General features: G+C 41.9%; 2 protein-coding genes and 1 pseudogene across 3 annotated transcripts; 1 reads left to right on the forward strand and 2 right to left on the reverse strand.

Moving 5' to 3' along the window:
• Window positions 1-26,823: 26,823 nt before the first annotated feature.
• On the reverse strand, window positions 26,824-87,506 carry LOC147897676 (uncharacterized). Of its 2 annotated transcripts, none has more exons than XM_087380644.1 (11): window positions 87,369-87,506; window positions 87,057-87,157; window positions 82,473-82,786; window positions 75,244-75,382; window positions 74,460-74,581; window positions 62,955-63,158; window positions 62,306-62,365; window positions 29,982-30,120; window positions 29,709-29,836; window positions 29,184-29,396; window positions 26,824-27,042 (listed from the first exon to the last, which is right to left on the reverse strand). In XM_087380644.1, exons 1-11 carry the CDS (start codon window positions 87,440-87,442, stop codon window positions 26,848-26,850), a joined length of 1,689 nt encoding a protein of 562 aa, XP_087236770.1. In that variant the 5' UTR covers window positions 87,443-87,506; the 3' UTR covers window positions 26,824-26,847. The 2 variants fall into 2 exon arrangements, with proteins under 2 accessions (XP_087236770.1, XP_087236771.1); XM_087380645.1 differs by having other exon boundaries at window positions 62,955-63,154; window positions 74,456-74,581.
• LOC147897677 (thiamine phosphate phosphatase-like protein pseudogene) lies at window positions 37,883-43,683 on the forward strand (annotated as a pseudogene).
• A 36,922-nt stretch (window positions 87,507-124,428) lies between the features above and the next one.
• LOC147897678 (O-methyltransferase 12-like) lies at window positions 124,429-125,540 on the reverse strand. Its single transcript, XM_087380814.1, has 3 exons — window positions 125,173-125,540; window positions 124,902-124,966; window positions 124,429-124,768 (listed from the first exon to the last, which is right to left on the reverse strand). The coding sequence occupies exons 1-3, from the start codon at window positions 125,501-125,503 to the stop codon at window positions 124,463-124,465; spliced, it is 702 nt and encodes a 233-aa protein (XP_087236940.1). The 5' UTR covers window positions 125,504-125,540; the 3' UTR covers window positions 124,429-124,462.
• Window positions 125,541-144,179: the final 18,639 nt, after the last annotated feature.

Genomic DNA, 144,179 nt, shown 5'->3' on the forward strand with positions numbered 1-144,179 from the left:
TCCCAAATATGAGGAGAAGGTCTATCTCCTTTCTCATGAAATAGTGGGTGCAATTTCTGGAGTCCAACGAACCCTGGAACAAATTTTTGGAGTACGCTATATGTAATACTAAGGTTAAAAATTTCAACACATTGGATATGTGGACCAAGGTCTTCTCGGTCTTCCCCTTGTGTCTGAAGGGGAGCTTCTTCAATAGACTGATAACTATTTGGAAAGAGGGATTGGTTATGCTCACCTAGAAGGGCCTCCTTGCAGGGATGGAAGACTTCTCCCTGAGGATCTCCATTTGGTGTCAAGCGGCCTGGCTCGGCAGTGGCAACTTTGCAGTGCACAACGAGAGAGTTGCAGGACAGATTATTGCTGCCAAAGGGGTGCTCACTTGGGAGGACCTCTGGGATGCTCATGAACATAGCTGGCTGTCCCCCCTTCGGATTGGAACTAACTTCCTTCGGTCTCAGGAGAAAATGGACTTAATCATCAACATGATGGTTAAGATTCCCCTGGATTGGCCCACCAATATGCAACCTTCTAAAGGCTCACTCCCAGAGGAATGGGTGTGGGGTGTGGATATCCCCCTTGCTAAACTGACCACCAAGTCACTAGATAGGCTCCTTGCCTACAAGGAGGGATGGTACCAAAAATTGAATGACCACTGGTTAAGGGATGATCCAGAAGTTACATGGAGTGGAAAATTTGCACAGCTATGGAAGTCGATGCCTTTTAGCAAGATCAACTACTTTCTATGGAGAATCTGTGGAGGGTACTTTCCCATTGGTAGCCCCTCCCCACATCCCTTGGCTCCACGTGGATGATAGATGCAAGCTTTGTAAATGCTCTACGGAAACCCTCACCCACTTGTTCTGGGAATACCCCTGGGTCCAGAATTTGTGGGGGAGTATCCGCGGTCGATGTGCTAAGACTCTGGGTATGGAATTTATTTCCAAAGGAGCAGCCATTTTTGGAGCAGCAGACCTTGGTCCGGATAAAGCCACTTTGTGGGAGGTGATCAAATATGCTTTACTTCACAGGATTTGGATTGCCCGCTACGATGCTTCTGTTAGTAGCTTGGCTATTTTTTGGCTATCATCATGTAAACAAGCGGTAGTAGACATAGGGTCCAGGTTAAGTGGCTAGTGGCCAGTTGGCCTGAGGAGAGTGCTAGAGTTCATCTTCAATGCATTTTGGTTGAGATATCTTTTGTATGAGTCTGTTTTATTGAGTAATATATAAGCATAACTCTTTCAATAAAAGAAAACTAGTAGTGGATCTTTCACAATTTTGATGACGAGGCTTACATCAAGATCCTCAAGAACTGCTACAAGGCAGTACAAGAGACTAGCAAATCGGTCATCATGGACATGATTCTACGAATGGATAAGGAGCAAACAATCTCAATGGAGGAGCTGAAGACATCGTTTGATTTGATGATGTGCACGATGGGAGGCAAGAGTAGTGGGATGTTCTTTTGGCAGCCACTCGGTTTCCTCGATACTCTATAACCCACATTTCTAGCATCCAATGTAGTGTGATAGAGGCATTCCTAGTAGCATAATTTGCAACCTATGAGAAATAATAATACCGTGAAATTGTGCTCTATGGAACGTCCAAACCCTCACTAGCCTTTATTCAATCCATCCATTGTTGTTAATTTTTTCAATTATACAAGACATGGATTTTTCCTATCTCCTCTTCTAGAGAACTCAAACAAGATAAGCTTTGGATAGACTTCAAGGTGGTTGTGAGAGGATATCACTAGCCTCGACTCTAAATAAAATTTGAGAAAAAGACTTGGAATCATAAAAAAACTAGTCAGAGAAACTACACCAGCCCATACCATGGAGGGGGTTTTGTAGCTATCTCATGGCTTATCCATAGATGCTACTTATACCTTGGTATTAGCCTTGTAGGCCTAGCTATAGTCAGTTAGTACTATTGGAATAGTTAGTTTATGTACCATCTAGGTCAGTTAGGACACTTAGTCTAGTTAGGTTAGTTAGCCCTAGGGTTTTGTAATGTTGGCTCTTCCTTAAGCCTCCACACTTTAGTTTTGAAGCAATCTATTATAGCATCTCATTTTACTCCATTGTGCTTCCATTGCTTCCAACACCCAACATCTCTCTGATCTTCAACATCCTTTCGCATCTTTTCTAGCTCCTTGTCTACCATGTCCCCATAATTTCTCACTTCTTCCAACCTATCTCAGAGTTCCTTCATGCACTTCTCTACTTCTTCTCTTTTATGCCTTCTGTCGACCAATTTTGTAGTGCCCTGATACTTTTCTCAAGTTGCACTGCCTTTGCTGCATCGGTGGATTTCTCTTACAGAAAAGTCACCTTTTGAGACATATGTTCATCGTACTGCTCAAAAATCCCTTTGAGGGTAGATGCCATCATGTGCATTGCAACTCCAATGGACATAGATGACAATTGGTATTTGTCATCCACACAATTCTTCAGGTTGGTTAACATGCTCTTGGAGGTCATCCTTGAGGAAAGATACATCACGTCCTTTTGGTAATTGCTCTACTTCTACTGCTTGAACTTGCCAAAACTTGCAAGTTCCTCTCATATCAAGAAAGAAGTGAATGGTCTTCTTCAGCACATCTTGGAGGTCTGTTGGCAAGATCAAAATCTTCACTCCACCATCTTTACTAATCTCAGCGTTGGGGTATACATCTAGAATATCCTGTCTCTTCCACTACTACTCGAAAAACTGTGCTTGCAAACTGCCTCCAGAAATTCCTAGAGCATTTTCAATCACGCTTTCATTGATGATAATCTTCTAACTTTGATAGACTAGTTGCCCTTCCTTCACATTCACCTCCTATACCAACCTGGTGAAGTCTTGGAGAGCATCCAAATTGTGCTTTTGAAGAGCAAGAGAGAAGCTCCCATATATCATGATTTCAAGATTAGGGGAGGGGGGGCTCTCGCACTGTGATGTAGAGGGAGAGGAAAGTCTATTGTGTGAGGAGCTTTAGGACTGTGCAAGGTCCATGCAGGGTCCATTACGAGAGGGGATAAAGGTTGCATGAAGAGTGCAAGCGAGATAGAAATGATCGAGAGGGATAGAAGATGAAACAGTGAAGGAAATGGAATAATGGAGGCTTGTGTTTGCAGTTCAATTACATGGGAGAAAGAAATGGTCGAGAGGGATAAAAGATCAAGTAGTGAAGGAAATGAAATAGTGGAGGCTTGAGACTGCAAGGGAGAATGAAACAATCGAGAGGGATAGAAGATGAAACGGTTAAGGGAATGGAATAGCATTTTGTAACCCGACTACACTATCAAGGTGAGAGCCACCATGGTGGTTGTCGCCTGACTACATTGTCAAGGTGAGAGCCACCATGGTGGTTGGCCCTAATTTTGTCTAATTCAAGGCAGTAGTACTTACTTGCATATGGTAATGAATGATTAGACATGGTGGCATCTAAGATTCCCAACAATATCTATGGTAGTAGTTAAGACTCACTTGGCCGGCAATTAATTACCAGCCATTGTTGTGGCCCGCAGTTACTTAGCTTCTAGTTACCACCATCGGGCTTGCATGCATGATTACTACGAGTGTAGTAAATTACCAATCACTGGGCTTGCATTCTCAGGAGAGTACTAGAGTGCATGGTAATAAGGGATTAGAGGTGACTAGGCTTCATGATTTACTTTTGTGGGAACTACTACCTGATGGTGGTGGCTGTCATTAGCCACGTCTGTCGTGGCTATGATGCCATCGTGTCATCGCTCACCCACCATCAGGCTTAAGCATGCATGATCACTACAAGTGCAGTAAAAATTACCAGTCACTAGGCTCGGATGCTCAATAGAGTACTAGAGTGCATGGTAACGAGTGATACAAACCACGTCTGTCATGGCTGCAATTCCATTGGGCTGGCAGTTAAAATTACTAGCCACCGCTGGGCCACCGCTCACCATCACAGGGCTTAATCATGCACCAGTCATCGGGATCACATGCTTATAGTAGAGAATTAGAGTGGATGGTAGTGAGTGATTAGAGCTTCATGATTTACCTTTGTGGGAATATTTATTGCCCCGTGGTGGTGGCTCTCATCAGCCACATCTCTCGTGGCTAAGATTCCACCGGGTTGGTAGTTAATTACCAGCCACCTGAGTGGCACAACATGGCATCTTCTTTATAATATACATAAGATCCGTGGCATTTGGGATTTTACTACGTTGCTCTGAATTGCCCATGCTTTGCTACTTTGCTCCACACGCTCTACTACTTTGCTCCACACCCCTCCTCTAGTTCTTTTCTTCCCAGTATGACCAACCCCCCTCAATGCTCTGTGATCCCAATGTTATCTTCCTTCTCATATAAGGTGATTGCATTGCACTCACCTAGAGTAGAAATGCTAGCACTAGTGGAGACCCTTCATCCACACAGTCAATTTTGCACACATTTGTCTCTTGTAATACGTAAAAATAGGTAACGGAGTTATAATTCCAAGAACTAATGTACTGGTCTCCCCAAGACAACCTTGAATTCTAGGTGATGACAAGTCGCCAGAGACTGCGCTGAGGCGATGCTTAGAATGATAGATTGCATCTCATTATTATGCCAAAAACCAGTGCGGGGGTCTCTCCACCAAGACAACCTATGATTTGCATGGGATGCGGGCAAAGATGCAGCAAAAGGCCGCACGATGACAGGTGGTCAGAGACTACCCTGTGACAATGTTCAAAATGATAGATTGCATCTAATTATTATGCCAAGAACTAGTGTGGTGGTCTCTCCAAGCGAAACCTTCAATTTTAATGTTCTGCATGGGTGCGGTGCCCAGTGACAGGTGGCAAAGCTACGACAAAAGGCTACGCTATGATAAGTGATCAGGTAGTGTAGGCTAGAGATTGTGTTGTGCAAAGCAGTGCAGAGATGCCGTGTGTCGAGCTATGTTGTGTTCAGAACAAATAGATTGCATCTCATTATTACGCAAATGCACCTTTAGACATCAAAAAAATTTTCGGTGAGAGCATGGGTTCACGCAAAATTCAAATATTCACTTAGGAGCGCATTGCGTTGCAGCTCCAAAATGGCCCCGAAAATAGTTCCATGATTGGCTACACCTAGGCAAACATTGACCTGCATGCTTGCATGGAACAAAAATTCAACAACCATAACAAGATAAAGCAACTATAGACGTGCCTAATAGATGTACAAAATAGCAAGTGCGTCTATAGGTGCAGATAGAATTAGTGAAAATATGGGTACATCTATTAGCACGGTTATTAATGCATCTAATAGTGCATCTACACTGTCTTTAAGACGCATATTTAGATGCATTTATAAATGCGTAACAGAGAATACAAAGAGTAAAATCTTGTTGCAGGCTGATAAATGTGCATCATTGCTTTCCAAACATTGCCCATGATTACCAAAGTTTTATAAAAATATCAATGCTTTTTGGCAAACCCACATATACAAAAATAACTGAGGTGAGGAGAATGAGACAATATATAAAATAGTTTTGCTAATATCAATGATGGGATCTCATCCTCAATGAGATCAACCCTTCCAAACTATCTACTTCGAAATCCAAACCAATGTTGAGATCTACAAATACATTCAGCCCACTACTACTTGTGCTATTGGGTAATGGCCTAAATATATGTATCTCCTATCTCATGATCATCCTTCTCTCTCTTATCCTGATCATCATCATCTCCATGGCCATGATCATCCTCCATATGCTCCATATTAGTAAATGTACTATACATCACTTTGGAACATGGCATAATAGATATGACATGCCACCACCTATTATTATCCACCATTGGTTGATAGACAACCTAATTCAAACACAAATACAATCATGTTATTTTCCTTGCATTGAAGGTATCAAATATTAAAAAGTGAGTATTTTTATATTCGTGTATAGTACTTGTTCACATTGTTGCAGTAGTACTAGTGTGTCCTTCTTGCTTTGCCAAAACTTTGTGGAGTCAATAGTTACAAAGCCACTTGCATGGCATTTGATTTTTGCATTAGGGCCTCTTTCCACCACACCCTTAAACCACTTGACATCCAAAACATACACAAAAAAGCATTGAAAGTCAAGCTTAATAATATCTTGGATTATGCCACAATAATCATCCATGGCTCCATTGGCTCTCTCAAAGCTAGCAATGATGCCAAATCTTGCGTGTTTATCTTATCATCAATCTGTTGTGTCTGAAAAATGCTTGCTCTCACACCATATAGCATTGAAGATAGTACACTACGCCAAGATAAAATCAATTGAATAAGCAATCTAAATTGTTAAAATCTCCTAACTTATGCATAACATTCTATATACCAACCTTTTGCATGTATCCTCTAGCATACTCTCATTCTTCTGTTGTGATATGTATCCCCTCGTCTCTCTCTACCCTCTCCATTTTGTCAAGTAGCCAATCCACATGAATATCCTTTGGAAGCACTCTTAGATGCTGAGGGTATGGGACAAAGATCCATGGTGTGTACAAAAGAGGGCCCTCTCTCCTTGTCTTCTTGCCTTTGCATCCTTGTATCTTGTCACCCATCTTTTCATCACATCACTATTAAGCATGCAATAGAGGTTGATATTATTAAGCAACTCCATGTCCCTTACTTTGCTCCGTCCTTTCCCTTGAGGAACAATAGAGATCATCCTTAGGTCTTCATCATCTCTCCATAGTCATGGGAGAGAGCTATCCACATCAACAAGAAACTTAGAAATATATACAAGTGACTCTTGTACCAACCAACCCTCAGCCATGCTACCTTTAGGCCTTGCATTTCGCCTCACAAAACCCTTCAAGGTCTTCAAGCAGTGCTTGAGGAAGAACAACCATCGTGCATGTACAATGCCGTATATAGCAATCTCATTCATCAAATGCACTATGAGATGTAGTTGGATTGTGAGAATAGAACGTGGAAAGGTCTCCTCCACTAAACAAACCACTTCCACTAACATAACTCAAGCATCCTCAAGCATGGTGGGATCTATTTCCTTTGAGCTCACATACGTAGAGACAAAAAAGTGCACCATATTAGCAGTACAAAAACCTTGCATGGAGCATTGATATGCTTCATATTTTGTAGAGTGTAAAGTACCTTACAAGCTCATCCATCCTGTAAATACAATCCTTCACATCCTTCGATACACTACAAGAAATGCTAGTAGGTAATATGAACTAAACACATGAGTGATGGTTGATTAGTTGCTTCTACACTCACAAATTTGGAAGGAAAAAGAGATTATGATAAGTCATACTTACTTGGAGTATCTTGTGCCAATCATGAGATTTCAAGCCATATAATAACTCTACACCTCTTTCCTTACTCTTTGTGAAGGCCCCCTTCAAACACCTCATGCGTCCAATGGGAGTACGAATCGTAGTGATAGCTCGCTTCACTGCCACCATCTCTAGCTTTGATAACTTCCATGGTGCAAGGGGTAAAAATACATGCCCATTTGGCCTCTCTTGTGACCAAGGTTCATGGATCCTCCCTTATGCTTGCGAAATCTTGTGTCCCATTCAAATGTTCCCAAATGGTAGATGCCACATTCTTGAAGATATGCATGGGATCAAGCAAGTGATTGATCTTGAGGTGGGACCAATATGGTAGCCGATAAAAGATGGATTATCTAAACAAAAGATGGTGTTAGCATGCAATCTTTATTTCCATTCAATATAGCACACAATAGTTACAATCCCTTATTGGCTCATGCCAAGTGGTGGAAAGAGTCATGGAACCATCCCAAATTCTCATTTAATCTCTTGTAGTGAGTGACTGTGGGGGGACTTCATTCCAAGGAGCAACATATCTAGGATGATTAGGTGGGAGAAATCGATGGTGATTGTCATAGATGACCGTATTCAACGTGTCTGCCCACTATGAAGCAACTAGCGAAGGACCACAAACAGGACATGCATGGTAACTTGATATAGTTTGACTTAAAAAATAGATGCAATTGTGTAAGCAAGGTGGGTTTAGGGTGCTACATTGATTGCCTACTCATAATTAAAAGTTCAATGCTTACCTGACCACTCACCATAGCTTGGGAAGTCATGCATCATCCACATCACCTTTGCAGTTGAAGTCTCATGATGAGGGAGTCCTGCTCATGTCATGCACCTCGATACCTCTCCAAAGCACCTCCAACTCATCAATCAAAGGCTCCAGATAAACATCAGGATTTTTTATTTTGTGTTTCCCTAGAATTAGAAGGGATAACATAACATGTCCTTTTTTAATCACCATAGAGGATGGAAGATTATAATTCACCAATATCAATGGCCATACATTGTAAGAGGTGCTTTTGAGACCAAATGGGTTCACATCATCCATACCCAATCCAAGTCTCATGTTCCTAGGTTCTTTCTTGAAGCTTGGCCAAGTGTCTTCAACATGCTTCAATGCAAGAGTGTCTGCAGAAGTTCTCCACTTGCCATCAGTAAATCGATGGGAGGAATGCCATGACATGAGCTCTGTAATGGATTTGCACTTGAGCATATGTTGGATGCGAGGGTCAAAATGCTCTCTAGAAATTTGACAAGCTTCAAAAATACCATCAAAACCAGCTTTAAAATTTTCATTAGAAATACCATTAGAAAAACCATTGAAACACTCTCTAGAATTTTTACCAGCTTCAAAATAATCGTTAAAGAAACCATCAAACAAAGCATCATAAAGATGTGCTCACTACCAACATCAACATTAGCATTAAAAAGTATGGTGCATTTTTTATGTTTTTTGTGATGCTTTCTTGTCAAAAAAAAAATTTGCCTTTCTAGTCAAAGTTTTCATTTTGATGCCGATAATGACAAGAATATCCATGTTTTATTAATGATTTTGCAAAACAAAATTAATGTAAATTTGATTGATAGAAGTGTCGAAAGAGAGTCAATCTCTTATAGTAGTGTTTGCTTGCATGAAAAAGAATGCCTTGTGAAATTAATCATGAATGGTAAATCACTGAAGGCAAAGGAGTATAAAAATGCTTCAAATTACTAACTAAGTTATGGAATTTTATTTTATTACATGTCCAAAATGGTGCATAGTTAAACGAACCTAACTAAACTAATCTTGGGTATCATTAGAGCTAAGCCTAGGTTAGAGTAGTCTAACAATAGTTAACCTAACCTAGATAACCAACCCTAGTAAGGTTAAAACTAACAAACCAACCCTGATTTAGTAAGTGTAATCACATTAAGTTTTCTTCTAAGGTTAAGGTATGCTCACACATAAGCTTAAAGCCCCAAGAGACCCCCTCAAAGACCCTCCAAAGACCTAAGTTTACCTTATGGTTGATCTGGTCATCACTTAATTTTGGACCTTATTTCCAAGGCCAATCATTGCACCAATTTCAGGCTCCTTCTAACCCAATACTTTCCACACTCACTTGCATATTTGACTGATTTTGATCCTTATACCCATGAAAAGATAATGTTTTTCTAAGAGTAGTGGTGTACATATACATAGCTTGTGAGAGAGGTGGTATATATATATACAGTCTTTCACCATTAAAAAATTAAAACAAACTATTCAACAAAAGTCATATACATCATTGAGAAAACCAAACAATATCTTTATTTCAAATTTGGATTTACATATATTAAAGTCTCTCTACTTTACATTCTATTCTTCTTCATCATTTTGAAGCTCTAAATTACTAGACTCTTTGTTAACATGGTTGTTTGTGAGGCCATCTTTTATTTCTTCATAGTATACCCCATAACTAGCAAATCTTAAACTACTAAAGAATCATGCATGTGACTAGCAAGAGCTTGACTACCTATTGAGAGGAAGAGAAAGAGGAGAGAGATGGACACAAGAATTGCTCCCAAGAAAGTGATTCTATTCAAAGATCATAGGAATATGTTTAGTTGAGGACTAGGCTAAGTTAGGGCGAGCTATATGTAGCTCTAACACCCCCACTCAATTAGGCCCTCTAGGTATGAATGAAAAAACCCTTGGGGAGTACAAGGGAAAAACCCGAGCCACTATATATATATCTCTATGTGAAAATATATATACAAAAGATGGCTATAGGCCAGTTTGAATGATATAGTGTAATGTTGGTATGATATAGCATAAAGTGCACATGAGCATAAGGTAATCATCCAAAAGTCATCATGTGGGAAATGCGAGGCTGACGACCTGTCCAAGCCTCATAAGGTGTGATAGTCTGCAATGCCTTTGTAGGACATCTATTTAAGATGTAATTTGCACACATGACTGCATCCAACCACAACTTATTAGGCAAATGTTTGCCTTTCAACATGCATCTGGCCATTTCCATCACTGATCTATTCTTTTGCTCAACCACGGGATTCAATTAAGGAGTATAAGGCACCGTGCATCGATGATTAATGCCACGAGAAGCCAAAAAAATAGCAAACTTCTTCAACATGTATTCACCCCCCTCGTCTGTATCAATGTGAACAATGTCTAGCCCACTCTCATTCTCAGCCAAGGCAATAAAGTGCTTGAAGCATGAAGAAATATCGAACTTGGATTTCAATGCAAAGATCCAAGTGTACCTGGTGAAATCATCAATAAAAGTAACAAAATAGTAGAATCCCCCAAGAGCTGCAACCCTCATGGGTCCACAAACATCGCTATGAACCAAATAAAGCTTACGTGAAGCACCAACTCTCCCATCCTTAGGAAACACAGCACGGTGCATCTTACCAAGTAAGCATGGTTCTAAGCATGGTTCACAAACATGTTTGGAAGGAATATGCATTTTGGGATGGATCCACAACCATATCTTCCTTACATAACTTCACCAGGGCTCTAAAATTGAGGTGTCCAAACCTCTCATGCCACAAATGAGTATCTGCCATGGTAGAATCAATAGCAAAGGCATGTGCATCGGCAAGTGCATCATCATCATCTGAACATCTATCATAAGCATCAAGCTCGAGGGGGTCACTCATCATATGTAACCCTATCACGTGAGTTCAACAAAAGGACATTTTTAATATCTAAATTTTACAAAAGTTAATTTACATAAGGGAATATTTAAAACAATTTTGAAAAAATTTACAGATTTCTATAGAAAAGGGGTACATTTTATTAATGAAAAATTTATAGATAAGGGATTTTAGAAATACACCTTGAACGCACGTGATATAGAGGGTTTATACATAGTGAACTCCTCGAGGCATCAAGTCTATAAAGACTGCTAGACAATGTGCCAGTCAAAACCCAGGTAAAGGCATGTGTAACATCATACATTGCACACCTCACACCATAAAATATAACCTAAAAGCCACATGTAGCAATGGATGAAATAGAAATGAGGTTCTTATGAATGCCTGGAACATAAAGCACATGCTCTAGAGTGACAATACCACCAGAGATAGAAGTAAGAGCAACTTGCCCCATGCTTTTCATGGTATATGATGCATTATTGGCACATGTGACACTGCCCCCCTTAGATGTAAGCTCAAATGAGCTAAATAACTTCCTACAGGAAGTGATGTGCTTGCTAGCACCACTATCAAAGAACCAAGCATCACGAACATCTAAAACTACCATACAAGCATCATGAACATCAGGATTATACTGACATGTAACAAAGAAAGCCCAATGGTGGTCTTGTGTGAAATTAGTGGACTCATGTCGATCTTCTGCACTAGAAGAACCAGATACTGCAAGACCAGACTCTTTCTTTTTCTTTTCAGATGCTATGCAATTCTTGCATTCAGAAATATCATGCCCAGGTTTCTTGCAATAATTACATCTCTTCTTTTTTTTGTGATCCCCTGAAGAAGAGGCACCATGTGAATGATCAGCATGGGAATGAGAGGGCTTTCTAGCTGAAACCTTGCCTTTACCTTTTTGTTTGTGATGGGTAGCAAATTCTTGACCACTAGCCATAGTAGCATTGCGATTCACATGACTTTGCTCCTCCTGAAGAAGAAGAGCAACAAGCTGTTCAATTGAGAAATGATTGGCATCACCCCCTGCAACCAACCTCAATGTAGTAGCGAAGCCTTGATATGAATTAGGCAACCCATCAAGGGTATTAGAAACTAGCTAAGAATCAGGCATAATCTCATTAATGTTGGCCAACTGCTGCTCTTTCAAATCCTTCACATTAGTGAGATAGCCATCCATGTTACCACCCTCATCAAGCTTTAAATCTTTCAACTGCCTACGGAGATAGGCAACCCTCGCCTCATTCTGCACCTAATACAAAGATGCAAGCTGATCGCATGCTTGCTTAGCTATCTTGCAAGACCGAATATGAGGGATAATAACCTGTTTCACTAAAAGAGCAATCAAGGCATGTGCTTTGGCATCACGACCATCCCACTTAATTTTCTCCTGTGAAGGATCGAGCAAGAGGTGTAGGAGTCCTGGCTATAGCACTAGAACCAGCACTTGAAGACCCCTGACACAATAGTTAACTAATTGATAAGAGCTCTCATCCTAAGTACAAAGGCTTGGATGGACTCTCCTTTATTTTTTAAAAGTTTTCTTAGCTTTGTGCAAACATCTTTTTCATTGATTTTCTATCTGAAACTTTGCAGAATGCCTTTGACTTAGCATACCAATCAAGAAAATATCCACCAATTGGAAACTAATTGAACCAACTCCTTGAATTTTTTATTAAAGTACATGGAAAATAATCCATGTATTCTTCATCTGTCATGGCGCCATTAATATGGCTATATGGGTCTTCATCATCAATGCCTTTGAAATCCTGAATTTTTTATTCGATGTTGGAACTAGACTTGGACTTCTCTGCTCGTTCCACAAGTGCCAACACACATAGGTGCAAGTTCAGGTGATGCGTGGATGAACTAGGCCAAGGCTAATTTTTGATATTACAAATGCTCATATAAATATTCCAATTTTTTAACATTGGAGGTTTAGCCTAATCATATTAAATATAGTAGGAAAAGACAACTTTATTTTTTTTTAAACAAGCTATTTGGAAGTGACTCATGGGGCTTTTTTCCAATTTGAGATGTACATGAAGCTTTTATAATTTTGCTTGGAATCTATTCAATCAGATTTCAAATACACAAGAGGTGGAAGGAGAACACCACTCCTATGGAGGGAGATTGCACCCAACCGAGAACAGCAAAAGATTCAAGATTTTGTACCAAGTGGTATTTCCCATGTCTTCTAGACCCTCCAACCCAAGAGATTACTATTGTGTGTGTGTCAGGCGGTGTAGTGGTGCTTTGTAAGGTGGATGGCTATGAAGGTTGGTAGCAGTAGTACAGTGGAAGTGGGGTCTTGGTGAGGTGTGATGTCGGGATTACATGGAGGAGAAATTGCATGAGTAGAGTTAAATATGGACAATGCTAAATCAATATCAACTTTGCATAAACCCATTGGGTATGCTACATGCAAAGCATGAAACCAGCTAATGCCTATTTGAATTATATTTTGGATGGCCCCAAGAACATTATTATAGAGAGCTATTATCCTGATGGGGTGGTAGTGCTAGCTATTTTGTGCAAAAAGGAACTAGAAGATGAACTCAACATCTATACTACCGTACACTTGTAGCCACTCTAGGCTTGTAGCCAAGATTTGTGGGTTGCAAGAAGGCAGGTCCTATAACTCACTAGGTTTTAGGAGTTCTAGTATGGGGCTTTCATTGGAGAAGATGTATGAATCATGGATAACTCACACCCAGGCCATAAAATTATAGATATTGGGGTGGCATGCTAGTGTCAAAATGTTGAGATCATCTTGGGGGATGATGTCCTCCTAGAAATAAGCCATTGCTATGATAGGATGTGCATGTTAGTTATTTCAAAAAAGAAGGGTGTTTAAGTCAACAGCAGAAAGTGTGTGCACAAAATTAATATTGTGTTGTGTAACAAGGGAAAAAATAGTGTGGAGGTAGTAGTTGAAGGTGTTTTCAATTGTGTGGATGGAGAAGGGTAGTGTGGCCACACATATGGAGGTAGACATTAGTCTATCTTAGAGTTTGTTGGAGGAGATGTCATTTGTGTCACTTGCAAAGTCCGAAAAGAGGGTATTCTATTGATGCCTTTGTTGGAGGAGTGCATGGAGCTTCTCTATTTGATCGCTTGCTAAGCCACTTGAGCTTCTAGAAGCAACTTCTGTTCTTGCATCTGCTCATGTTGTTATCGACCCATTATGGCTTGTCTTTGGAGGGCGTCATAATCTGCTTGGAGTGCATCAGCCTTGGAGTGCTCAATGACCAAGTCTTCTTCCATTTGTTGTAGCTTGGCCTCCATCTTCTTGCCAATCACTATTGCTTTCAGATAACTAGCCTCTATGACCAATTGATATGCCCTTTCTTTCTCAAGTGCGGCCTCTGCCTTCTGAAGTTTCTCTATTGGTGAAGTTCACTTTGCAACCCGAGCGTTATTTGTAGCAATAGATCGATGGGCCACAAACTCATGCTTCCTTGCTAGCATGTTTGGTGTTGTATGTACCATGGCAGTCAAAGCCTCCATAAAGGATGCTTCCTTTTGAGGAGCACTTCCATCCTCTTGCTCAACTTGGCATAGTTCTATGCAGAGTTATAGGCATCACAGGTGAGTTCAATCACCCAAATCGATGTTGGGCAGTGAGGCAGTTGCAACGGTGGCAATCTTGTTCTTATGCTTTGAGATTGGTGGTGGTAGCTTCACAAACCCATTCTGTTGTTAGACTTTGTGCCTTGCCACTATTGGGACTCTATGGTGGGGTCTGCCCTTATTCCTAAGTAATATCAATAGTAGGTTTTCCCAATGGTACTGACTTTTCAAGGGAATTCTCTTGTCTGAGTCTTTGGCTACCTCGGCCTCCTTTTTTTAGTAATCTTTCTCTTACTTTTACCTTAGTTCTTCCTCTTTCTTCTAAAGATCTTCTTGCTCTTGCCTTCTCTTTGCCTTACCCTTTGACTGTGCATGTTGGTTGCTCTACTCCTCCCTCTTCTTTTGAGGCGATGGTTTTGTGGGGTTGCTCCACTGTGTTGTTGGATCCAACAGTGGTGTGATGTCTTTGGAGGCATTGCCCAATCCCTCAAGCATGGGATCATTCGACAAGTGCTAAATGCTGGGCATGAAGAACATCATATTGCTGATCTGCTTCTTTGAGTGTAAACATACATTGATGAGCTCTGCATATAAATGCAGGTGAGCAAGTAAATTGGGTAGGATGACACTATGATGCTAAGTGTGGGATATATGTGCTAGGAATGTGATAATTCATGCATCCCACCCCTATGATGGTAGTGACTACATTGCTAATCAAACTTATAGGGATCCGACCCCTATGGATTTTTGTATCATATTGCACTAGTACTTGGAGCCTCTGATCCATTTGTCAAAGCATTGCATATGGTTTGGAAATATCGGGTAGCCCAAATGCCCTGTGAACCATTTCAAAAGTGAATTAATAAAACATGTATTCTCTGTCTTCATGCATCCATCTAGTTGTTTGTATCACATTGTTGAACCTATCAACAAAATCCATCACCTATCAAAGATTAAGGTGGCATGGGAGTCTATCGACTACTACTGATTGAAGACCCATGGCTTGGATAAGGGGGTCCCTTCTGGGTCTCAAAGTTCCTGGTAGCTTGCTACATCATAGTAATATAGGTGGAAATCCTTAATATTGCACCAAAATTGAGAATGAGTGGTGGGAATCACCACTCCTTGTATGTTTTCTAACTAGTCGGCCCAATTGTTGAAAACCTTGTCATGTGCATATTATGTTCCGAGTAGTTTTCAACATTTATAATATCTACAGAATGGTGCTTTATTTGAGGTCTTAAGGTGGAGTGTTGAGCTGAGGGCTTGGGCTCATGTAGGAGATGCATTTTAGAATGTTCCATTTGTGAAGGAAGAGGGACGGAGAGAGTATGGGAACTAGATGGAGTAATAGAAGGTGGGAAGGTGGAGGAAGCTTCATTTTTGTGCCTAGGGATTAACTCTTCAATAGAGAAAAGATAATCAATGCTGACAGAGCACAGGGAATCAGCTAATATAAGGAGAATGTGGGTGGGAATGAGCTTTGGAGGCAACTAGCAGCTATGGAATTTTGGAAACATTTTAGCAGCACTTCAATACACGAAAAAGTGAGAAGCTGTAGAATGGACTGCCTCCTTATATAGGGATCCTGATAACGTAATGGGTCAGCATTAACATTAACGCCGACTAGCATTATTAGCATAATGATTGGAATTATTAGCATTATTATTGCAACTGACCAGCATTATTAGTGTAGCGGATCAGTGTTAACCTTAAAACAGAGTCGTTGCAGAATGAATTCATCACATCACACATAAAGCAATGACCAATTTCATAATGGATGGTGTTATTATCACAACAAGACTAGAGTCACTACTTAGGCATATCACAGCAACTCCACGTAAGCAATCTCATTGTGTTAGTGGTCGCTACATTAGCTATTCATCGTGTTAACCTTAAAGTACACGAGGTGATTTTTTTATACCTGTTCAAGAATTTGACTATCATGTTGACACTTTTGGACTTCACTTGTGTGCTTCCGAGTGGATGGGGAAGTTGTGATGATGCTTTGACTATGGTGCATGGACAAAATGTATGTGCTGACTTGGAATGTGATCGTGTGATCTAGGGACCTTAGAAATGGAGCTTCTATGGACTTCATGACCCTAGTCACCTATGGTGACTTGTGCTAGGCTAACTTTCTTAGTATAGACCACAACTAGAAGAGGGTTCTATTTTCACCTAAGGGTAGACTAGATGCGTAGACTTCCTATTTTCACCTATGCCCTAAGATATGATCAATGAAATCATGTTTGCAGGGACTTAGTGTACCTAGCCTCTTTCCATGCCATGTACTTGCTGAATGCACCTATAAAGTAGGATGAGAGCTGCACCTTGGAGTGATGAACAAACATTGTTATCAGTTGTTGGTGTTGAATTGCGTAGGTCATGCACCAGCAACTATTGGGAGTAGTATGGCTTGGAGGTATTCATAGACTTGAGAGACTGTTAAAACCTCTATGGCACTTGTGGGATATTTGTACCTGAAGCTGATACCAACAATGTAGGGGAAATGGTAGGTTCTTATGGTGCTACCCCATTTCTAGGAGCAAGTTCTTGTGTTTCTATTGTGCCATCTATTGATGTCGAGGTAGAAGCAGAAACACATCTCTCAATGGCTTGCCTTTGTGAACCCATCGAGGCACACCATGTGGTTGGCCAAACTTCTCCATTGTTGTAGTAGGTTCTTGTGTTGCTGGTCCCTTTTAGGAGTTGGTTCTTGTGTCACTACTAACCTAGTTGATGATGTCTTCCCTTACAACATAAGAATTTTGTTTAGAAGGGAGTTGCTTCCAACTTTGCCTTGATGATATTTTTCCTTGAGGGTCTGGAAATAGGTTCTTATGGCCCTACCTCAATTTTAGAGGCAGGTTCTTATGGTGCTACTGCTGCCTTGCCAAAAGATGAAATTAAGACTGTTTAGTATCAATGGGGGTTTCAAAGGAAGGTAGATTGGATGTGTGGTGGGTCTTAGGCACCCAAATATACTCATTGCCTTTGCAATAGCCTTGATCTTGAAGCAACCACTTAGGTATCCACCTGGGGTGACTTCTTTGCATTTTACTTGTTGATGCATGTTCCCTTCTTTGAGATTTCTTTGGTTTGGCATCTTGCATCCAAATTGGTGTAGGAAGTAAGGGTGGAAGCAAACCTACACGATGGATCTGATTCTCTAGAGGTTGAAGAGTATTGGCTAGGGGCATACCTTTAGGAATCCAATGGTACACTCTCTTGTGAGGAAGAGGTAGGGGTCGGGGTCATCGATACAATAGATACAGCTGCTGGTGGTCCCCTAGCCTTTCCTCTTGGTGACCTGATGGTATCGTCATTGAAGATTGTGGGAACCTCCTAAGTGTCGACAGAGTTGGACAAGGAAGCTTCTATTGTGCCTAGTGGACTTACAGCCTTGTTCTAGAATGGAGCGGGCACACTGTTGGTTATAAGTCATGGGAGTCACTGTGTCCAAGTCTTCCAAACTGATTGAGACCACCAAGGTGCGACCATCATTTGTCAATGTTATGGTGCATTCTCGCCAAATGATTTGGCAATTGGCTGCCCAAAACCAAATTCTTCTGAGGATCACCTATTTGTCCATGACACCTACAGGCATAACATAATATCTACTTACCACTCTATGGTTATTAATCCTATGGCTAGTGAGATCTTATTGTTTATTGCTTGTACCATGATAGGGGTTGTTCCAATATTACCTCAGATGTGAAGAGTTGGATGCACAACTCATATTATATCATGCTATGGCTCACCCCTAGGTCCACAAAGGCTTCCGTGGAGCAAATAGTCTCCCTGCACAATTGAAAATCCACCTACACTCTAGCGATGCAAAGGTTAGATAATCCATGGGGTTTAACCCTTCCACGGTTGCCTTGCAAATTGTTATGAGCCCTAAGTGTTTTTCCTTGGCTTGCCCAGCTCTAGATTCTTCTATTGCTTGTTGTTGTTTCATATGGGCCACTTCCTTTTTCATATCCTTTTCCCGATGGATAGCTTGTAGCATTTGAATCCTTAGGGGGCCATAATCATTTTTTAGTTTACTCTGCCATTAATGTAACCATTCATCTCAACTCGTCAAGGTTCGCGATCCGGCATGACCCTTGCAATGTAATTTCCACAACTCGATATGGACACATACCATGGTATTTCAACCTATGTTTTGTGTTCCTTACACTATATAACAGTGCAAGGTCTCCTTCCTGAGGTCCTTATTTCGGAGATTATGGTCAAACCACTTCTTGCGGTAGAGTTTCTCGACCTTAATGCCATACACCACTCTCAGTCTAGTCTCATCAAGCTTTTCAATCTCTATTAGCCTTTCAGGAATAACCTCATCCGATAGTCTTTCTCTGACAGAAACTTTGAGGCTTGGGACTATGGATTCCATAGGCATAAATACTTCAACCCTGAATGCAAGGCTAAAGCCATGCGGCTAATTGTATGATGTGCGATATGCCTAAAGTGTCGTGGCGACGGTGAGTTTGCGCTCCCAATGATAATGACTGGCCTCCTCCGTGCATGTCATTGCTCAGCACATAGTTCATTAGAGCTTTTAATTTGACTCTTTGCTCCATGATAGTAGGGTGTAGATTTCCTATGGATGACCAAGAACTTGCTCATTAAAATAGGAATTGTATCATTGATAAAAAGAGTCACCCACAATCTCAAGTGGGAGGCCTTGGCCTCTTCTCACTTCGTGAAATAGTATGTGGTGGCCACAATGATGTATCAGTGGGCTTGCGCTCCCTTGGCCACCGGACTGATTGGTCCTACAAAATTGATACCCCTTTTTCTGAATGGTTAATCATTCAAAACTCCTGTTAGAGGCATATAGTCTTGATTGAGAGGTATGTAGGTTTGTAAGCAAGCATCACAGTGCCTAACAAACTCGATAGAATTTGCAAAGAGAGTAGGTCACCATAACCTATACAAAATTCCCCCTGCGACACCTGAATGGGCTTCATCCAAGACCTCTTCAAACTCATTTTTGCAAGCGCAATGGTGCATTATACCATCCTTACCCATGCAATAGAGTTGTCCGGCTACTATCAATTGGTATGGTGTTGCATCTTTAATGAATTTTGGGGCCCTATCCATATTGAGGGCCTTGTCACATGGGAACCCATTAGCCAACAAATGTCTGATCTCTTGAGCCCATTTTGGTATTAAGTCTACAAGGAATAACAGGGCATTTGGAAGATCATCATCCACTCCTATTGTTGCAGGTTCTCCATTTGGAATTCGGGACATATGTTCAGCCATAAAATGGGTACGTCCATTTTGTGCAGCTATGGTGAAATCGAACTCTAAAAGAATTAGCATCCGTGTGACTGTGTGATGCGTCTTGTCATGTAAGATTTACTAGCTAAATATAGAATGCCCTAATAGTCTACAAAGAACACAAACTTGTTTGCCAACAAGTAGTGTCGAAACTTCTTCATGGCATATGCCATCACAAGGCCTTCTCTTTTCGTTGTTGTGTAATTCATCTCTGCATCATTAAGTTGGCAACTTGCAAAATATATCACATAGTCTAGATTATACTCACCTAGTTGCACCAACACACACCCTATTGTGAACTTAGAGGCATCTATATTATGAACATGGAATATTAAATCCTAGTTTGGTGCTCGTAAGATTAGGGTAGAAGCCAAAACAATTTTAAGGGTTTTGTAGGAGGTTTGGCAATCCTGCGTCCAATGGATAATGATCAACAACTTATATAAAGGGTGCAATCTAGGCTCAATCTAGGAATATTTATAGATAAATCTATTATAATAGCATGTATGCCTAGTGACTCTCCGCACACCCTTTGCATTAGTAGGGGGTGGTAGCTCCAGGATGAGCTTGATTGCATTGTAATCCATGGTGGGGATCCCATTTTCGGATACATGTCCTAATATGACCCATGTTTGACCAGAATTAGCATTTAAGAGGGTTAAGAGAGATCCAGTATAGGCAACACCTTTCGAAAACAAGAGGAAGATATTTCAAGTGGTCATCCCATTTGGAATGTACACAAAGATTGTCTAGACATACCTCTAGGAAATCTATCAGGTACTCTTTAAAAGCTATGATTATTAATTGTTAAAATGTTGTGGGAGCATTGATGAGCTCGAAGAGCATCACCCTAGAAATGTATAAATGTAGTTTCATGTTGATCCTCTGTCGCTATGGATACTTGACTGTACCTAAATGAATCCATCTAGGAAGCTATATGCCTCCTTCCTAGCGACTTTTTCTAGCATATGCTATGTAAAGGGTAGCGGATAGAGGTCTTTTTTTAATTGTAATATTCACCTTTTTTAGATCGACACACACTAGTATTTTTCCATTCTTTTTCAAAACAATGATGATGGGGGACACCCAATCCATATGTTCGATCTCATAAATGAATCCGGCATCGACTAGACTCTGAATCTCCTCTCATAATTGCCACATATTTTGGATTCATAGAGTAGGGTCCTTGCCTCACCAATCTAATGCCATCCATCATAGGGATGGTATGTTGCATGACCTCGGGTGGCACACCTTCATATCAATGTAGTACTTCTAGGCAAAACTATCCTCATATTCATGCAGGAGGGCAATTAAGGCCTCTTCTTGCTTAGTAGTGAGGTCATCGGCTATGTAGACCAGTTTAGGGTCTTCACCTTCTAATGCAAGGTCCAATTCCTTAACCTTAGCTGGACCATCATAACCATGTTGGTTTCCTTCCTATGCAATCCGTTTTGCTTTCTTGAGAAGTATTTTATAGTCCTGGACCCTATATGCTAAGTCTTGGGGACCTGGCGTAAGTCATCCTCCTCTTCTTTGTCGTCCTCCAAGACTTTCGAGGCATGTTGCTTCTCTTTAAGAAAAGTCTTTGGGTTTTTTGCCTTTGGGGCCTTATCTCCCTACCAAGATTTAGTTTCTAATGGGTCCTTAATGACAGTTAGTGGGGGTTCCTCTGCCTGAAGGGATCCTAGGGGGTTTTAATTCTATCCAACCTAGCTCCCTAATTAGAAGAGAACCCATGGTGCTCCGTAACAGCATCGATGTATCTCAACCAATGAACATCATTCTTGACCTTTCGCACCCCCTTTTCTTCCTCAGGTTCCCTTAAAACATTAATCATACTTAAGGGGATTATAGCCCCGAGCACTTTGGAATCGTAGGCTACCATTAGTGTCCCTGTCTTCTCGAGTGCATCTATGGTGACGAGGACATGCATCCAATTCTTTAGGTTCTGGCAACCGAGCATACTACTGTTCATCCTAGTCCTCCAAGCCTAGAACATATTTATGGAGGCGGTCCATTGTGTAGTATCAGACTCGGCTGGGAATAAATTATCTACCATCATAGGGTGGGCTTTCCAAGTCTGAAGGTCTCGACTCTCATGATTTGTTCATCCTTGTGTAAATAGATTCTATTCAAGGACCATTCATGGACTAGACTTGCTATGCACATAAAGGGTTTCCCTAGAATGACATCATATCCATCCGATTGTCCATGGAAATCGATCAGAACAAAACAAACACGATAGGTGAGTCAGTCTTCCCTATGGTTTCAAATTAAAGGAAAGTGTCAATATCGCTTGGGACACAAGCAGATTGATGCCATGGTGACAGCATTTAAGGCAGATAACACAACTCCACTTTAGAGCTTTATTATTTTCCATTTCCCTACCTAAGCAACATCAATTATGTGAACGTGATATGGTAAGTTCTACATAACTTTGCTCATAGTTTTTACATATACTGAGAATTGTTTTGACGCATTTGAATATATTATAATGCTGACTTGATTGACAGAGTAAACACCAATTTGAAGGACATACTAGGACACAAAATGATACATGCATTTGAAATGATGTCCATTGGATACTTTCTACAATAGAGAAGCATAAAATAGTTTTGCATTGTCCTTGTCACAATTTAAGTAATGTCTTTCATTTTCCTACTATCACTAGAAAGCTTAGGTATATTGATGGTACCAAATCCATCATCAACCCATACCAAAAACCACAACGTTTAATCAACGAGATTCTGGATTTATTTTCAATGCGGATGACTGGGTGTGTGATTTCTTTGCAGAAACAAGACCAACCATGGTGTGTGCTTTGCAAAAGCATAGGAACTGTATTGCTATTGAGAAATATCCTTTGCAAGCTACATTCATCTTGCATAGGGTCTATGCAATCAATGATCTTCCTAATGCTGATTAGGAAGTTCGAGCGAAATATAGTTTCAACAATGCAGCGATACGGTTGGCATCTGGAGAGCCCCATCTTGCCTTTAATAATGAAGAATTTAAGCTGGCAGAGCTATTTGAAGAAGCAGCACCTGAAATTGTCCCAAAATCTACAAGAGCAATAGCTGAGAGACCTAATAAACAATTGTATAACATTTAAGATGTCAAATCTTAATACATTTCTGATGTAATGACGTTATACTTTTTTATTGAATATGAGCTCTCTTTTCTTTCATAGTATGCATTGTCATGGTAATTAAGCTTTTGAAAGTCTTGTATAATTATTATTTTTCTTTAATTTTATAATGTTTGTGTTTTAATAATCAAGATTTATTACAAATCTTGATTATTAAAATTTATTTTATATTTATATTATTATAATAAATAATAAATTAAATTATATTTATTAATACATTATTTAGCAAGCTTTAATATAATTTATTATGTAGTTTTAAATATTATAATTATTTAGAGAAAAATATGTAGTTTTAAATATTATAATTATTTAAATAAAAAATGCGTCATCAAACTTCCATATCATCTTTGTTTTATCATTTTTAGATAGGAGGCCTCCTCTTTACACTTCATTTAATTATTTTGGTTTAAAACTCATAGTTAAAATATCTGATTGATGAAAGCTTCCAACTATAAAGTGTACAAATTTGCAAATTTAAAAGATTACAATAAAGTATTATAATCAAGTCTGTTTGTAGGAGGGAAAAGAGCTTAATGTAACATTGATTAATTTGATGAACAACTTTGAAACATATAGTGCCTCTCATCTCAAAGAGAGTCTCCCTGTGAGAGTATTTGTAGATTGTCTTAATAATACGTAGTTCTATATTCACTAAAGTGTTCATCATACCTTGTACAATAAGTCATGAATTCCATGAAAATAGGAATTCTCAAGCAAACAATCTTACCATCTACTCAAAGTCATAAATATTAATCTATAACAAGAAGAATCACCTCTCAAATTGAAAGCAATTGCAAATCATAATATGACCGATAATAAAAACAATTCTGTCAATAACAAACACGTTACCGGTAGTAAAGTGACTTCTACCAATAATATAATGATTAGAATTGTCAATAATATTGTTAGTGGTGCTGAGCCGATTTGTGCCAAACTTGCCTATTGGTACTACTTCTTTTTATTGACAATAGTGCGAATGCAAATCACACAAAAGGTTGTGTGATTACGTATATGTGTAATCCCTAGAAGCAAAAACCAAGTTCAAGAGGTGTGGAAACTAGCCTACACTTCTCAACTTGGAAGCCGTGTAAGAGCTATCCAATTTCTTCATCATGATGCGCCCCTCATAGTGAGCAAACTAGATGCCAAGGTAATAATGCAACCAAACGATATCTATCATATCAAATGATTGGTACAAATTAGCCCTGAATATTGCAATTTGTTAAGTAGAAGGCCTCTAGTCAAGATCCTGTCACCCACATACGAGATTAAAATGAGAAAACCAACTCCACACTTGTGGACATAAAGTTGGTCTCCCATGGCACTATTTCTCTGCTAAAGTATGTTGTTTGCATAAAGCCCTTTATGGATCGAAGCAAGCACCCCGTGCATGGTATCCACAATTATATGCCTATGTAGACATATACCACCTCCAACAAAGTCACCATGATGAAAGGTAGTCTTAACGTCAAATTGATGCCCTTCCCAATTCTGATGAGGTGTACTAGCAAGGACATATCTCATGGTAGTGATGTGTAATGTGGAGGCAAATGTTTCTTTAAATTTAATGCCTTTTACAACAAGAGCTTTGTAACGGTTGACAATGCCAACTTATATACACCCACTTATCTATTATTTGCTTTCAAAGGCATCTTTGTGGCTCTTCATTGCAAGCTATATAACGACCAATGCAACACCTACTAAGCATCATTGCATTTAACAAGCCACTCTTGTTGTATGGGCAACCAAAGGTGCAACCTATTTGGTGTCTTTTAGAGAGTCTAATAACCATTTAGAGATTGTTTAATGTTGTCTTATAATAGCCCTTTCTTCAATTACTACTTGATCAATAAGACTCATCAATGAGAAGCATATCAAGCTAAGAATTAGCACCACTCTAGGACTAAGAATTAATAGTCTATATTGCCAATGGACACATTTATGAGTGATGGGAACCATTTATAATTCACATAATTACATGTGAATAGAGAATCAAGGGAAAGTTGAACTTGAAGAAAAGTCCTTAGCTTATGAGGTCAAGACTAGCCCTTCAAAACCACACCTAGTTCAATTGGATGGAAACTTAGTTAAACTAGTTTAGTTAAAGAAACTAAGTTTATTTACTTTGGTCACATTGGCACTAATTCCATCTATTTTGGCTAAATGGAAAACCAAGGATTGCTAAATATATGTATGCAAACCATCGCTCATTAAACATTGAGTCAAAACCACGTTTTTCCCTCCAAAACCATGGGACGTAATGGATTGACCGAAAAACCTGGGCTATCGACTTGTTTGCTAACTAGATAAGATGAGCTAACTAGTTAGCCAAATTGGTGTGCTAAACGATACTCATCCAACTGAATAAGGCTAACTAGTAGTTGGGAGAAAACCATGTGCCACCAACTACTCTTGTACAATTGCCAAGTTGTTTTTGATTGCTTTCTAAATACATGGAAGCTTAGCGAGCAAATTTCTTGTCCCAGGTGACATAGTAGATTCTTCACTCCAAAAATTTTCCTTCATTCCTTTTCCCTCTTGAGTTTTATGTCCTTGATTGTAATTTATTAAGTAAATTATCTTTATTTTCTTTCATAAGGACAAACATACTTCACCAATGATGCTCTAAATACAAAAAGCTAACAATGCAAGCATATATAGTCCTCCGGCATGCAATGAGCAAAGGACCCACTAGTACAATATCAAGAATCATCTGATAAGCTTGGGCCATCAAGATGAGATCTCATTTAGAAACTCATTCCACTCACAGCAGTGAGAAATTCAAAAACTTTCATCCCATTATGGTGGTGTCGGTACCACAAACTTGTGCATGGTCTTCTTTATGAGTATTTGCAAACCCAAAAAAAACTAAGCAAATGAGTTCTAGTCGTAAGGTAACCATGTGAGAGTTCACATGATAAAGCTACACCTCATTATTAATTTTGCATTTAAAACATTGGTCACCCTTCCATTTCGTTAAAATATTGCATTTAAAATAGTGGTCACCCTTCCATTTCGTTAATTGCAAGTTTTTAATACTCCATTAATAGGCATACGTCATGGAGAAGGGTAGAGTACGATGGTGCTGCAGCCTGCAAGAGGTCGAAAGACATAATGGAAGTAGGGAAGCAAGAATCAAAGATTAGGAGGCGTGAAGTAAGCCGTTGCAACCTTATATACCTATCGGCTTGACTGCCAAGGTCCCTACTATATTCATGCATGGGGCAGCCATCACCCGCATTTCACATCCATCCACCATGCTCTCAAATCCATCAACATGCTATAGAAACCAACCTATAGGCAGAGGGTCTTCCACACCTAGAAGTTGGTATGATGGAGTCCATCCCTTTTCTCAATCTACCTTGTTCCCGCATCCCTCAAGTGTGCTTAAGAAAGCAATTTGGGCTATTGGGCCAGACTCCAATAGTCCAAATCACTTTCTTAAGCACAACTCTTAAGTTTGTCTCCAAAGAGCACAACATGCACTCATGTTTGAAATTTGGGTAGTTCTTTACATTGGAAAGAGCACAAATTGTGCACAAGTTTGAAATCTAATAGGAAACATGGAAATGCGCTCAAGAAAGTGATTTGGTCTATTGGTCCACTTACCAACTAAGGAAATCACTTTCTTAAGCACACTTCTGGATTTTCTTTTTCTTTTGTATTTTTGGTGGTGCTATTCTCTTTAGGATTTTGGAGGTAGTTGGAAATTGCAACAATATGTGAAATTGTGCTCAAGAAGCAATTTGGAATCTTGGGCATCCCCTCAACCCTCGAAATGGCTTTCTTAGGCACCTGTATGAAGTTTGTACTGCTTTAACTACAAATTCTGAATGCCTTCAACTTCATTTAAAAAACCCACATAGAACAAAACAAACATAATAGGAAAACCTCATTGAAAACTTTTCATTTCCCAATGCAAAATTTGCTAAAGATATGAGATAGAACTTCATCCGAGACGCTATCACCACTAATCTCACCAAGTGCCATGGCTGCCTCTTTCAAATCAATTGTCCAAAAGTCAATAGGTAGAGTTTGGTTGATCGACAGTTTAAGCCTTTCTAGCGCTTTGCTTGCTCGCAAAAGTTGCTCTGCTTGTCTCTATAAACAAATCACACAGCAGGTTAGAATGGAATAACAAAACAACAAAAACCTCAAATAACATTTCTAGAAAGAAAGACTCGTGCTCTAGAATTCAAGAAAATTTGTGCTCCAAAATGGTCCTCAATCCTCCACTACAAAAGGCAGAGAGGAAGGCTGCCAGGCAGAAGCCTTGTATCATTAACCAAGGTGAGCTAATTCAATTTTTCAATCCGATAGTCTCAAAAGCCAAGTGCATGGTGCCTTCTAGGAATTCCGGTCCACTAAATTATTACTTGTCATGATGAGAGGTGGAGCCAGTCCAAATAACTTTTGTGAGAAACTTTTAAGTTGTTTTAAGCCCTGTGAGTGATCTCCACTGAGAAAATAGCTCAGCTTTCAAGAAAGAAACATCAGGCCAGAGCATGGTTGATTTGAAGCTTGCACCTTATTGTAAGGTGTTGTTCGACGCATTTTGTGCCTTTTGGAACGCATATGATCATAAGTTGCTTCCATGAGGCACCTTTTTTAAAAACGCTAAAAGCTAGCTGCTGCTGCAACTCCTTTTGCATGGCTTTCAACGTCTCTCTTAACCACCTTGCCTCCTGTCAACCCCCGGCCCCCTTAATCATATCTCAACCCCTTGCCCTCACCGCCCATCTTCCTCTCACCCCTTGCCCTCTTTTAGCCTTCTCTCAATCTCTCAGCCCTCTCTCATTACCCTTTCAACCCCCTCCCTCCATCTTTAACCCATGGCTCCTTTGCTCTTAATGGTGGCCACTTCTATATGTGCACGCTACAAGTCATCGGATGAATGTCCTATGCTTCACTACATCTCATGTTGAATGTTTTCCCTCTCCTACCTTTTTCCAAATTTCAAAAATAACGTTTTTCTGAAGCTTGCATCTTAAGTTTTCAAATATAAAATCCTTTTGAAGCTTGCACCTAATGTGCCTCGAATGCTATGCACCTAAAGACTTGTACAAACTTCGACCAGAGTGTTAAGTGAAGAGGAATCTGAATCGTCCAAACTTGCTACACCCTGGTCAAATCCTGTTTTATTATGGGCAATATCATAAAGAGCACACTGCAAGAGCCCACCCTCAACTAGGGACAGTCATGCAGACAGATTAATGCTTCGAAACTCTAGTCAGTTGTGACACCTAGTAGGCCTCCGATATGGGATCATAAACTTGACAGGATCCATCCCTAAAGCCCCTACATCTTTGGTTAATAAAACCAAAGATCTGCAATGTAAGAATCCATCCAGAACGCAGAGGCAATGTGTAAGACTGTTTCTCCCTTGTCAGACATATGAGACTTCCACTTCCTATGCTTGGGATTCACTCGTAAGGAATTCCATACCACTTAGATACCAAAACAACATCTTACAAAGCAAGTGGCATTCTAGTGGCTCTTCTCAATTGATCTCCACTACCACCTGCTTCAGATTCCATTTGTTCCATAGCTTCCTCTCTGTCATGTTCCTGACAAGCACGATGCCCCTCAGCAAACACCATTGCCAATACTGTTAGCACCATGGTTAGTAAAAGATATTCATATCTGAATAACTCTTTGATACCACTTTGCATTACTGTTTCCTTGGAGTGGTCATGAAAGTAAAGTCGTCATTTCTCATTCAAACAGTCAAATTAAATACCTTTTCAACTCAGATTTGTACTGCTTGATCACATGTTGAATGTCTAGGTGTACAGTTCCAAATCAGAGTAATTTACTTGCCTATATTTCTATTTGTAGTAAGCCTCTACCTAGCTTCAAGCTTATCACACAGGAAATAGATGATGCTCGACAACACATTACTTTCTCACAAGGTGGTCTTCCACACTCTCTCTAAAGCGTGTGCCTGGTGCAGGAGATATTCAGTTTATAGAGGCCTTGGTGGGCTAAGAGGTGTTCAGTTACATTTCCATTCTCAGTTTGCCAGTTATTATTCCCAGTTATAAGCTCACTTGTCGGTCCTGGTCCCTAGGTTAGAAAAAAGATGTTTTCATTCCCTCTCTGTTTTGAAGCCTGAACCTATTCAATGACACATGCTAAAACCATTCAAACTCTAAGAGGCGTGCAAGAAAGTGAGGGCCTCAGAGTGACAATAAGCAAGGAACTGAGAAGCAATGAATGAAAAAGAGCAATAGAAGATGAACCTGATTGACAACCCAGCCATGACCAGCAGACGGCACTTCCCCAGTGCCGACTAAACTAAACAATGCTGCTTCTAGATCGTCGAACCCAGTCCTGTGTATTGCACATGTTAAGACCACTTTGCCAAAAGAACTTGCAAACTTTGACGACTGGATTGAGGTAACTGGGTCCTGATCAATTTTGTTGATGACGAGTATTGAGGCATTAAGCCTCTTCTGTGAAATAAAGCAAATGCCACAAATGAGGTGCAGACCAAATAGAAATTTTCTGCATAGCAGAAACATGAGATCTTTCACGACATTAATCTATTGAATCTTTAAAAATCTTGCTGCTAAGCTTGGCCGAAACTACAAGTAGCATGCAATACTTTACTACTATATTTACTCAACCTGCTTGAACAATCCCAATCTATCATCTTTTCAGGACTTCTATTTACATTGAAGAAGCCCAGGTCAGACCATTCCAATTAGAACGTTTCTAAGGGGAAAACTTGATTTTCAAATTACAATATTTGTTTTATTACACACCCTATCTTTGACTTTGCTCCATAATCTTTCAAAAATTCGTGTATCTTCATATGTCCATCCATCCTGAGCACTGACTACCATTATGATCACATCTGCTCCTGTTGCTGCAGTAATTGACCTTTCCACTCCTGCTCACAAGACAACTTGATATTATATGCTTTAGAAAAGCTTGTAAACAGACATTGAGCTACACAATAGATGTGCCTGCATAGAAAACAATAAATCAGACCCACTCCTACAAAACGAAGAGAGAAGGTAATGGGCATTTGTCACCTATGCTCTCCACCATGTCATCGGTTTCACGAATCCCAGCAGTATCCAGAAGTCTGATAGGGAACCCACCCACAACAATGCCAGCTTCAATTACATCTCTTGTGGTTCCAGCCACATCAGTAACTATGGCTCTCTCAGTCTGCAAGCAAGGTATGAGTTAACAACAATTATTGTCATATTAGAGGGAATGGCATTCTCCCTTGCTCACTATTCAAGAAATCGCAGTTGCCACAGCATTTCACAAGAATGTATCTTCTATTCCTTGTATGCTTTTAATGGTTACTGTTTTCTAAAAAGAACTTTAAAAGATGAATGGCTGCCCTCCACTACGCAGGGCTCTCAGGTTTTCATGGATGATAACATGAACAATTATAACACAAATATACATGAGGCCAGAAAGCACAGTATTTAGCGGTCAGCTTATCATCATTCCAAAACAGCATGTGAGACCAATCCACAGAATCTGTTCTTTACTTCTTGAAAGTGATACACCTCGAGTGCCTCGTAACACGCAATATTTTAGAAAAGGCACTGAGATCATTCCCTCGAAAACAGATGTCATATGCTACAGATCTCAATCCCTTATTTGCAAAGGAAGATACATAAGAACATAAGGATGTGGGTTCAGGGGGAGTTTTATGTGTTTTATATTCCCAAGAAACATGTTTGTTCCAATTGAACTCATAAGAAGTTATCATTACTGCATGGCTTGTGATTATCAGTACAAATGCTGTAAGAAATAATGATGTTTAAAAAAGTCACTGTGAAGAAGCAGTCAGATCATGCAGCAAGAGGATATTAAGAGAGCACAAAATCAGCAAGAAAAGAAAAGCTCTTTCTCCTGAATGGCATATGACTACAAAAAAGAGTAATCATGTGCCATGAAAAGCACAGTGCAAACCAGCAAGAAAAGAGAATCCCTTTCTCCTCTATGGCAACGTCACTACAAAGTAGGGTATTGCATCAAATAGTGGCCAGCCAATCAATGACTTTAAACAATAATCCAGTGCTTTCTTATGGAAAACAACAATAACACACCCACATTATTCCATGGTTGATATCTATTCCCATTTTCTCAGTTATTTATAAGCATTATTGTGTACATGTTCATTGATTACGGTTCTTTTTACAACACAGCACACACTAACCAGACATCTAATCAACCAAATCCATTACAATGGTCATAACTTATTCAATGATATCACTTGACATGGTTCTCATTGTGTCTTGGTTACTGACTACGCAGATAAATTTTCATCTATTATGAAATCGCTCCTTACTAGATCACGTATATTGAGATGCTTCAGATATCTGCAGGGCTGCGAAGAGTTGAAGGATGTAAGGATAAGGGTTGCAAGAGTGGAGCGTTGTTGCAAGGGTAAAGACATGCTAGTACATGCTGATAGTACAAGGAAGCATAGACACAAGAAGATCAAGTACATGGACATAAAACGTGAATTGAACACTCAGCCCCAAAGAGTCTGGGCTTCATTCCATTAAGAGAGATTTATACATTTTCTACTAAACGAAAAACAAAACCTAAACTACTCTCCTCAAAACCAAACGACAAGCGATGGCACGCTAATGTTCCTCCCAGCCAACCTCTATAGTACGTGCTTCAAAATGTACATTAGCTTTGTTTCCAACAGGGTTACTACAAAGCCTTAGTTTCCTAGATGCTTCTAGTTGCCATATGTCACAACCTTGAGACCATTCTTATATGCACCATTTACCCCTCTCTTAGAGTACATTAATTCATATGTCCCTAGGCATTTCACTGTTTGGTGCACCTAGGCCTCTGACCTTAGATACATCAAGTCCGTGCCATTCACCCTCACCGATGTCCTTGGCATATAATTTCTTTCTACCCTTGACAATAAAGCCTCAAATACAAAGTTTGGTCCACTGAAGAAAAAATACCTATTGACCCCTCCGAGGTCATGTTATCTCAGCTTGAGCATAACATCCCTTCCCTCTTTAGGCATTGGCGTCGTGGAGTATGGAATATGAGAATGCTCTCCACATTTAGTACATGGATTCCCAGTTCGCCTCAGATAGAGGTAAGCCATGCCTAAGACCATGGGTATCTTCCGATTGCATACATGCATTGTTCCTCAGTCCAGGATTCTTGTTGGTTAGCGCCTTTCATTATCCTCATGAAACAAAACAACACCCTCGATTAGTGAGTCACCTTGATGCAAAAACCGTTTTAAACAAGAAAAATGAAACATTGGGCGTACCTTACAACCCTCTGGTAATTCCAACCTGTAGACCATCTTGCCTATTGTTGTAAGAATTAACCACATCCCAGAATATCAAGGTGACAACTTAGCACACTCTCCTACAATCAAACACTTGAGTGTTAGCTCTACCAATTGCTAGCATCTCCCACATCTAAATAATATAGTTCACGAAACTAGGCAGTTTCTAAGGTATTCCAACCGTGGTTGGATTTGCTGGTCAATAACCACAGTTGAACTCTAACGAACTCGTTTCTATGGAGGAATGTTTTCTATCATTGTATGAAAACTCTAATAATGACAACCACTTGTTCCCATATATATTCTAAGCATATCCTCTTGAGTTTGATTGAGTATCTCTAAGCATATCCTCTAAAGTCTGGTTGACTCTCTGTCTAACCATCCGTTTAGGATAATCTCCACTACTCATTCCCAATCCTTAGTGCCTCAAACACTACAGTCCGAAAATGAATGGTGAACTTACCAACCCTGTCTGACACTATGAAGCTGAGGAGTCCATGCAAACGCAATATATGATTGATAAACAAATCCGCAACTTGAGAGATACTAATAGACTCCCTACTCGGAATGAACTGAGCATAATGCCCGACAACGCACCAGCAACCTTTATTCTCCTTTCCTCTCTAGTATCGAATCTTGATATTAAACTCCTACATGAGCTCTACCCACCTCACTTGGCAGCCACTTAAGTGAGGTTGTTTACAAAAGCACTTCAGAGTATCATAGTCCACATCCACGTAAAATTTTAAACCATACAATTAATGCCTCCATGCTTTCAAAGCATGAATGACAACATACAACTCTAATTCACAAGTTGGCCAGTTTCACTGAGAGAGAGAAAGTTTCTTGCTTTCAAAGGCTATTGGCTTTCTCTCTTGAAAAAGAACCGCCCCTACCGTAATGCTACTTGCATTGGTTTCTAAGAAAAACAGTTTCTGGAATTCAATTATTTTTAGCACCGGACCCAAGGCCACTGCCTTCTTTATGGCATTAAAACTCTCTTGTTGATTCTATCACCACACAAAAGATACTTCATGTAAGGTGAACTCGATCAAAGGCGATACTATCTCGGAATATTCTTTGATATATCTTCGATAAAACTAGACCAAATCCTAAGAATGATCGCAATGCGACCAAATTCTGAGGAATGGACCACACTAATGTCGCAGCCACTTTCTTCGCATCCATTTTCACCCCATCAAGAGTGATAACGAATCCTAGATACTCATGCTTCACCATCAAACATTTTCCTTAGGTGTTCACAATGCTCAACAATACCTTTGTTGTAAACAAAAATATCGTCAATAAAATGTACTATGAACTTCTCGATATATGGGCGTATCAAAATTGTAATGCTCGAAACGTGCTTCTAAAAGCGGTTTTACGCACATCCCCGGTTCTAATTCTATTTGATGGTAGCCATTATTAAGATCTATCTTGCTGAAAATTATGGCTGCATGTAATGCATCTAGCAAATCATCAATCCAAGACATTGGATATCTATGCTTAAAGTGATATTGTTCAGTCCTCTTAACCTTACAGAGACAGAAGGTATCATCTTTCTTCTGCTTCAATATCAATGGTGAAGCGAAAGGTGAGAAACTTAGCTGAATCTTCTGAAACTTAAGGTATTCTTCCACTTGTCTTCGCACCTCATCTTCTTCACTAAAACTTAATCTATAGGTAGGCCTATTTACAAATCCTGCCCCCAAGATAAAGTTCAATTTTGTATTGAACAGTCTGCTTTAGAGGTAACTCATAAGGCAACTCATCCTAAAACAATCAGACAACTCCTCTGCGATCTAATAAGCCAACTTCGCCATTTCTCCATCTTGGATAAAATAAGTGCTAGTCAATGGACCGCTAATCGACTCTACCGATGCTACACAAAGAAAAAAAAACTCTTCTAGAGTTTTTCGAACTTCCATCACAGAAAATAACGGTCCTTGAGGCAAATTCTTTTCATCTCACAGAATGTATTGCACATTATTCATCGTAAACTGATAAATGTGCTTTTCCAATCAATGGTTGGATTCTTGTTGGAATGTCATGCCATTCCCATGGCTATATCTGCGTGAGCAAGCCTAATCCTGGTCATTTCAAAATCCAGCCTCTCCGCATAGTCCTAAAATTGAAGCTCAAACTGGGTTAATCCTTTGATCCCAGACTTCAAAAGAACTTCCATTTGCCATTCTGACTATAGAAACATAGTCAGAAGGACTAGTGCCTCTTCACGAGCTTGGAGTTAATGACCCTGCATGTTTGTCCCATTTGTTCGACCAACCCTCAATAGCATCCAAGCTACGGTTTGTCAACCGACCAAAACACTTTTCCGTTCTATAATTGGCAATATTTGGTAGTTAGACTCTTTTTTTCCACACTACCCAAAGCTGAAATCTCAACTTGCATAAAGCAGAATTCCAAAACTCTTTTGTACACAAGCACAATCCAAAACTATGAACTCTTCTAAAGCTATAGATTTGGACCCTCCAAAAGTAGTATTCTTTCCCTATACTAGGGAAATACCTGCAAACTTTAAAATGCAGCAACTCACAATAAGTCCAATTGCAAAATGAACTAAGCTTAAACTGAATTCAAAAGGGCATAGAGAGCTCCCTGGTCTGATTTATCCCATGCACGGCTTTGAAATTTGCTTTGATTTCACGTCCAGGCATTCAAGGATAGTGAAAACCCCACAAAAGCGCCTCCAATCCATATTTCTGTCCAGTTCCATCAATTTGTGGACGGAAGAAAATGGAATTCTGTCAATAACTGACGAGAATTCCCAAATCAAAACTTCCTGCACATTGGTTAAATCGTTTCTTCCCTGATTTTAACTACTAATTCACTCTCCAAAACTTTCACTGTAAAGTATACTTGTAATTAAGGCAGAAAGTTGGCCAAGTTAGTGGGGATTAGGATTATTAGTACTTGGGGCTGTTTGCAAGAAGATAGAGAGGTCAAAGGGGATAAGGAATACTGTATAAGTACCCTTCCTTCATGTGCAATGTACTTTTTGATGTGACATCTAATCCTATCTCCTATCCTCCCTCCTCCTACTTGCCGCCCCCCCCCCCCCCTCTCTCTCTCTCTCTCTCTCCACTTTGACCGTGCTCTTAATCCAGTCTATGTGAGCCAGTGTCACCAAAGAAAGGTGTTTTGGCAATGCAAAACGTCAAGAAACGTTTATGCCCAAAACTTCTCGACAAAACATGCAAAACGAGCATGCATCGAGCGAAACACCCTAGGTAGAAAATGGGGAGGCGCCATTTCCAACGTTTTATTTCCCTCGGTATTTTGCACCAATTTGAGACTCCGGCTCCATACTTGCCCTGCAAAACACTTCCTACACTCTCTACTCTACCCTCCCTTGCTAAGCCCTCTACTGCCCTTGCTATACACTCTAGCCTAGCTGGTATAGCCTTATTCTAGTCTCTCCAACCTCTAACATTGCTATAGCCTCTCCATTTCTCTACTTGCCTACTCTATCCTCTCCTACCCTTGCTCTAGCCTCTAGCATTACCAATCCCTTACTCTAGCCTCTATTTGTCATCCCTCTCCAACACTTCTAAGCCCTTCTTCATCCCATACCATCGCCTCGAGACGTGCCAGTGGAAGCACAAGGCAAGATGTATGGCAGGATACCATGTTTATAAGAGATGTGGCACATCTAGCACAAGAAGATCAGTATGCAAGTTTTGTGATGAGACATTGACAGATCTGTCCCTCGAGTTCGAGCGCATTTTTCATGGGAGAAGGCCAAGGTACAGGACTTTTCCATGTCGTTCCGGAGGGGATCTTCTTGGCACATGGAGGTACCCCATCCAAATTCAATGAGACTCAACTCCGCCATCTTGTGGCACAAATCAAGTTCTTCAAGCTATGTGTTGATTGAGCAACAGAAGTTGGGCATAGAGGCAACCGTCACTATCACATCATCCCAATTAGATACTAGGGATGAGGAGGGCTTGGGTATGTCACACTCACAGGCTACAGTAGGAGGGCTGCACGCATCCTCCATCTACATCGACATCACATGTGCATGAGAGTGTCTCTACTGAGCCTCTACATCGCACCAATCCATCGGCATCCATGTCAATTGGACTGTTCGCTATGCAATCAGCTCCTCCACGCCTCCTACCGAGAGGACACGCGGTCCAATAGCTCTCACTTCGAGAGTTACTCTTATAGAGGCTGTTGGGGCACCACGCCTAAAGCAAGAGGCTGAAATTGCATAGGAGCATTTTTTCTATTCTTGCAATATTCCCTTCAATGTTGCAAGGACTTCTAAAGACAATAAGTTTTACCATGCAGTTGGCGCATCATCCATTACACCTGCTAGTTCTGAGACTCTCAACACCACACATTTGAAGAAGCACGTGGGATCAATTAAGAAAGTCATGGAGGACTCAAGGAAGCTTGGAGTTGGTATGGATGCACCATAGTCTCCAATGGATGGAGTGACACAAGGAGGAGACATATGATTAATATCTCCCACTTGTGTGGGAAGCATCTTCTTGAGGGTGGTTGATGCTTCACATGCCGGCCTTCACATCACTGGGAAGTGGATATGGGGTCATATTGAGGCAACCATCAAGGAGATTGGTAAAGACAATGTGGTGCAGGTCATCGTGGTGCAAGTCATCACCGACAATGGCTCGAACTGCAACAGAATGGGAAGTCTCCTTGAGGAGAAGTATCCTAGAAAGTGTGTACTCGTTGTGCTTCACACTCTCTTGATTTGATGATGGAGGATATTGCAAAGCTGCTTTGGGTATCTGATGTGGTCGAAAAAGCAATGCAATTAGTAACATATCTCACTCATAAGCCACATGCATTCGCCCTATTTAGAAGGGAGTGCAAGTGGGAGCTTGTCACGACATGCTTTGACTACATCTTCTTGGTTCTTGGCACGTATGAATCATGTGGTTGATGTGCTGCAGATATGATGTTACCTTTTCTTGTGGCAGACATAAGATTTGTCTTGATAAAACATTATAGATCCCTCTGGCACTTACTGTCATAGATGATGCATGATTTTCAGTCAATGCCTTGCCTTGAGATCGTGGATCGCCTCAATGATTGAGCCCTTGTTGATGGGATATCTCAAGGTGTATGCCTCAGGCACACCTTGGGTTCTATGTGTGTGTGCTAGAGGCACAGTTAGGTGCCCATAAGCACTGTCAGGTGGTGGTAGATGCCACATAGGATGATTGAGAGATTCTAGGAGATGATTGTGGAGCTTGGTGGCTCATGTAGAGGTGCCTACATATGGACCTCACCCTTCTTCATTCTAATGCAATTCTCTCATTTCGTGTTCAGCTTCATGCTTTCCATTCACTTTTCCAACATGGTATCAGAGCGTTATGATCCTCCTTGAGCCCATTTATGCCATGTCATCATCTTCTTCTTCTTCTTCCCCACCTTCCTCTCCATTTTGCTCCTCAACTGCCCATCCTCTTCACCGAAACAATATTAGTGTGGGGTATTTTAGCAGCGGTTATCGTATCAAAAACCTCGAAGCACACACCTTCCAGTTTTGCTACCAACAGCCTCGTCTACAGTGTCTCAACATGAAAGAAAGCTGTCGCCATAGCTGCAGCTTCAACCCAATTGCTCTCAATCTTCTCATCCTAATTTCTTGCCCTTCTTTGATTCTGTAGTTTCATCCCTCCCTCACTCATGGACTCTATCGTTGTCTTTGATTTCGACTGCACTATCATCGACTTTGATAATGATCCCTGGGTCGCTGATCAGTTGGGCGCTACCGAGCTTTTCCAATCCCTTCATTCCCAGCTTCCTTGGAACGCCATGATGGAAGCGCTCCACTCTCAAGGGAAGACTATATCCGACATAGAAGAAGGCTTGCGTTCCCTTCCTCTGCAACTAGAAAAGATATTTGCAATCAAAGCGGCGCATGCCCTAGGGTGTGAACTTAGGATTGTTAGCGACGCCAACGCATTCTTCATCAAAACAATCTTGGATAAGTACGAGATTACGCATCTTTTCACTGAAATCCACACTAATCCTGCCTTCATAGACGAGAACGGACGGCTGCACATTGGACCGTTCCATCCAAAGTCTAACCGCCTCATGGTTGCAAACTTTGCCCTACGAATATGTGCAAGGGAAGGGTCATTGACCGGATTCGAGGTGAAACTCCAGCACATGTGAAACACATTATTTATGTTGGAGATGGTTGCAGCGATTATTGTCCCTCCTTGAGACTTGCTGTAGGAGATTCCATCCTCCCGAGAGAAGGGTATCCACTGTTGGATCTCTTCAGCGAAAATGTGCCAAAGGTGAAAGCAAGCGTAAATCCATGGTCGTCTGCCAAAGATATGGAACAAACGCTCCTCAAATTGCTACATGCTCAACAACTTTGCCAATTTCAATGGCATGCTGGTCGCTGCTTCCCCCCAATGGCTCCCTTGTTGCATATTGCCAAGATAATGGTTGCCAAAAAGGAAGCAACTACAAAACTAGAAACTGCCAATTTACTTTCAGTTGATGTGCCTCCACAAGATGAGGCCTCTTATGAAGATTATGCTTTTTGAACCATCTCCATGCTCCAGATCTCTCTTTTATGTTGAGTCAAGATACTCTACCTGGATAGTCCTCCAAAATGAATGGAATAAACTATTGTGTTCTTTGTAAACACCTCTAGTCACCATATGATGTAGGCCATGTGTATGTGTTTTGCTCCATGGTACCTCCTACAGACATTGTGTGCATGTACATGCAGGGGAGATAACCATTGGAAGGACTTATGTATCCCTTTGTTTAGTTCACACCCTTGGGAACCCTTGCTAGCATGAGATCCTAGCCATAGATTTATCCTTGACCACCATGAGATGGCATGAGAAACTATGAGACTAGATGTATCCTTGACATAGCCTGAGGCATTCCCTTGAGGGGGCGTTTGATGGGATATCTCAAGGTGTATGCCTCAGGCACACCTTGGGTTCTATGTGTGTGTGCTAGAGGCACAGTTAGGTGCCCATAAGCACTGTTAGGTGGTGGTAGATGCCACATAGGATGATTGAGAGATTCTAGGAGATGATTGAGGAGATGATTGTGGAGCTTGGTGGCTCATGTAGAGGTGCCTACATATGGACCTCACCCTTCTTCATTCTAATGCAATTCTCTCATTTCGTGTTCAGCTTCATGCTTTCCATTCACTTTTCCAACATGGTATCAGAGCGTTATGATCCTCCTTGAGCCCATTTATGCCATGTCATCATCATCTTCTTCTTCTTCCCCACCTTCCTCTCCATTTTGCTCCTCAACTGCCCATCCTCTTCACCGAAACAATATTAGTGTGGGGTATTTCACTTCTCCAACACTTGTTTCGCAAGATCATGCTTATCGTTCGTTGGTGCTCGCTCATGTTACAATTGCAAGCTTGTATAAAGTTTTGCTCTCTCCTCCTTGGGTTTCGGCTCATGCAAATCATATCTCGCCTTTGACTTGCACTCCCAAATGGTGGAAGAAAAGGTTGAAATATATCTAGCCTTGAGAACTTCCTCTTCAGCAACAAGATTTTCTTATGAAGAGTTCTACTTGGGGTTCACCTCTTTGGCCAAGTCTTGGCACGTCATATGTTGCACAAAATCCAGGCTCGCTTTGGTTCGTGCCTAGTCTTTGTCGATGATGGATGTCCCCACGAGAGACTACTGTTGGAGATATCATAGTCAACGACCTATGCTATGTGTGTTTGTGTTGAGTCATGTCTTCTATGTCTGAGGTGCTGGAAATCTTCTAGTGTTCTCGCCATGGCAAAAAACGCTTGCTTTTGCTTCAGGTACAGTAGCTTTGTTCTCCAAAGATGCATGGAGATCTTAATATTCTCAATATCCATCTGCACATTCTTGCCCATAAGGGAAAACTCATGCTGCAATTTTTGCAAGATTCTCAACCATGGGCTACCATAATTCGTCATTTACTCTTGCATGTTGAATCTCTAGCTTTTGGTCATTGGCAACTTTCCCAATGGGAGTTTCTTTTTGATTCTGTGACAAGCAAAATCCCTAGCTATCCTTTGGTTTCCCATTTGTTAATGGATTGGAAACATATCCTTTCCCACTTAGATTGGCATGGCAGTGATTCCTTGTAGTGCAACTCTTTCAGAGTTGAAAGTATACATTGGTCTAGAGTGTTTGCCCTTTCTTTGGCTTTGCAGGAGCCTCAACGTTCGTATTTTTTGAGTCTCAAGGGGATTCGTTTGGTTCAGGATGTTGATGATGATATTGGATTTTCCCTTACTTTTCCTTTGGCTACTGCCAAATTTGGCCTTGGAATGCATTATCGTCCACTTTGGCATAAGATTACTTTGATGCTCCAACCTTTTCAGCCCAATTCCTCCATTGCATCTACAGGATCGTCTTCAAGACTGGACACTTTCTTCTGTGGGCTTGTCATGCTGTCCTCTGCAGTTTGCACATATTACTATCTCTTCTCTTTATAAAGTTCTACTTCCTCCACCATTTATCTCGCAAAAGGAAAATCAGCTTTGGCATCTTAATCGTCCTATGAAATGGTGGTGGAAACGTTTGAGACAGATTTGGCATTCTCAAGATTCCTCTCCGTCAACAGGTTTTCTTGTGGAGAGTTTTGTTGGGTGTTCTTCCTCATGGAAAGCTCTTGGCACAACGACATATTGCTTCCTCTATTTGTCGCAGATGTCTAGCTCCGAGAGAGACTATGCCTCATCTCTTTTGGCTTTGTCCTTCCTCTTGTGCTTTCTTGGACTTCCTTGGGCAAATTTTGAGAGCTCGGTTTCCTCAGATTATTTTTGGCAAGTCCTTCTGGCTTTTTGGTATACATCCACCCAAACAGGAGTTTGATTTCTTTTTTGTTTGCGTTCGGTACTGGGCACTCTGGACTCTCTGGAAGGATCGCAATCATAGGGTCTTTGGTGGTCCTGTTTTTTCCAATTTTTCTTTCTTCAAACACTCTTTGCAGCAATCGCTTTTTGATTGGTTGCAATCTCGTATCTTTGATCATGATGTATATTTTTCCTACAGTGAGATTTTCTCTTGATGTATTATAGCTCTCCCTTTCTGGGATATCTTTTTTTGTAATATAATGACTCAAAGATTCCACACAAAAAAGAGTGTGTGTGTGTGTGTGTGTGTGTGTTAGCTTCATAAAAAAGCTTTACGGCTGCTCAAAATGGACTTGCTCTGCTCACCAAGAATGCATGGTGGTTTGAATATAATAAACATCAAATTTCATGTGTTGGCAAGAAAGATCACTATGCTCAAGACATTTTTTGAACAAGAGCAGTCTTGGTCTATCATGTTGGCAATTTTGTGTGGACAGATGAGCACTGATGCTTATGGACACTGGCTAGTTGATCCATCGGAAGTAGTGCTTGGCAAATTGCAAGGTAAAATCCCTCGTTGTCCATTTTCTAATTCCTTGATTCAGGACTGGGAGCAAGTACTCTCTCACATCAAATGGTCTCCCCATCCTGCTTCTTTAGCTTCTTCACTCAGAATGGAAAGTATTCATTGGAGTGCTGTCTTTTCCTCTCCCCTTGCTGCTCAACAACCCATCAGAGCTTACAATCTTATGAAAATGGGTATCCGGTTCATTGATGACGTAGTGGATATGCAAGGAAATATTCTCACTTTTCCAGTAGCATGTCGGCAATACAATTTGGGGATGCATCATAGACCCATTTGGAAAGCTATTGCTGATCTCTTACTCCCTCTGATTCCGATTCCGACATTGAATGTCAGAGACAGGCTTCAAGATTGGCACCTTTGGTCTCCAAATACGAGCATATCCTCTAAGCCTTTGAATTCATTGACTTCTATACAGGCTTATCGTTTGATATTACCTCCTCCCTGGATTGCCCATCATGCTAATTCTCTATGGCATTTGAACAAGTCATTAGCCTGGTGGAAAGGAAGATTGCAACTGATATGGAAGTTGAAAATGCCTTTGAAGCAACGACTCTTTCTATGGCGATGTATTGTTGGTATTCTTCCAGTAGGGGTGAAATTGGCTCAAAGAAGGATAGCTTCGCTCCTTTGTCCAAGATGTCATCTTACATCTGAGAGTATTCCGCATTTACTGTGGTTTTGTTCATATTCCAGAGACCTTCTAGACAGAATCTCCTATTTCCTATCTCTCAAATTCCCAGCTCACAGGTTCTACAGGTTTTTCTGGATATATGGCAAACTATCAGCTTCTTTATCACAGTATTCTCTTTTCTTCCACTGGATCAGATACTGGGCCTTATGGACCCTCTGGTTACAGCGCAATCAAGCATATCTGAATTCTCCACTTCAGCAGCCATATGAGTTCTTCCGAGTCGCATTGCGGCAGTCTTTATATGATGCCTTACATGAGGAAGATTTAGATGTTTCTTGTATTCAGCTTTTCTTTTACTGCTTTTGATGGATAGGGCTTTGGCTCTATTTTGAGCTCTGCCCAGATGTAAATGAATGTATCATAATATAAGTATCTTGGTTTTAACCAAAAAAAATGTGTGTGTGTGTGTGTCTCACACAGACATATTGCTCTGGTTGTTTGTCACAGATGTTTGGCTCCACAGGGATCTCTGCCTCATCTCATTTGGCATTGTCCACACACCCGTGACTTCTTGAGCCTTCTTCGGCAGCGTTTGAGAGCTAGATTTCCTACTGCTGCCTTGGGAAGCAGTTCTGTCTTTTTGGGATTCATTTGGGTTCATTACTAGGCACTTTGGACTCTATGGAAGGATAGAAATCCTACAGTCTTTGGTGATCCAATCTTTTCCTCTTTCCCTTTCTTCTGACGCTCTCTGCAGCAATCTTTCTTTGATTGTCTGCAGACTCATTACATAGATTACAATGTATATTTGTCATATAGTGAGATCTCTTGCTGATGTACTTTTGAGCTCCCCATTCAGGGGAAGCTACTGTCTAATATAAAGCATCAAATTTTTCGCCCCAAAAGAGAGAGAGAGAGAGAGAGAGAGAGAGAGTGCTGTTTTAGAAGTTCAGGATCAGCCTACTGTTGAGCAAGATCAGACCTCTTCTCTTCAAGATATGGATTCCCTTGCTGGGGAGGGCATCACTCAGGATGATGCGCATGTTCCATCAAAGGTTGATGCACAGGGTGAAGCTGTCATGATGTGTCATGATTTATTAGATACAACTCCCATGTCTGAGATTGTGGAAGCAGCTCAAATACCAGTAAAGGAAAATTTAAAGTCTCAGACTGCAGATGCTACTTTCACTTTGGACTCTTTTCATCCTTGGTTGAGACAGGTTTTTGATCCTGTGGTTCAAGAATTCAGGTTGCTAGCTTATATTATGAAGAATCACAAGGGGAAAAAACAGCTTTGTTTTATTGACGGTGATGTCACTCCGTTACATCACTTTTTGCAAGTCAATAATCTGAAACTGGAGGATGTTTTGTTAGATCCTCCTCCAACTGATGTGTAAACTTTATCTTGGTCGCCTCATGAGTTTTTATCTCTAAGACTTGCTTGTAAATTTTATCTTTGTACTTATTGGTGGGTTTTCACCTCGTTTTCAGGTTTCCCACAAAGAAATATAATATTTCACTATTTTAAAAAAAAGTGTGTGTATTTCATGTTAATTTTCAGAAATCTAAGCTCTTGCCTTTGCACTCAAAAGAATGGCATTCTCTTTTATGGCCTAGTGAAATTGTCCAACCTACTCAGCTGGTTCGTCACCTTGGTTATCCTCTTGGTTGGTTGATTACTGGTCGCCAGCAATCGGATTGGATCCTTGAAAATCTAAGGAAGAAGCTTGAATACTGGAAACTTGCTACTTGGCCATTGCATGTCGGGCTCCAGATTGTTCAACCATTTTAATGGCATATATCCAGTTCTATTTGCCTTTGATCATGTTCAACGAAGGGGATCTGACAGTTTTCATGTCTATGGTTATGGAAAGATTCTGACGCTCCAAACATGGCAAGAAAAGCTTGTGTTTGCTTTCAATGCAGCATCTCTGTTCACCTAAGATGCATGGAGGTCTGAATATTCTTAACCTTCATGTAAATATTCTTGCTTACAAAGGCAACATGATGATGCAATTTATACAAGGTTCTCAGCCATGGGCTGCCATGATGCCTCATTTGCTTTCAGAACTTACCACCCCTGCGTTTGGATATTGGCGGCCCACTCCCTGGGACTTCATTTTGGGTTCTAATGAGGGAAAAAATCAAAGGCTGACCACTAGTTTCCAAAATGTTGATGGATTGGAAACATATTCTTTCGAACTTGGAATGGCATGGCAGGGATGCTTTATAGGGTAATTCTTTACGGGCTGAAAGCATCCATTGGTCCAGAGTCTTCTCCCTCCACTAGTGAAACCAGCCTCAACAACGTAAAGGGTGGTAGGATCCACTTAAATACAGCATACACAGTAAATAGACAAGTAAATATGCACCACAGAACAAATCACAGGGGAGCTAGAGCGCTCGTACTCAGAAACAAGACACCGATTGGCCCCAAACCTTGGCGCCCCTTGCGGTATTTATTTAACATTCATTTGAAGCCAAGTGGCTGATTACAAAGGTCTCTAGGAAGCTGCACCACATGCAAACCAACGCCCACAGACTCCCCATCCAACCCACCCTGCAATTCCCTGCTCAACTTCAAACGGTCAACGGCATCCAATCACTAGCCAATCCAGTATCCTCAGCCAACCAAAGCATGCAACAGAGACCCCAATAGCATCCACTGTTTGAACCACTCCTGCAATCGCACATCCAAGTGGCCAACCAGCCAAACACGGCTGAATAACTGCAAGACAAAGCCCTCGACAACTGAGCTCTGGTGCAATCAAACAACCAAACACTTCCCAGCGAGTTGCTTCAATCTATAGCCTCCCTGGCCACTGCCCAGCAACATAAATCAACCCTTCTTCGCGAGGAAAGAAACCCAAACGCAATAACTAGCCACCAACCAATCAGGGAAGAGCAAAAACACGCAAAGACAAGCCTTCTTCTACCCGGAATCCACAGAAGAAAGGTCACCTGGGCAGGAAAACCCTAGATCCTGTAGAAATCAGCTGATTTTGCCCTCGCACAGCCCCCAAGAGCAGCTTAGAAGTGAACACCCACGCCTGGAAAGTTACCAAAAACACCCATAAAGCTCCAGAAATCAGGTCGAAATCTCCTGCAAAGCCTGGAAGCCTCAAAAAGCAAGTCGCAGTTCACAGGGAGAAGCCCGGTCAAGTCCAGAACTCCTGGAACAGCCCTAGAACCAATCGCACGCACCTGGAACAGCCTGGAAGAGCCCAAAAGCAAATCGCAAACTGGAATAGACACCCCGGCAAAAATCGCCACCTGCAACAGGCTCCTGGATCAATTGCGATTTGCTCTGGCAGGACCTGGATCACCTGGAACTGGCCCCTGGGTAAAAACGAATTTACCTGGCAGGCCCTAGATCACCTAAAACTGGCCCCTAGATAAAAACGAATTTCCCTGGCAGGCTCTAGAACCTCCTAGTAAAAAGCGATTTGACTCTAGCAGCACCTGGCAGGCTCTGGCAGCTCCAAACTAATGATCTGGCTCCATTGGAACTGATTTGGCCAACTTCCTCTAAAAGAAGGACTCCCCCTTACCTTTTAAAGCCCTAGGCTCCAAAAAGCAATGTTTTTTAATTGCACCACTCTTTTGAGCCCCTTGTTGCACACTTTGACCCTAGGAATTAATTGCCTAGTAACTGGGCACACATTCACTATTTCCAAGGGCCCACTAGGAATTTTAATGCCCCAAGTCCCGCCCCATGGCCGGACCCTCACGCCCCATAGGCTCAAGGCAATCACGAACAAATTCCGGGAGTTGCAAATCAAAAGTCCCATAATCTCACGTCCTCGTGACAGCTGGCTTTGCAGGAGCCTTAACGTTCTTATTTTCTAAGTCTCAAGGGGATCCACTCGGTTGCACATGTGATCCACGATGATGGGACCCCTCTTTCTTTTCCTTTGGCTGCTGCAAAATATAGCCTCGGCATGCATTATCGTCCGATATGGCATCACATTATATACATGATTCAGAATTTTAGTCTAATTCCTACTTTAGAGATAGAGGACCAGTTGCAAGACTGGACTCTTTATTTGCCAAAGTCGACATGCCGTCCTTAGCGGCTGTCTCGTATTACAATTTCTTCGCTTTACAAAGTTCTTTTGCCCTTACCTTGGGTTTCGCAACGGGCAAATAACCTTTGGCATATGAATCATCCTGCAAAGTGGTGGCGACGTAGATTACGTGGGATTTGGGAGTTTCCATCTGGGCAGGTTCTGGCACGCAAACATATTGCTTCGGCTATTTGTCACAAATGCTTAGGTCTGCGGAAAACAGTGCCTCACCTTCTTTGGCATTGCTCTCATACATGTGATTTTCTTGGATTGCTAGGCCAGCGTTTGAGAACCAGATTTCCAAGTTTTATTTTTGGAAAATGCTTCTAGTTGTTTGGGATTCACCCACCTAGATAGGATTTTGATCTGTTTTTTCTTTGGGTTAGATATTGGGCACCTTGGACCCTATAGAAAGACAGAAATCATAGAGTTTTTTGTGATTCACTTTTCTCATCTTACTCTTTCTTTAAGCACTCTTTGCAACAATCTTTTTATGATTGCCTACAAACAGGGTCTGTTGATCACGATGTATATTTGTCCTATATTGAGATCTTCTCTAGATGTTTTTGAGCACATCCTGCTTTGGGATGACGACTCTGTAACTTAAAAGCAAAATGTGTGTGCGCACGTGTGTGCACGTGCGCAACCCAATGAACTTTTTTTTTTTTTTTGTGGGAAGAAATCTTTTATTGCTGCAAAATAATTACATTCATAGTTACTTCAAAAACGAAGTAGCTACTACTCAACTAAAGATCTCAGTATAAGCTGTATACACATCCTGATCAATCAAACGAGTCCGAAAACAATCATAGAATGATTGTTCCAGAGAGCGTTTGAAAAAAAGAAAGAATGAAAATAGTGGATCACCAAATACTATAATTTCTGTCCATCCATAAAGTCCATAGGGTCCAATAGCGCACCCATACAAAAAATAAATCAAAACCCTGTCTCTGTGGATGAAAACCAAACAACCTAAAAAATCTACCAAAAGTAACAGAAGGAAATCGCGCTCCAAGCCTCTGTCGGATGAGAGCAATGAGATCAGAAGTATGTGGACAGAACCAAAAAATGTGAAGCACTGATTCAGTAGAGTGCTGGCATCTGTGACAAACAGCTGAAGCAATATGTCTGTGTGCGAGTAACTGTCCGGATGGAAAAATGCCAAGGAGAACTCGCCATAGGAAAAGCTGTTGTCGAAGAGAGACTTTGTAATGCCAAAGGAGACGCAACCTTTTTCTCCACCACTTCATTGAACGATCCATATGCCAAACAGTATTTGCTCTGTGAGAAATCCAAGGTGGAGGTAATAACACTTTATACAGAGATGACACTGTGATATGTGAGAGCTTCAAAGGACGGGCGTATAAGGAAGGAGAGCGTAAAATCCAATCCTCAAGCCGATTCTGAAGTTCCAAATGAGGTACCGGCAAGTACAGTTGGAGCATTGCTGAAATTCTATGCCATAAAGGACGATAATGAGCTCCCAAGCCATATTTGCGAGCAACCATAGAAAAAGATAAAATTGTGCCATCATCCTGAAGTACATCCGCCACAGATGAAATGCCTTTGAAGGAGAGAAAATAAGAACGTCTGGGTTCTTGTATGGCCAAAAGGAGGGTGGAATACTTTAGACCAAAAAATATTCTCTACCCTCAAAGAGTTGCCCGACAGAGAGTCCCTGCCATGCCATTCCAAGTGGGATAAGATGTGTTTCCAATCAAGAAGCAGACGAGAGACAAAAGGGCAGCCTCTGATCTTGCCTTGGATAGAGCCAAATAAAAAACCCCATTGAGTAGGCTGCCAATTCCCAAAGGCAGATGTATGAAGATGTAATAAGAGAGAGCGGATCATGAAAGCCCAAGGCTGATCTCCTTGCATAAACTGTATCATCATTTTCCCTCTGTGAGCAAGTAAATGCATTTGAATATTGAGAATGTTCAGACCCCCGTGCACCTTTGGAGAATGAGACGATGCATAGAGAGTAATCTGAGACTTTTCTTGCGATGTTTTGAACGCCAGAAAATTTCCATGATAGCTGACATAAATGAAACCAGATCTGCCTTAGTGAACATAGTGAGAGGCAGATAAAATTGTATGTATGCTATCAAAATGGATTGTGTAATTCGCAAACGAACATGTAATGGCCAAGTTGCAAGCTTCCAATATTCAAGTTTTGCCCTTAACTTTACTAGCACCCAATCAGTTTGTTGTGAACGGGTGAGTCCCCAGCCTAGTCCCCAGCCTAGAGGATAACCAAGATGCCGAATGAATTGAGAAGCGGGGACAATTTCCCCAGGCCACAGAAGGTTGTGCCATTCCTGTGCATTCTTCGAGCAGAATTTCTTGGACTTTGCGAGCCATCAGTTGGAGGTTGCTGTCCTTTGGTCAAGGATTGAATAGCAGGAGGTGAATGTAACACAGGACTCTTAGGGAAGACACCGGAGCAAAAAACCCAAGACTTGTACGGCAAGAAGCACGAGACTGTACGGACGACGTTGAGCTGTACTAAGGTATATACGAGCTGCACAGAGAGAAGTCTGACTGTACGGTAATACGGACTTGGTATGGGAAGACTGGCCTGTACGGAACGACAGGCAAGTGTACGGAAAGACGGATTCGTATGGACGTACAGACGCCGTACGACGACCGTACAGATGTACGGACGGGGCTGCGCAGGGTTCCTGGCGAGGAGGAAACACAGAGCGGCATACACCTCACTGAGATCACACATACACACCACAAGCAGTGCACACACACCTAGGAGACTGTACAATAGGTACGGAAGAGCAGCAGCAGATGCGGGCCTGTACGGAATAGCTGAGGCAGGCTGGAACCTGTACGGAACAGCTCTACGACCTGTACGGGTAGCCGTACAGGGTGGTATAGGAGGCTGCAAAGGTCACGACGGTGGCTGGAAGGCACCGGACTCTGACAAGCTCGCGGGGATGGCACGATCGTGCTCCTCAGCTCCTCTCACACACACTTTTTTTTTTTTGTGTGGGAAGAAATCTTTTATTGATGTAGAAAAATTACATTCATAGTTACTTCAAAAAAACGAAGTAACTACTACTCAACTGAAGATCTCAGTATAAGCTGTATATACATCCTGATCAATCAAACGAGTCTGAAGACAATCATAAAAAGATTGTTGCAAAGATCGTTTGAAAAAAAGAAAAGATGAAAAAAGTGGATCACCAAAGACTCTATGATTTCTGTCCATCCATAAAGTCCATAGTGTCCAATAGCGCACCCATACAAAAAATAAATCAAAACCCTGTCTCTCTGGATGAAAGCCAAACAACCAAAAAAATCTGCCAAAAGTAACAGTAGGAAATCGCTGTCGAAGCCTCTGTCTGATGAGAGCAATGAGATCAGAAGTGTTTGGACAGGACCAAAAGATATGAAACACTGATTCAGTAGAGTGCTGACATCGGTGACAAACAGCTGAAGCTATATGTCTGTGTGCGAGTAACTGTCCGGATGGAAAAATGCCAAAAAGAACTGGCCATAGGAAAAGCTGTTGTCGTAGAGGGACTTTGTAATGCCAAAGGAGACGCAGCCTTTTTCTCCACCACTTCATTGGGCGATCTATATGCCAAACTGTATTTGCTTTGTGGGAAATCCAAGGCGGAGGTAATAACACTTTATACAGTGATGACACTGTGATATGTGAGAGCTTCAGAGGACGGGCATATAAGGAAGGAGAGCGTAAGATCCAATCCTCAAGCCGACTCTGAAGTTCCAAATGGGGTACCGGCAAGTACGGTTGGAGCATTGCTGATATTCGATGCCATAAAGGGCGATAATGAGCTCCCAAGCCATATTTGCAAGCAGCCATAGAAAAAGATAAGATTGTGCCATCATCCCGAAGAACATCCGCCACAGATGAAATGCCTTTGAAGGCGAGAAAATAAGAACGTCGGGGTTCTTGTATGGCCAAAGGGGGGTGGAATACTTTAGACCAAAAAATATTCTCTACCCTCAAAGAGTTGCCCGAGAGAGAGTCCCTGCCATGCCATTCCAAATGGGATAGAATATGTTTCCAATCAAGAAGCAGACGAGAAACAAAAGGGCATCCTCTGATCTTGCCTTGGATAGAGCCAAATAAAAAATCCCACTGAGTAAGCTACCAATGCCCAAAGGCAGGTGTATGAAGATGTAATAAGAGAGAGCGAATCATGTAAGCCCAAGGCTGATCTCCTTGCATAAACTGTATCATCATTTTCCCTCTGTGAGCAAGTAAATGCATTTGAATATCAAGAATGTTCAGACCTCCGTGCATCTTGGGAGAACAGAGACGATGCATAGAGAGTAATCTGAGACTTTTCTTGCCATGTTTTGAACGCCAGAAAATTTCCATGATAGCTGACATAAATGAAACCAGATCTGCCTTAATGAACATGGTGAGAGGCAGATAAAATTGTATGTATGCTATCAAAATGGATTGCGTGATTCGCACGCGAACATGTAATGGCCAAGTTGCAAGCTTCCAATATTCAAGTTTTGCCCTTAACTTTGCTAGCACCCAATCAGTTTGTTGTGAGCGGGTGAGTCCCCAGCCTAGAGGATAACCAAGATGTCGAATAAAATGAGAAGTGGGGACAATTTCTCCAGGCCACTGTCACCACAATGTAAATATCCTAAGTCAAAGTACAGTTGACCATTTATTTGATCATAATTAAAGAGTTTTATATGTGTTAATTATGGTCAAAGGATTGACTACGGTCAAAGATACTTGACTCTAGTCAAGTAAACCTGACTGCGGTCAGAGAGTGTTGACTTCGGTCAACAAGACTTGGCATGCGCCAAGAGGGTTAACCCTGATTAACCAAGATGTGCCAACTTCGGTTGGAGAGACTTGGCTATAATTAAGGCGCCTTGACCTTTGGTCAAAGCTCTTTAATTATAATCAAGAGTGTTGACTCCGGTCAACCAGAGAATATATATATGTTTATTTGTATATATATTTGTTTAGATGTGCACATGTGTTCAGTGGGGACGCCCACCGTGACTAGGATTAGTCCACAGTGTGTTATTTGCATGCAAAGCGCTAACAATTAATGGGTACCATGGTGGTGCGCTTTGATTAATTGTTGCAGGTACTAGGAAGGATTATTTTTCCTAAGCGAAATGGGAGCCTGACAAGCATCTAGGAGGCGGTTCGTGTGACCGAGAGCTTTGAAGACTCCAGAATGGCCCTTAGTGGCATGTAATAGGATTTAGTCTAGATTTTAGACAAGTGGCATATTGCCAATTTGAATGGAGCTTGAAGCTCTTGTAAGAAAATGGATTATTCACGTTTTGAAAAAAGAGATTTACGAGATAGCTCTGCTCTGAACTTCTGTAACAGATTTTCTTGAATGAATAAAGACCTTCGGGGGGGTCCAGCCCGACGATTTGTCCTGGGCCCTAGTGCATCTTGAGAGAGAGGGAGTGAGGGAGAGCTTTTGAGAGTATAAATCCCATCGTTTAAGAGTGGTGATATTGAAGTCATAGCTGTCTTTCACCGGTCAGTCGGGTTGTATTGGTATCAGAGCCCAGCTTCGTGGTTCTCTTGAACCATGACGGTTTTGGGAAGCACCCTGAAAAGAACTGTCGTGCAGAAAATGCCTGTTCAGCAGGATACAAAATTCTAGTATTCCCTGAAGAAGAATAGCAGAGAAGGAAGACGGCAGTTGTGTTGGGAATGGAATATTGCTGTTCAGAATTTATGGAAGGTGTCGAAATAGAAAGGGAAACGACGAAAAATCGAGTGCGATATAGAATTCGTGAGTAAAAAGCACCGCGACGCACTTTTCTAAGATTTTCCTCTGAAAGAAGTTGTGAACCAGCGAATTGAGGCCGGTGCTAGGGATGATCATCACGGACGAAGAGATGCCTTCACGGGGATACATGGCGCAGGCCCATGTGTTTTGACAGAGATACGAACGTTAACCCGGAAGGCGTGAGCTTCACGTGATCTGCGAAAGGAGATTTTCTGACGGGATTTGTAGGTTTTGTTGTCGATCCCCTGCACGGGCGTTAGGTGCTGCAAAAGTGATCAGGATGCAGGCGCGACGCGCGACGACCCCTGCATAGCCAAGGTTTGAAACCTTTGGCTGTTGCTGACGTGGCCAGGGTGCCACCTAGGCAGACACGTGGCACACAGGTGACGTGGCGTCCGCACGTGCAGGCGCTGATGTGGCGGATGGAGCGGTGGGGTTGATGACGTGGCACTGACACGTGGCAGACAGCTCAGCAGCTGACGTGGCAATACACGTGGCAGACAGCGCAATTGCTGATGTGGCATGCACGTGTGAGATGACCTGGCATTCTGACAGGTGACATGGATGCTGACATGGCTAACCAGGGGTTAATCTAACTCAACCTTGGTAGTGGACTGGTTAGAGATCCAGTTAGTTGACCCAACCAGACCAGTCTGGTCACTGTAACCAGACTGTGGCCAGTCTAGTTAGTCCAGTTGCAGACTGACCAGACTAGAACCAGTCAGTCTGGTTAGAGTAACTAGCCAGTTACTCTATCTGGTTACTGTTCTTTCCAAAAAAAAAAAAAAAAAGGAACAATTGCAGAGACTGTTTCTGCTAGCAATTTTCACCTGCTTGTCAGACTTTTACTGTCAGAAAAGCAGCAGAAAAACAGAGAAAGCAGAGAAAACAGAGAAAGTAGATCTCTACTGTCAGAAAACAGCAGAAAAACAGAGGAATCAGAGATTTGCAGAAAAAGAGTATGCATGCCTTTGAGCAGTAAAAAGAGGGAAAAACAGATGCCTTTTGAAGCCATCTGCAGCAGCCAGAAAAGGGCAATATAGTTGTTGATGCTTTGGCAACTGTGTGGGTATATGCCTTGAACTGACAGCCAGTACTGGCATAGATTGTGAATGCAAAACACCTCTTGTTGAGGTACTTTTTTTTTTTTCCCGGTTGGAAAAAAAACAAAAGTAGTGTGCATCAGTTACCTGCACGGTGTGAGAAATCTACAGATCTCAGAATATGGATCAATCACCTATCCAGTGGGATTCACAAGATAGGGATGTACATCCAGGACAGAGAAATGTGCCGCAAACTCAACAAGAATTTGAACAGATGGTACGCACTCGTATACAAGAGCTGGAAAATCTCAAAAGGGATCCCAGGGCTCAGTATTTGTTTCCACCAGAAGCTATGCCTAATCCAGTATATGACGTGCCAATGTCAGAGGCACACTCTCGTGTACAGCCTGAGAGAGAGAGATCTCATAGATCTCATAGGAGACGGTCCCATAGTAAAAAGAGATCGAGGCATCATCACCGATCTCCTAGTCCATCATCGTCTACCTCGAGATCGACCTCTGTGTCTTCTTCTTCCTTATCAGATAAACCATACAGGAAAAGAAGGAAACACGAAAAGTCTAGGAAGAGAAAGTCTTCCAAAGCGACCAAGGAATTTAAAGAGGGAGGAAAGTCTGTCAAGTTTATGACCTACAATGGACAGTATGGTCATACAGACAAAGCATTGCAGTTTATCAGACAGTTTGATGCTGCATTCGGTACAAAAAAATTTTCATAATCCTCCAAGTTAAGAATGGTCAGTTTACACTTGACAGCAACCGCTAGTGCATGGTGGAGTGCACTGACCACAGATGGGTCAGCCCCAAGGAAGTGGAAGGGCTTCAAGAAAGCCTTCTACCAGCAGTTCATGCCTAAACAGTTTAGAGACCATGTTCTTCAAGACTGGGACAGCTTGCACATGGATGCAGGAGATACAGTGGATGGGTACAACCAAAAGTTCTGGGATGCTTATTTGCAGGTTGCACCGTTCAAAAAGATCTCCAAAGGCACCCAAATGAGGAAGTACAGAGCAGGTCTCACTCCAAGAATTCAGGCAGTAGTGAATGCTTTGGGGGCAAAGAATATTCAAGATCTTATGCATTCAGCTTCAGTAGCGAGTCTTGTGCCGCTACAAGATCCATCTACAGTGCCATCCTTGCATGCAGGACGTGCTGATAAAAAGAAAACTGATTTTACAAAATCAGAAAAGAAAGAGTACCCCAAGGCTGAAAAGAAACGGTTTCAGCCTCAGAAGCCGAGGGGTACTCAGTTTTCAAAGACTTATAAGGGCAAATCTCTATTTACCCCTGAACAGATAGCGGAATTCCGTAGAGATGGGAAATGCTTCAGGTGCGGTAAAGAGGGGCATGTGGCTGCCCAGTGCCCAGAAAAGCCTTCAACATCGAAGGGAAAAGACGCAGAGAAGCCACGAGGACCGCAAAAGCCAATGGCGGGGGGAATTCCTGATAGACTGGGTCATGATTTGAACCCAGAAGAACGAGAATTGCTGCTAGCATGGGGCAAAGTTAGAGACCAGCAAGCGCTAATTTTATTTGATCCAGGGGCTACTGATAATTTTATATCAGAGGATCTAGCCCTGAGGCTGGGAATAAAGACGGAAGAGTTAGGCAGGGCTTTGGACGCCGATCAAATGTTTTGTGGGAATCTTGTGCCAGTTACTCCCTTGATAGGGAAGCTCCGTCTTCATGTTCAGAGTTATGTGGATCAGGAAGACTTCTTCATTTCTCCACTGAAACATTATGATGTAGTTTTGGGGATGCCTTGGTTTCACCGCAAGGCAGTGAAGTTGACTCTTCCTGAAAGAGTGCTGGAGTTTGTGCATAGGGGGAAAAATCAGCGTTTAATTGCCAGGAATAAAGGGGACACTATCCCCATTGTATCTGATGTTTCATGCGGTAAAGCAATAAAGTCTGCAATTTCTGCGTACATGGTTTTTGTAAAAGAAAAAGAGAATGATATGCATGCTGAAATGAATGATGCAGACAAAGATAAGTTTCAGTTTCTGGTAAACTTTAAAGATTGTTTTTCTGATGTTTTGCCAGGGGAGTTACCCCCAGAGAGACCAGAAGATCATCAGATAGAGTTAATGCCTGGTAGTGAGCCACCAAACAGACCCCCTTATAGAGTCAGTGCGACTCAGAGAGAGGAGATTATGGCTCAGGTACAGGACTTGCTATCCAAAGGGTTGATTCAGCCCAGCTCGTCTCCTTTTTGCTCCCCTGTACTGTTAGTACAGAAGAAAGATGGTTCATTCCGTATGTGCGTCGACTATCGCGCACTGAACAAAATGACCATTAACAATAGATTCCCTATTCCGCGTATTGATGATGTCCTGGATCAGTTAAATGGAGCTTCAGTTTTCAGCAGGATAGACTTAAAGAGTGGCTACCACCAAGTGAGGATACAACCTCAGGATGTGCACAAGACAGCATTCCGCACTACATTCGGGTTGTATGAATACTTAGTGATGCCTTTTGGGTTAACAAATGCTCCAGCCACATTCAATAGAATGATGGATCGCATCTTCCAGAAGTACAGGCATTTTACGGGTACTTTCTTTGATGATATCTTAGTTTTTTCTAAGACAGAGGAAGACCACGGAGAACATCTTGCTATAGTGTTTCAAGAGCTAAGAAATCATCAGCTCTATGCAAACAGCAAGAAAAGTGAGTTCTTCTTGGAAGAAATCCACTATCTGGGGCATATAATATCCAAGAATGGGATACAAATGGATCCAGCGAAGACCCGTGCCATTGAGGAGTGGCCAGAGCTGAAAACTGTGCATGAAGTTCGAAGCTTCTTAGGCCTGTGTTCTTACTACAGAAGGTTTATCAGACATTTTGCTGATATCGCAGCTCCATTACATGACCTCACTAAGAAAAATGCAGCCTTCACATGGGGATTATCACAGAAGAAAGCATTCAATACACTCAAGGAAAAGTTGACTACAGAGCCTATTCTGGTAGTCCCGGATCTTTATCAGTCTTTTGATGTGGATTGCGATGCTTGTGGAGAATGTGTTGGGGCTGCATTGCATCAGAATGGTCATGTAGTAGCCTATGAAAGCAGGCGACTTCGGGATGCGGAAAGATATTTAGGAATCTATGAGAAAGAGTTATTGGCTGTAATTCATGCCATCCATACATGGAAACACTATCTTTTGGGTGCAGATTTTACTGTCAAAACAGATCACCAAAGTCTGAGATACTTTTTGACTCAGACCAAGCTTTCCGAGAAGCATATGAAATGGGCAAACATGCTGTCAATGTATCATTTTCAGATTGTCCATACTCCCGGAATTCGGAACAGAGTGGCAGATGCTTTGTCCCGAAGACCCCAGGTCAATAATGTAACTATTGCTTATCATCAGGACCTGGAAGGCATGAGGGAACAATATGCTCATGATTCTGATTTTGGTGAAATTTTACAGCAAATGCAAGAGGGGCAATTCACCAATCACTATTCCCTGAAAGATGGGTATTTAATGAAAGATGATTGCCTGTGCATCACCCAGGAGATGAGGAAAAAGATTTTGGGGGAATGCCATGCACCTCCCTATGCTGGACATAGAGGAATTACAGCAACAACTCTAGCACTAGAGAGGTATTTCTTTTGGCCAGGAATGCGAAAAGATATACATCACTTTGTTACTGAATGCCTTACGTGTCAGAAAATCAAGTATGATAGACGGAAGGCACCTGGCCTACTTATGCCTCTTCCCGTGCCTCAGGCACCATGGGAAAGTATTACAATGGACTTTATTTTTGATTTGCCGAGATCAAAGTCAGGGAATGATGGGATTTGGACTATCATAGATAGATTCAGCAAGCAAGCCCATTTCATTCCGGTTCGCAAAACCATAAAGGCAGATCATATGGCTAAGTTGTTCATGGCACAAATTTTCAAACATCATGGTATGCCTAAGTCCATTGTTAGCGATCGAGATCCCAGAATGACCAGTCTATTCTGGAGAGCTTTATTTGATAACATGGGGACGAATCTGAATTTTTCTTCTTCTTTCCATCCCCAGACAGATGGTCAAAGTGAAGTAGCAAATTCTACCATTTTGGATATGCTGAAATGCTACGTGGGTGACCAAAGTTCAGACTGGGAAAAGTACCTACCGTTAGTAGAATTTGCTTACAATAATACAGTACATAGCTCTACAGGGAAAGCCCCTTTTGAAGTCATATATGGGAAAGTGATTTTGCCACCTATATTGAGGACCAAAGATGAAATATTTGCAGCTGATCAATTTGTAAGAGACCTCCAGACAGCTTACAGCCAAGTCCGGACAGCAATTGAAAGGTCTCAAGAGAAACATAAAAGAGCTGCAGATAAACATAGGAGACAGCTAGATCTCAAGGAAGGGGACTGGGTACTTTTGAGGTTTGAAAAAGTTAGGCTCCGCAAGTTTAAAGGCAAACAGAAAGTGTATGCAAAGTTATCTCCCAGATATTATGGCCCTTTCAGGGTTACAGAAAGAATAAATGAGGTTGCATACAGATTAGCATTGCCAGAGCATTGGAGGATTCACAATGCATTCCATGTGAGTCTTCTAAAGAAATTCCAGGGACCAGAGCCTACAGAACCAGTATCACAGGATCCACCAGAAGTGGATGAGCTGGAGGAAGTCCTTCAGCCAGAGCAAATTGTGTACCATACTGTACGTAAAGGCCCTCAGGGTAAGGAATTTTACAGGTATCTTGTAAAATTCAAGAATTATACAGCATTAGATGCCAAGTGGATGGACGAAGACATGCTATCCGATCATCCACAACTTTTGGATGTTTACAAGGAAGCTTTTCAGTTGAGGTCAACTGAATAGAAGCCGAGGGGATGTCACCACAATGTAAATATCCTAAGTCAAAGTACAGTTGACCATTTATTTGATCATAATTAAAGAGTTTTATATGTGTTAATTATAGCCAAAGAGTTATTTTAATGGTCAAAGGATTGACTACGGTCAAAGATACTTGACTCTCGTCAAGTAAACCTGACTGCGGTCAGAGAGTGTTGACTTCGGTCAACAACACTTGGCATGCGCCAAGAGGGTTAACCCTGATTAACCAAGATGTGCCAACTTCGGTTGGAGAGACTTGGCTATAATTAAGGTGCCTTGACCTTTGGTCAAAGCTCTTTAATTATAATCAAGAGTGTTGACTCCAGTCAACCAGAGAATATATATATGTTTATTTGTATATATATTTGTTTAGATGTGCACACGTGTTCAGTGGGGACGCCCACCATGACTAGGATTAGTCCACAGTGTGTTATTTGCATGCAAAGCGCTAACAATTAATGGGTACCATGGTGGTGCGCTTTAATTAATTGTTGCAGGTACTAGGAAGGATTATTTTTCCTAAGCGAAATGGGAGCCTGACAAGCATCTAGGAGGCGGTTCGTGTGACCGAGAGCTTTGAAGACTCCAGAATGGCCCTTAGTGGCATGTAATAGGATTTAGTCTAGATTTTAGACAAGTGGCATGTTGCCAATTTGAATGGAGCTTGAAGCTCTTGTAAGAAAATGGATTATTCACGTTTTGAAAAAAGAGATTTACGAGATAGCTCTACTCTGAACTTCTGTAACAGATTTTCTTGGATGAATAAAGACCTTCGAGGGGGTCCAGCCCAACGATTTGTCCTGGGCCCTAGTGCATCTTAAGAGAGAGGGAGTGAGGGAGAGCTTTTGAGAGTATAAATCCCGTCGTTTAAGAGTGGTGATATTGAAGTCATAGCTGTCTTTCACCGGTCAGTCGGGTTGTAGCCACAGAGGTTGTGCCATTCCTGTGCATGTAATGGCAACAATTTTGATTTCTGAAAATTGACCCGAAGGCCAGCAGCCAAACCATATGTAGTAAGAGCATGCATAATCATGGACAAATCAGCCCGAGTATTTTTTGGAGTAAAGAATGAATCATCAGCTTATGCCTGAGCAATCATGCTGCGACTACCAAGAATCTCCAAACCGTGTAATTGATCAGTGTCCAAAAGGTGATCCAAATATTGAAGCAGTGGATGGGTGGCTATAGCAAAAAGTAAAGCACTCAGGGGACATCCTTGCCTGACAGAGCAAGCAAGAGTCCAGGATGGGGAAACATCTCCTGAGAGTATACAGGCAGTTTCACTATCTTGATATAGCCAAGTGATGAGCTGCTGCATTTTTGTGCCAAAACCCAATGCTTGCATAGTCGATGAAATAAAATCCCATTGAATAGTATCAAATGCTTTGGTAATATCAATTTGCAGTAACAAAACATCCTACTGTGTATATTTAGCATATTCAATTCCAATGTAGGCATTAGCAATGTTATCGGTGATGTGCCTGCACGGGACAAAGCCATATTGAGCAGGATGCAACCCATCATGTAAAATCCCCTTTAGCCAATCGACAACCATTTTGGTGGTGACTTTGTAAATTACGGGCATAAGAGTGATAGGTCTCCAATCTGCACACACACACACACACGTGTGTTTTATTGCATATGATTAATAGGGCCTAGCAAAATCAGCAAATGCCAAATGCTTGGAAGAAAGGACTGGTTAGTTGATTTCCAAAAAGCATCTTTGCGAATCATTTCCTGACTGGAGGCCTATTACACTCATGCCAGTCATTTATAAGGTGGTTGCCAGAACGGTGGTTGAAAGAAAAAAGGTTTTATGCATGATGGTCTACATCCTACCCAATATGGCTTTATCCCTCACAGACACATCACCGATATATTGCAAAAGCCTATGTTGGGACAGAATATGCAAAGTATACTCAGTAGGATATACTCTTGCTGTAAGTGGACATTGCCAAAGCTTTTCATACTGTGTAGTGGGATTTTATCTTGCAGACCATGCAATAATTGGGATTTGAGCATCGAAAGCAACATGTTATTAATATTTCTGATCACTAGGCTTTGCATCGTGCAATGAGACAAGGATGTCCTCTTAGTGCTTTGCTTTATGCGATAGCTAGCCATCCGATGCTTTGCTATATTGATCATCTTGTGGCTAGTGATGTCTTGCATGGTCTACAAATACATGGAAGAAAGTCCATGATTACACAAGCTTATGCTGATGATTCATTCTTCACTCCAATGAATACAAAAGCTGATCTTTCGCAACTCATGAGTGCTTTATCTTTGTATGGAATAGCTGCTGGCTTGCAAGTGAACTTTCTTTTGCCTTTGCATGCTAAGGATTGACATAGCTCTCTGTGGCCCGAAGAAATTGTTTTACCCAATCAACTTATCCGTCATCTGGGCTATCCTTTGGGATGGACTATCACTTGCCGTCAGAAAACACATTGGGTACTTGCAAAGCTTAGGAACAAACTGGAATATTGGAAGTTAGCCACTTGGCCTCTTTGTGTTCGACCCCAAATTGTGCAATCAATTTTGATCGCTTATATTTAGTTTTTCTTGCCTTTGATGATGTTTGACAAACAAGACATTTCTTCTTTCATGTCCACTCTAATGAAATCTTTATGGTGCTCAAAACATGGCCGTAAGAGTATCAGATTACTCTTTATAGAATATCTATGTTCCCCAAAGATGCATGGTGGCTTGAATATATTGAATATTCATATCCATATTTTGGCTCACAAGGGGAAAATGATGCTCCAATCTTTGCAGGGTGACCAGCCTTGGACTGCCATGATGTGTCATCTAGTAACACATTTGACTGGCATCCAATGTGACAAGAAATGTTTCTAGAAACATTTCTAGATTTTGCCAGGGCGTTTTGTCTAGGAACGGGTTTTAAGAATGTATTTTACATAAATTATATATATAACATAAATAATAATCTTCAAATTCTCTCTCTCTCTCTCTCTCAAAAGAGCTCTGAAATGCACAAATACACATTGAGCACTCTCAAAAGAGTCCACACACATGTGACAACCTGTACTAGGGTGTTTCACCCAATGCACTTGCGTCTCGCCCATTTCGGCGAAACGTTTTAAAGTGTTTCGCTTGCTAGAAATGCGTTTTTTGGTTATACACCTAGATGAATCCAAGAACATTCCCAAACTCATCCTCTAAAAACACAACATAGTGCAGTTTCAATCTCACGATAGTCACTCATAAGATTGAAAACCATAAACTCCATCACGCATAGCAGGGACTAGCTACTATGACATCCCCACTAATGTCATCAGCGCCCAACAGTGCTAGAAACGCGTTTTTTGGTTACACTGCTGGCATCCCACTTCATGGGATTTCATTCAGGGTTATATTAATGGCACGGTTAAAGGCTGTCCTTTTGTTTCCAAAATGTTCTTGGCCTAGAAGGAGATTCTTTCCCATCTTAAATGGCATGGTCATGACTCTCTGGATGGAAATACCTTACGAGCTGAGAACCTGCACTAGTCAAAGGCATTTGACCAACCCCTTGCTATGCAGGAACCTAGGCACTCATATTTTATTTCAACAAAATGAATTGCTCTTGTGAACGATGTACTTTATGATCATGGTACTTTATTGCATTTTCCTTACAAACCCCTCTGGCATTATCTTTCTCAAATGCTTCATTGCTTTTACCGGTACCCAAGTTGGAGCTTATGTATCGCCCTACCGACTAGACCTTACATCGCCAAGGTTCTTCTACTTGCCCCCGGTTTGTACAAGGTTTTGATGCCTCCTCCTTGGATATCGCATTATGTGAATCAGCTTTGGTCTTTGCATCAAAATGCCAAATAGTGGCATAAAAGATTGCAGCAGCTTTGGTCCTACAAACTTCCACTTCGTCAGCAGGTCTTTCTATGACGAGTGATGCTTGGTGTTATTCCTTTTGGCCAGCTCTTGGGACATAGACATATGGCCCCTGCTCTACGTCACACATGTTTGGCTCCTAGGGAATCCTTGCGTCATCTTTTTGGAATTGCCCCGTCACCCGTGACTTCCAGCTATTTCTCAGTAGCACCTCCAGGCCCACTTTCCTACTGCTTGCTTTGGCAAGCTTTTTTGGATCTTTAGCATTCACCCACGAAGAGCAGATTTTGATCTATTTTCCACATGGGTTCGATACTCAGCACTCTAGACTTTGTGGAGACTCAGAGCTCTCATGCTCTTTAATTCTCCTATTTTAACACAAGCTAGACATAGAGCCCTTATTCAACATGCAAGTAACTCTCACCTACTTGGCTCCAAGCATTGAGCAAACTTGATTTCCCCACATTTGGTCTCCCAATGATGGCCACCTGCAGCCAAAGCATATGCATCCATCAAAATTTGAGTATTCCTACATCAAGTATGTAAAGTCAAACAAAATGCAATTGGTCACACAAACACATCAGTCTCAAGGCACAGGGCAAACTTGGCCATGACAACAGCTAGCATGAGCAGAAAAGATAATGGATACAGTCATTATAATAAAGTTCAGCTGTTGTGGAGAAAGACAAGCGCACTGGAAAAGACTTCAAAAGAAATGTACTCACAGGAAGCAGGGACTTGGGTATATGCACACATATGATTAAAACAATTAGCATACACCAACTTTCATAATCCAATGACAAGGCAATAAACCTTCACTTTACCGTGATCCAAAGAGATGGCTTGGTATCATAGATAGAATAAGGCAATAGAAGCCCTAAAACTCACTCACATGCTGCGTGTGAATTTCCATTGCATTCAATAGTTATCGAATTTTTTGTCTGCTTGGTACAATCTCTTCAAATTAATTTGGAAACGCCAGGCCATTAAATAACGTACATTGTGTGTGTGATGCAAGTTCTCAGAAAACTTTAGATCATCACCTTTGCAAATTGCCAGATCTACAAAACTTGATACCTGTATGCCCACTTCCAAGAGCCTTCCACGTTCTTCAGTCTTCAAAGCTTGTTGCACGCTATGCCACATTGAATCAATTTTCCCTATCAATAAGCTTATGTCTAGATCTGGAAGTTCATCATCAAAATCAAGTCGAGCATCCATCTCTGCAAGCATCTCGATGCACTCCATCCGCAAAGATCGCACAAGAGAAGATAGGCCTCCCTACAAAAGGCACAATATCAATTTGCAAGCATACAAATCTGCATGCCACAAAACAAGCATTGTTACATCAAAGGCTCAAATAAGTATGGGCTGAGGAACATAAGCATGCTTATAATAGGAAATACAGCATGCAGAGAAGAATTCCATGTGTTAACCCTTAAGTTAATTGATTCTAGTTTACTATCAAACTGCTTTCTATACCAGCTAGACAGATGGATTGTTGGAGGTGACTTCAACAACCTAGAACTCATGGAGGATAAGCAAGGAGGAGCCTCTTTCGCAGAGTGCCAGTTGGGGAGAGGAGTATTTGGAAGCAGTTCATTTTTGCGATCAGCGGTAGGGATCCATGGCGCAAGCCTGAGTTTACCAGGCTTCCGGGTAGCCTGCAATTCTCCTTGTTAGAATTATTATCATATTCTAGGCAGTGGCCAATGTAATGTAATAAGTGGGTTAAGGTCACTTTTCCCTCATAGAGGTTTTTCCCTCCTAATCACAGTCTAATCCCTAACTACGGTTAGTGGATAAGATAGGGTTTTATCACTTAGACAAAACCCCTCATCTCTCTTTTGTACTACACTTCATTTCAGTCCACTATTTAGTAGACCTACGTTCAGCCCTCACTCTTGCTCACTCTTGCTCTCTTTGTTCTCACATTTGGTATCAGAGCGGGACAAGCTCTTGGACCAGCTCCTCCTGCTCAAGCTCCTGCTCCACACCTAGCTCTCCGCTCACGAACCTGCTCCTTACCCGCACGTGCAACGCATTCTGTCTGTACAGCTCCTGTCAGAGCTCAACGCCCGTACAAGCCGTACCGCCATACTGTTGTAGTTCCATCATACAGCCCTGATCCCGTACTGTACTACTGCAAGGTTCTGGCCGTACATCGCCGTCCATACAGCTGCCAAGTCTGTATGCCTACAGCTGCCATACGGTCGTACCATAGTACGGTCATCCGTACCGTACTACTACAGTTCCGTACAACTGCGCCATCGCCATTCCGTACACTGTACAAATTCCGTACACCTACTATCAACACACCGTACTATTTGTCGTACACGCATCCGTACACTGTACGGATTCCGTACATTTGCAAGTTGTCCATACAGTTGTGTATCTATTGCCGTACAGACACATGTGTCGTCCATACTACGGCCAGGAAGTCTTTGCAGGTGCCCTTTCGCAGGAGTCAAGCACTTGGGCATTTTATTCTTTGGCAGACATTGCAATCCATTTGCAAGATCCACTCCAAAATTTGAGGCTTTGTGGTTTTGCTTGCAATTTTTGCAGAGAAATTGGGGCTTTTGTAGGCAGAGTGCAAACTTTGCAACATTTGGGGCTTTCAATCTATTTGCCCTCTTTTGTATGCAATTTCCCACAAGAAATTGGAGCTTTTGCATGTTTTGGACTCAGAGTGAGTCAATTTGCAGACTTTTGCCACTTTTTGCAGATTCTATTTGCAGATTTTTGGGCAACTAGCAGAGCATTGTGGTGCATTTCGAGCCTTTGATAGGCTATGACAGTATTTGTCACTGTGGGCAGATTTTCTTTGGCAGATTTTACTTGTGCATTTTGCATCCCAGGAAGGGATTTTACTTGTTCAGTTTGCTGTATTGTTGAGTTTATCTGGCAAAAATGGCTCTGAACGACCCCGGAGGATAAGTTGGATCGCACCAACTACTCCTTGTGGAGTTTTATGGTTTGCAAAATCTTGGTTGGCAGACATCTTTCAGATTATGTCAATGGAGATGAAGCAAGGCCAGATTCTATGGCTACACCTATCACTCCTACAGCTATGTGAAGAACCAAACTTTTCGAGAATGCAAATGTGTGCAATGCATGCAGAATTTGAATGCCGATTGGCCCTCCAATGGGGAAGAGCGCCCTCGTGAGAGTACTTGTTTCTATTTCGACCTACATGCAAGGTGGGAGAGAGAGGGCGGATGAATCCAAGGTGAATGAAGAATGCTACATGAGATTCACAATGAAAGGGTGATACCCTTTCATTAATGTCCCTTGAGATCACTCAAGTTCCATCTTCCCATTTACACCTACCCGTAGCCTATGACCCATGCATCTACCATTCAATGCACCTTAATGCACCCTTCCCTTCCTATTGCCCTAGGACCTAGACACGTGTGTGCACATTTTTATTAATAGAATAAGTATCACATGTCCAAATTCGATGCCGTCTGAAGCAATGACTCTAGCTCGACTAGTCCTATCTACTGAGATATCCACCGCCATAACAAATCGGTCGGTGTCCATCATAAATACAAATACATGTTACACCATTAGCGTATAATATATAATAATGTGCCAAAGGCTATGCACAAAAGAAGGGCATAGATTATGAGGAGACTTTTGCTCCTACATCCTGGATAACCACCATACGGTCAGTTATTGCCATGGCTGCAAATTTTGTTTGGAATGTCCATCAGTTGGACATAAAAACAGCTTTCCTTAATGGGGACTTGCAAGAAGAGGTTTATGTCAAACAACCTCCTGGATTTGAACTTTCTGGCAATGCACTTCAGGTTTGCAAGCTTAATAAAGCTTTATATGGGCTGAAACAAGCTTCACGTGCATGGTATGCCAAGATTGATGCATTCTTGGCAAGTAAGGAATTACACAATAGTCCCACGGAAAGCACCCTCTACATCAAGAAGGATGGGGGGGATATTTTGGTCACCATTCTTTATGTAGATGACATGCTGCTCACAAGGTCAAATGAGGAAATAATTGCAGATTTCAAAGCTGAGTTGAAAGCTGAATTTGACATGACAGATTTGGATATGTTAAATTTCTATTTGGGGATCCAGTTTATACAAGACAAGCGTGGCATCGTTATGTCTCAATCCAAGTATGTGCAGAAGCTCTTGGATAGGTTCAACATGCATGATTGTAAGCCTATTGCCACTCCCATGGCGCCCGGACTGAAGCTTACTATGTATGATGCAAGTGAATCAGTGGATGTCACACTTTACAGCCAGGCTGTTGGATGCCTCATTTATTTATGCAATACTAGGCCCGATATTCAATATGCAGTATCTCAGGTGAGCACATATATGCACAGCCCAAAGACAACACATTGGTAGGCTATAAAATGCATCTTCCGTTATTTGCAAGGTACAAAGTCTTATGGCTTGATGTTTCCCAATGGGGGTGACTTGCAGATGCATGCTTACAATGATTCAGATTGGGCTGGAGACTATGATACCCGGCAGTCCACTAGTGGTAATTGTTTCTTTTTTGGCAAAGCTTGCATTTCTTGGCTGAGCAAGAAGCAATCTATAGTGGCTACTCCCTCATGTGAAGCTGAGTACAGGGCAGCTTTCACAGCGACAGCTGAATGTGTTTTGTTTGGCTACGACGTTTGTTCGCTGATCTTCGTCTCTTATCGAAGGGTCCATCTCCAATTCTCACTGATAGTCAAAGCGCTATAGCAGTGGCAAAGAATCTCGTGTTTCATGCTCGCACGAAGCACATTGAGGTTCATTATCATTATGTCAGAGAGAAGTTGCATGCAAGGGAGATCAGTATGATCTATGTGTCAACACATGACAATGTTGCAAACATCTTCACCAAAGCACTTCCACATGAGAAGTTTGAGGCATTTCACAGTGCCCTAAACTTATCTCCTTTTGGTGATTGATCACTACCTTGTACACTACATTGGCACTACAGGGGGGTGTTAGAATGATTATCATATTCTAGGCAGTGGCCAATGTAATGTAATAAGTGGGTTAGGGGCACTTTTCCCTCATAGAGATTTTTCCCCCTAACCACAGTCTAATCCCTAACTACAGTTAGTGGATAAGATAGGGTTTTGTCACAGACAAAACCCCTCATCTCTCTTTTGTACTACACTTCATTTCAGTCCACTATTCAATAGACCTACATTCAGCTCTCACTCTTGCTCTCTTTGTTCTCACACTCCTTTGGCCAACAGCAGCATGATGGTCTACTGGAGCACCTAGACAAATTCTATATGGTGATTGGGCTCTACTCTGTGGTGGCTCCACCAGTATTCTAGCAGGTACTACGATGTCGAACCACTCGCCAACGGTTCTTCACTTGGAGCGGCCCCGCCGTGGAAGTATCAGTTCACTTTCTGTGTTATTCTTGTGGATATGTGTGGTTTGGATTGTGAACATATGTGGTATGTTCCTGATGTACCACAAATTGTGGGTCCTTTGGGAGGGCAATAAGTGGGTAAAGCATCGGGAGGAACATACATGTCTGCATGTATGGAATGCTTTTGTGTGTACCACTAGTTGTGGGTCCCTTGGGATGGCCATAAGAGAAGTGGATAGTGCATCTTGAGTAGTGCTTGTTTGCATACATTGAAAGCTTGCATTTGCCCTTAGAGCTTTTGCTACAGGTTATTATGGAACCAAGCCAAAAGCTGGATGCAAATGGGGACGTTTGCAATGTTTCAAGAGGGTATGTCACGGGGACGTGAATTTCATTGTGCAACTAAACCCGTGGACATTTTGGCCCCGCGAAGGACTGGCCTAGAGGAAGCACCAACTTCCTAGAAGTCCCTAGTTTAATTTCTAGAGCACCCATTAGGCCCAAATGCTAGGTCAAGGCAAGGCTTAGAGGTAATTAAATGTTGGGCCCAAGGAAAACCAATGTTTCATTGGTAAAAGAGGGTTAGAGCTTTACTGTGGGGACAAACCAACGGTGTCATTGGTAACGAGCGTTAGGACGTGGCATCCCCGCATGGCACCCCTCTCTCCCCCTACACCCAACGTTTGGGCTAGTTTCCTCATTTGGACGAATTTTCCACGCTTTTGGCTCTCCCTCTCTTCACACATTTAGGTCTCCATCTCTCTCTAGCTTGGCACGCATCCCAAGGCACCTCCATGCTGCTCTCTCTCCCCTTCACGGTTCCCAAGGTGGGGATTCCTTGCCGTACGGATTAGTTTCCCTGTTGTACGGATGTATTTGCTGCTGTATGGAGTCATTACGGAGTCCCTTTACTGCTGTATACGGACTTCATTAGCTGCTGGTTGCGCATTTCCCAAGGCCTCATATGCTGCTGTACGACCTGCTTACAGACTTTTTGAGACAGATTCTTGCTGTACAGCCCTGTTTGCACCCTTCCCGAGGCTTTCTTTGCTGCGAGACAGATTCTTGCTGTACACCCCTGTTTGCACCCTTCTCAAGGCTTTCTTTGCTGCTGTAGTACAGCCCAACCTTGCTGGCCGGTGATTCTCCTGCTCTTTCTCTCTCTCTCCTCCAGCCTTGTGCATTTGCTGCCCCCTGGAGGTGTTCCTGCATGGAACAGAGCACCTGGGAGCTAGTTGAAGGCAACTGGAGCTGGTTCAGGTCTATTTGTTGTTGTTTTTTGAGTCCATTGCAATTGAGGGTCATCTGTGCTTGCTGGGAGCCTAGACAGAGGATAGCTGTGAGGGTAGAGCTCGCCCCTCTTCCATGGACAGCGGGTCCGGCCGTTTTGACCCTCCTTTTGACTTCATTTGTCATTTTTGAGCTTGTTCTTGCTCTTTTGGTTGTTCGAAGTTTCTCCCTTGGCCACTCAGGCTTGGCAGACACCCAGTCGCAGAGGGTGTGCCTAGATTGGTGCCAGAGGGGCAATGTTCTGATTGCTTCCATGCCTTGTGGTCACTTGAGCATTTCTCGAACTTGTGAATGCATCGCCACTCATAGTTGGACACAGATAGTGGAAATGTCTTAGCCTCGCCTGGTAATTGGGTAATAGTGTATGCACTTGGGAATTGGATGCAGATTGAGGCCAAGCATTGGCTCTGACAGGGGAATTGTCAGTGAAGCAAAGTACAAGGTGAGCCCTTGTGGGATGGAATCTTTCTTTCATGTTTTTCTCTGAACCTGCAAGTTGGTTGCTAGGTCTAGGGCTGTGCGTCAGCTTTGGACAGCAAGGTTTCAGTGTATGGAAAACACTACCAGTTTGTACATGGAGGATCTCCTTCTGTATACCAGTCAGCTATAATATCCACAGCTGGACAGCAAAGGATTCGCATGGGTAATAGCTTGGGTAGAGCCGTGTGGCTGAGGCTAGTTGTTCAAAACAGCTCCAGGTTGTGTGCAAACTTTTTGTGCCAAAGGGATTGATGCTGGACAGTGCCTAGTTGGTCTATGTGGATTCCTGGAGCAGCTTGTCAAAGAATGTCTGATGATTTGGATGTCAGCTTGCCAGAGAATTTGTTTTGCTTATGGTTGCCAGTTTGGCCATGGATTATGCACTTGGATATGTGCTGGATTTTGGATGCCTTGTGCTATGGAAGTATGCATCGAGGCTGGATGCCTTTGTAAGCCAGGGATTGGCTTGTGCTGCAGGTTGTTGAATGCCTGCCAGGATAAGATTCAATTGGCTGATTTTGGATAAAAGCAACGTAGTGACCTTGTTGTATTGTTTGCCTTATGAATAAATTAAAGAAATACCAAAAGGGGAATATTGTGAATCAAGCCTGGCTAAGGAGTACGAAGAATGCATGCGCTCGAGGATGGTGAGGGTGGTACAGGAGCAACCCTCTTGCCTCGATCAATGGAGTTGGAGTGAGGAGCAACAGAGGCTGGGGTCTGCACCCGAGAGGAGCCGGGAATCTGAAAATCAGAATAAGCATCATCAATGATCCTGTCCCCTAGAGGGTTTGGAGTATCTCTCGCAGGGAGTGAAGCATCAGAAGGCCCCTCCTAATCTACAACAGCTGGTGGGATGGGGGCGGAGGCATCCACAGCATCACCCTCTCGAGTCTGAGGAGGGTCGGGGCAAGGGGGGGTGTCCTCCTGTAGGATGGAGAATCCATAGCACTCATTGGCCCATCGGGGAACCGTCGCGAGCCTAACTGAGGGTCCAAGAAGCCCTACAGCTGAGAGTCTTAGACGGGCCGCTAAAGTCGAGTGTGACACTGGAGGTAGCCTGGTAGCGTGTGTCGAAGATGCAGGGCAAGAAGATGGTGCGGAGGGAGTGGTACAAGGAGCGGCCGCACCAAAAGACCGCTTGGGTCTCTTCTTCTTCCTTCGGCAATCTCTGGCAAAGTGCCAACAGGCTCTACATATCCTGCACTGGTCATGCTTGCCTATGATCTCAACTCTCTGGAGAAAGAAAGAGCCATCCAGACGTTGAAGCATAAAATGGTCATCCGTGATGTTAGGGTCACATACTAGAATCCTAATTCTGGGCACGGGCACCACATCAACCTCACTGCCTCTGTTAGAGGGCATGCCAAAGGGGGGAGGGATCTCTGTGACCAAACCAAAGGCAGCTCCAATGGAGGGAAGGAATCGATGGTAGATTTGAGAGAGGCCAAGAAACCTGATGAAAAGGAAAGAGATGTGGTTGTCCTCCTCAACAGGGTAGAAGTCCAAATAGAAACGTGAGAGAAAGATCCTCCTGGAGCCTAGCATCATAGAGTTAGGCTTAAGCATTGTGGCTGCAAACTCCGGAGGATCAAAGACCACCTAGAAGAATCCTCGCCCCAATAAGCGAACATCAGTGAGATGGAGTGTGAGCTCTCCAAGTAACGCTGCGAGCATCCAGTCCCTGGCCTGTAGCCTGGAAGGATGGCATCCGAAAATGAGGGCATGGAGAGAAGTAGAGCTTTCAAGCTCTACATTGAAAGCTCTACATCTTTTTAAAGATGTTGCAACTCGTCTTTTGAAAAATTTACTTGCCTCGCGGCCGATGGGCCGTTCGTCAATCAGGGCAGGTAAGGGATAGGGAGAGGAGTGTGAGGGGGAAGGGGAAGGGGAGGCCCGGGAAGGGGGGAAAGAAAGAGGGAGCGGGGAAAGGGCTGAGATAGGGGGCTGGGATGAGAGGGAGGGGGGTAGGGGGTGGGGTGGGGGTAGGGGTAGGGGTTGGGTTAGGGGGTTGAGAGGAAGAGGTAGGGGGCAGGGGTAGGGAGGGCTGAGAGGTGGGGGAGGGCTGAGAGGCGAGGTAGGGGCGGGGGTAGGGAGGGCTGAGGGCTGAGGTAGGGGCAGAGGTAGGGGGCCAGGTAGGGAGAGAGAGAGGGAGGGAGAAGGGGGTAGGGGAGAGGAGACAGGGGAAGGGGCATGGAGGGAGGGAGGAAGGGGCTGGCTGAGGGGAGGGGGGAGGCTGAGGGGGGGACTGAGGGAGAGAGGGACTGAGGAGGGAGCTGGTTGATGGAGAAGGCAGGCTGAAAAACAGCAGAGTAGCTCGGGGAGGAGTAGCAAGTCGTCCAAAATTGTGGGCATATCTTTCCATAAAAGTACCTTTCTCAGATCCTCTCTTGCTGGTCGCCATACTCTCCGCTGCCACCGTCGCCTCTTAATCAGCTCTCTTGCTGTCCATCATCACTTGATTTCACGCTCTGCTTACCAGCCCCGACGAAGCCTATAATCACCACTTGTGGGACAGCATATTGCTGGAATTTTTTATCACCTCTCTTGCTGCCTTGAAATGCAATGGGCCGGAGTGGAGGGGCACATCAAACTCACCAAGGTCCAGCTCACAAGGAGGAGGATAGAGAGAACAGTGCTCATATGTGCATGGGAGCTACACCACAACCTCCGACTTCTATGACTTCTAAGAGGGCTGCGACGACCTGATTTCCACTTATGGAGCCAAGCTATCGCTGCTACTGCCAACCCCGCACCTAGTCTCTCTACCATGAAACTAAGCTGGTAGGAAGCCGAAGCAACATAGTTAAGTCACATGTCTATCCCTTGCATGCCCATCCACTGCTCCATCATGCAGTACATTTGCTCTCCCATCATACAATCAAACAAAGACAGGGTCCACTGTTCCTCTCCTATGGAGGCAAAATGAAAGCCCCAGAAAGAGCGAGTGCGAGAGCCAACCCTGATGGAGGCCCCTTTCTGAGGCTGAAAAATCAACACCGTCATCTCTAAAGCAATCAGGTACTCGTCCAATACCTCAAGGTAGTTCCACAGTCCAAGCTTCCAAAACTCCCTCGGCAAACATTGTCCCCAAGCATGACCTCGAACCTTGAAGCTGAGATAATAAACTGCTAGACTCGGGCTTTTTCAAGGAAGCGGAGTCCCTATGCTAAAGAGAAAGAGGGACTAAGAAGAAGATGCCGCAGCCTGGGGGGGAAAGACTCAGCTCTCCCTTGCCTCTGGGCTTGCGTACTAGGCTAGATCTAGGCGGGGGACAAGCATTGGAAGAGACGGCAAGGATTATTGCAAAGGGAGGGGGAGCGGAGGGAAGTGGAGTGGGGTCAAGGAGAGGGGGGTTGTGAGAGTAACTACAGCGAGGATGGAAGGGCAAGGGGGGACAAAAGTGGAGAGAGAAGGAGGAGGGGGGGTGCGAGGGAAGGGGAAGATCCGGGGGGCAGATGAGGGGGCGGCTAAAGCAACAACCTACAGACCTCCTGAATCCTGCTGCTAGGCTGGACCCTGAGTGTCTGGACTCCTTCCATCGGGGACTCAGTTTGATGTCAAAGAAAACCTCATCATCCAAGGGCTAGGGGCTGTTGGGGGGGGGGGGGATGGGGTATCCTTCGGAAACTTCAAGAAGTTGCCTCGCGCTCTGCTCTCACGCAATCTCGGAGCCTAGCTCACTTGCCTCCGGTTCTTCAAAGTTTGCCTACTAGGCTTCTTAGGCTTCACCTTGGTCCAAGTCCCTTCGGAAGGCCCCCCCTATGAGTCTAGGACTCCATCCGCTGGTTAGCCCCCGTTGTGCTCGTGCCAAGCGGGCGGGTGAAGAAGCCCTTCTTTGGCTCCTCAGACAATCTCACGCCAAGTGTCTCATCTGTCTGCAACATAAACACTACCCCAGCAATCTTGAAATCTCAATGCACTGCTTGAGCTCTCTGCCATCAAGGGTCTCCAGGATGATCTCCTTGGGTAGGGTCTTGCAGATCAACCTAGGTCGCGAATGCCATCATCTGCCAGCGCTGTCGTTGTTGTCTAGGGAGGAGACTCAAGAACCGTACCGAAAGCCCTCCCAATCGACTAAAGGATGGGCCTATACTCCCTAAGGGAACCCCGGGAAGCAAAGCATCACGGGGAAGTGGGGACGTAATGAGTCAAATCCATGTCATCTACAACAAAATCATGGTACAACAAAATGAAGTAAGCCAAGTGTGGGCCAAGGAACAAAGGACTCCACTCCACCAAGGTCAGCAGGGTGTCAGGGGAACTCAACTAGAGGAGAAAAATGCCTCTTCCGTAGATGGTGACATCATGGATATGGTCACCTTCTAATGCTAAGCTCGCCGAACCTCGCACCTCGTGGGAGTGAGACCTACAATTCTGCCTATCACTGCTTTGTCCTGAAGTGCTTGAACTTCTTTCTTCACATGTTGCTTGTCCACTAGGAAAAGGACCCTGATGGCATGGAGAGTCAGGAGTGCTGCCATTGGAGCCCTCTAGCCAAACCAAGGGTCACCACCAAGAAACTTATTTCCCGAATCAAGCAATGAACTCACCGCTGCAAAGAGGGAACCAGGGGGCGGGGGCGGGGGCGGGGGCAGGGGCGGGGGTGAGGAGGGGGCGGTTGCCTAAAAGGAGGGGAAAATAAAGGTAGAAAGGCTGGCCAAACAGTTTGGGCAGGGGGGCTGCCCCAAACACAAGGAAGGCTGGCAAAAAAGGGGTGCAAAACTAACCTCTCGGAGCTGAGAACAGCAAGCTTCCAAAAAGTGTGGAAGAGAAACTGACCACGGGCTCAAAAAAGGGGCTGACAAGCTCTCAGATGAGCCCAGCCCCTAGCTTGAAACAATGCCCTGCCAATGTTTATCGTTAGGGGCTGAGAAAAGGCAACCAGATCAGCAAAGAAACCGCCCTAAAAGCCAGCCGCTGGTCATTAAAGGGACAGCAGACAGATGCACCTGAGGGCTCCCAAGCACCAGGCTGGTTTCTACACCTCAAGAACCAGTCACAAGCACTACCAAGGGCTCCCAAGAGCCTCATGACCTGCAAGGAGGCCTTCAGAGGAGGCACAAACAGCCACGCAGCACCAAGAGGCTCAAGAAAGCTGCCGCAACCAGCACTAGGGGGCTACAGAAGGACTCGGAACCTGCAAAGATGCTGAAATGTGTCCTGGGAGAGGTGCGGCCAGATCACAGGCACCAAGATCACCTAAACAGGCTGGAACAGCATCAAACTGAGGCAGATTCAAGCAGCGAGGGTCAAGGAGAAGGAAAGGGGGGAAAGGCGGGTGAGAAAGAGAAGCGGGGGCGGGGGCGGGGAGGAAGGGGCAATGAGGAGGGGAAGAGAGAGGGAAGGCTATGGCGAGGGAGCAGCAGCATGAGCAGGAGGAGCAGCTCACTTCACGGAACTTAACCATTCTTTCAAAAGTTATGCTCCTAAAATCACAAGAACAAAGAAACATGCCTGAAAACCAGCCAGCGCAGTCTCAGCAGCTGAAACAGTCTTTGCAGATACCAATCGAGCCACATTCTCTGCTTGCACAAGGTCCAACCGTCCATTCAGGAAAGCTCGAAGAGTGAACTCCCCTGCAACATAGCAATATTACAAAATTACGAGCCTTTCCAGTGGACATATCTTCAATCAAAGCAAATATATATTTTTAAGTTGCTAAAACTACTACTTATTTGAATAGATATGGCAAAGAGCAGCAGAACAACTGCTTGAGATTGAGCATGAAAGCTGGTGCTTTCAATCTGTCTCGACTAACACTGGTATATATTGAGGGCAGATGGCAAACAGCAGTACAATAATAGCTTAAGATCAAGTTTATTGCTCTGTTTTGCAAGATTTATCCTTTCCTTCAATTAATAATTCATTTTCTTTTGGCTTCATATGCTTAAGCTCTCATCCCTACCATTAATATTCTTCTTGAGATTTGCATTTACCCCCTTGCCCCTTGAGAGTTAACTTACTCTGCCTAGAATTTCAGACTCAGCAAGAGATACCATATTCAAAAGCTTGTGGACTATTTACTATCAGAGCTAGACAGGCATGATATCCATGCGCATGCATACTCAGAACACACAAGACAAAATAACGATCAGCATGCTCACCCCAGTACAAATAACAAATTGCTAAGGTGCACTGTTTGTGTGATGGTCCTTCAAAACAGATTACCAACATTTGAACATTTAAGTCACATGAGAAATTCCCACCATAGCATGTGATCAATGATAATCTGACATACCAGGTTGTGCAAGTCTAGCTCCAGCCTGAAGGCAAAGTTGCAGAACCCGACGTACACATATGTCACCACCATGACACTGAAGCTCAATAACATCCTCCCTGGTGTAAGATCTTGGGGCCAGCATCGGAACAACCAGAACCTGTAGTGAAATCCCAGGTTTGAGCTTCAGGGAAAAATACCCCCCACACCCAGCAGTGAGCACTAATGTAAAAAGAATAATTCTATGAAATGGCTAACTGTATTGTGTATGCAAAAAGGACGTATGGACAGAATTATATCTCCTATAATAAAGGATGCCTTGAAAAACTTTCAGGAATTAGAAAAAAGCTCCCCACAATGGTACTCCGCATAGTTACTATCCACTACAAGTTCAACGATCCAGACCTATGGAGCTGGAAAATTAGAAAGTTCATGTACACCATGCTTGTGCAAACAGCGATCCTGTATGGATGCCCAGCGCACCCCAGCTCAAAAGATGTTTTTATGGGAACTTTCTTCGATGATATGATAGTGTACTCAAAAGATGAGGCAGAGCACAGGAAGCATCTGGCAATAGTATTTTTAGAACTCAGTAAGCATAGGCTGATTGTAAATGCAGAGAAGAGCGAATTCTTTATGCCTCAGATTCACTTTCTGGGACAAATTTTCTCTAAGGATGGCATGCGCATAGATCCCGCTAAGATTGAAGCAATTCGCAATTGGCCATGAAGTACGAAGCTTTTTGGGCTTATGCTCGTAATACAGGCGATTCCCTTGACCATGCAAATCAACTTCAAGACCATAAATGGATTGCTGCAATGGACCATCCTATACATTCGGCATTATTGAAAGCTGTCCATTGGAACCATAGGGCTGCTTCTCAGCCCCACTGGTTTCCCCTGGATGCGAATGACCCTTTTTCTTTTTAAACTTAGGAGTTATCATAAACTCAGTAAACCTTGGGTACTAAATGAGATGACCAAGTGCTCCCACTGCACTTAACAGTTGTGCTTTGAACAGCGCATCAGCCTCCTCTACATCTTCAGCATCATTAGACCCTCCAAGATGTGTTTCATTCACATCAAGAGCATTTACAACTCGCTGTCCATCAGCACTTTGAGCATCTTGAGAACTTCCCTCATTCATGGAATGTCCATAATGCTCGTCTTGAGATGACTCCGCTTCCATATCCCAATCATCATCAGTGAGTGACAGCTGAATTTCTCTTTGCTGTAACTTAATTGCAGCAAGCAATACTTACACCAGAGACAAGCATAGGCTCACCTCCTTAAAGAAGATGGCGATGTCCCAGCAAAAGAACCATGAAATTAGCCTCATGACCAACAAGAGGGCGGTAATAGATAATTAACCAGCCAATGCTCTCACTTAAACAATTCAGCAAATAAACAACTAGTAGAATGGGAGCTAGAACGATCCTGCTCAAGACAATGACACAGACTGGCCCCAAACCTTGGCACCCCTTTCGGTAGTTCTTTATTAATTGGAGAACCCTGCAAATGGGATACACAATAGATTCAACTTCCCTTGCATTCTGTGCTATCCCACTTAGAGGGACCACAAGCAATAACCCTGCTGGACTCTGCTCTCACTTCACAAAGCAATAGGCAATCAACACTATTCCAAATGCTTGCATGAAACTTGGAAATTGTTACTAGCAATTGCTCATTGGACCACTAATATGCCCAAGCAATGGGTGAAAGCATAAACGATCAGCCTGCAATCTCGGGAACTTTGCACTCGAGCTGGAAGCATCCACTATAAACCACCCTGCCAACAAATTCCCTCCAAGACAGTTCACAACAAAGGAGCAGGCCCATACATCAGGATACCCTACCCATACAACAGTTTACCTTGCCTGCACAGCAGCTTACTCTACCCGTACAACAGCTTACTTTGCCCGTACAACAGCTTAGGAACCCGTACAACCGTACTGCAGTTTTGTATACAGCTATTCTTACAGCCAGTATGCACAACAACTCTTACTGGACTTTCGTACCATAGTCGTGCGCAGCCCCTTGAAAAACGTCCCCTCGTGTGCAGCTTCAGCTCTTGGAGCTAATCCATACGAAAGCTTGCCGCTCCTCTCTCCAAATCATCCATCCGTCGTCGATACCCATGCTATTCATTTTCCAGCTGCTTCAGCAGCTCCTAAACCATGCACGCAGCCTTAGCCATTTTAGTAGGTGCCACGTGGCACTTACATTTCATTTGCCCCCATGCCCCCTCTAGTGTGGGACCAAACCAATGATCCACCTTTAGAACCTTAGGGCCCTTTGCCCCCTCTTTGGACCAATCCACAAATTCACCCCCAAGATTAATTCCTTGGAGCCCTTACACACCTAGCAACGCATGGCCTTGCCCACCTCATTTTCCCAGAGTACAGCCCACATGCAAGCCCAAAAACTCACGCCCTCATGACGTATGCACGTATTGTTGGAATCGGAGTCCTGGTGTGTGTGGTCCTAGAGTCCTAGGACTGTCCTACAGTTGTGTGTGTGTGAAGAATCTTGAGGCCACTTGTGCCACCTCATGTGGTAGGTGTGATTCCTCCCCTAGATTATAGGATCTAGATTCTCTTGTGTGTGACCTCATCTATGAGGTGTCTGTGTGGGAAGATAAGGCTTGCCCAGCCTATAAATGAGGCTATGTACTTGCTATGATTACACAATCTATCAACATCAGTTCGTGCCTCAGCTCTTGTCTCTAACCTGTGATTGAGTGTCTCTCACCCTCTCCCCATTTTCAACAGTTGGTATCAGAGCGGGTCTTCTCTGACTGAGCCTTGTCTCTGCGATAACATTGCCGTATGTCTCCACCACTCGTCAAGATGTAAGAGAAAGGTGCATAGATCTGGAGACCTGTCTTGGATAAGCGACAAAAAGTCACGCGGCGAGCATGAAGCTGGCCGTGGCCATCGACTCGCACGTCACCATCTCCACGTTGCTGACCAACAGGCCGTTCCAGTTCTGCCCATTGCTACTACCGCCTCTCAGCTCTCCTCTCTTCCTGTTGAAATACGTTTGCGATCGTTTGCCTCGCTTGTCTTAGTTGATGAAAGCTCGTCCTCACGACGGAGCCTGCCTGATTATCGGACTAATTCACGCTATTCCAGGAAAAATTACCTTCTCAAGTTCTTCCATCAACGCAGAAGCTACAGTCGCTGAAGACTGCAACGCGAGGCTTTTTGTGGAGGTTTGGCGATGGTTTGAACCGATACTAACGGCTTAAATATGCGGCAGAGATTCATGCGTCAGTCAGATATAATTAGCTGCCTTGCCATCGCTATGATTCGTAGCAAAGTTCTTTGCCTGCTTGGAAAATCCGACTAAAAACTCTCTATCTATTCTATCATCGTTCTAAGTATTGAAATATAAGACCTGTTTACGCTACATCATCAGCTGGGTCTTCGTCATCGTCAGATCGTGTGTATGATACGTTTCTGTTCAACCACGGAGTTCAGTTCAACGATGTCGTGGGAGTTCTCCAACAACATTTCGCTTATTGTTTTGGGATCCATGTCCACGATCTGAAATCTCTCTCAGGCAACAGCACGAAGGCAGAAATTGCAGATTTGCTCTTTCAGTTCGTGGGTTCACTCTTGCGGTCTAAATCTTGCTACAACCGGTACTATTCTGCAACAAATTGGGGCTTTTCTGTTTGTACTATCTATTGTTCGCAAACATACATTGATTTTACTTCCTTACCCAGAATTGAAGCCTTAGGCATGTAAATTTGGGGCTTTTTTTGCAAAATTTGAGTAAACATTGTAAGGGATTTAGACACTGGCTGTAATTACAGCTAAGACCTTCCCACCAATGGATAGCATAAAAAACTCCTCGTTCATCGAGAAATTCTCAGGGAGCAATTTCCCAACTTGGCAGACGAAACTCCGGCTTCTTCTTATGCGAGAAGGGATATGGAATATCACCAATGGCAAGGAGCCAAAACCCCAAAGTGATGATCCTAGAATCAGTTGGTGGGAGAACCAAAATGATAAAGCAATGGCTATCATTGGCCTAGCTTTAGCTGACAACCTTATCCACCATGTGGATTTTGATAAGACTGCAAATGACGTTCGGGAAAAATTAGAGAATTTGTTTGGAAATAAGATCGATAATTCCAAAGTCTTTCTCAAACAAAAACTCTTCAAGCTCAAGATGAAGGAAACTGAAACCCTCAATGAACACTTGAGCAATCTTGGGTCAATTCTCCAACAATTATCTACCATCCGAGCCATTGTTGAAGATGATGATCAAGTTGCAGTACTTCTCTCAAGTATTGAAGACATTTCCAAGTACAATGAGATCCTTGTTGTCCTAAGAGTCAGCCGCAATATGAGCTTTAAGGATATGGTAGCTCATCTCATTGATGAGGACCGTAGGCTTACAGAGAAAGCAGAATCTTCCTTTGAGTCTGGCAAAGCATTCTTTCTCAAGAATAAGCCCAAGAAGAAAGGAAAACCTCTTAAATGTAATTACTGTTAGAAGCTTGGCCATCCAGAGGATCGTTGCTTCAAGAAGATGGCAAAGGTACAAGCCAAAGAACATGCCAATCTGGTAGCGAAGCAGAGCGAGGACGAAGACGATGAAGCTACACCTTCTAGACCTGAGGAACAAGCCTGCACTGTTGCTGTTTCTGGCCTATCCCTCCATGTGGTGATAGATGAAGAGTGGGCTTTCTAGAGTCATGTGTGTGTAAGGTACTCTGCCTTGGGTAGTCCCCCTAAAATGATGTAATAATTTGTCATTTTGTGTGCCTTGTCCTATAAAAGGCTCCACTTATTTCCCATGTACCCAATTAGGAGACAGGGGGGTTGTTATGTCTTTCCTTTATCAGGCCTGGCCGAGTTCCAGGATGTTGGTGTACTCCCTAGACCTATGAGTTGGTCATGCATCCATGCTCAAATTTGAGTCTCTGATCACGTTGACACCTAAGCCATGAGAGTGCTTGGTTCAACCTCTGAATTATGCTCAGCTGTTAGCCTCTGAGATTGCCTGGGATGCACAGTCTGGATGATGTCATAGGTTCTCACCCTAGCTCCGAAGGGGGGTTTGTTGGAATCGGAGTCCTAGTGTGTGTGGTCCTAGAGTCCTAGGAGTGTCCTACAGTTGTGTGTGTGAAGAATCTTGAGGCCACTTGTGCCACCTCATGTGGTAGGTGTGATTCCTCCCCTAGATTATAGGATCTAGATTCTCTTGTGTGTGACCTCATCTATGAGGTGTCTGTGTGGGAAGATAAGGCTTGCCCAGCCTATAAATGAGGCTATGTACTTGCTATGATTACACAATCTATCAACATCAGTTCGTGCCTCAGCTCTTGTCTCTAACTGTGATTGAGTGTCTCTCACCCTCTCCCCATTTTCAACACGTATATCCAAATGGTTTGACGCCATGGTGTTCAGATGGACCGCCTTCACCGCTTCTAGTACAGCCTAGATGCCCCATCCCTCTAGATCTCGTGAGATGAGATCAACCATACCATACAGCTCCAACTATATACCTTACGGACTTAGGGTGGAAACCAGGAGTTCCCCACCAAGATCCAATTCTACCATGGCCACTTGCTGAGAATGTCATAGGATTGAGTGATTACCAAGCCCTATATCTAGAGGACAAACGGGTCTTGCATGCACTGAGGTTCACCATCGGGCAGAGGCAGGTCTCGTCCCATTAGCTCAAGATCAATAAAGGGAGAGCCACAGGCACACCTAGAGAGAAGCGGATTTGCCTGCTATGCACATTGGCAGAGGTGGAGACAAAGGAACACTTCCTATTCATTTGCCCCGCCTATATGACTTCCAAGGACGATACCACTGCCTCTTCCAGGAGGGCGACAAGTTCAAGCCACTCTCCCAGCTGATCCAATTCATGACCAAGTCTGCATTGACTTCTATCTGATGGAGATATGACGACATAGAGAGACCTTACTGCAACAAATTAGACAACAAGAGGTGACACTGCCACAAGAGATAGGTCGAGCACAACAACACATCACCAACTCCTATGCCTTGGAGTCAGCCCCAAATCACAATTGGGTGAAGGAGGAGGAGATAGGTTACATGAGGGCAGCATGGATGAGAAGGAAGAGATAGGTGGAGCGGTGGAGCCACCACGCATGATGCAGAGACTGACCAAAGCACGTACTATACAAGTCCAGTCCATCCCTGCTCTACTCAAGGGAGACCGTTCGAGCCAAGGTGTCAGTCTTGATATGGCCCACTGGATACACTGATCGCGGGACCACGCCCCCCGCTAGCAAGAGACAGCTTGACAGATGCATATACGAGACCTATTCGCATCTCACCAAAGAGCCACCATGGCACCCGGCTAGGTTTTTGGAGCATTAGCTTTGCATGTCTGTAGTGTTCAGATTTTTAGCTTAGCTTAGCTTAGCACTCAGCAAGGGCCTTAGCAAGCCCTTTGCTTCATTCCACAATGGCTTGTATGAGGACAGGCACAGCTAGTGAGAGAGTATCTAAGGCACCTTGCTTGTTACATAACAAAAAATGAAGTACAACTCCATCTCGACCTCCTTTGAATGACAGCCAGCACGTCCGTTGCTCACTAGCTCTATCTATATATACAGCTATAAGCCGAGATACAAACTTGGTTCAATGTCATCTGTAAAACATGTTAGACATGAAATGTTCATGTAACGTGTGTAATGATGTCTAAATAAGATTTCCAAGTGGTACCATCTTGAATGGGACAAGGTGGCCTCCTTTCTAGAAGTTTCATCTAAAACTCCTTAAGAGTTCTTGCTACAAAGGATGCTTAAAAGTTCCTGCTAATGACACACAAGAAACTAACCTTCTTATCAAATTAGACTGGTCAGCTCCAGCCATAAAGGGCAACTCCCCAATTTCCTATGGTCATCTTTTGGTTCACTTATAAACAAAGGACCATACAAACTCCTTTTGGGACTTCTCTAGCAACTGCCCTAGCAAAAGCAAAAAGCCAGCCTACTTAATTAGTTTTATAATTCAATTTGACAAGATGAGATAATAAAGTAGACTGCCCAGCTCTGTCTGTGGGTCTGTGACTGCAGTATGAAACGGGGCCTGTAGCCTATATCAAAATTCAGCTGACAATTATTGTAAATGCAGAAACTCAGTCTTTGGCGCAAAGGATCTTGATATGTTTTTGTCCTGCTCACGGCCTAAAGGCTTTTAATTGTTCTAAATTTAACGTGCTTCAAGAGAAATGCAACATATGGGCTGACAGAGTTACCTCATCAACCAAGCTACCTGAAGAATCAACAAGCGTGCCATACTCCACCAAATGACTTCGTGGATTCCAAAATGGGCTGGATCTGCCATATTTTGACCGCCTTGCTGGGACAAAGATGCTTTTGGTAATGGTGATTGCCGAAGGGCCTGACATTCTAATGATGCCAACGGCTCCATTCTGGCCACCCATAGGAGTCACAATAGCAGCAATTGTGTCACCACTTGTGGTAGGCAGGTTAACTTTATTGTTCTCTGTTGACCTTCCCAGATCTTCAAAGCTTGTCCTTGAATCTTCAAAAGAGAGAGAAATTTCCACTGCAAATTGAAACCCAAGGGATTCTATCAAAAAAATCCTCGATAAAAGTAAATTCTGCCTGAATATTCACCCCTAGTTGCTTAATGATGCCTAAGACTTTGACCTCATTGCATTATCATATCGTGTCCTCCTCCAATGGAGATACTCTTTACGTCACTAAAGCATAACACATCCAATGCTGGTACACGTTTCCACAGAAATTGATTCCCATACAAGGGAAACATCTCTCTGCATGCAAGGTGAAACATAGATCATTCACTTCGATAAAAATCAAAGAACATATTTTGAACTGCCCGCCTTGCTTTTTGCAAAAGTATAAAAGGAGGCAGGAGAGAGGAAAGATCTGCTGCTAAACTCTTACTAAAAAAGTGCAAGGAGTGTATAATTAAAATAATCCAATCTCAAATAAGTTCTTCTGTCACATATTTTAAGTAATTATAGCAATTTAGCGAAAGGAATAAAGCTAGCCACCTGAAAAACACATCCAAGCTAAAGAAACTCAAAAGGGTCCAAAAGAGGTCCTCTGCATCTGCCAGCCATGGGTAACCCTTGTTTTCCTGCTTGATTCTCATACCATCTGTGTCTTTTGTGCAGCTTCCGTGTGAAACATTAAACCCTACCTTGTTAAAACTGAATTTCAAACCTTGTACACACCCACAAAGAGGAACATTGCCACAACAATGTCTCAATAAGAGTTTACAGAAGGAAAACGTGTACAGGCTTGCATTACATGTCCATACACATTATTCTTGGCAAAGCATTTACAATCTTGTTATCTCTACTCCCTATTTAAAAATCACAAAATTAAGTTTAAAAAGCAGCTGCCCATTCGAACTTATTCTCCAGCACCAACATGATATCCTGATAACTGTGGTACAGTCATCTATTACAAATGTCTGATGTTAGGCACTTGTGTCTAGAGGAAGAGAAAGTTCAGTCAACACAGTTTCATAGATTCTGTTATGGCCACTAGTGTCTACAAGAAGAGAAAGTCCAGTCAGCAAACTCAGTTTTATAGAGTAAGGTACAACAGCCCCATAAAGCTCCTCCCTAGCCTAGTCCCAAGGCCACAAGACTGGGTTTCTTGCTTTTGCAGTATTTATATTTGTGTGGTAACCAGTTTTCTGAGAATAGCATAAGTTGGCATGACACCGTACCTCATTAACCACGGCCAACCTAGCTCAGTACTATCTTTGATTTCTCTAATTCCTACTTGATCAATTAGGTTGAGTGTGTCCTCAAATTTCCGACCAGAGAAAATGATGCCATTTGGAAAGCAAGAAGCCAAACGATGAGTGCAGATACGCATTGCGCTCTACAGACCTTATATAGAACAGTTCACTCAAGGAAACTACATAGATGCTAATGAGGGCCTATGGATAAATTATCCCAAAGTACCTATAAGATGCTTCAAAGAGAGGACGTTGATTTTTTTAATGCCTAAATTGCCACCGTGCATCAAACAATTGGAGCTATCATTGAAGTACCGCATTATGTGCATGTACAAGCCTAAAAGAGAAATTTCCATTCAAAGAGAGACAAACTTTTTAAAGGCTTGAGAAAGAAAGAAAGAAAGAAAGTTTATTGAAGTCTACTAAAGACCGATGGGTCTATGAGACTGATAGAAAACCTAATACAATGAGCAAAAGGGTGGAGCTACTAAGCAAGCATCCTAACCCATGCTAGAAAACTGTGTAGACATAGTCAATGCAACGTCAAGGTATGCCCGGTGACGGGCTAGGTAGTGTAGGCAAGTCTCTGTGATCTGATGAGGCGCTCTCTATGTCGGACTGCCTCATGAATGAAAGCGGCAAGTCACCTCTGATCTGGGTATGAGAGAAGTCTAGAAAGGCCCTTGAATCCATCTCTGAAAAGGTTTAAATCTTAGACCCTCGATTCCTGCACGCCAGTTTTGACCCCTCCTTGCTGTCGCGATTCTCTGTCCAGCGAAATTTTGAGCTCTTTCAGCATCCCTTTGGTTTTTGTCACCATCTTTCCTTTGCTTTTCACCTGCTCACTGAGTATGCGGGCGTTGCTGCGTGGGTGTGTCCAGTGAGCTTCGTTTGCTTGCTATTTTTGGGTTTATTGCCCTTTTCCCCCCTTCTTCCATCTTATAAATCCTTGTCCTTTTCTTTTGTTGTCTATAAAGCCCGTCTCTTCCTTTGACTGCTGTATTTCTCCTATAAATCTCTGTACTTCCCTTACATACTCTCTTGAGTTGTTCTCCACTGCATGAGATGGCAACTATGAAGACTTATATGAGGCCTTCGGTCAGGATGACCCTGTTCATGCCTCTCTTGAGGCCCTCTAATTGAAGCAATCTCCAAGTTATCAAATTCTCGATCTACAACTCTTGTTGAAAAATTGCCAACTCCTCCACAACTCAAAGCGCCCACCTCTCAACAGAGAGAAACCTCAAATATTTTGAAAGACCTAAAATTTATCATGGGGAAGAAAAGTAGAGAAACAAGGATGCTATAAATACGTTCTTGCAAAACTGGCAAGATTTCCACATACTTAGGAATACACAACCTGAAAATTAAGTCGTGGAAGCCAGTCTTTCCTTGGACAAGAAAGCATATAAATGGTGGATAAGTCTTATAGAGACTTATACGAGTTTGAACAAGCCTTCTTAAAAGAATTTTTACTTAAAAATTAGCTTGAAAGGGCATGGAAAGGTTGGGATAGTTATAATTCTCTATTATGACAAGTGGAATTATGGAACAAACTATTTTTGTTCCCAAATTCAATAAACTTTCTAATTGAAAAAGAAAGGGGCAATTTAAAAAGGAGGTTCTCACGCACAGTCCAAGAAACTCAAAGTATCCACTTTTGCAAAAGAGGATATGAAAAAGCTAGGGCCTTTTAAATGTCTAGGCAAAGATCATTCTGTTTGGAGCTGCACTAGAAACCAAAAGGCAGGGACAACAGCCCCAAATAAACCTCAACAAGAACAAATGTGGTGCAAGTACTACCCCTTAAAGGTACTGAAAAGTACACAGAAGTAGACGTTTATCATGAGAACAGCACCACATATTATCAGCATTGTGGTAGCCCAACTTTTTTGCATTATTTGCAGTTTATTTTCACTAAGACCCTGCTTCTCTCCTTGCCATCCCTATAAAATTGCCCTACAATTTTGTGCATTACCATACCTATCTGCTTTACCGCATAAACTAGTGAACCAGTTACAAAAGTCCAAATAATGCTGACACCCTGGGCATTCCCAAGCCCAGTTAGACAATGATAATTGAATTAAATCTCTTCTGCCATCAAGACGAGAACGAAAATAGGTCATTTGCTTCATTAAAAGGAGTGTTCCTTAATGGAGCATTATAGCATTGCCAAGTTATATCTGGGCGTAACAAAAGACTATAACATGAATAGAGCTGACAAAACCGAATAGATAGGGAGGCAGAACTTATGAAAAGAAAGAGAGAAACAAGATTTAGATGACTATATGCAAATGTGCGAAATGATGAAAAGAATTAGAGAAAAAAGGGAAAAGGTGTGCACTAATAGAAGAAACATGAGACTAAAGCCAGTTATCAAAGATGTTCCTGTCCTGGTAATCTTCTTGCATATATATGGAATTTAGCTGTGTTTTGGTGTTGCATCCTCAGTGCTTGAGTTTGATTTACCAGGGGATGGATCGTGAATCGTAAAGACCATTAGACAAATAAAAGAAGACGTGCTTACACACCTCAAATGTATAACTTTAAGCGTAGGTGGAGTGGAATCTGGATGCAAAGACATCGCATATGCTGAACATGGACACCTAGTTTGTAATACGTGGGTGGAGTGGAATCTGGAGGCAAAGACATCGCATGCGCTAAACATGAACACCTAGTTTGTAATTAAGTTGACACATAAGCGCCTAAAGAATTCGGCTCTGGAAGAATTCGGTCGTTCGTGCTGCCCAGAGCTTAGGGACAGTTTCTTTTTCCCTATTTTCCTCCCAAAGAAAAGCACCTCCTATTAAGCAAGAGTCAGCTACAGTTGTAAGTCATATCTCGACAGCTAATCAAGAGACAGGAATAGAGCTTATGAGAGTCTACCAAGCTTACAAAGACGCATGTAACTACTAGAGGATCCCCGATATATGGAGTAACTTCAAAACAGTGCTGCTACACGAGTATAGAAATCTCATCTCCCCATATGATTACAAAGTTCCCAACTAAGCTCACTATGGTGTCAATTTGACAGCTTTGCGACATTCAAACCGTCTCGCAAAAGCACTTTCACCTTCAAGGATGAACTGGGGCTTACCTGAGCTACGGTCTTCAAAGGCAGCAGATCGTGTGATCAATATGCGACGAACCCCTCTGCTACTACACTGTAGACCAACACGACATCCTCTTCGCCAAATCCTGCCAGCAGGGAATACTATTAACCCTTGCATTTTGAGCTACAAGTTCTCAACTACCTCTGTGAAACAGTCTCAAACAAATTCATGAGAAGCTCGCTCGTTAATTCTCAAGAGCAATGAACGAAAATTCTTAGAGCAAAATGGATCAAACCAATTCGCTAGTGAATTCTCAAGCTCAATGAACTGAATTGTTACAGAAATTGTCGACATACCCAGGCGATAGGCGAGTGATCGAAGGGATGCTGAAAATCCTACAAGCGAATGTCCCCATCATCATCATTATCATCTTCTTCTTCTGTCGTCTACAGAATGTGGCACAAATTTTTTAATCTTCTGCCTCAAGTTCAAAATGCACCTGTCTCTCAACTTGGTGGTGTAGTGCTCGTAAGCGATGGCATCGGCCAATCATGTAGCATGCATGTCGGTACCCACGCCCATCCCTCCTATTGGACCAGCTACGACGGTAGCCCTTCACATGACCCAAATTGTGTGATGAAATTGGCCCAAATTCCAAACGTAGAGGATTTACTAAAGATATATCAACCGGGTGGTGTGCTAAAGATACACTAATCGATTCACACAGTGTAGATTTCAAGGGTCGTACACACGCAATCCTTTGTGCGAGGCGGCGGGCAGTGTTGCACCTTGGGGCACGCGATGAATGGAGAAGGCGTTCTCCTAAGTGCCCAAAATTGCATCTCCATTTTGGGATGCCAGTCGGGCACCTTCCGACGAAAACTCCCTTTTAATAGCCCAACGCACTTTTAAACAAGGTGAATGATATATTTCATTCAAGAGGCCTGCCCAAAAAGAGTTTATTGAAGGACACAAAGGGAGCAAACAACACGAAACGCAAAGTGACACCAACGAAGATGCAGCAAAAGTATCTTCTTTCATCTGACGTAGAAGAAGCAAGCGTAATAGCCCAACGCACTTTTAAACAAGGTGAATGATATATTTCATTCAAGAGGCCTACCCAGAAAGAGTTTATTGAAGGACGCAAAGGGAGCAAGCAACACGAAACGCACAGTGACACCAATGAAGATGCAGCAAAAGTATCTTCTTTCATCAGACGTAGAAGAAGCAAGCGTAATAGCCCAACACACTTTTAAACAAGGTGAATGATATATTTCATTTAAGAGGCCTGCCCAAAAAGAGTTTATTGAAAGACGCAAAGGGAGCAAACAACACAAAATGCAGAGTGACACCAACGAAGATGCAGCAAAAGTATCTTCTTTCATCTGACGTAGAAGAAGCAAGCGTAACTTAAATTAATACTAGTGAACATCACAAGGTTAAACAATATGAGTTCTAGAACTAGAAAAGAAGGAAGACGTATGAGATACAATAGGAGCAGAGGGAACCAGCGACACGCACACACACACACACCCCCAAATAATTATTTTCTCAAGAGCTTTGTCACAGTAGTTGATTTCATAACCCCCTCCCCTAGCACCTTGTGGAAATTCCCCATGTATAGCTCCCCCACGAGCATGGAATCGTTGATCGTCTTGTTGTTGTACGTGATGTAGTTTGACATGTCAAAATTGCAAGGGTATTGAAATTTTGCTTTTACTAGTAGTATTGCTTCTTTGTTGTAAGCCTGGATGCGTTGCTGTATCGAACATGAGAAGTGCAAGACCTTGTCTCAAAATATAAATGCCAGAGAAAGACAAACAACAACTAAGACATAATTATAGTAGCTCGTGTTGTAGTTGAAGTTATGAAAGGTCAAACTACTTGTAAAAATTTTGAGGAGTACAATGCGCAAAGCAATTTATGTTTTGGGAGGGCTTTTGTGAGAAGGTAGACATATGAAACTTGCTCCGCACTTCTGTACGCAGAAGGATTTTGAGTGTAGCAAGACGGGCGGTACTCACGAGGAATCTAACATAATGGCCATTAGGAAATTGGAATGACGGACGGGAGGGCCATCATAATGCCTTTGACAGCTAGACGCATGAATCGTTCGATGCAAGAGTGTAGATGCCAACAACGAATTGACCACACAACTCCATAGTAGCGTCCTTGCATAATGTTGCCCTGTTGGACCTCCTTGTTGTGTGTGTTGTTGTCTCCCTTGTAAGAGAATCCAACAAATATACATTCTAAATAATGCTTGCCAAAGTCGACAATGCATGCAAGGATTTTAAATGGTGAGTAGTTGTGTAGACCATAATGTCTATGCAAATTCGTTGAAAAATTGCGTCTCACACAATTGACGACACATATGCATGAAGCACAACGTTATTTGAGCATTCAAAGGTATTTAATTGGGGGTCACATGGTATAGAGTATCATGTGTGTGTGTTGCTAGCGATCTGTTTTCTTTCCTTGTTTCATAAAAAACTCATTCGGGAAGTTTGTTGTATGTTTTTAATTGCATTAATAGAATTTACCTATTCCGGGGGGGGGGGGGGAACGTGAATTACATTCATTAGGCTTGCTTTTGGAAAGATTTATTGTGTGGATATAGAAGGGGGTGTTTGTATGTGCAAATCATTAGTGGAGTCTACGCTTTTTTAAAGAAGGGAGTGGTCAGACCAATAGATAAAGTGTGTTCCTACGAAAGTGCATTCGCTTTTTTGGTTTGTCCAAATCTCATCCAAATGTGGTCAATGGTTGATCTATTTATAGTCGTTGGATGATTAATCAATTATGAGAAATTTCTTTGGCACATGAAATTGTGGAGTTTTTTGTTGGAGTTGTTTGAATTGTTCAAGTTAATGTTGAAATCTCCTATGATTGTTGTGGGTATACCATTGTCTATGTTTTGGAGTTGTTCTTGTAGTGAGGCAAGAAGTGTTGTACTTGTTGTTAGAGGTGAGTTGTATACATTGATGATGGTAATGATTTTAGAAGTGCTTGTTTGAAAGATTATGAGATAGCATTCCAAACCTTTTTTATTAATGTAATGATCTTTAAGTAGTTGAATGTCTTGTTTGTAACACGTAGCTATTCCTACACCTTGTGTCTTATGCAAGCATGTGAATCTAGGGAAGGATAGATTTGTTGATGTGGTGTTATGCAACTCTTGGAGGCAGAGGATTGTGGCGCTCATGAGGCTTTTGTCGTCAACAATGTTTATCCAATGAGACTTAAGTGTGTTTGTGTTTAGGGTTTGTAATGTTTTGTAGTTATTTTTTGAGGTGGAGAAATTACATTGCTAGGTAATCCATTGTCTATCTGATTGGAGGCACTCAATTACTTTTAAGACGTTATCTACTTTGATGTGTTTCCCTTAGAGTGGTTTGATGAGATAAAGGTTTTCAGGCTTTCGTATGTGTGATAGTGCTGTGTATGTGAGGCCGGCCATGCAATTTGATGAGGGAGAGGTCGAATGCAAGGCAATCCATGGATAGTCCTTATAAACGATGGATTGTTCTAGCAGCTGCTGGTTGTATGGGAAATTTTTTTCTAGAGATTGAATTCAAGTTGTTTTTGCCTATTTGAAATTCTCTTGTGATTGGATTTGTGGGTGTTCACGTTTTTGGAATGTTGTTGTCATAAATGGAGGAGTTATTGAAGCGAGCTTGTCTTCCTATGTGTTGTTGAATAAGATCCACACAACACTATTTCCATTTATTTTGTTTGAATGTTTAAATATTCCATGAGCTCGATTGACCAATCCATTGAAAACGTCAAGATTCCTAGAACAAATCTCGACAATAATTCTAGGCTTCAAATGAAGTGTCTTGTGCAATCTTGCTATGTTTCTTGGGCTAGGGGGGATAGTGATTGTCTTGCTACATGTCTTGTGTCTTTTGTCTATTGCTTCGAGGGTATGAGGATCATGTTTGAGCAATTGAACAACTCTTTGTTATGAATGTCTTTTGAAGCATTAGTGTAGAACAAGTGGGGAATGTTTTGTTTTTGTTGAGGTTGTCTAAGGTATTTGTTGTTAATGTAAGAGATGTCACTCAATGTGTGTTTTCCTGTTCGTATTCTATTCAGAACATCTATGAATTCTTTGTTTGTTTGGCGCATTGCTGTATTAAGTTCATATAGTAGGACATTATCTTTACAAAAAGATGTTTGCATTGATGCGTGTGTTGATTGGCTCAAGAAGAGCCATGAATCTTTTGTTGGGCTAACTTGGCAAAGGTCTCCACACAATAAAACATCAATACCTCCAAATGGTTGGCGGTGGTTGTGCTTGATTTCTCGTAAGCGCATTTCATCTGCAACTAATGTACTATGGCCAATCCAATACACTTAGTTGAAGGTCCTTGTAGAGTTGGGATAGCTCTTGTAGCTTCACATGAGAATCTTGTGTAGGGGGATGCCATAAGTGGGAGGTGCAGTGCAAAATGAATTGTTGTGCCACCAATGTTGAAAGCTGTTTTCCCAGTGTAGGGCAACAAAAAATAACTTTTAGGGAGTCCACGTTTTCAGTTTCCATGTGCAATTACATGCGAAGAAGTGCTTGAGTGATGGCCATAAGCGTGAAAGTTTTTCCTGTTCCAGCATTTCCTGTGAGAAAAAGATGAAATGGCTTTGTCGGGGAGATTCTTTTGCTGAGCATAATGTGCTCTATAATTAGACAGTGTTCATCATTTAGTGCTCTAAAGGTAATGTAATAGTCATTGTTAGACACAAGTTTATATGTTAGTAAGCTTTGGTTGTGGAATTGATTATTATTAGGGGGATTTGGCATGTCAATCCCAATGTCGTAAACATCAATGTTTTTTGTTGTGTGATGGCTTGTAGATGATTTTGTGGCATTGCTAGTACATGAAGAATTTGTTGGGAATGTGGGAATGAGCTTGTTGAACTTTGCTTTGTTTGGATCTATGATATGTTTGTATTTGCGATACATATCATGCCACGTAGTGGTATCCTCATCAAGAGATGGCTCGATGTTGTGGTATGGGTAGAATAGAAGGCATAACTCTCTGTAGTGGTTTTCGGGATCGTTTTATCTCATTGTAGTTGCTGAATCATATTATTTCCTCTTTTTTTATTTTCTTTGCTGTGTTTCCAATGAGTGTGTAGCTGCTCACAAACTTTGTAAGGCAAACACTGTGCAAATCCTCTTGTCGCTTCAAGTACTTTATGATGATGTTGTCAATGAAAATGTTTGTGCTTTCAGGATGCATTTTTTGAAGTTGCTCTTTGCGTTTAAGCAACAATGTTTGATTCTCTGGTGGATTCATATTAATGTATTGAAATTGTCGGGTTGAACTTGAGAGTGGCAATGATTGTGCTAGGTACACAACTTGTTGAGAACTTATATGTTGAGTATTCAAGATAGTATTGCCAAATCTTCTAATGCTCTCGTTTAGTGCTGCATTTGAGCTCATGCTTTGTGACAGAGCTTGTTTCACTGCTAAAGTAGTTTCTTTGTCTGATTTAGTCATGTAAGATGTGCATTAAGCTGCTGCTCCATGAGGATTAAGTACGAACTGCACATCAGTGTTTGCCACCCATAACCTTGACAATGTAGGGTTGAAGTTGTTAGTGTAAATGTCTTTTGGTTCTCTTCTAAAAAAGAGTGTTGTTTGGGAAATAGATGCTTGCAAGGCAAATATATATTGTTCTTCTATTATATTAACAGTTGCTAAGAAGCCATTGTAGTCCAACGAGGTTGCATTGTTGTCCTGGAGAGTAGAGTTGATCGTCTTTAGGTGCCTTTTAAGAGCGTAGACATCAGAATCATCTTACAGTGGCATCAAAACCCTTGTGTGTCATATCGGTGGCCAAGGGAACCCAAAGCGGCATTTATTTTTCTCTTGAAGCATGTTTTATGATATTTATGTGTTTGGATTTCTTTTTTTGCATTATCAAATTTGGATATGTCCATAGATATGTATTAATCGACAAAAGATTCAATCTCGAAAGTACTAGAAATGTCAAATGTGGGTTCATTTTCCATCCATAGTAGCCCGTGATCATGTTGGCTTCCTCTGTTTTGGAATTCTATGATGAAGAAGAAATTAGTAATTCTTCCTAGTATATTGTGGTCTTTTCTTAATAAGGTCTTTAGTGCTTAGAATCTATGAACATAGTATTGGGCTATAGCGGTAGGATATGAAACGAAGAAGTCACCATTGCTCTTCTCGTGGATTTGAAGGAATTCCTAAGTCAGTCCTTGGGTTAAGTTTTTCAAGCACAGCTACCAATGATTCCCTTAATTTCTATGCTGCTGCTGATAGCATCACGAAAAAAGTTGGTGGACCCAATTGTCTCAACATTGAGAAGAGTTTTTTCTTAAGGTAGTGCTTGTAGTCAGCAAACGTCCAAAGGTGTGAGAAGTTTTGATAGCCTATTTGTGAGAAGTCCTTATTCCTGTGTTTCTTGTAAGTGTTGTTCATTGTTCTATTTTGTATTTTGCTTCTATAATTTTAACATGTTCTTCCCCCAAAGATGATTATATGCACATTATTGTCTTGATACAAAGGACCCGATAACAATTCATTCAATGCAAGCATTGTAAAAGTTGCTCGCACAACTCCGCTCATGTAAGTATGGTTGAATGAGAGTTTATGCTTCAATGCCACAAGGACATTGTCATGGTCATTTAAAAACCTAGGTAGTACTTGTTGTGCCTTCTCAATGTCAGCAAATACATTCACACCACACTCCCATAAAGTCCATACTGACCTTCGTATGCTAGCTCATGAATTTGAGCAAATGGTATTCTAACTGAACCACGTGAACCTCAATGTCATTGAGAGTGCTTGTAAAGTTCGTTTTGTCGACCATGCGCATGTTCTTTGAGGATAGTAAAGGTTTATTTTTTTCAATGGCATCTTTATAACAAAGCATACATATTAGCTTATTTGACGATTGGCCAACTGCAACGTTGACCTCATTGGATTATGGGAATATTGCCATTTCAGTGTTTTGCTTCTTCATCTTATTTTGAAATTTCAATGAGCAATAGCATGTGCATGGAAAACTTGGAGTGTCCAAGACTTTCTTTAAATATTGTTGCTCGTACAACATAGTATTTCTTTTTCTCTTTTGACCATGAAGTTCATTGTGAAATGTTGAATTTTCCATTCATGGAGTTTATGTTACTATAGAGAGAAGTGGCTGTAGATGGAAGAGAAGGCAAATCAAATAGATTTTGGCATACCAGATGAACTTCCTGATGCAGTAAAATGCTATTCTTTCTCACTGATGGTTTAATCCCTGAAACAATATCTAGGGATCAGAGAAAGAAACTTGTTTTACAGAGCAAACCTTTCCTAGTCATTACTGGTGTTTTGAATAGAAGAGGAATTGACCAGGTAATCAGAAGATGTGTCCAAGATAATGAGTAGAAAGCTGTCCTAGCTGAAGCCCATGGAGGACCAGCAAAAGGACACTTTTCAGGAGACATTACAGGTAAGAAGATTTGACAAGCTGGTTTATGGTGGCCTATAGTTCTAAAAGATGCTCATAATTGGGCCAAAGCATGTTTGCCTTGTCAGAGAGATAATAGACCACTTGACAGTGATACGATGCCCCATCAACCAATCCGCCCCTTGGGACCTTTTCATAAATGGGGACTAGATTTCATTGGACCCATCAAGCCTCCAGCAAAATTTTCAAGTTATCAATATATTTTGGGTGCCACTGACTATTGTACAATGGGTTGAAGCTGTAGCACTCAAAACATGCAAAGATAGAACTGTAGCACATTTCCTTTATCACAATATTGTCATTAGATTTGGTGTTCCTATTGAAATAGTGTCAGACAAAGGAACACATTTTCTCAACAAAACTATCAGAAAGATGACTAAGATGCACATGATGTTGCATAAAAAGTCTACAGCCTATTATCCACAAGCTAATGGGCAAGCTGAGAGCTCTAATAAATTGATGAAAAAGGTCTGCAGAAGAATAGTTGCTGATCACCTTGAGGATTGGGATCAACACTTGGATTCAGTGCTATGGGCAATTAGAACAGCACACAAGGTTGCAACTAGATTAACACCTTTCACGTTGGTATATGGCTGTGAAGCAGTAGTACCTATGGAATTTTTGGCAGGTAGCCTGAGAGTGGCAATAGATAATAAATTATCTCCAGAAGTTTCAATCAATGCAAGATTAGAGCAACTTTTGCAATTGGATGAGGTAAGGCTCACAAGTTCACATACTGCTCATATAATTCAGAAAAGGAGGGCGGCATGGATAAACAGAAACTTAAAGTTCAAATAGTTCAAAAAAGGTGATTTAGTGTTAATGTTTAACACAAAGTTGGGGAAAATTCCAGGAAAGTTCAAGCCCAGATATGATGGTCCCTTCAAGGTATTTGAGGTTTTTGAGCAAGGTACCTTCAAATTGGTTGACCTACATGGGAACATATTTGACAAACTAGTCAATGGTTTCAGGCTCAAACCCCCAATCGATGCAACACGTGTGACATCACTCCCCCCATTCGACCTCACCTCGACTCAAATCTGACTCCAACACCTATTCTCACTCCACTTCACCGAAGGGGACACTCCGCTCGACTGCTTTTTTGCCATCCAGCTCCATTCTGACATACTGACAAACTTTTGATAGCCCTCCAACCATGCTCCACCAACAAGGTAATCTATCTCCTGCGTCCCAATCCTTTGTACCGAAGGGACCCAATGAACTCCATCATCACAAATGCATCCCACAATGCTAAACGCAAGCTAATAAGTATTTCGTCACACACATCGAAAATCATTGGTAGTTTGTTGCATGCACCACTGATGATCCATCCCTTGAAACACAATATAGATAGAAGCTTTTCCCATGAGCCCCCTCTACATATGGCACCCAAACGCATCCATCGGCTCACATTTTCTAACACATTAGAAGAGCCTGAGGTGAGCCTGAGTCCAAGCTTCACCTCTTGAGCACAGTAGCAATCTTGGATGCAAGCATGGCCCCTAAGCGATCTGTAACACTTGCTCGAAAGAGTCCATGGCAACTCCTAGCCGTGGAGAAGATCATCGACATACCCGATCCAAAGGAGACTGAGTTTGATGAAAAGCCTCCTCTCCAACTGCAGAAAAAACCAATGCTCACAGCTTCGCCAATTTTAAGGTGTCCTTGGACTTGACAAAGCATCAGAAGTGGCTAAAAAATATTGGCCTATTGCAGTATGCAAGTCTTCCCTAGGCCTCTTGGAAAGCTTCTCCACAGTCTCTCACATAGTACGAAAGTTTCGAACGGAGTGGAGGTACACTGGCAATGTCATGTTTTCTTCGGAGATTATTGCACAAGTTTTTCAGCTCCCAATTATAAATGAAGAGGTGGTCTACAATAAAGATGTGGACTCCAACATGCAAAAGGAGTTCGGCCCCCCAGAAACGTAGAAAAACTACTTCATCAACAACGTCCAAGATCTGAGATGCCAACAATTCATGTGGTATCTTGAGCAAATATAGCTGCTTGTCAAGACTAACACTATGAGAAGAGACTCTTCACCACCCTCAATGCAACTAATAAGGGGACCAAAATTTCATGGGTTCATCTCCTACACTCTCGACTAATGAGTGAAATCGCCAAGAAAGACTTAAGTGCCTCCAATGCGAATTCAAAGATTGGGCCTTTCATTGCAATAGATACAAAGGGCCCAGAGATAGTTCAACAATCCAGTGTAGAGCGTAGCAAAGCAAAGCAGACGCACAGACCCCAGGAGGACAAGGGAAAGAAAGACACGATGAAAGCCCTGCAAGGTGCCCAATACTCATTAGAGGAAGCATCTATGGCAGTCTATGGCCAATCTTTGGTAGAGCCACTTTGGGATACACCCCTTGCAGGGAAGAGTTTCTTGCCTCACCATTGGAGCAGAAATTCTCAAAGAAAATAAAGCTAAATCTTTGGTCTAAGTTTGTGCTTCCAAAGCCCGAGAGTTGGAACAAACCGGAGGACAGCCTTGCTAGCATTCTACTTACAACACCTCCCAAGAGCGGTTTTGAGCAATTCTCCCCTATTCATAGCATGGCTAACTTGCCCACATCACCAACACAGAAGCAGAAGGTTCTGCCTATAGACGGAGTACAAGACATCATAGAGCCAGAACATGCACTGAAAGTTATACAGCACTATGTTGATGAACAGAGGACAATTCAGGCTGCAGAGCTGAGATAGCGAGTACAAGAATTAACTGAAGATGAGAGGGTTGGCCATGAGTACATGCTGAAGTAGGCCAATTTGCAAAAGAAACTACATGCTACAAAGTTAGAGCTTGAGGAGGTCAAAAGAGAATATGCATAGTATAGATCCATGCAGGAGAAAAACGCCTCCAAGCTCACTGCACAGGTGTGAGTCCAGAAAGAATGCTTACCTACTGTCATGAATTGGTTGGAGGAAATGAAGGCAGAGTTTTTACTACAGTTGGATTGAATGGGTGTTGCCCATTCTGATTTAAACATTGAAAATGGCAGAGGAGATTGATGGTATTTTCTTAAACTCCTCTCATCTGACAGAAATGAAGATGCAGGTAGTCAAAGCATCTTAGGAACTATGGTCAAATCTTAAGAACTGCTTGTTTGTCATTGCACAGCGACCATATGAGGCATTTGCCTCTGCGTCCTATGCCTATGAGATTATGGCCCAGGAATTGGAAGCCCTTAGAGCTGTAGCTCAGAATGCTAAACAGAATCAGATGCTAGTGGATGGTGACACAGAAATTTTAGAGCTGCCAATAGAACCTAGGAAATAGTTGAAATAGAGCAAGGCCAGTCTACACAATTGTCTGCTGTACATGCTCCTTTGAAAGATGATCAGGATACAGAGTTCATTGCTCTCCCCAACCAGGCCTTAGCCCCTACTATAGATTTTGATGAGGTAGAGACCAAAATAGAAGAGGGACCAGAGCTACATGACACCTGCAAGGAGGGCATAGAGGAAGCAGATCTGATTGCTGCCAAGGTAGCAATCATCAATCTATTCTCAACACATACTATCAAGGTCCACCTGATGGACTCTTTCCAGTAAGTGTTCGTGTGTCCCACTTTTTGGCAAAAGTTTTACCATCGGGAGTGCCAGGTGTTGAGGGTCACCTCTCCACCCTCATGGGCTTCACCCAAGGAGGGTTAGTACACCCATAGTATATGGAAGTTACATTAGGAAGCATATGTCATTGTGTAATGAGTGTTTTGGGAATGTGCTTGGATAGTGTTCATCTTCTAAATTGTTGGCTGCATCATCTTTCAATTGTGTTGCACTTTTGATCAATTTAGTGCATTGTGGGAGATAAATAGCTTGTGTGGGATAGGTTTTCAATAACGTGCTTAATTAAGAGATTTGGCATGTTGGACAACTACCAACCCTCCAAATAACTTTCTTAAGCACACTTTTACAAATGTTAGGCTTGTTGCATGTTTTGTCTTGTCTTTTTTCTCTATCTAGAGCCAATAGGGACTACTTCTCTAATTAAGATCTTGCTTACAGGTTGGAAGACTATCATGGCAAGGACAAAGCAGACAGCCAGGGTGGTTGTTGAGGGGCCTCCCATGCTCAAGCTACTATTGCCCTTGATTCTAGTTCTAGTATCAGAGGTTCTCATATGAGAAAAGGGAAGTCAGTGCATATTCTCAAACAAGCAAAGAAGAGGAGGTTTCCCCAAAAGGTGTCAGTGCTTAGGGAGATAAGGCACCAAAGACCATGGGATATGCAATACTAAAGGCTTCCTGTCAAAGGTTTGTGAGGGAGATCTGTGATGACAATCACCTAGGTTGCAGATGGCATAGGTCTACAATGTTTTCCCTCCAAGAGTCAGGCAAAGATTGGATGATAGACTTCTTCCAAGACATCATGATTGCTGCTTCTCATACTCATAGAGTCATCTTGGTGGTGAAGGAGTTTGAGACCCTAAATAGAGTTTATTATAGAAACGATATACTCCTTCATCCTTGTGATTGGGTGGACCTAAAAATGACGGATATCGTATTGGTGCCACCATCAAGGAAACCAAAAGATGGAGGGATACATAAAGAGAAGGTAACACACAACAAGGACACAAGGGGCAAGGCTACTTCCAATAAGAAATTCATGATAGAGGAGAAGGATGCTTTCAACAATCAATTCATCCAAGAGACTACCCTAAGGGACCTTAGAAATAATCAAAGGATAACTGAGTTAGGATGAAATTTGATCCTCAAGTTGCAAGATGCCACCTCTGTGAGAGATGTTTAATTGACCCAAGATTGTTTGCACAAGGTTTGAGGTCACAAGGAGAGAAGGTGACTGATACAATTCTTTTGTCTATTATCAGGTATGCACCTAATAGCAATATTCTTACCAGCATATACAGAGCAGAGTTAAAAAAGTAGCATCAAATTGAGGTTTGTGTACTTGATCCTTGCATGTCTCCCTTACTAATAAATCCAAAGGTTCCTACAAGTGATCTTGTCAAGTTGTCTAAACACTGTGACTTCACTATGATACCAGTCATCCTCATGTCTTATTACTGTGAGTAAGTGAATAAAACATTTTACTTCATTTATTCTATCATTTGTTATTGTAATGTTGACTGATGTATCTGTCTTTTTTTTACAACAACAATTGGACACTGGTTTGTATCGATCTTCAACAAAAACAAGTCTTTCATATGAACTCTCCCTATGGAAAACATAGGGAGCTTGATTTGTATGTTTCCTTTCTTTACTATAGCCCTTTAGTGAAGTTACTTCACCACTGTTAACAATAGGATTTCCATTGTTAAAAATAGTATTTAATCTTGTAGATACGTGAAAAGGTGATTGGATATCTTGGATCATTGTCCTCCAAATGTGGACTTGTTAGATACTATTCAGATTATCAATGTAACGGTAACATTTGCTGGGGTGTAGCATATCGCAGAACTATTTTTGGGGCCATTTTGGGACCATGATGTGATGCACTTTTGGGTGAAATTTTGAATTTTGCATGGACCCATGCTCTCACCAGAGATTTTCCCGACATCATGATGTCGCATTGGCATAATAATGAGATGCAATATGTTTATTCTAAACACCGTAAAGCTTGACATATGGTAGCTCTACACTACATCATGCATGTCTACACTGCTTCGTGTAGCGCAGTCTCTGGCCTAACCACCTATCATCATCACACAACTTTTTGTCATAGTTTTGCCACTTGTCACTCGGTAGTGCACCCATGTAAGTAATTAAAATTCAAGGTTGAATTGGAGACACCACCACGCTGGTTCTTGGTGTAATAATGAGACACAATCTATCATTTTGAACAGTGCCACAATGCAGTTGACCACCTGTCATTGCACAGCCTTTTGCCGTAGCTTTACCACCTGCCACAACTGGGTAATGTGCCCATGGAAATCATAAATTGGCTTGGAGAGACCATGCCACTAGTTTTTGGTGTAATAATAAGACATAATCTATCATTCTGAACATTGCCTCAATGCAGTCTCTGGCTTGATGACCTATCATCGCCCAGAATTCAAGGTTGTCTTGGAGCGACCACTGTGCTTCTTCTTGGGATTTATAGCTCCGTTACCTATTTTAACATATTACCGGAGGAGATCTATAATGACCATTGTGCTGGCACATAGAAGGAGATCTATGATAGCCACCACGTTGGTTCTTGGAGTTATATATTTGTGTCCCAAGAAAAATGTATTTCCTTGTGTAACCAAGACAAATGCAATTGATGATATGGCCCTTAAGGGGTCCTCTTTAGGGTCAAGAGCCATATCTACATGCCATATCTATCTAGTGGCATCTTGTATATTGTATAATGCATGTCGATATAGCCCTTGCCCCTAGAGGGGACCCCTCAAGGGCCATATTGTCAATTGCATTTTCTAAAACTTTAATTGTTACAATATATTTCTAGATGGAGCTATTTTAGTGCTATTTTGGTCCTAAACCAAGGAAATTGTAGTCCTACTTTATTGGTATTTTAGTCCTTATTATAGTAAATATAAATGAGAGAAAAAGTATTTTGAGCCACTGTAGTGACTGGAGGCCTGGTGGTGCCATCCACATAATCAACTAAAATTTATCAAGTGAAAATTGAGCAAAAGAGATTACAATGTTCATCTGCATCCAATAACATGTTATATAAAAATTATCAACTTATACTGAGCAAAAATTGAACAGAGGATCTTAAATTTATAAAAACTCAGCAATTGCTGAGAGCCTTAAAGGCCAAAAGGTTACATCTAGCAACCATATCCATTCAAATATAAAAGTTGACAACAGTGCATACTGAGAGCCTCACATTGAACAAAAAGAGATTACATAAATAAAATAAAAACTCAGCAATTGCTGAGAGCCTTAGAGACCAAAACATTACATCCAGCAAGCCAAAAGATCGTTGAGAACCTTAGATGCCAAAAGATTACATCCAGCCATTGCTGAGTGGTTATGAGGCTCGTTGAGTAAGAGGAATTTTCTACAACTCAGTATTGTCGGTAGCCCATCTTGTTGCATTAAATTTTTTTAGGGAGCCAATAGAGAAGACGATGGGAGGCCAAAGACCATGCACATTCCCAGGACTCAGATTACCCCCCGCCCCATCAAGTCAAAAGTACTTTGCTATGAAAATCATGAGGCCTTTGTCGACGTCTAGGGGGAATCCATATAGCATAGCCATAAAGAGGCCATAGGTGAGCATATCATCTAAGATAATGACATGCAAATATGATGGGACTACTAGCAAAGGAGTTCCCCGAGGGGTAGTCATAGTGCTAGGCATGAGAGAAGTCGGGCCATGTCTAATTTGGCCTAGCCCTGTGACTTACCCTAGCCTGACTCCTCTCGTGCCTAGCACTATGACTACCCCTCAGGGAACTCCTTTGCTAGTAGTCCATGGCTTCACCGAAAGCTTTGATGAGTTTGTCACATAGATGAGCAATGCAGAGGCATCGAGATTCTTCTACTCTTCTATCCTAGAGGACCTCATCTATTCCCTCTCCTGCACCGACCACTGGACCTACTTGATGGCCATCCCCTCTAGCCCCTTTGCTGAGGGGTCATTACCTAGGCATACCCATCATAAGGGAAGGAAGAGTAGGAAGTGTCGATGCCGTTGTGGTGACTCAAGGGATGTATATGAGTCAGCACACTCACATCCCTACATGTCTCCACTTGGTCATGAGACCCAGTACTAGTGAGGACCCTTTTCCTCTCCCACTCTCACTCCCTCTGCTACTCCTCGTTGCTCGCAGTACCACCCCTCACTCTAGCTCTGCTACTGCCACTCCCATGACTCCTTCTTTCTTGCTTGAAGACCTGTACTATGAAGTCACTAGGGGTGGAGAGATGATAGAAAATAAAAAGGGCTCAGAAGTGCTGGCCACCCTGAGGCGGTTGATGAGCCACCACTTCAAGAGTGCATAGCTACTGTCTGATGGTACCAAGATGAAAAAAATAAGGCAGTCATCGAGGAATTGAAAAGACAATACCCTAACCCCCCAAATTGGGAGTTCAATGAGGATTACATGCGAGAGTGCATGTGTGCTATCTTGAGGCATCGTAGGTCAACCTTGCAAACTTCCATCACAAAGGGGAAGACTAAACCCAGCTAGGTAGACAAAGCTGACTAGAAGTTTTTGAAGAAGGAGTACAAGGAACAACACCAAAAGTTTGACAGTTAGAGGAGGGCTACGAGGAGACGATTGGACATTGTATGTGCTTCGCACCTCAGCAGTGGCAGACAGTCGGCATTCGAGGCATGGGTGGTAAGTCTACTTCTTCTCATTTAATTTATTATTCTATTTGTTTTATTACATATTGCATGCACTTTATCTAACTCTCGTAATTTGGGCCCACAGCAAGATGCGATGGGTCACCTTCCCATAGAAAAAGAGACGAGATGTGCATTCCGCATAGGAACGAAGCTGTGGTTTATTGAGATGGAGGTGCTGGGAGTGATAGTCAATTGGACTGAGGTGGCTGCTCGCTTGGTATAAGTCTACTCCTACTTCTAATCTCACTTTTTCAATTGTTTTATTCTTTAAGTTCTAATCTAATTTCCAATTAATGTGGTTTCACTCTTAGGGTGCAAAGCTCGAACATTCCATCAATAGAGGTGAGCGGTAATGAAGAGGAGGTGAGATTTGGCTTACATGACTTTAATGAGGGCCTGGGATCAGGCATAGATCATGAGGGCCAGAGATTAGGCCAGTGCAACCATGACGATGATGATGGCGATGATTTCTAGTTAGCATTAGGGACATGCACAAAACAGTCACATCCAAAAACTCTAAAATGTGCAACTGAAGATTTCTTACCAAAAAAGGCCTATAGTGGAGTCATCCCGTTCACAGCCTTCGTGTAGCTATGATTCAGAATGTAAACTGCCGTGTTACATGCTTCACCCCAAAAAGTCTTTGGCAAATCTTTTCCTTTCATCATACTCCTACCCATTTCATAGATGATGCGCATCTTGCGCTCTGCTACTCCATTTTGCTGTGATGTATGTGGCAGGGGTTTCTGCCTCTTGATCCCATGCCTTTTGCAGTAACTTTCGAATTCACTTGATGTGAACTCTCCACCTCTATCTGATCTTCACTTCTTCACCTTCCTCCCCATTTCTTTCTCGACCATTACATGCCATTCTTTGAACTTACTAAAAGCCTCATCTTTAGTCTTCAGGAAGTATATCCATATCCTTCTACTGTAGTCATCGATCAGCGTCATGAAGTAGTAAGAACTACCCAAAGCTTCCATTTCCATCTTTTCAAGGTCCGTGTGAATGAGCTCTAGAGGAGCCTTTGCCCTACTGGCCTCTTTAGGAAAGGGCTGTCGATGCTGCTTGCCCATCATGCAAGCTTCACATACATCGGGCAGAGCTGTAATTTCTGGTAGGTCTGCAATCATTCCACTTTTATGCATCTCCTTTAAAGAACTAAGGTTTAGATGACCAAACCTCTCATGCCACAGCTTAATGTTCTTCACATCGGCTCGAGCACTAAAAGTTGAGAGTTTGTAGATGTTATTGCACCGTGTACCTTTACCAATGACCTTCCCTTGAAGATCCAAAATCTGTGCACCATTCTTATCGAATTGAACTTTGAGGTCCTGATCCGCGATCGCAGAAATAGACAACAAGTTCCTCTTGATATCTGGCACATAAAGAACATCGGACAACTGTTCTACAACTCCATGTTACTTGAGAGCAATCGTACCTTTTCCTTTTGCTGGACATTTTGCATCATTGCCGACTACTACCAAGATGTCATTCCCTACTGAATGTAGAGAGGTATACCAATCCTTTTGATTGGTCATGTGGCACGATGCACCACTATCAATAATCCAAGGTTCATTTGCAGGTACATGAATTGCCTCCATGCAAATGTCCTCAATTGCTACGAACAGCTCTACTAGTACTGCTTGCGTGCTGTTGCTGGACTCTTTCTTTACTCCATTCTTCTCATTTGCAATCTTCTTCCAGCACACATTCTGCTTGTGCCTTGCCTTGTTGTAATATAAGCACTTGATCTTCTTCTTTCTCTTTTTATCATCAGAAGAAGATGGGTTACCATAGTCCTTACCCTTACCTTTCTTTGATCCAGCTGAGAAAGCCAAATCTTCTCTAGTCCTCATCTTTTGACGCATCTCCTCCTCCAGAAGCATGGTGCTAAAATCCTCAAAGTTGAGGGGCGGATTTCTATTCTATGTATTCAATGCCATAACAAGACCATCGTACTTTGGTGGGAGAATCCATATGCACCTTCATGCTAGATTCTCACTAGTGATGGTGATGCCAATCGCAATCATCTGATCGCACAGATTCTTCACCTTGGTGATGAACTTCTCTGCCATTTCAAACTTAAACAATTTCTCATTCGCGAGTTGAGTCTCCAGATTCTGAATTCGTGTTTGATTCGTGGTCTCGTATTGATTTTTCAAGACTATCCATGCCTCGTCCGTTGTGGTGACATGTTGAATTAATGCCATGACAGAATCACTTACATTGCAGACAATAGAACACAGCGCATTTCTTCTTGTCCATGTGAGAATCTCATCCGCAGTTGGTACTATCTATTGTCCTACATTGGCTGGATTTGGTCTCACAACCGGCTTCATGTCCACCCTAGTAGCAATATCCCAAAGCTCGTATGCGCTTAGGATGGTCTTCATCTTGAACTTCCAGAGTGGATAGTTAGTGCCGTCCAACTTTCTGCTTTCGCCAAACAGTGGGATTTGCAGTCTTGTGGGCTAGGGCATCTCTCACAATTTGCTCGCAAATAGAAACACACTACCAAATCTTCTTGCTAGAGCCCAAGCTCTAATATCATGTAAGAAAACAATACAACGTGTGTGCTCAACAGATAATAGGATCTCGTATTTAAGAGAGAAAAGCAGATAGTATGGAGAATAAAAAATTTGACTATTGTAAAACTGATACAATAGATGGTGCTGCCTCCTAGCTGTGCGCTCCTATGAGAGAAGCTTCGATGGCATGCTCGAAACAGTAGAGAACGGAGGCTGGATGCTAAGGAATCAGGCTTGCTGTAGCCAGTGAGATGATGGGCTTCACGGGCTTGCTCTTATATAGCCACCTGTTGTAGTCAGTTAGACCCAATTGGGTGACCGACCCAGTCTACCCAAAATGGCCAACTAGGGGTTGGTCCCAAAATAGGCCACCGACCACACGATAGAACCGTGGTGCAAAATAGAGAAACTAACCTATGGTTACCGTTTGAACTAGAGCCATTCGGGATCATCTGGGGCTCCAAACGAGCCTCGCAACCTGAGAGTGGGCTGCCCTAAGAAATGCTCCATCTACCCTCAGTATGGCTAGTGATGGGATGCCTTCTTGCACTTGCATGTAGCCTAGTTGGTAGTGTGCCAACTCTATCTGAAGCCGTCCAGCCATCAGGCCACACATGGCCCCCATCTGGTGTCCGAACCAGGACCTACTAGATAACCGAGCTACTCAAATGCCTTCTCCTCATATGGGGGGCTTACAAGTAGAGTTAGCTAGTTCCCACATAGTTACACGAGAGTGGAGCATTGATATCTAACACATACTATATCCAATGCCAAAACATAATATTCAAGCTCTCTTTGCCGCATCCATGCAAAACTTTGCTGTATCTCATACTAAAACATAGCATTTATATTTGCCATACCACATCCATGTAGAACCTTATTGTAACTGATGCAGAAGCTAGTGTCCAAAACCACTGTTCCATTCTTATAGGACCTTGCTGTAACAAATCCCATGCAAAGATTTGGTGTAGAGGGGGTTGGAAGGGGGGGGATAGAGAAGAGTTTAAGGCTAAGAGGTTGAGGAAATCATGGAAGTAACTACAAAACTATTGCAAATCATCCACTTGTGTGATTAAAGGTCGTGCGCATGATAATTTAATAAGGACATCCATCAAGCTAGATCCTACTCAACACATAATAAAAATGCATCTTTTTTCTTAGATAGGGCTATACAAAAGAAGAGAAAGAAGAGGGACATACCAAGTAACCTTAATCCCCCTTTACAAATCTATTGAATACATTCCAATCATTCTCATCCAAAGTATTCTTGTTGCTATTACATTCATAGGTGAGGTTTGCCAATGCAATGACGCTCTCAATATCTATCATGTCAAGGTTTGTAAGGTCATATGTGAAGCATCGGGAGCCTTTTGACTTTTAATACCACCCAAGTTGTACTTCTACTCTAGAAGGTTTATCTAAGAGGTTGAACCCTCTCCCACCAACTGTTCTCCTCATTCTTTGAACTCATCCAAGATGCCATGTCGCTTGTTTATTCTTTCTTTGCAAAGAGCTTGAGTTGCATTTCCTTTTGATTTTCGTTTTGTCTTCTTCTTGAGAGAATACATCACAATTAGAACCAATTTCAAATAGGTTCTCATTTGATGTAGCAAGAGGTATCTCTTCCTTACAGTAGTATACTCCTTGTCAATCCCTTGTAAGTCTATCTTTAGAGAGCGTGGGATTTCCATTAAGTTGGCTTACCAATGTGGACTTTAATAGAGTTTTACCATCAATGCTAACAATTGGGTTCACTACTTGCTCATCTAGGAGAGAATCTACCAAATTCTACTTTCACTTATGGAGGCATCATTGTCATTTTCCTCTATATTTGCCACATGATCGTCTTGTTGATCTTCTTCTTCAGAATAAGACTCTTATACATATGCATCTGCAAATCCAGCTGACCAAGGTTCCAGCCACCACTTCAAGTCCTCGCCCTTTGGCTTCATATGCAAACGTTCACACATTTGATGAGAACTTTTCAGCCCTCTCTTCAAAGCTTTGATGATTTTATCATCAGTTGAGACACAATTATAGTCTCCTAGATTAGCTTCCGGCATGTTCTCTTTTAGATTCAATTCCCTCCAGACATATTCTTGCGTCTTATGTGCCCTTGTAAATAAGGGTGGAATTCTTATGGATAGAAGAGTGCGACCAATCCTTTGAGCTTTTAAAGTGGCACCTTATCATAGCACCCATCCTTATATCTCCCAATTGGGATATTGATTTTCATGTTCATAGTGATGGATCCAAGTATGCTATTGGGAGTGTGCTTTGTCAACCTGGTGAACATAAGAAACACTACCCATTCTACTTCACCAGTCGATGACTCAATGATGCAGAGATCAACTATACCACCATAGAAAGAGAAGCCCTAGCAATGAGCTAGCAATGGTGTATAGTGTTAATAAATCTTGGCACTATCTACTGGAAAATTAATTTGTCTTCTACCCCAACCATCAAGCATTGCTTTATCTTGTGAACCATCAGTGTATAATAGGAAGAATAACCAGATGGCTCCTCTTGCTTCAAGAATTCAACTTCAAAATAGTGGTCTGCAAAGGTGCCCAACACTACATTGTCGATCACATGTCTTGTGTCAAGTTGGGAGAAGAAACCACTGGAGTAGAAGATGACTTACCAGATGCCACACTATTTCAAATAGATGATGTTCTAGAGTGGTGTGGAGGTATCATTGGGTACTTAATGGTAGGAAGACGACCCCCTGAAATGAAAGAAGTAGATGCTAGAAAACTAATTCTAAAGGCTGTACCCTATCAACTCATTGCAGGACAACTATACAAGATGGGCAAGGACCAGGTATAAAGAAGATGTGTAATGCCTCATGAGATCATGCCAATCTTGAGTGAAGTCCATGAGGGCATTGTAGGAGGACACTTCCAAGGGGAAGCCACAGCAAGAAAAGTGTGGGCAGATGCCTATGAATATGTAAAAGGCTATGATGTATGCCAACAGACTACTAAACCACAACACAAAGACTTCAATCCCCTAACAACAGTTGCTGCAAAAAAACCATTTGAAAAATGGGGGATTGACTATGTGGGTCCCATCCATCTAGCAGCAAAAGGAACATAGGCATGCTACATCATTGTGGCCACTAATTACTTTACAAAATGGGCTGAATCTAAAGCAATAAAAAAGGTAGATGTTAGAAGCACAACAAGATTCTTGTACGAAAATGTGATCACTTGATTCGGATGCCCCATTGAAATTGTGTCGGATAGAGGCACACATTTTGTGAGCATTTTGTCAATGAGGTAATCCAAGAACTCTTGTCTAGCTTTATGGTAATCCATAGAAAAAGCACACCCTACTACCCCCAAGGGAATGGACAGGCTGAATCCACCAACAAAATATTATGCATTATCCTCACCAAGGTAGTAGAACCACAATGTTTTGATTGGGTAGAGAAACTGAATGCAGCCTTATGGGCATACAGAACCACACCCAAGGTTACAGGGAACACACCTTTTCAATTGGTGTACGGCCTTGAAGCTGTGGTCCCACTAGAATTTGTAATACCAAGCCTATGCATAGTAGTACAGGAATGCATAGGAGACCATGAATCCTTGAAAGAAAGACTTTATCAATTGGATAAGCATGCAGAGACAAGACTAGTTGCCTACCATGCCATGACAATAGAAAAATGCAGAAGAAAGGCATGGTTTAACATAAATCTTAAAGCTAAAGACATCAAGGAAGGTGACTTGGACTTGTTATACAATGCCAAAGTACACAAGGGGAAACTGAAGTATCTAGGTCAAGGACCCTACCGAGTAAGGAAGATGAATCCCATCAGAGCTGTGCTACTAGAAACATTGGATGGAGTCCAAGTCAACACAACAATAAACAGTGGGAGCTGACCAAAGCACTAGTACTTCAAGCCATCCCCGACAAAAACAAAGATTGGGGAAGCCCAAGTCTTCCTGAGTTAGGATTAGATTGTATCATGAGCACTCACTTGCATATATATGTCTTCGCACATATAGGTAGCATCAATCGATTTTAACCTAGGGCTCAGAAGTGATTCCTGAGTTCTAGTTGCCCTATGAAATCCCAGCAATAAAAAAAGCATATAGTTAGTCCCTACCTAGCTCTTAGGTCACGTGTACTCACACGCTTTTGCTTAGACACATAGATGATTGCATGAATAATTGTGCCACACACTTTCATGCCACGGTCTCAAAGCATGTATAAAAATAAGATCTCTCTCTCACACACACAAAGGTCATACCTGCATGCCAACTAATCTAATGATCAATGGTACCCCACATGCACATGGATGCAGGTTCAGAAAAAATGCTGCCACTAAAGAGGATGTGTAGAAAGAGCCCACTACCTCAACCACGAGACCCCCTCAAGAGTTCGTAGCCATCTACATCCTCTCAACCATGGCGACCATAGGCATTTGTGGTCTAGAGCGATAGCTCTGAGGAGGATTTAGTACATGACCAAGAAGTACAAATGCCACCCCAATCACCACTGGCCTACACAACCATTGACGGGGCCCAGTCACTGGAACTTGTGTGGCCACCTACATCGACTTATGCTCTTTCCAAGGAAGCATACATTAGGGACTTTCTCCATTCTTACCACTCTAGTAGTGCACAGGTTGGCAAGTACGGTACCATCACTGTTCATCAGAGCCCAATCATAATCCTTGACAGTATAGTTATTCAAAGGGCTTTCTCACTCCTAACACAAGGTGCCAAATACCCTACATACATGGCTTGCCGATGTAAAATTTCTCAAAGTACAGCCTCTCCTTGCCAAGGGCACACTAATCCATAGGGATGGCATATTACTTTGCACTATCCTTAACCATCGCCTTAGGGAAGCATCACAATTCTTATCCACAATTCTGGGTGTTAAGTGTGGCAAGAATCGATCCCTTCCACTCTGCACATTTGTTTTGCTGAGTGGGAAGCTAAAGCAAGATTGGATCAGCACTTAGTCATCTTCTTACAAAAAAACTAGATGGTTCATTAGGCCAAAAATGTAAAATTCCACACTTATTGGCTATAATCATAAAAAAAGAGCTACAAGAACAAGAAACAACTTTGCCCCAATCACCAAAACCAATTGAGGAGCTAGACATTCCCTTCTCACTAGTATGGGAGCCATCACCAACTTCTCCTACTACCACATTGGCAAGTGCAGATGCCTTAGAAGAAATACCTATTTTGGAGGTCGGAATTGAGGAATTGCCCCACAAGATGCTACAGCTCAATGCACAATTGCAACCAATATATCTCCAACAATAGCAGCAACCAAAGCCTGAGGAAAGATCGGCACCAGAACCGAAGGCTACGTTAACACTAGAACTACCACCCAGTGATGCCATGCTAGTCGATGAGCCACAAGGGGAGCTAGTGCTAGATCAACAATATGAATATTGTACACAAGGGAATGAAATACCATGGGAACAACCTCCCACAAGTATTACAAAATCATCAGGATGGCTACATGGGCACCACTTGTATCAGCAGTATCACCAGTCCTCATTACCAGCTTTCATTCTCCAACATCAAGCTAGCCAAATGGTCCAAATGTCCAAACTATTCACTAGCTTGGCCAGGGAAGAATATGAAAGAGAATTGGATAGACAGACTGCAATAGAAATTGAAGACCAATTCTAGGCAATCACCATAGAGGTCAAGGCACTTTGGGTGTAGATAGATGAGAAGGAGATAGAAGAAGTGTGCATGAACCAAGCTCTCCAAGCTCAAGAGAAGGCAGTGAGGGATCTGACCTCCAACCTCCAATGGTGGAACAAACACAACTGATAGTAGTAGTACAACCAACGACAATCCTATAGACCTACTATAACTCCTTAACCTCTGCACATGCTCAGCAGATGGAGGTAGTGGCACAAGCTTGACTCACTTTAATTCACAAAGAAGAAGAGCTCTAGAATTGCAAAGACAAGCTTGAAGACATGAAACAATCTTTGGCAGTATGTGCCTTTAGCATTGATGAGCTTATAAGAGAATGTAGAATCTTAAAGGACCAACTTGCTACCACTAAAGAGGCCAGCACTTCACAAGCACAAGTCTTGGACCAATGGTCTAATACCACTGAAGACATTCCTCAATAGGCGAAGGTCACCTTGCAAATGAAAAAGCTTAAGGAGGCATATACAACCATCTACCAGAAATACAAAGAAAAAATGAATGAGATGCACTCCCAAAAGATAATCATCTCCAAGCTTGAACTCCAATTGCTAGTGCACAACAATGAGGCAATGGAAGACAACACCAATGAAGCCCCACTACAATGCACAATAGTGGTGTACCAAGAGCTTGTGGCTGCTCTATAAGTGGAAGATCACCTCAATGCATGCGTGCTTATCCAATGGAAGCAACTCCAAATCAGGATCATATCTGCTCATCCAACAATGAAATGGGAATGTTCCATAGGGACCAAAACTTTGCACATAATTTGCCAAGACTTATTTGAAGATTAGAAAAATATCTTCTGCCTGTCTACACATGCCAGGTTTATAGCACTTATTCAGATGCTTTCATTGCATATGTATGCCTCATGGGTAGTCCTCCCCTCATGGTTATTGCTGGCTTGTTGCCATTACTACAAATGCCATCACTATTATTTTCAAGGCATGACATAACCGACATCCCACCCATGCAGCTGATGATCCCATTGCACCAGCAATAAGAAGTGTCAGAAGATGACAGGGTCTATCTCACATCCAACTTCCCATATCTAACTGCTCTCTCTGCCAACCTCATAACCTCACTTACCCTTACTGCTACCACCCTCTTAACCTTCCCCAGAAAACACTTCCCAGTAACCCCATCAAGGAATTTTGGAGCAAATATCCTTATATGAAACCCTGGACAACTTTTCTACCCATCTTCATCAACATCAAATTAATGAAGGTTGGCTAATACCGACATAAAGTTACTTTTTTTTGGCACAAATATCGATGGAAAACTTTTACACTAAAAAATCAGGTAATAAGCATCAAAGAATAGCATTAAAATAGGAGCTAATGGTAGTAGTGACTCCGCCTTCCTCCAACCTTGCAACTCCTCCTCCCCCACTCCTACTCTCTTCTCCTTTCTCTTCATCTATCCATGTGCTCTTACACATTCCTTCTCTCCCACTCCTACCCTTCTTCTAAACCCTTACTCTCCTAGATTAGTTTCTCAACCCTTACCCTCCCAAGTCTATGGGGGAGATGAATTCTCCATCGTATACTTTATTTTAATCCTTGGATCCTCTTTCTAAACCAAGAACCTCGTTCTAAACCCTTAAACTCCCAATGGAGCTAAAGCCTTTATTCCCCCAACCATCACAACAACATAACGCATCCATAGATGTGCATACAGATGTGTTTCCTTAATTTAAAGAAAAGTTACGGGCACGTCTATATGCACATCTACAGACTTGCATCTATAGATGCATCTATGTAATAGATAAATGTGCCTATAGATGTGTCTATAGATGCTCTATAGAAATTAAAAAAAAAACAAGAAGATGCTTTAATAGACATGCTTATCAAAAAATAAGAGGAGTGTATATACAAGAGAGGCATGAAGCCAAGCCAATGGCTTCAAGTACAAAAAAGAGTAGCTAGCACTAATTCTAGAACTACTTCTATGACTAATCTAAGTCATCCACATCCTCACTCCCTTCTTCATTGCCTTCTTTGTCGCCTTCTTCATCGCCTTCTTCCTCCTCAGTATCCTTGCCTTCTTCCTCCTGAATATCCCCAGGGGCTTGTAAAGGAGGGACAACATGTATCAATGTACAAAAAATCAAATCTTTGTTTACAATATTGACATTATTTAAGTACTTTTAAATACCTAGGGAGGCACTCCAATAGCCTGGCTATACTACTCCTCAGTAATCAACCCCTCATCATAGAAGTGCCTCCATGTATTTCCTTTGCAATGTCCATGATGGTAGGCTGTCTCGACACGAGAAGGGTACCTACCCATGATATCAAGCTGCAAGATGACACAATTTGCAGAGGGGTTTATACAAAGAAATAGCCTCCTAATAAACCACATAAACACAATATAATTTGAGATTGATACTTACAAATTGGGCCTCCCCCATGATTCAATACATCTTGCTCCAAAATGCACATTTCCAATTACTCCATTTGAATCCTTCGTGCCTCCACGTGCTGCAGATTGGGGTCTGCCTTCGCTGCCTTCATTGCTTTCTTCCACTCATGCTTATGAGCTGTGTGGGGATGGCCCCTTGGTGGTTGAACTCCCTCTCTCCTAGCAATCTCGACTAGTGCCTACCTCTTAAGCAAAGATTGTTTATTGGCAAGTATAACGGTAATCTCTATGAACTCAACATTGGGGGGATTGGGATACCTAGAGCGTACAGCATTGATGGTCTCATCAGCCAACCTTTTTGCTGCTCTTTATATGGAATAAAGCAATCTCCGTAGTTGTTAGCAAAGTACAGAGTGCATGAAGGCCATGATGTCCTTCCCCCGTGCATCCATCAAGATGCCTCCTGTTTGAGTGACGTCATAGAAGATTGTACCATCACCCTTTGGCACATTTGCATCATCTGAATCCTCACCGCCCCCATCATTACCCCCAAATCACTATGCCATGCATCCCCTAGAGTTCTCCCTACTACTATGCCTATTGCCCTATCATGACGAGCTAGTACGCAAGCACTCATCTCTGGAGAAGGGACCCCGACCGCACGGGAGTACACTGGTAGCTTTGGAGGCAAAAGAGCCTCCTGATGGCAGGGGAGAAGGGACTCTAGACCACCGCAAAGGAAAAGGGAGTGCTGATGATCGGGGAGAAGGGACTCTAGACCAAAGGGGAGAAGGGACTCCTAATGTTATCCAAGAGAAGGTTGGCAGCTCTATCGCCTGTTGGGCTCTCTCGACTCCACATGAGTAATCTGAGATGGTGTGGGTATGGGGTGGTTTGGAGTCTATATTGTCGACTCTTGGGGGGTGTTTTGAGTACTCGTCATGTATGTGTATAACTCATGAGGAGTGGGAATATTCACCCAAGAGCGCATTACACCGTGGCCCTAAAATGGCCTCAAAAATAGTTTCGTGATTGGCTACACCCAGGAAAACATTGACCCGCATGCTTGCATGGAACAAACATTCAATAGCATGGTTGGGGGAATAAAGTTTTTAGCTCCATTGGGAGTTTAAGTGTTTAGAAGGAGGTTCTAGGTTTAGAAAGAGGATCTAGGGTTTAAAATAAAGTATACGGTGGAAAGTTGGCTCCCTCATAGACCTTGGAGGGTAAGGGTTGAGAAACTAATCTAGGAGAGTAAGCGCTTAGAAGAAGGCTAGGAGTGGGAGACAAGGAATGTGTAAGAGCACATGGATAGTGAAGATAAAGGAGAAGAGAGTAGGAGTGGGGGAGGAGGAGTTGCAAGGTTGGAGGAGGGTGAAGTCACTACTACCACTAGCTCCAATTTTAACACTATTCTTCGATGCTTATTACCTAAATTGTTAGTGTACAATGTTTCCATGGATATTTGTGCCAAGAAAAAGTAACTTTACGTCAGTATTAGCATTGATAATAGTATGTTTATTGGAAAAAGCATCAATATTATCATTGAAAATTTTTCTTGAAAAATATACACTGTTGATATTCAAACATGCCTAAATCAGGGAGTGTGAGGTTTCATCCTTCCTAAACCTTGCAAAAGTTAAATAAAAGTCAAATGTTTCCACAACTGAAATTATATTGTATCAATGTTGTCCTCCATCCTTTAATCAAGTGAAGCATCACTAGAATCTTCATTGTTAGATTGATGCTCATCCCCTCGATCATCGGTGGCTAGGTCTCACACATCTCCAGCATATAGATTGAGGTCTCCAAAATCAGTTTTGCTGAGAAATCCCCTAAGGAACTCAAGCTATCTTCACTTTCCAAAACTCTCATAGAAAGGGTATTAGAAGTGTTAGCTTCAAACTAAACTATTTCTTGATCTTGCATTTCAATCTCTAATTCTACATCTTCAAATACATGTGAGTGTCTAGGTGCAACTAGAATCACAAGCCACTACTAGTTGTCCACTTGATCAGGTTGAAGGCCACCTAAAGAAAAATTCCATGATATGTTCACGAAATCTTTAATGAAGCTAAATGGCAAATGATATCCATATAAGAAAATGCTTACTTGCCCATAGAGTGTGGGTAGCATGAATGTGTCATTGCAATAGTTTAGATGTGTTAGACAACCACCTTTTTTATGGACACAATCTATCAATGAAACTCATCGCAAGCCTTGGGGACAAAAGCTTTCTTGGTACTTTTGAGTTTCCACTACCACAAGGTAATAGTCAATGCATTAGGCAATGCCTATGTTTGTTTTAATGTTTTATACAACTACAATCCAACCCTTCCTAGCCTTTTTGATGGATCTATCAATCAAACTCATCCAAATCCTTGGAAACAAAGACTTTCTTGGTACTTTCAAGTTCTGTCCATCACGGGGTAGGAGTCCTTGCACTAAGTAATGCTCGTGGTGGTTTAATTGGTTTACACAACCATCATGATTTATTAGTAGAATTTGTCCAACCCTTGGTAAGACTTTCTGAGGCATTCTAGTGACTTCTGCATTCCCACCACCATGGGTTCATCATGCTAGGAAATGCTCATGGTGGTTCAAAGGTTTCCAAAAACCACACTTTAAATTTTATTAGCCTTTTTATGGACAAAACCTATGAATGAAACTCATACCAACCCTTGGGAATAGATAATTTCCTTGTAATTCTAGTTTCCCACCACTAGAAGATAGGGTCATTACACTAGGTGGTCCAAATTCTTTAGACAACCACAATCCAACCCTTCTTAGACTTTTTGGTTGACATGATCTATTAGCAAAACTCATTCCAATCCCTAAGAAAAAGGTCCATGGTCTTGGTATGCCTGGGTTTCTACCATGGTTCAATATAAAATTGTAAATCTAAATTTGAGTTTAATTATGAATATTTTTTAAAATAAGATCCTCCATATAGAGAGAAGGAGAAGGAGAAGGAGAAGGAGAAGGACATGCATAAGCAAATGGTTATGAAAAGAAAAGAAAAAGAAGATAAAGAAAGGAGAAGGATATGCATAGGCATAGGCATAGGCATATGCTTAAGAAAAGAAGAGAAAGAGTGAGGAAAAAAGAAGAGAAGGGAAGGAGAAGGAGAAGGAGAAGGAGAGAGGAAAAGAGGAGAAGGAGACATATGCTCATGCATAAGCATAAGAGAAAGAAGAGGGAAAAAGAGCATAAGCATAAGAGAAAGAAGAGAGAAAGGATATGCTTATTCTTATGCATGAGCATATGAGCATAAAAGAAAACGAGAGAAAGATTAAGAATAGGCAAATACATATGCTTATGAAAAGAGATCGAAAGAGGGGGAAGAGGGGGAGAAAGAGAGAGGAAAAGAGGAAAATGAGACATGCTCATGCATAAGCATAAGCATAAGAGAAGGAAGAGGGAAAAAGAGCATAAGCATAAGAGAAAGAAGAGAGAAAGGATATGCTTATTCTCATACATGAGCATATGAGCATAAAAGAAAAAGAGAGAAAGATTAAGCATAGGCAAATACATATGCTTATGAAAAGAGATCAAAAGAGGGGGAAGAGGGGGAGAAAGAGAGAGGAAAAGAGGAAAATGAGACATGCTCATGCATAAGCATAAGCATAAGAGAAGGAAGAGGGAAAAAGAGCATAAACATAAGAGAAAGAAGAGAGAAAGGATATGCTTATTCTTATGCACGAGCATATGAGCATAAAAGAAAAAGAGAGAAAGATTAAGCATAGGCAAATACATATGCTTATGAAAAGAGATCGAAAGAGGGGGAGAAAGAGAGAGGAAAAGAGGAAAATGAGACATGCTCATGCATAAGCATAAGCATAAGAGAAGGAAGAGGGAAAAAGAGCATAAGCATAAGAGAAAGAAGAGAGAAAGGATAACCTTATTCTTATGCATGAGCATATGAGCATAAAAGAAAAAGAGAGAAGGATTAAGCATAGGCAAACACATATGCTTATGAAAAGAGATCGAAAGAGGGGGAAGAGGGGGAGAAAGAGAGAGGAAAAGAGGAAAATTAGACTTGCTCATGCATAAGCATAAGCATAAGAGAAGGAAGAGGGAAAAAGAGCATAAGCATAAGAGAAAAGGAAGGAAAGGATATGCTTATTCTTATGCATGAGCATATGAGCATAAAAGAAAAAGAGAGAAAGCTTAAGCATAGGCAAATACATATGCTTATGAAAAGACATTGAGAGAGGGGGAAGAGAGGAGGAAAGAGAGAGGAAAAGAGATTAAAAGAGGGGATGAAAGAGGGAAAAAATAAGAGGGAAAAAGAGCATAAACATAAAAGAAGGAAGAGGGGGGCAGGCCATTGAAAGAGTGAAAAAGAAGGGAAGGAAAGGAGGAAGAGGGGAAAAACAGATCGAAAGAGGGGATAAAGAAGAGGGAAAAGGAAGAGAAGGAAGAGAGGAATAGAGGGAAAGAAGAGGGAATAGGGGAAGAGAGGGAAAAAAGAGAGGGAAAGAAGAGGAAATAGGGGAAGAGAGGGGAAGAGAGGGTTCCTACGCCCATCACTGCAGCTAGCACTTAAGGTGCTAGCTGCAGGCCAATGCAAATAACAAAAATAGCAAAAGGAAAAAAAAGGAAACACTTTCTTACCTGGAATAGTCCCGCTTGGTGTTTTGTGGACTGGCCCTACAAAAGAGAGGAAACATACCATTTTTCAAATAACTAGTTAGAGGAAGAAGGAGTTTAAAGAAGCAACTTCTCAAAGGGATTGGATTGAGGAGGCAAGCATAAGCCTACAAACAAGGAGAATGAGGAGGAAAAGAAATACCAAAAAGACTAGAAGAGGTGATTCTTCTTTCTTTCACAAAATCTCGTTTTTTGTCTTTAACCCTTGAAAATCAAGCGTACAAACTAGCACATAGCCTTAGCAATACAAGGAGAAACATGCTTCAGCACTCACAAAACAAAATCTCACAAAAAACGAACCTACATTACTTAAAGAGACTCACCTTCTTGAAAAACTTCTTTTCACACAAGCAAAAGAGGGAGAAGGGTGGAGAGGAAGCACAAGTGTTAGGAGAGGGATTGCGTAGTGGTGAGAAGTGGAGAATAGATAGGAGGAAAGTGAGGTCATCAGATATAAGGTGGGAGGAGAGATTGCTTTTCTTACAATAGAGATGCTAAAGAAAGCACTGCGCTATGGGGTTTCGGGTTTAAGCCCACAGCGTCACTATATAGCGACGCTGGTCAATCGCTATATAGCAATGCTTGTCAGTCGCTATATAGCAATGCTTATATTTAAAAGCGTCGCTATATAGCGGCAGAACAGAGCAAAAGGTCGCCATATAGCGATGTTTCAGGGTACTTATTATTAAAAGCTAAAAAAGAAGCTCATAGGTGGCTATTTTATTACTATTAATAGATTTCCTTGCAACTTATGTTGTGATTTTAGAAGTGTGCAGATGGAAGGGACAAGTGGAAGCTCGTCAGATGATGCGCCAACGCCCGGGAGCACAGAGTGGCTTATAGAGAGGTTGTATTGTCATTGCACTCATTGCAAGCGAGAAGTACGACATCAACATCATATTATCATGCACCACTTTCGGATGTATGGGAAGGAGCCTGCAGTACCCACCATTGGTATTGCATGTGTTGATGGATTATCGGTAAGTCAAAGCTATTTGAGTTCGTGGTTAATATTGGATACCATTATGATACGAAACCTTGAGGCAAGATCTTATATTTACACGAAATCTTAAAACAGGATGAGGAGGTTGACGAGGGTATGCATATACCTTCACACTTTGAGCAAGACTATAGTCTCCCGAATGATGACGAGGGTATGGTCGACATGATGGATTCTATTTTTAGGGGCACTACATCCCAGGTACACGTGATGTTAGATTCTTAGGTCAAAATGCAAGAGTTGCAATCAACACAGTTGTACGAGGGTGCTAGGATGTCTAAACTACGTGCTTGTCTCTCAATCTTGAATTTGGAAGCAAAGTATGGGTGGTTGGATACAAGTGTCTCGGCCTTAATGAGGTTAGCTTCTGCACTTTTTCTCTCTTTTATCCCCACTTTTTCTCTTTTCACTTTCTCTCTTTTTCTCTCTTATGTCCTCTCTTTTTCTCTCTTATCTCCTCTCTTTTCTCCTTTTTCTCATCTCTTTTTCCCTGTTATCTCCTCTCTTATCTCTTTTTTCTCCTCTCTTTTCCTCTCTTATCTCCTCAATTGATCACGCCATCTTGCACTCAGTATTTGCATTTCCTTATATCTAACACACTAGCATATCATGCTTTGAAGCCCCCACATGGAGCACTAAGAGGCTCAATCATATAAAGAAGACTTCTTTAGCTACATGACTCCATAAAAATTTAGATGAAGAAGAGACCCAATGCCCGCTATTCATATCCACGAAAACCAAGAGTGTAGGATCATTTTAGTAAGCGTAGTCAATATTTAGGGATGAAGATCTTATCTAATCGATGCCAAGTAGAGTCTCAATCTTATCGTTAAGAGTGAGGCAACAAATATACATGCTTTTGCAATGATAATTACATGCTTTCAATCGAGAAGAAAGTTGATTGGGAAAATCACTTCGACAAAAGGTTACCATATGAAAGCAATTTTTTCTTTCTATTAGGTCATCAGTGAAAACAAGAGTTTAGCACTTCAGCACTTGTGGTTTCACGCTGCTTTTGCAAAAGTAAAAGCAAACGATGCTTCACATCTATTAATTAGCTAGTTTTTATTTAGCACATCTTTTACTGACCTCTTATTTAGTGCATCTCTTGCTGAGTCTTTGTGTAAGTTCTTTGCTACTCAGCATTCATATAATATCCTTCAACCAAAGAGATATGTCAATATCTATACTCAGGTACCTCACAAAACTTAATTACTTTTTAGCGAGATGACAATGGTTAATTCCAAGATCACCAACCACTATGGCATACATCTATGTGTTGGAGATTTTCTTTGCTTGTTAGTTAGCTTTTCTTTATCTATTGATATGGAGATAAACTAACTTCCTTTAATGTTGTACATGATTGGGAACCATGATATCATCGTAGTTCAATACAATGCTTTGTCCTTGATATTCCACTTAAATGGTTATGTTATTTTTACCTACAGCTTCAAGTTTCCATGAGTCTTAGTTAAAGAGACTTGCCAAATATTCTATATCAAGCTTTACTTTCAGCATGTGCTGGTTGATTCAAAGGAGCTTCCAAAATGTTTTGTATTGATTTGAAGGCTAGATTTTCTTCGATTATCTTATCATTTCCTTTTGATTTTTTAAATGTTTTGTGTTATTTTAAAGGTGAGAGTTACTTTCGATTATCTTGTGATTTTGAAAGCAACTTATCTTTCATCTTTTGTTAATCAAGCATGTCTATAGGCCATCCATTGTATTTGATCTTGAGTAGGGTAAAGATTTGATATTGAGCTTTTCATTTATTACTAAGTCTTGGAGGTTCCTCATCCTAAATACTTTCTGGTCATTCTAGGCTAACTTGCTATTCATGTAGGTATGCTTGATATGCAAAAGAAAATTTCGATCTAATGTTTCATTCTCTCTTATAAGCTTGTATTTTGCTTGACTTGCTCATCATGTATTCAACACTAGCTTTACTTTCGTAAGCTAGTCCATCCTATGGAAGAAAAGGACTTACCGAATGTTTTGTGTTGTTAACATGCTAACATGTTTTCTTTCAATGTTTCTTTTCTATTTAGCTTTGATATTATTCTTGGATGCGTTACTTCACATATATGAAGGCTCTTCTCACATGTTTCCTTGTTGTTTTCAAGCACTCATTTGTTTCCAGGCTGAGCTCATATGTTCTCTTTCATCACACTCAATTGTGTCTCCGAGTACATGTAGTTTTTCACAAGTGCCTGGATACAATCCAATGGACTAAATGCACATTGCAGACCTATAGGATTACATCTGCTTTCTTTTTTATACACATCTATATTTATGAGTGTATGCAAGGTCTTGCTAGACCAACAGTTTGTTCCTTCTTCCTCGATTAACTTATTGATGACTTATGGTATGTATTTACTTATTGGTTCATCTTGTATCTTCAAGCAAGGCATACTTTTATTTTGTCATTTTATTCCACCCTTTATGAGGTGAGGTATACTTATATGTCTTTCACAATGAACACATATGGCTGACTTATTGAGTGCTCGTTTGGACATGGAATATGGCTGATTGCTTGAGTACTTGTCTGGACGTGGAATACGACTAGGTACTTGAGTAGTCATCTAGACACAACACATTGGTTATCATTGATTCCTTGTTTAGATGTGACTCATATTTATCTAGCTTTCACGATGAACACATATGGATTACTTATTGAGTCGTTTGGACATGGCACATATGGATTACTTATTAAGTACTCCTTTGGATGTGACACATATTTATATGGCTTTCATGATGAACATAAATGGATTACTTATTGAGTCCATGTCTGGCTTTTGTTCATTGTATTTTTGATTGTTTGGTACTTTTCACTGCCCATTGTTTTTTCATTCTTGCTATGATTATGTAAGCTATGTCTAATCCACACCAGCTAGCCTCGTCATATGTGTGTACTGGCTATGCTCATCGTATTTCCAGTTGTTCGATACTTTCAGTTGCCTAGTTGCTCGGTCCTTTCGAATGTCCAATTGTTTGGTACTTCCGAATCCTTGGATGCTTGTTGTGTTTTTGGATTATTGGTTCTTGATTTGCAGGATCTTTATGGGCCTTCCTATTGTGTTGTTATGGCTTTCTTGCACTACACAAGCGGCATTTTGGCACTAGCTTTGTGGACATCTCAAATTGCCCTTTCATACTCATCTTGGAGTGGCCGAAGCGATTTTCTCATACATTTATCCTTGGTACAAAAGAAAAGGACACTTGAATATTTGTTGTGTTTGTATACAACATATGAAATCGGTCATTTTTAGGTGGATGAATTGTGCAAAACATAAATGAATGATTACGAAGGTTTGAGGAGGTTTGACCAGATTGAACTTGGAGATGATAAGTTCTCGTATTCAGATGAAGAGCCCAAACATCAAACTTGAAGATCTCAAGCCGTGATTATGCATTATCACTATGTCAAACAAGTTCACATTTTTAGGCAGAGTTTTCCATTTTTCACACATACTTTACACTATATCATGCACCAAACATAGCACGTATACTTTGCACTATACTATGGACAAGTGCTTGATTTAATGTTCTTGTCTAGGTTGTTCAAGAAGCACACATCTTAGAGGTTAGTACACTATACATCATGTACTTGTTTAATAAAAGCATTTTATGAAAAATAAAAAATATCTATTTTGCAAAGATTACATTAACACATTCGTGCAACTCCGCCCATCTTCGATCCTCTTGAATAGTGTCACCATATCAAGCTCATATGCATACATGTATTCCTCATCTGTATAAGACCCTCCCATTTTGATAGGCTAAAATTTACTAGAATATATATTTAGATCAAATGATTTAGATTGTATGACAAGACAAACATAACAAAAGAAGGCAAACAATAGTGAACTAACAAATGCTTCAGGGAAGGTAACCCTTGTGTCCGAGCCGAAGTGGGACTAGCACGCTTTAGTTTAGCCTTCCTAGCTGCAGCTACCCTCTTTGGTTGGTAAAAATTTTTGGATCGATCCTCCACCTCCTTTTTTGCTTTCTTTCAACCATCATTATGAGCCCAAGTTGACCTGCTTGCACCCTTTCTCAATGCCTTGTGGGTTTGGTTTTCCCTAGATTTAAGGATCGCACCATTCTTGTTAGCATCCACTTATAATCAAACTACTACTCATTGGGCACAGGGCATTTTGCCTCCAAGGAGTTGACAACCCAAGCTTTTTTGCTATTAGGTTGGTGGCAAAAGTCTACCCTGGCTTTCTTAAATGTCAAATTGTACATTTTATGCATTTGATTCATCACCACTTTACCTCTAAGATCCATAATGATATGATTTTGGCTATCAAGGGTGTAGGGAAGAGTTAATGAATCTGGGGATGAATCTTCCACCCCATAACTTCCACCTCCCATGAAAGAGCATCTGCAATGCACACTCTTCCTCTCCCTCACCTCATGAGACCATTATGAGATAGAGATGGAGGGAAATAGTCTATCTTTGCTCCACTCTCTTTGCTCTTCAAACTCATGAAAAATGTTCTCTCTTTCAGTGGGATCTAAATGAGCCCTTCCTTGCCTTCTCTCTCTGCTCCTTGAGGTTGTGTTAGAGCTCCTTTCCCCCCCTCCTGAACTGTTGCTTCAGCTTGATATCATGTATTCCAAAGGTAATACATTACCCAAACAAAGCATAAAAATGAACAGCATAAATCTATCCATGAAAATGACAAAACTTAAGACAAGGGTAGGTGAAGGGTGAAGAGGAGGCCACCTCTTCTCTTTTTCTCATGCTCCCAAAAATTGTGGTGAAACATTAATGCTACAATTTAAATTTATGAAAAATATATTGGATCCTTCAAAACACGATGAAATATATCGAGGAAGATATGAGACATACTAAAAGCACCCATGAAACATTTTTGAAATATAATGAAGATATTGAGTCATTGAGTTGAAATCTCTATTAAAAAAGAGCTTGTATTGTCCTTACCAAGTAGATAGAACTAGCATTGCTATTAAGCTACTGACTATCATTGCTCATTCACTACTGCTATGACTCAGCATCCTTATTACTTGGAGGGCCAATCTTTCCACCCTCTTCTATGTCTTCATGGATTCTGTATCTGCAATCCATGAAGCCATCAACATTGTTCAAATAGCTTCAAGGTGGGTTGACTTGGGCATGTCATGTTCCTCTCGATGTCTCTAGAGAGTGGTGTAGTTTTTCCAACTAGTTTTTGTATGTTCCAAGTCCTTTTCTCAAATTTTATTCAGAGTGGGGGCTAGTGCTATCCTCTCACAACCACCTTGAAGTCTATCCAAAGCTTATCTTGTTTGAGTTTCTCTCGAAGAGGAGATAGGAAAAAATCCATGTCCTGTATAATTGAGAAATTGGCAACAATGGATGTTCCATAGATTTCAAGACAAGAAGTTAGAGCACAATTTCAGGGTATTATTCATTTCTCATAGGTTGCAAATTATGCTACTGGGAACGCCTCTATCACACTATATTGGATTCTGGGAATGTGGGTTATAGAGTATCGAGGAAACCCAGCCGCTGCCAAAAGAACATCCCACTGCTCTTTCGTTCTCTCCTTGCCTCCCGTCGTGCCCATCATAATCAAATCGAACGCTGTCTTCAGCTCCTCCATCGGGATTGTTCGCTCCTTATCCATCCGTAGAATCATGTCCACGATGATCAATTTGCCAGTCTCTTGTACTGCCTTGCGGCAGTTCTTCAGAATCTTGATGCAGGCCTCGTCATCGAAACCGTGAAAGATCCACTGCCAGTTTTAAACATTCAATTTTTGACTCAGATGATTGCGGAGGATAGTGGAGTGATTCGTGAATATAATCTTTGAACTTGTTTAGTTACGAAAGATTCAAGACATCGACAGCCACAGTAGCTTCTTTTACCTTCAGGAAAATAGCGCCTGCCGACGGCACGCTCTCGAACATGTTTCCGCCAACGTGCTCTACGCCTGCACATCACACACACTTGCGATGGGTTATTTGTACGCCACTTCCGTTTGTCGTATGCGCGGCGCAGGGCTTCTCCTAAATGCGACAAATTAAAATAAAGCGCCCTAGAAATAGCGTTAGTCCACACACTTAGGTCTCCTGGGGCAAATAACACGCATGAATGATGAGAGGCGAGAGTGCCGTTGTAGGCTGCTCTGATGACTACCTGGGAAGCTGGGTGCAGAGGCCACCACATGCGGCAGGTCGAAATTTATAGCATTTATGGACGGATAATGGGCTATGATCTGAGCGATGGTTGTTCCGATCCCTCCAGCCACGTCCACAAGTGTGTCGATGTCGCGAAATCCGTGGTAATATTTCAGTATCGACTTCATCATGATGCAACTAGCGCCCGCCATGGCGTTGTTGAAGAGCTTGTTGTAGCCAGGGTTCGAGTTTGTGAAGCCCCAGAGGCTAGTACCATGCAGCTTCTGGAACGGTACGCCACCGTGAAGAACGCATTCGGATAAACGAGAACAAGAAGATTGAAACTCCATGCCTGTCAGAAGTAAGGTCACGTTACCCAAAGAAGCTTCGTTGTCTTGGACCAGAAGTTTGGAAATCGGAGTGATGCAGTATTTACAATCTGGCCGTAGCCCAAGAGAGTTTTGAGGCATCTCGACGGAGAAGACTCCCTTCATGTATAGGAAACTCAAAATCCGTGTTTTGTAATTAGTTCAAAGGTGCATTGTTCACGTGCTAAGGCTAAGAAGGAGTGCAAAACTTGAACTGCAAGCAGCCTTAGACAAAGCGCTAAAGACGATTCCTCCACAAAAACAACACAGTTGTAGTTGCAATTAAGTGGAAGATTTCTTTTAAACACAACTATTGTAACTCACGTGTTTTGTAACTAAAACTGCAAATACCTCCCTTCCCTATAATTGCAAAAAGATGCTCTTTTTGTCATCTTTAGAGCAAAAAAGGGTAGAGAGTAGAGGCCACCCCAACCTTTTTTATAAGAGTAAAAAGAAGGTAGATACTAGTGCCCTTTTTTATCATTGCAAAAAACAATGGGCAACCATGAAAGGTGCTTTTTCTTTGGCATTTTTGGAGGAAAAAAGGGTGGATCATAGAGGCCGTTGGGGTAGCCAAGAAAGCCATCCTTTTTAGGGCCCATTTTTGTGGAAAAAAGGGAGACTATGTTTTGTTCACCCTTTTAACCAACCAATATTTTGTTAGTTGCCCTTTAATCCCTCTAAAAGGGTAGCCAAGACATTCACTGCTCTTTAGGACTGCCCTTTTTAGAGCTTTGTCTTGTAGTGCTGGTTGAGGAGACACTACTACACACGGGCCTTATTCCGACGGTTAAGCGTCGATGTTTAGCACGCGTGTTCATGTGCTAATCGTTGATACAAAACACGGGTTTAAAAAGGTTGGTATATAGTGACTTTTGTAAAACATTGGTATATAGCGACTTTTATAAAATGTTGGTATATAGCGACGTTTACCAAACTTGTAAATGGTGGGTATATAGCGAGGTTTAAACTAGACTTGTAAAAGATCGTTATATAACCACTCTAAGACACTTTCCTATAGCGACGTTTTACAGAGAGTGTTTTTTCCCATGCTGACCTTTAAAGAGAGTTTTTTTGAATGATTTTTTTTTTTTCATACATGTTTGATCCTTTGAAAGAATAAAAGTACAAGAGCGTGTACATCAAGTTTAAAGCTCATATATTCCTGTCCAAGTTTGAATTTAAAAAATCAATGAAGAGCAATGGTTTCACCTAAGTCCAGCATGCCAAACAAACAAGTCTATCTGGGTTATTGTTTGCTTGGGTGTAGCCATTTTTGGTGAGGTTCAAGGACTTTTCTACATAACTTATGCATTGCTCAATGGAATTTAGCAAACTTTGTCTTCGAGTTGTAGTACACATTCCAAACTTAAACATGAGAGCAAAAAATTATGGAATAAGGATTTGGAATGAGACCATTAAAGCATTACAAGTGCTATTAAAGCATTACAAGTGCTATGTTGCATGTAAAGCATGCATCTTGAAGACTATAGGATATAGCAATTTATTCAAAAACATTAAAATTTTATTCTATATATACATGCAACCAAGTAACCATTCTAAAGTACACTACATGAGCTTCTCCTTAACCTAAGGGCACACCTAAATGAGATCATTATGCATGGGTTAACGGGCCTCCAATATTGTGCTAAAGTGATGCATACCCATTTGAGGGCATGCTCCATAGCTTTTTTTCGATTTGTTGAAAACCAAAATGGATTGAAAATTTGGAATCCAAACTATTGGGACTAGTGCATTATGGTCTGAAAACATTGATAGTTATTGGTATTGGTATTTAGATTCACCCTAAAATGGAAGAAGTTAAAAAAGTGTAATTTATGCATGTGCAAAGACATTCTAATAAATCCAACACTATTTACAATTTTGAATTGTTTCTTTTTCCATGCACTTGCTTGCTATATGGCTCATAGGCATGCCAAAAGTCATTGCATTTAATAATACACAATATCAAACCCGATAGCATGTCCTTTGGCCTATTTGTGTTTTGAAGCATTTTAGGCCACATTACACTTTGTTTGGGATATCCAAGCTTGTTGGTGCGTATCGTCGGAGGGGGGAAAACCCTCGGCTGAAATTTTGCTAGTCCCGCGAATTTTAAATTTTCACACCTCTCGCCCATCAAATCTTGGAAGATTAAGTACCCCGCCCTGCAAATGCCCTGCAATCCGCACACAACTTGACATGACCTGGGGTAGACTTTGGTTTGCGATTGTCTTCTTTCGGGTAAGTTGTCTTGTATTATTTGCTTGCCTCACCAGCTAGCTTCTCTGGGTCTATTCTAGATTGATCGCGGCCATGGCATCAATGGCAACATGTAGCTTGCCATGCTTGCAAGAGAAGCAGATAGAGGTTGCGAGACAGGAAAGCTAAAAAGCCAAATCAAGGCAGAAGGAACAAAGTGCGGGTCGAGGAAAGCACTAGCAGGATATCGAATCGACAACAGAAGAAACTTTTGCAACATCTACGAAGGGAGAAACAATGAGAAGAAAGAAGACTCCTTGCAAAGCAGCAGCAAGAAGCAGTTGCAGATGCACACATTCGATCATTGCCATCAAAGCGAAGAACATGAGCTGTGGTGTCACGATTGGTGGGAGCATTCGAGGCAGCAACATCAGGCCATTCATTTGATTACTGTTTAATATCAATGCTCCACTCTTGTATAACTATGAGAAACTAGCTAACTCTACTTGTACGCCCCCCATATGAGGAGAAGGCATTTGAGTAGGTCGATTATCCCGTAGGTCCTAGTTTGGACACCAGATGGGGGCCATGTGTGGCCTGATGGTTGGATGGCTTCAGATAGAGTTGGCACACTGCCAACTAGGCTACATGCAAGTGCGGGAAGGCATCCCATGCAAGTGCGGGAAGGCATCCCATGACTGACCGCACTGAGGGTAGAAGGAGCATTTCCTGGGGCAGTCCACTCTCGGGTTGCGGGGCCCGTTTGGAGTCCCAGATGATCCCGGATGGCTCTCGGCCATTCGGGTCCTATAGGTTAGTTGCTCTATTTTGTGCCACCATTTTATCGTGTGGTCGGTGGCCTATTTGAAGACCGACAACCCCCAGTCGACCGTTTTGGGCAGACTGGGTCGGTCACCCAATTGGGTCTAACCGACTACGACTGGTGGCTATATAAGAGGAAGCTTGTGAAGCCCATCATCATCACTGACTAGAACAACCCTGATTCCTTACCATCCACCTCCATTCTCTACTGCTTCCAGCATGCCATCGAAGCTTCTCTCACAGGAGCACACGGTTGGGAGGCAGCGCCATCTATTGTATCAGTTTTAAAGTAATCAAAAATTTGATTCTCCATACTATCTACTTTTCTCTCTTACATACGAGATCTTGTTATCTGTTGGGCACAAACGTTGTATTGTTTTCTTACATGGTATCAGAGCTTGGGCTCTAGCAAGAAGATTTGGTAGTGTGTTTCTGTTTGTGAGCAGATTGTGAGAGATGGCCTAGCCCGCAAGACTGCGAATCCCACCGTTCGGCGAAAGTGGAAAGTTGGACGGCACTAACTATCCACTCTAGAAGTTCAAGATGAAGACCATCCTAAGCACATATGAGCTTTGGGATACTGCTACTGGGGTGGACATGAAGCCGGTTGCGAGACCGAATCCAGCCAATGCAGGACAACAGATAGTACCAACTGCGGATGAGATTCTCGTGTGGACAAGAAGAAATGCAGATGCACTATGTTCTATTGTCTGCAGTGTAAGTGATTTTGTCATGGCATTAATTCAACATGTCAGCACAGCGAAGGAGGCATGGACGGTCTTGAAAAATTAGTACGAGACCACGAATCAGACACGGATTCAGAATCTAGAGACTCAATTTGCAAACGAGAAACTGTATGAGTTTGAAACGGTAGAGAAGTTCATCACCAGGGTAAAGAATTTGTGCGATCAGATGACTGCGATTGGCATCACCATCACTAATGATCTTCTTAGAAGCTACATGTATACTACAAACAACAACCCCGATATATCTGTAGGTGACAAAAAGCCTCAGAACCCTGCATACTGAGAATACTTGCTCTTCTTGCGGAAGCTGTGGGAAAGAGGGAGCCAACTTGTATGGACTTCATGACCCTAGTCACCTATGGTGACTTGTGCTAGGCTGACTTTCTTAGTATACTAGAAGAGGGTTCTATTTTCATCTAAGGGTAGACTAGATGCATAGACTTCCTACTTTCACCTATGCCCTAAGATATGATCAATGAAATCATGCTTGTAGGGACTTAGTGTACCTAGCCTCTTTCCATGCCATGTACTTGCTGAATGCACCTATAAAGCAAAACAAGAGCTACATCTTGGAGTGATGAACAAATAGTGTTATTAGTTGTCAGTGTTGAATTGCGTAGGTCATGCACCAGCGTCTATTGGGAGTAGTATGGATTGGAGGTATTCATAAACTTGAGGGACCATTCAAACCTCTATGGCACTTGTGGGATGTTTGTACCTGAAGCTGATACCTACAATGTAGGGGCGATGGTAGGTTCTTGTGGTGCTACCCCATTTCTAGGAGCAAGTTCTTGTGTTTCTATTGTGCTAGCTATTGATGTCGAGGTAGAAGCAGAAACACATCTCTCAATGGCTTGCCTTTGTGAATCCATCGAGGCACACCATGTGGTTGGCCAAATTTCTCCTTTGTTGTAATAGGTTCTTGTGTTGCTGGTCCCTTTTAGAAGTAGGTTTTGTGTCACTACTAACGTAGTTGATGATGCCTTCCCTTGCAACATAAGAATTTTGGGTAGAAGGAAGTTGCCTATAACTTTGCGTTGATGATATTTTTCCTTGAGGATCTAGAAATAGGTTCTTATGGTACTACCTCCATTTTAGAGGCATGTTCTTATGGTGCTACTACTGCCTTGCCACTGAAGATGAAATTAAAGACTGTTTAGTATCAATGGGGTTTAAAAGGAAGGTAGATTGGATGTGTGGTGGGTCTCAGGCACCCAAATATACTCATTGCCTTTGCAATAGCCTTGATCTTGAAGCAACCACTTAGGTATCCCCTTGGGGTGACTTCTTTGCATTTTACTTCTTGATGCATGTTCCCTTCTTGGAGATTTCTTTGGTTTGGCATCTTGATCCAAATTGGTGTAGGAAGTAAGGGTGGAAGCAAACCTACACGATGGATTTGATTCTCTAGAGGTCGAAGAGTATTGGCTGGGGGCATACCTTTAGGAATCCAACGATACACTTTCTCTTGTGAGGAAGAGGTAGGGGTCGAGGTCATCGATACAATAGATACAGCTACTGGTGGCCCCCTAGCCTTTCCTCTTGGTGACCTAATGGTATAATCATTGAAGATTGTGGGAACCTCCTGGGTGTTGACAAAGTTGGATGAGGAAGCTTCTATTATGCCTAGTGGACTTACGGCCTTATTCTAGAATGGAGCGGGCACACTGTTGGTTTTACAAGTCACGGGAGTCACTGTGTCCAAGGCTTCCAAACTGATTGAGACCACCAAGGTGTGACCATCATTTGTCAATGTTATGGTGCATTCTCGCTAAATGATTTGGCAATTGACTACCCAAAACCAAATTCTTTCGAGGATCACCTGTTTGTCCATGACACCTACAGGCATCACATAACATCTACTCACCACTCTATGGTTATTTATGGATATTGGAAATTCCATAGATCCTATGGCTGCAAGATTTTATTGTTTATTGCTTGTACCATGACAGGGGTTGTTCTAATGTTACCTCAGATGTGAAGAGTTGGATGCACAACTCATATTATATCATGTTGTGACTCACCCCTAGGTCCACAAAGGCTTCCGTGGAGCAAATAGTCTCCCTGCACAATTGAAAATCCACCTGCACTCTAGCGATGCAATGTTAGATCATCCATGGGGTTTAACCCTTCCATGGTTTCCTTGCAAATTGCTATGAGCCCTAAGTGTTTTTCCCTGGCTTGGCCTGCTCTAGATTCTTCTATTGCTTGTTGTTGTTTCATATGGGCCACTTCCTTTTTCAACTCCTTTTCCCGATGGATAGCTTGTAGCAATTGAATCCTTAGGGACCCATAATCATTTTTGTAGCCATTCATCTCAACTTGTTAAGGTCCACGATCCGGGTCCACGATCTGGCATGACCCTTGTAGTGTGATTTCGAGAACTCGATATGGACACATATCATGGTATTTTAGCCTATGTTTTGTATTCCTTACACTATATAATAGTGCAAGGTCTCCTTCTTGAGGTCCTTATTTTGGAGATTGTGGTCAAACCACTTCTTGTGGTAGAGTTTCTTGACCTTAATGTCGTACACCACTCTCAGTCTAGTCTCATCGAGCTTTTCAATCTCTATTAGCCTTTCAAGGATAACCTCATCCGATAGTCTATCTCTAACAAAAACTTTGAGGCTTGGGACTATAGATTCCATAGGCATAAGTACTTCAACCCTGAATGCGAGGCTAAAGGCATGCAACTAATTGTATGATGTGTGATATGCCTAAAGTGTCGTGGCGACGGTGAGTTTGTGCTCCCAATCATTATGACTGGCCTCCACTGTGCACGTCATTGCTCAGCACATAGTTTATTAGAGATTTTAATTTGACTCTTTGCTCCGTGGTAGTAGGGTGTAGATTTCCTGTGGATGAGCAAGAACTTGCTCATTAAAATGGGAATTGTATCATTGATAAAAAGAGTCACCCACAATCTCAAGTGGGAGGCCTTGGCCTCTTCTCACTTCATGAAATAGTCTGTGGTGGCCACGATGATGTATCGACGGGCTTGCGCTCCCTTGGCGGCTAGATTGATTGGTACTACAAAATTGATACCCCTTTTTTGAATGGTTAATTATCATTCAAAACTCCTATTAGAGGCATCTAGTCTTGATTGAGATGTATGGAGGTTTGTTAGCAAGTGTCACAGTGCCTAACAAACTCAGTAGAATTCGCGAAGAGAGTAGGCCACCATAACTTACTTGTAGTACCTTGTGGGCTGTAAGTTCTCCTACAAAATTCCTCCTGTGGTACCTCAATGGTCATCCAAGACCTCTTCAAACTCATTTTTACAAGCGCAATGGTGCATTATACCATCCTTACCCATGTGATAGAGTTGTCCAATTACTATCAATTGGTATGGTGCTGTATCTTTAATGAATTTTTGGGCCCTATCCATATTGAGGGCCTTGTCGCATGGGAACCCATTAGCCAACAAATGTCTGATCTCTTTCAAGAGCCCATTTGGTTATTAAGTCTATAAGGAATAATGTCTGATTCTAGTTGCATCGAGAAACTAACATGTATTTGAAGATGTAGAATTAGAGATTGAAATGCAAGATCAAGAAATAGTTTAGTTTGAAGCTAGCACTTCCAACACCCCTTCTATGAGAGTTTTGGAAAGTGAAGATACCTTGAGTTCACTAGGGGTTTCTCAGGAAAACTGATTTTGGAGACCTCAATCTACATCCTGGAGATGTGTGAGACATAGCCACCAATGATTGAGGGGATGAGCATCAATCTCACAATGGAGATTTCGGTGATGCTTCACTTGATTAAAGGATGAAGGACAACATTGATACAATATATTTTTGGTTGTGGAAACATTTAACTTTGATTTAACTTTTGCAAGGTTTAGGAAGGGTGAAACCTCACACTCCCCGATTTAGGCATGTTTGAATATCGACGGTGTATATTTTTCTAGAAACATTTTCAATGCTAATATTGATGCTTTTTCCAACAAAAATACTATTATCAATTCTAATACCGACATAAAGTTACTTTTTTTTGGCACAAATATCGATGGAAAACTTTTACACTAAAAAGATAGGTAATAAGCATCGAAGAATAGCATTAAAATAGGAGCTAATGGTAGTAGTGACTCCGCCTTCCTCCAACCTTGCAACTCCTCCTCCCCCACTCCTACTCTCTTCTCCTTTCTCTTCATCTATCCATGTGCTCTTACACATTCCTTCTCTCCCACTCCTACCCTTCTTCTAAACCCTTACTCTCCTAGATTAGTTTCTCAACCCTTACCCTCCCAAGTCTATGGGGGAGATGAATTCTCCATTGTATACTTTATTTTAATCCCTGGATCCTCTTTCTAAACCTAGAACCTCCTTCTAAACCCTTAAACTCCCAATGGAGCTAAAGCCTTTATTCCCCCAACCATCATAGCAACATAATGCATCCATAGATGTGCATACAGATGTGTTCCCTTAATTTAAAGAAAAGTTACGGGCACGTATATATGCACATCTACAGACTCGCATCTATAGATGCATCTATATAATAGACAAATGTGCCTATAGATGTGTCTATACGTGCTCTATAGAAATTAAAAAAAAAACAAGAAGATGCTTTAATAGACACACTTATAGACACGCTTATCAAAAAATAAGAGGAGTGTATATACAAGAGAGGCATGAAGCCAAGCCAATGGCTTCAAGTACAAAAAAGAGTAGCCAGCACTAATTCTAGAACTACTTCTATGACTAATCTAAGTCATCCACATCCTCACTCCCTTCTTCATTGCCTTCTTTGTCGCCTTCTTCATCGCCTTCTTCCTCCTCAGTATCCTTGCCTTCTTCCTCCTGAATATCCCCAGGGGCTTGTAAAGGAGGGACAACATGTATCAATGTACGAAAAATCAAATCTTTGTTTACAATATTGACATTATTTAAGTACTTTTAAATACCTAGGGAGGCACTCCAATAGCCTGGATATACTGCTCCTCAGTAATCAACCCCTCATCATAGAAGTGCCTCCATGTATTTCCTTTGCGATGTCCATGATGGTAGGCTGTCTCGACACGAGTAGGGTACGTACCCATGATATCAAGCTGCAAGATGACACAATTTGCAGAGGGTTTGTACAAAGAAATAGCCTCCTAATAAACCACATAAACACAATATAATTTGAGATTGATACTTACAAATTGGGCCTCCCCCATGATTCAATACCTCTTGCTCCAAAATGCACATTTCCAATTAATCCATTTGAATCCTTCGTGCCTCGACGTGCTACAGATTGGGGTCTGCCTTAACTACCTTCATTGCTTTCTTCCACTCACGCTTATGAGATGTGTGGGGATGGCCCCTTGGTGGTTGAACTCCCTCTCTCCTAGCAATCTCGACTAGTGCCTACCTCTTAAGCAAAGATCATTTATTGGCAAGTATAACGGTAATCTCTATGAACTCAACATTGGGGGGATTGGGATACCTAGAGCGTACATCATTGATGGTCTCATCAGCCAACCTTTTTTGCTGCTCTGTATATGGAATAAAGCAATCTCTGTAGTTGTTAGCAAAGTACAGAGTGCATGAAGGCCATGATGTCCTTCCCCCATGCATCCATCAAGATGCCTCCTGTTTGAGTGATGTCATAGAAGATTGTACCATCACCCTTTGGCACATTTGCATCATCTGAATCCTCACCGCCCCCATCATTACCCCCAAATCACTATGCCATGCATCCCGTAGAGCTCTCCCTACTACTATGCCTATTGCCCTATCATGACGAGCTAGTACGGCGGGCACTCATCTCTGGAGAAGGGACCCCAACCGCACAGGAGTACACTGGTAGCTTTGCGAGGCAAAAGAGCCTCCTGATGGCAGGGGAGAAGGGACTCTAGACCACCGCAAAGGAAAAGGGAGTGCTGATGATCGGGGAGAAGGGACTCCAGACCAAAGGGGAGAAGGGACTCCTAATACGATCCAAGAGAAGGTTGGTGGCTCTATCGCCTGTTGGGCTCTCTCGACTCCACATGAGTAATCTGAGATGGTGTGGGTATGGGGTGGTTTGGAGTCTATATTGTCGACTCTTGGGGGGTGTTTTGAGTACTCGTCATGTATGTGTATAACTCATGAGGAGTGGGAATATTCACCCAAGAGTGCATCACACCGTGGCCCTAAAATGGCCTCAAAAATAGTTTCGTGATTGGCTACACCCAGGAAAACATTGACCCGCATGCTTGCATGGAACAAACATTCAATAGCATGGTTGGGGGAATAAAGTTTTTAGCTCCATTGGGAGTTTAAGGGTTTAGAAGGAGGTTCTAGGTTTAGAAAGAGGATCTAGGGTTTAAAATAAAGTATACGGTGGAAAGTTTGCTCCCTCATAGACCTTGGAGGGTAAGGGTTGAGAAACTAATCTAGGAGTGTAAGCGCTTAGAAGAAGGGTAGGAGTAGGAGACAAGGAATGTGTAAGAGCACATGGATAGTGAAGATAAAGGAGAAGAGAGTAGGAGTGGGGGAGGAGGAGTTGCAAGGTTGGAGGAGGGTGAAGTCACTACTACCACTAGCTCCAATTTTAACACTATTCTTTGATGCTTATTACCTCAATTGTTATCGTACAATGTTTCCATGGATATTTGTGCCAAGAAAAAGTAACTTTACGTCAGTATTAGCATTGATAATAGTATGTTTATTGGAAAAAGCATCAATATTATCATTGAAAATTTTTCTTGAAAAATATACACTTTTGATATTCAAACATGCCTAAATCGGGGAGAGTGAGGTTTCACCCTTCCTAAACCTTGCAAAAGTTAAATAAAAGTCAAATGTTTCCACAACTGAAAATATATTGTATCAATGTTGTCCTCCATCCTTTAATCAAGTGAAGCATCACTAGAATCTTCATTGTTAGATCGATGCTCATCCCCTCGATCATCGGTGGCTAGGTCTCACACATCTCCAGCATATAGATTGAGGTCTCCAAAATCAGTTTTGCTGAGAAATCCCCTAAGGAACTCAAGCTATCTTCACTTTCCAAAACTCTCATAGAAAGGGTATTAGAAGTGTTAGCTTCAATCTAAACTATTTCTTGATCTTGCATTTCAATCTCTAATTCTACATCTTCAAATACATGTCAGTTTCTAGGTGCAACTAGAATCACAAGCCACTACTAGTTGTCTACTTGATCAGGTTGAAGGCCACCTGAAGAAAAATTCCATGATATGTTCAGGAAATCTTTAATGAAGCTAAATGGCAAATGATATCCATATAAGAAAATGCTTACTTGCCCATAGAGTGTGGGTATCATGAATGTGTCATTGCAATAGTTTAGATGTGTTAGACAACCACCTTTTTTATGGACACAATCTATCAATGAAACTCATCCCAAGCCTTGGGGACAAAAGCTTTCTTGGTACTTTTGAATTTCTACTACCACAAGGTAATAGTCAATGCATTAGGCAATGCCTATGTTTGTTTTAATGTTTTATACAACTAATTTCTAACCCTTCCTAGCCTTTTTGATGGATCTATCAATCAAACTCATCCAAATCCTTGGAAACAAAGACTTTCTTGGTACTTTCAAGTTCTGTCCATCTGGGGGTAGGAGTCCTTACACTAAGTAATGCTCGTGGTGGTTTAAATGGTTTACACAACCATCATGATTTATTAGTAGAATTTGTCCAACCCTTGGTAACAAAGACTTTCTGAGGCATTCTAGTGACTTCTGCATTCCCACCACCATGGGGTCATCGTGCTAGGAAATGCCCATGGTGGTTCAAAGGTTTCCAAAAACCACACTTTAAATTTTATTAGCCTTTTTATGGACAAAACCTATGAATGAAACTCATATGAACCCTTGGGAATAGAGAATTTTCTTGTAATTCTAGTTTCCCACCACTAGAAGATAGGGTCATTACACTAGGTGGTCCAAATTCTTTAGACAACCACAATCCAGCCCTTCTTAGACTTTTTGATTGACATGATCTATTAGCAAAACTCATTCCAATCCCTAAGAAAAAGGTCCATGGTCTTGGTATGCCTGGGTTTCTACCATGGTTCAATATAAAATTGTAAATCTAAATTTGAGTTTAAGTATGAATATTTTTTAAAATAAGATCCTGCATAACATTTTGAAATTTCAGGAGTTTGCAATTTCCTTTTACTAAGGAGGGGACTCCAAGAAGATCATGTTATTATCTAATGTTTTTTGAAATTTTAAGAATTTGCAATGGCTACCAAGAAACTTTCAATGGAAAAGAACAATGACTTTGAGAAATAAATTGATCATGGTTCTTGATGTTGAAGACAAAATATTGTCACTTGGTTACTACTTTGTCCAAAGTGACAAGTCGTACATTCACCAACTAGGTAGTTGGAAGTGTTGGAGCAATTTTGAGGCTAGATGTGGCCAAAGACAGGTTCATGATAGCCTTATACAATCATAGATCAAAAGGCCATCATTCAGTGAAGTTGCAGATAGGTTACAAGAAGTACTTCAAAAAAGTATCAGATTCAGCAAAGTATCCAAAAAAGACTACACGGCATAGGCCCTTTTTTGATGAAAATACCGACGTTTTTTACACGAAATTTTTTTAAAACGGGCACAAAGGTCGTTATTAACATCGTTATAAGCGTCAAAAAAGAACGGTCACTATATAAGCATCGCTATGTCGCTATATAGCGACACTGGTAAACATCGCTATATAGCGACACTGGTAAACGTCGCTATATAGCGACGATTAACAGAACTAAAAAAAAGCATTAGTGGGGCTAAATAGGGCCATAGCGAGCCCTATTTCGCCCTAGTAATGTCTTTTTTTTGTAATTACAAAAAAAAGTTTTTTATTACAAAATTTCCCTTGCAAAAAGGGTAATACAAAATCGATCAAATGAAATGATCGAGCAACAAAAGCATATGCATGTCGAAGATATACAACATTGTTTGTTACAAAATTACCCTTTCGAAAAGGGTGATACAAAATCACTCAAACGAGCCGATATACAAAATGATATACATGGCGAAGTATATGCAAACTACTACTACTACTACTTATTCGAATCATCCTCCTCCTCCTTGTCCTCATCTTGCTAGCCTGATCCTTGGTCCTCGTGAGCTGCGCTTGCTCCCTGACCCTGGTGAGCTGTGCCTGATCCCTGGCCCTTGTGATCGCTCACCTCTGGTGATGGGACACTCAAGATTTGACTCTAAAAGTGAAACCATATTAATTAAAAATTAGATTGGAACTTAAAGAATAAAACAATTTAAAAAGTGAGATTGCATGTAGGAGTAGACTTATATTGTGTGAGCACCCACCTCAGCCCAATCGATCGTCACTCCCATTGCCTCCTACTCAACAAACCACGGCTTTGTTCCTATTCGAAATGTGCATCGCGTCTCTACATTCATAGGAAGATGACCCATCGCAGCTTGCTATGGAGAAGAAGTAGACATACCATGGTTGCCTCGAATGCCAACCATCCGCCTGCACCAAAGTGTGAAGTACCTACAGTATCCAGCCATCTCCTCGCAGCCCTCCTCTAACCTCGAACATTTCGGGATGGTCCCTATTCTTTTTCTTAAAGAACTTCCAATCAGCTTTGTCTGCCTAGCTGGGTTTAGCCATCCCCTTTGTGATGGAAGTACACAATGTTGATCTACGATGCTTCAAGACCAAACCCATGCACTCTCGCATGTAATTCTCATTGAACTCCTAATTTTGCGGGTTAGGGTATTTTTCTTTTAATTCATAGATGACCACCTGCTTCTTTTGGTCACCTTGATACCACTAATCAGTAACAATGCTGCTCTTGAAGTGGTGGCTCATCCACTGCCTCATGGTGGCCATCATTGCTTTGCCGTTTCTATCTCCTATTATCTCTCCGACAGCCATGATTTGATAGGAGAGGTCCTCGACTGGGTAAGGAGGACTCATGGTAGTGGCAGAGTTAGAGCGAGTGGAAGCTATACGAGCACTTCTAGAGTGAGGAGTAACAGTGGGAGTAGGAGAGGGCAAGGGACCTGACTGGTACTGTGTCTCACGACCAAGTGGAGACCTGTAGGGATGTGAGTGTGCTGACTCGTCTACATCTCCCGAGTCAGCACAACATAAGTGGCCCCTCCTACTCTTCCTTCCCTTATGAAAGGCATGCCCAGGTGATGACCCCTCGGTCGAAGGGGCACGAGGAGACGGCTGGGTAGTAGGTCCAGTCGTCAGTGTAGGAGAGGGAATTGCTGAGGTCCTTTGAGATAGCAGAGAGAAGAATCTCATTATCTCCTCCTAGATCATCTATGCTACAGACTCATCAAGACTTCCGACAAAGCCATGGGCTACTAGCAAGGAGTTCCTTGAGGGGTAGTCACAGTGCTACGTCCGAGAGGAGTCGGGCTAGGGGTGAGGTGTAGCCTGAGAGGAATCAAAGTCCTCTAGAGAATAGAGATCGTGGTGTCTCCTAGTGTGAGGCTGTCTGTACTCGTCGGACGTGCGACGTGATCCCATGTCTAACATAGACACAAACATGAAAATAAAAAACAAAAAACAAACATAAGCATAGGCATAGGCATAGGCATAGGCATATGCTTATGAAAAGAAGACAAAAAGAGAGGAAGAGAGGAGAGAAAGAAGAGAGGAGGAGGAAAAAAGAAGAGAAAGAAGAGAGAAGGAGAAGAGAAAGAAGAGAGAAGGAGAAGGAGAAGAGAAAGAAGAGAGGAAAAAAGAAGAGAAAGAAGAGAGAAGGAGAAAGAGAAGGAGAAGGAGAAGGACATGCATAGGCAAATGCTTATGAAAAGAAAAGAAAAAGAAGAGAAAGAAAGGAGAAGGATAGGCATAGGCATAGGTATAGGCATATGCTTAAGAAAAGAAGAGAAAGAGTGAGGAAAAAAGAAGAGAAGGGAAGGAGAAGGAGAAGGAGAAGGAGAGAGGAAAAGAGGAGAAGGAGACGTATGCTCATGCATAAGCATAAGCATAAGCATAAGAGAAAGAAGAGGGAAAAAGAGCATAAGCATAAGAGAAAGAAGAGAGAAAGGATATGCTTATTCTTATGCATGAGCATATGAGCATAAAAGAAAAAGAGAGAAAGATTAAGCATAGGCAAATACATATGCTTATGAAAAGAGATCGAATGAGGGGGAAGAGGGGGAGAAAGAGAGAGGAAAAGAGGAAAATGAGACATGCTCATGCATAAGCATAAGCATAAGAGAAGGAAGAGGGAAAAAGAGCATAAGCATAAGAGAAAGAAGAGAGAAAGGATATGCTTATTCTCATCCATGAGCATATGAGCATAAAAGAAAAAGAGAGAAAGATTAAGCATAGGCAAATACATATGCTTATGAAAAGAGATCAAAAGAGGGGGAAGAGGGGGAGAAAGAGAGAGGAAAAGAGGAAAATGAGACATGCTCATGCATAAGCATAAGCATAAGAGAAGGAAGAGGGAAAAAGAGCATAAGCATAAGAGAAAGAAGAGAGAAAGGATATGCTTATTCTTATGCACGAGCATATGAGCATAAAAGAAAAAGAGAGAAAGATTAAGCATAGGCAAATACATATGCTTATGAAAAGAGATCGTAAGAGGGGAAAGAGGGGGAGAAAGAGAGAGGAAAAGAGGAAAATGAGACATGCTCATGCATAAGCATAAGCATAAGAGAAGGAAGAGGGAAAAAGAGCATAAGCATAAGAGAAAGAAGAGAGAAAGGATAACCTTATTCTTATGCATGAGCATATGAGCATAAAAGAAAAAGAGAGAAAGATTAAGCATAGGCAAACACATATGCTTATGAAAAGAGATCGAAAGAGGGGGAAGAGGGGGAGAAAGAGAGAGGAAAAGAGGAAAATTAGACTTGCTCATGCATAAGCATAAGCATAAGAGAAGGAAGAGGGAAAAAGAGCATAAGCATAAGAGAAAAGGAAGGAAAGGATATGCTTATTCTTATGCATGAGCATATGAGCATAAAAGAAAAAGAGAGAAAGCTTAAGCATAGGCAAATACATATGCTTATGAAAAGACATTGAGAGAGGGGGAAGAGAAGAGGAAAGAGAGAGGAAAAGAGATTAAAAGAGGGGATGAAAGAGGGAAAAAAGAAGAGGGAAAAAGAGCATAAACATAAAAGAAGGAAGAGGGGGGCAGGCCATTGAAAGAGTGAAAAAAGAAGGGAAGGAAAGGAGGAAGAGGGGAAAAAGAGATCGAAAGAGGGGATAAAGAAGAGGAAAAAGGAAGAGAAGGAAGAGAGGAACAGAGGGAAAGAAGAGGGAATAGGGGAAGAGAGGGGAAAAAGAGAGGGAAAGAAGAGGAAATAGGGGAAGAGAGGGGAAGAGAGGGTTCCAACGCCCATCACTACAACTAGCACTTAAGGCACTAGCTGCAGGCCAATGCAAATAACAAAAATAACAAAAGGAGAAAAGAGGAAACACTTTCTTACCTGGAATAGTCCCGCTCGGTGTTTTGTAGATTGGCCCTACAAAAGAGAGGAAACATACCATTTTTCAAATAACTAGTTAGAGGAAGGAGTTTAAAGAAGCAACTTCTCAAAGGGATTGGATTGAGGAGGCAAGCATAAGCCTACAAACAAGGAGAATGAGGAGGAAAAGAAATACCAAAAAGACTAGAAGAGGTGATTCTTCTTTCTTTCACAAAATCTCGTTTTTTGTCTTTAACCCTTGAAAATCAAGCATACAAACTAGCACATAGCCTTAGCAATACAAGAAGAAACATGCTTCAACACTCACAAAACAAAATCTCACAAAAAACGAATCTACATTGCTTAAAGAGACTCACCTTCTTGAAAAACTTCTTTTCACACAAGCAAAAGAGGGAGAAGGGTGGAGAGGGAGCACAAGTGTTAGGAGAGGGATTGCGTAGTGGTGAGACGTGGAGAATAGAGAGGAGGAAAGTGAGGTCGTCAGATATAAGGTGGGAGGAGAGATTGCTTTTCTTACAATAGAGATGCTAAAGAAAGCACTGCACTGTGGGGTTTTGGGTTTAAGTCCACAGCGTCACTATATAGCGACGCTGGTCAATCGCTATATAGCAATGCTTGTCAGTCGCTATATAGCAATGCTTATATTTAAAAGTGTCACTATATAGCGGCAGAACAGAGCAAAAGGTCACTATATAGCGATGTTTCAGGGTACTTATTATTAAAAGCTAAAAAAGAAGCTCATAGGTGGCTATTTTATTACTGTTAATAGATTTCCTTGCAACTTATGTTGTGATTTTAGAAGTGTGCAGATGGAAGGGACAAGTGGAAGCTCATCAGATGATGCGCCAACACCCGGGAGCACAGAGTGGCTTACAGAGAGGTTGTATTGTCATTGCACTTATTGCAAGCGAGAAGTACGACATCAACACCGTATTATCATGCACCACTTGCAGATGTATGGGAAGGAGCCTGCAGTACTCACCATTGGTATTGCATGTGTTGATGGATTATCGGTAAGTCAAAGCTATTTGAGTTCATGGTTAATATTGGATACCATTATGATACGAAACCTTGAGGCAAGATCTTATATTTACATGAAATCTTAAAACAGGATGAGGAGGTTGATGAGGGTATGCATATACCTTCACACTTTGAGCAAGACTATAGTCTCCCGAATGATGATGAGGGTAAGGTCGACATGATGGATTCTATTTTTAGGGGCACTACATCCCATGTACACGTGATGTTAGAGTCTGAGGTCAAAATGCGAGAGTTGCAATCAACATAGTTGTACGAGGGTGCTAAGATGTCTAAACTACGTGCTTGTCTCTCAATCTTGAATTTGCAAGCAAAGTATGGGTGGTTGGATACAAGTGTCTCGGCCTTAATGAGGTTAGCTCCTGCACTTTTTCTCTCTTTTATCCCCACTTTTTCTCTTTTCACTTTCTCTCTTTTTCTCTCTTATGTCCTCTCTTTTTCTCTCTTATCTCCTCTCTTTTCTCCTTTTTCTCATCTCTTTTTCCCTGTTATCTCCTCTGTTATCTCTTTTTTCTCCTCTCTTTTCCTCTCTTATCTCCTCTGTTTTCCTGTCTTATCTCCTCTCTTTTGTCATTTTTCTCATCTTTTTTCCTCTCTCTTTCCTCCTCTCTTTCCTCCCACATGAAGCTTTAATAACTTTTTCTCCTCTCTTTTTCTGTCTTATCTCCTCTCTTTTGTCCTTTTTCTCCTCTCTTTTCCCCTCTCTTTCCTCCTCTCTTTCCTCCCACGTGAAGCTTCAATAGCCTACTATTGAGCAAACAAATACAGACTTTTGTCACTCTAATTCAAAGAATGCAAGTCTATAAATGTTTGCTCAATGTCAGGTTGTAAGGTTCTAAGCTTGCTCAATATCTTTTAGGGATTCCATGCTATAAGATTAGTGTACTGAATCATCATTATTTGAAGCCTATGTATGTTTGAAGTGTGATAGGTTGCTCTAGAAGATGTCTCTTGGACCAAATACCATGCTTGCATGAAGAGATGAAGCAAAGAAGATGCTAACAAGGGTGGGTATGGATTATGATACCATCCATGCTTGCCGTAATGACTGTATTCTTTTTCATCGTGAGCATGGAGATTTGGCTAGTTGTCCGAAATGTGGGGAACAATGATATAGAGATGAATTGTAGGGTGAGCAGATATCGGTAAAGGTCTTGAGACACTTTCTCATCATTGCAAGAATACAGCACATGTTTCGATGCAAATCCATAGCGGAGTTGATAATATGGCATGCATCTCATCGGTCCACTGATGACACATTGAGGATTCCTGTAGATTGTGCAGCTTGGAAGCACATAGACAATTAGTGGCCGGACTTTGCGAGGGAGCCACAGAACTTACATTTTGGGCTCGCCATGGATGGCATGAATCCTTTAATAGACACGCTTATCAAAAAATAAGAGGAGTGTATATACAAGAGAGGCATGAAGCCAAGCCAATGGCTTCAAGTACAAAAAAGAGTAGCTAGCACTAATTCTAGAACTACTTCT

Source organism: Dipteris shenzhenensis, chromosome 10 (assembly GCF_047967505.1).
Source record: "Dipteris shenzhenensis isolate YYH24624 ecotype China chromosome 10, Dip_SZ_1.0, whole genome shotgun sequence".
Lineage (NCBI taxonomy): Eukaryota > Viridiplantae > Streptophyta > Polypodiopsida > Gleicheniales > Dipteridaceae > Dipteris > Dipteris shenzhenensis.

What these genes read in the sequence shown, in the direction of transcription:
- LOC147897676 (XM_087380644.1), bottom strand. Translation starts at nt 87,442, where the DNA reads ATGATAATGATGATGATGGGGACATTCGCTTGTAGGATTTTCAGCATC. An exon ending in TCTTGGAAGTGGGCATACAG is followed by an intron (nt 62,366 to 62,954) that starts GTATCAAGTTTT and finishes CTTTGGCTGCAG; the next exon opens with GTGGCCATCATTGGGAGACC. An exon ending in TGCTCAATGCTTGGAGCCAA is followed by an intron (nt 30,121 to 62,305) that starts GTAGGTGAGAGT and finishes CCTTGCTTGCAG; the next exon opens with ACTGAGAGAGCCATAGTTAC.
- LOC147897678 (XM_087380814.1), bottom strand. Translation starts at nt 125,503, where the DNA reads ATGGAGTTTCAATCTTCTTGTTCTCGTTTATCCGAATGCGTTCTTCAC. An exon ending in CTCTGCACCCAGCTTCCCAG is followed by an intron (nt 124,967 to 125,172) that starts GTAGTCATCAGA and finishes TGTGATGTGCAG; the next exon opens with GCGTAGAGCACGTTGGCGGA. An exon ending in CAGGCGCTATTTTCCTGAAG is followed by an intron (nt 124,769 to 124,901) that starts GTAAAAGAAGCT and finishes TAAAACTGGCAG; the next exon opens with TGGATCTTTCACGGTTTCGA.